The sequence below is a fragment of the Pongo pygmaeus genome, chromosome 8, assembly GCF_028885625.2.
Source record: "Pongo pygmaeus isolate AG05252 chromosome 8, NHGRI_mPonPyg2-v2.0_pri, whole genome shotgun sequence".
Lineage (NCBI taxonomy): Eukaryota > Metazoa > Chordata > Mammalia > Primates > Hominidae > Pongo > Pongo pygmaeus.
This window is the reverse complement of record NC_072381.2, coordinates 117,516,477-117,642,396: the sequence shown is the minus strand read 5'-3', so window position 1 is coordinate 117,642,396 and position 125,920 is coordinate 117,516,477. Positions and strand designations below refer to the sequence as shown.

The window sequence follows — 125,920 nt, the reverse complement described above, 5'->3', positions numbered from 1 at the left end:
TGAATCAGACATTGTTTCTGTTCTCAAGTTGCTCACAACCTAGTTTCTTGCTGCTCAACCCTTAAATTTCATAGCCTCTTCCATGCAAGGATGGAGAAACATGTTAATGAAGCACAGTGTGCTTCATCACAATTCCCAAAGCATTGAGCATAAATCCATTTATTCTCAGGATTTTATAAGAAAGGCTTTATACCAGGTGCCATGAGCAAACAGAAACATACCCCACATAAGCTCTGCCCTCAAGGTATCCTTTGTCCATAAGGAAGTGTTGAGAGTGATGCAAAATATGGCAATTTCAAGGCCTAGTGAGCAGGGCAGCTCATGAGGATCTTATGCGTTTGAAGCAGGGAGGGCAAGTGGTGGGCTCAGATGGTGCTCAGGTGATGGGAGGTGAAGCTGAGGCCAACTTCGTGCTGTTGGTTCCTGTGCCAGAGACTCAGATGGGGTAAGCAGGATTCTGTGCAGGGTAGGTACTCAGATGGTATTGTGGTAAAATCTCACCCCTAGGGCCCAACAATTGACATTACTAGAGAGAATTGCAGAGTGGGGACGGGGAACCACGGAGCCAGAGGAACCTGGGTAGGGCCCACAGCTCTACCAGCTACTGCCTGGGTATCCTCAGGCTGGTTCCTTAATCTCTTTGAGCTCAGCTTGCTTTCAGAGTTGGAAAAATTAGAAATCAGATGTAATACTATGTGCATGCAGATGCTTAACAGGTTAAGGTTTGTTCATTATTACCCCTTAAGGGAAAAATATGTTAGGGACCAGGCCAATGTTAACTCCTGCAACTTGGCGCATGTCGACCCAGCATTTTCAGATAGTGACTCATTCCTTCAAACCGATTTCACTCTACAGCTTTGGGAAGGAGGAAGGAGCTATGCATTGGAAAACCTGATTTTGAGTGCTCAACTCGTCACTTACCAGCTTGTGATAACCCTCAGCAACATGTGCTCCTCAATTTCCTCATCTGTAGCATGGAAAATGATAGCTATTTAATAGGGCTGTTGTGAAGATTAAATGAGAGAATATATGTTGCAAAAAATGAAGCCATTGGGAATGATCCACAAAAAGCCTGTTGACATCATGATGATCTGACCAAGCCCTGGTGGAATTGTATGGACCAAGGCAAGGCGGCTGCCCTGTCATTTCTGAAGATGAAGATGGCAAGTTTGATCAGATGGATGCTGGGCTAATGGTTTCATGCATTCTCTCTTTTCCTAGGCTCATCAGAATAGAACCCTGAAAAGGACGTGAAAGGGACAAAATGAATATTTGCCAGGAGCCTGCTATATGCTGGCACTGAGACAGATGGTTTGTACACATTAGTGCATTTCATACTCACAGAGCCCCAACAGATCTTTATGCCTGTTCCAGTTTAGGGATGGAATAAGCTCAGGAGATCCTCTTAAGAACCTCATAATTAGAATTGCCCTGGGATATGACAGAAGGTAGTTTTATGCAGGGGAAAGAAATGAAGAAAAACGACAGGGTTCACATGGAGGAATTGAGGAAATGCAACCCAGGATGGCTCTAGCATCCTCTTTGCAGAGACTTAGCATTTCATGGAACACTAACATTTCAGAGCAAGAAAAGTGGGTATATGGAGATGATGATCTAGATTGAATCCTTTTTTTAAAAAATGAGGAAATTGAGGCTCAGATAGTAAGGGACTCACCCATACTCACAGATATGAAGTGAAGAAGGCTAGATTAGAAGTTAGCTCCCTGACTTCTTAGTCCAGCCCTGTTCTATTGCACCATTATTTCATGCTTCTGTGTGTGCCTGTTGGTCTGACTAGGGAAAGGAAATTTGAAGAGAAAAGTCACTTTTGGGTTTATTGCTCAAGTGAGAGGCCAGGGGTCATTGAAAACATTAGACTTTCAGCATCGCTGGAATGATTGTCGGTAACACTTGATGGATTCCTTTGATGTCCAGGACTCCCCTTTCTGGGTCTTAGGGAAGCAAGGTCACAAGGCTTTGGAAACTTTGATGTTCACGTGAGCAATTAATGCTTTGCTGCAACTGAACTTTGCCACTTGAACATTATTAGTTTTGAAAGAAGCTGCCTGGCCTCAGAGTTCAAGTTAAACCTGCAACTGGAGCTATGTCCTAAGAGTCAAGCAAGAGGAGTAAAGCGCAGTGGCTGTGGCATGAGACGTGAATGATTCAGTACATATTTATCAAGTGCCTGCTCTTTCTCTGTGCGGGGCTCTGTTGAAGACCTTCCTAACTGAGGGAGGTGGACCACAACAAATAAGTGAAATATATAGTGGTGAAAAGAACTATGGGGAAAAGCAAAGCAAGAGAAGGAGAAACGAAGTTCTGGGGTGGAGAGTGGGGTTCAGGGTAGGCCTCACTGAGAAGGGGAGACATATATATGTGTATATATAAAACTGTGGTAAGAGCAGGTAACATGAGATCTATCCCATCAACAAAAATTTAAGTTAACTATACGCACAATGTTGTGCAGCCGACCTCCAGAGCTTCCTCATTTTGTATAACCGAAACTTTATGCCTGTTGAATAGTAACTCCCCATTGCCCCTCCCCCAGCCCCTGGCATCTACCATTCTACTCTCTGTTTCTATGAGTTTGACACGTTTAGATACATTATATAAGTGAAATCATGTAGTGTTTGTCCTGTATCTGGCTTATTTCACTTAGCGTAATGTTCTCCAGTTCGTCCCTGTTTTGGCATATGGCAGGATTTCCTTCTCTTTTTATGGCTTCATAATATTCCATTATGTGTGTATACCACACTTGCTTTATTCATTCATCCATTGATAGACATTCAGGTTGTTTCCTTATTTTGGCTATGAATAATACTACAATAAATACAGAAGTGGAGATTTATTTTTGACATACTGATTTCATTTCCTTTGATATATACCCAGTAGTGGGATTGCTGGATCATATGATAGTTCTATTTTTAATTTTTCAAGGAACCGCCATACTGTTTTCCATAGCCACTACACCATTTTACATTCCCACCAACAGTGTACAAAGGTTCCCATTCCTCCACATCCTCACCACAACTTATCTTTTGTTTTTAAAGAACAGCTAAATAGGTGTGAGGTGATATCTCATTGTCATTTTGATTTACATTTCCCTGATGCTTAGCAGTGTTGAACATCTTTTTGTATACCTGTTGGCCATTTGTGTGTTGTCTTTGGAGAAATGTCTATTCAAGTCCTTTGGCCATTTTTAAGTTGGGTTATTTGAAGTTTTGCCGTTGTGTTTTAGGAGGTAAAGGAGACATTTGAGCAAAGACTTGAAGGAGAATTAGAGAGTACAAAGCCACACCAATGACTGGGGAGGAGTTCTTTCAGGCAGCAATAAGAAGCACAAAGTATTAGAGACAGGAGCCTGTATGGGGAGATGGAAGAGTAGCAAGGAGGCCAGTATGGCTGGACTGTGAGTTAGGGAAAAGTCATAAGACATGAGGTCAGCATGGTACCAGGGACCAGAGCTGAGGTGGAGAAGTAGTCTGATATGGGGTATATTTTGAATGTGATATCACAACAAATCATCCAATACATCTTTAGATAACAAATATGCAATGTGTGCTTTCTACATTCAAGGCAAATACAGCACAACCCTGAAGCACTCACCATAAAGGTGGGGTGATAAGAAAAGTAAATAAATGACTGCAATACAAGGCATGTCATAAGCAACACAGAGAGGAGCAAATCACTAGGGGATGTTCCTCTTGTTCCCAATCAGGGATAATTAAAGGCTTTGCTGGTTTGGCCTTTGACATGGTTTTCAAGAATGGATAGAATTTCTAAAGTCTTTTTACTGTTCTGGTAATAAATATTAATATAATATATGTTCATCACAAAAATGTTGTAAAGTGCAAAATATAAAATAACCGCCAATAATCCCACACCCAGAAATAATCACTATTAATATTTTGATGTATTTTCTTTTTCTTTCCCCTATAGAATCAATTTCCCCTGTACAATCAATTATACAATCAATCAATTTATACAATCACACACAGTATAAAACTTAGATCAAACTGTTCACAGATTTATAGTATCATTTTTCATTGAACAAATTATGAGCTTTCTAAGACTATACAATCTTTGAAATGTTAAGTTTATTTATTGCTTGGTATTCAATTATATTGCACCAGGAGTGGTTCAATAATCTTCCATTGTTGGAAATGTATTGCTTTCTTTACTATCATATAGATAGATCCACTTTACCATTCAAAATGCTCCCCTCATTAAACATCATTATTCATAAATCTTTGTGCATCTTTCTAATTATTTTCTTACAATACATTATTGAACTGGAATTACTGGATTAAAGAATATGTACATAAAGTTCTCAAACATATTATACCTTTTAATCAACTTCCCTTCAAAAGGTTGTAACAATTTATATGCCCAAAAGAAATCTAAGAAAAGATCTGTTTTCCTATGCCCAAATTAATAATGGTCATTGATACCAAAAAAGAAATTTCCAATTTGAAAGATTTAAAAAGAATCTCACTTTTATTCCTGATTCAGTTAGTTTTGTTGTATAACAGAACATTCCCAAAATAGTGGCTTATGAAGAAAACCATTCATTTAGCTAATGATCTGTGAATCTGAAATTTGGGCTAAATTCAGTTGGGGTCACTCATGCAGCTACTATCAGATAAGGGCTCTACTTTTAAAGGATTTGCTGTTTATTGGTAACAAGGGCAGGGAAGTTTGTGACTGGATAATGTACCTCTCATCATCCATCAAGGGCTTCCTTATGTGGCTGGCAAGGAGTTCTGAGATACAAATTCTTTTCAAGTCTCTGCTTGGATAGCACCTGCTAACATGCCATTGGCTAAACCAAGTGACATGGTATCAGCATGGCAGCAGGTTCCTTGCTGTTCACAGGGCAAGGAGGTTGGAAAAGAATGAGGGAAAGAACTCAAGGCAGTCTACCAAGGTTATTACAAACAAAAGAGAACAAGACCAAATATTTGTTTAGCAATTAATTGTGTGCCAAACACTTTCCATGCATTATCTCATTGAATCCTCACAACTGTCCTGTGAGTAGATGCTATTATCTCAATTTTAGAGCTTAAGGATTGTATCAATTGAAAGCAGAACAAGTATGAGATATATATTAAGAGATTTATTGCAAGAAATTTGCTGTATGCAATTGTGGGTGCTGGCTGGGCACATCTGAAATCTTTAGGGCAGGCCCTGGAAGGGCAGGCTGGAAATTTTAGGCACAGGCTGAAGATATGGTCCAGAGATGGAATTTCTTCTTCACCAGGAAAGCCTCAGTTCAGCTCTTAAGGCCTTTTGACTGATTAAATTATGCCTATGCAGATTATCTGGGATAATTTATCTTACTTAAAGTCAACTGATTATGAGCTATAATCACATCTTCAAAACATCTTACAGCAACGCCTGGATTGGGGTGATGGAACAACTAGAGACTGTAGTCTAGGCAAGTTGACACATCAAAAGACCATCATAAGAACCCAAAAGAGGTTCAATAACTTACCCCAAATTGCATAGCTGTTAAAGTGGCAGAGCTGGAACTAAAATGCAGCTCTGATTGTGAAGACCTCAGTATTATTAACCACTACACTCCCTTTTGGTATTGTAATATTTTTATACATATATTGGGTGTTTAAGTATTTTTCCCTTTGTAAGTTTTTCTTCTCCGTTGTGGAGTGGGGTAGCATTTTAACAAGTGGTGATGTGAGGGGCCCCTGGGAAGAGGCGGAGCTCGTTTGTAAATGTAGAGGTAGAAACCCAGGGGTGTATGCAAGGGTGTTTTAGTTTCCTGTTGTGCTGTAACAAGTTACCACAAATTCAGTTGTCTAAAATAACATGAGTTTATTGTTTTACAATTCTGAAGGTCAGAAGTCCAAAATTAGTCTCAGTGGGATAAAATCAAGGTGCCAACAGGACTGTGTCCTTTCTGGAGGCTCTTGACTTGTCTCTTCCTTGTCTTTTTCAGATTCTAGAGGCTGCCTGACTTCCTTGGCTCATAGCCCTGCATCACTCTGACCTCTGTTTCCATTGACACATGTCCTTCCTGGACTCTTCTATTTCCCTCTCATAAGGACCCTTTTGATTACCTTTAGCCAATGTGGATAATTCATGGTAATCTCCCTATCTTAAGATGCAAAACTTGTTCATACTTGCAAAGTCTTTTTTGGCAAATAAAGTAACATTTTTATGTGTTCTGGGGATCAGGACATGGACATCTTTGGGGACCATCATTCTTGCTACCACAAGAAGTTATGGTGTGAGGGATTCAAACCACCCCTATAAACTTTATAAAATCAGTGAAGAAGGGAGGGGGAGATATGTAAATAAACCAAGCTTGCAGCAAACTCAGCATTAATCATTAGGTCAGCTTGCTTTCTGACCTGCTTCCTCATAGCTGTTTGGAGCCTATTGCCTCAGGATCATGTACACCCTGTTATAAGATTATAGTTCCCCTCAACTCTTCTATAGATAACAACTTTAACATTATGAGATGTTAAATTTTCCCTTTGAGATATTCCTTTCAAGTCCTGCATATCAGTGAAACTACTGACATCTTCTGGTCTGAAGAACCTCACAGGAACTGGCTCACCAAAAAATAGTTTCCTGATTATTTCATCCCTCTTACCCCAATCAATCAATGATCCCAACTCTTCAGCCCTTTCCACTCCACAATCCCCTTAAAAGCACCAGTCAAGAATTCCTTGGGGAGATGAATTTGAGGGTCGCTTTCCATCTCCTTGCTTGATGCTCTGTAATCATTAAACTCTTTCTCTGTTGCAAACCCTGCTGTCTGTGTGTGTGGTCTTTTGCTACACAGTGGGCATATAAACATATTGGTCCTATAACAGGATCTATTTTATTAGGCCTATTCGTGCTTGTTGGGAGATGGTGCCACATAAATCAAAAGAGATGGTGTATTAGTCTGTTCTCATGTTGCTAATAAAGACATACCCGGGATTGGGAAATTTATAAAGGAAAGAGGTTTAATTGGCTCACAGTTCAGCATGGCTGAGGAGACCTCAGGAAACTTACAATCATGGTGGAAGGGGAAGGAAACACATCCTTCTTCTCATGGTGGCAGCAAAGAGAAGTGCTGAGTAAAAGGGGAAAAAGCCCCTTATTAAACCATCAGATCATGTGAGAACTCACTTAGTATCATGCGAACAGTATGAGGGTAACCACCCCCATGATTAAATTACCTCCCACCAGGTCCCTCCCATGACATGTGGGGATTATGGGAACTACAATTCAAGATGAGATTTGGGTGGGGACAGAGTCAAACCATACCAGGTGTGTTAGGACAAGTATAGAAAGTCTTGAGAATCTTCTGCAGTAAAAAGAGCACTGAACTTGGTATCAGAAGACTGGGGCTCAGCTCCCTGCTCCACCTCTGGTTTTGTGGCCTTGGAAAACCTATCTAACCATTTTATGGCTTCAAGTTGATGCTCAATGAAGTTTTCACCTTGACCATAATCAGCAGTTTCTGTGGGCTGTGGACCCTGGGGCCTGTGGGGTTGTTGGGGTAAGTCAATGAATCTATGTATACAGAAATGGCACAACAGCTCTCAATATGTGCTATTTTTCAAGTATATGGAGATTCTGTAGTGATGACTAAGAAACACCATTCATTTAAAAGTGTTACTGAACTCATAGTACCTATATGTCAGTCCACATACTCTGCAAATGGAAAACTACTAACATATGCAGAGTCAGTGAACTTATTTTTAAAATAGGGCTTGGAACTATTTGGTTGGATGGATTCTCCCAGCAATAAGATTTCTTTTGAATTGAAAAAGAAGGGAGACACCAGTGTTTTTCAGAAGGGGAGAGGCCTGGGTGGAGCTGTCTTTTGAGAAGGCCACTCTAGCAGTAGTGTGAGCCATGGACTGAGCAGTGCTTGTCAGCCTTGCAGGCTCATTGGAATCCCCTGGATCATACTGGTACCTCTGTCTATGGCCACACATTCTGATGTAATTGGTCTGTGGTGGGCGTGGGGACATCAAATCTCCCTAAATGATTTTAATTTCCAGCAAAGTTAGAGAACCACTGGTGTAAGGTGTCATTATGCTCATCAAGAAGCTGAGCGGGACTACATGAGAAGTGCTGAGGCCCCAATCTCACTCAGGCAAGAGGCAATGAAAGGGATAGAAATGGAGAGAAGGGGACAGTGGAGGCTCTGCAGAAATGAAATCAATAGTACCTGGAAAATGATTGCATTGGCCGAGGATGGTGGCTTACACCTGTAATCCCAGCACTTTTTTGGGAGGCCGAGGCAGGCTGATCGCTTGAGGTCAGGAGTTCAAGACAAGCCTGGCCAACATGGTGAAACCCCATCTCTACTAAAAATACAAAAATTAGCTGGGCATGGTGGCAGGCTCCTGTAATCCCAGTTACTAGGGAGGCTGAGGCAGAAGAGTCACTTGACCCTGGGAGGCAGAGGTTGCAGTGAGCCGAGATTGCACCACTGTACTCCAGCCTGGGCAACAAAGCGAGTTTCCATCTCAAAAACAAGCAAACAAAAACAAAACAAAACAAAAAAACAAAGGAAAAAGAAAAAAAAATGATTGCATTTGGGAACTGAAGAAGTCAAAGTTAACCTGAGGCTTCAATACTCATGTTAATAATAATTATGATAATAATATAGGAAGAGAAGACAAACCTTTAAAAAATGTTAATGTGTGCCTTGTGCTGTGTTAGCACATCCACCCATCAAGTCCATTTCCCCTCACAGCAATGCTATGAAGCAGGAGCTCTTTTTGTTCACTTTTTACAGATGAGGACACGTGAGGCAGCTGATAAGTGGCTGAGCCAGGAGCCAACTTCGGGTCTGAGTCACACTCTGGATTCTCCATCACCAGTCCACATTGCCACATTGTCAGGCTTGGGGGACCTGGGCAATGTCTCTTTTACATGGAAGGAGGGGCCCAAGCTAGTAATCAGTCAGGTCAACCCTGTGGATCCTACTTCTAAGAAGACTCCTCACCCCTTCTGGGTAAGATCTCACTGCAGGTCAAACACACACCCAGATGGGGGTCAACTCTAGACCCTAAAAGGCATGATTGTTACTGTCTGGGAAACGTAAGATCTGATGACAAGGGGCAATGCTTCCTTAACCTCAGTCACCTTCAGGTCTTTGCTGAATCCTCTCACAATTCCTCTTTAGGGCCTGCTTCTCCCTGGTCAAGAGATTTTTAATGTCACAGGTGATAAGATTAGAAGGACAATTTAGTAGGCCTGATTGGAAGAGATTATTTAGAATGTGTGTTGGTAAGAATAGAACATTTACATGTTATTAACATGCCCTTAAATTGGGACACTGCAATAATTGCTAGCCACTGGATTTTGCTACCTGAGGGAAGGGTTTAAATGATTAAAATTTTGAATTGTTGTATTGTTAGAGTGTGCATTTGAAATATATAAAAGGTATAGCCCAGAAACCAGCCCCAGGCCCTAAAGGATGAATGCCAATTAATTCACTTGGGTTTGAAAGATGCTACTTTGCCCTCATCTGTAGAATGATGATAATAATGACTAATCGTCATTGAGGTTATTATTTTTAGCAACAGAAATTGATCGTCTCACAGTTCTGGAAGCGAGAAGTCTGAGATCTAGGTGTCAGCCGAGCCATATCCGCTCTGAAACCTGCAGGAGAATCTGACAGTGCCTCTTCTTAGCTTCTGGTAGTTTGTCTGGAGCCCTTGGCATTTCTTGGCTTATGGCTGCATCACTGCAATCTTGCCTTTGTCATCACATGGTGTTCTCACTGTGTTTCTCTGTCTTCACGTGGCCATCTTCTTATAAGGACACCAGCCATATGAGGTTAATGGCCTGCTCTATTCCAGTATGACTTCATCTTAATGATTTTTGCAATGTCCCAATTTCCTAATAAGCTCACTTGATATCCTGAAGGTTAAGACTTCAATATATCTTTTTTCTCTTTTTTTTTGGCAAGAGAGACACGATTCAATTCATAACATCTGCCTCACTTGACTATATTTCATTTCAGGGCTTTTTACAGTAAACTTTCTTTATTCCTACCCCCACTTTATTTTTGTTCAATGAGATCTTATCAATTAATTCTCACAATAATTCCATAAGGTAAGTCATTATTATTTTTTATGTGTGTGAATGAGAAACCTGCTGGAGGTCATGCAGCTTATAGGATTTGGAGGCAGGATTTGAAGTCAAGCAGTTGACCCCCCTCCCTGTGTCCACTCATGGAGGTGTGAAGAAGAAAGGAGATAAGAATACATCTGAGGGCAGGCTGGGTGTGGTGGCTCATGCCTGTAATCCCAGCACTTTGTGGAGGCTGAGTCAGGCAGATCATAGGGTCAGGAGCTCAAGACCAGCCTGGCCAACATAGTGAAACCCCATCTCTACTAAAAATACAACAAATTAGCTGCTAAAAATACAAAAAATTAGCTGGGTGTGGTGGCAGGTGACTGTAATCCCAGCTACTTGGGAGGCTGAGACAGGAGAATCCCTTGAACCTGGGAGGTGGAGGTTGCAGTGAGCCGAGATCGCGCCACTGCACTCCAGCCCGGGTGACAGTGCGAGACTCCGTCTCCAAAAAAAAAAAATACATCTGAGAGTAGTGACCTCAAAACCAATCACTTTTATTAAAATGAATTCATTATACCAACAGTGAGCACCTGCTGTATACTATTCATGCTGCTGGTGCTAGGGAGACAGGGGAGTCAAAGTAGACTTGACCATGAGTAAACCTTACAGTTCTTGGAAGACGGGCAGAAATCAATAACCGCACAAATGGGATATGTAAGTACACTTTAAGATTAGCACTCTAAAGAAAACTGACCCAGTTTTAAGAGCATTTAATTGGGAACTGGCCAAGACTGAAGGAGAGGGCTAATTACAAATAATATGACAATTATTATTGATGGGGGAATGGCTTGGATGGGCACTATATGTGTCTCACAAGTGACTGAATAAATAAGTAATCGAGTATTCTTTCCATATCATGGGATGTGTCCCATTAGTGAATTGTGAAATAAGTTTAATGGTTGCAAGTGGCATTTAAAAACAGAATAGAACTAAACATGAGAGTGTATTGCCCAATGAGAAGGGAGGTTTTTATGAAACTTTTAGTTATATATGTGTGTGTGTGATCTGAGCCCCTATATAAAACATATTTTATAATGTGTCATCATCAAGATACAGAAATATTAGTTGGGCTTTGTGATTAGGTTGGTCTCCAAATTTGAATCCCTACCTTGTCATATTCTTCCGGAGCAACATCAGGCAGCTTGTGTAATTTATTCAAGCTTTCTCCTCTGCTAAACAGAAGAGCATCTCTCTTATGTTTTTAGGACCGACTGCAAGCAGAGAAGGAAGCAATGCACAGGCAATGTCTGAAACATGCTGTCTTCCTTCCCCAGTGGTTTGGTCATGTTCACGGGGTACTTCTCTGGTGAGGTCAGCCCTTCCCCTACCCACCTTCCTGACATGTGTCTCTTTTCTAGACAGTGAGCACCCAGGATCTCACACCCCATGAAGCAGACTCTTTTTGTGCCCCACATCACAACCTCTTGGTCACCCCTCTAATTGCAGGTCAGCAGTGGTGGACACTTCTTTGCCTACTTCCAGTGTCCCATCTCAAGTGCCAGGTTTGACCTCAGAGCTTTCTCAGAAACTGAGGGAACCCACTTAGCCCACCTGTAGGTGTTGCCCAGAGCTGGGGGCAGTTAATGTTCTTGGAGAGGGATAAATGCCTGTTCCAGGTCCTTCAAAAGACACTTCTGGCCTGGTGCAGTGGCTCACACCCGTAACCCTAGCATTGGGGAGGCCATGGCAGGAGAATTTCTCAAGCCCAGGAGTTTGAGACCAGACGGGGCAATATGGCAAGACCTCATCTCTACAGAAAATTTCAAAATTAGGTAGGTATAGTGGTGTGTGCCCGTGGTTCCAGCTACTTTGGAGACTGAGGTAGGAGGATCACTTGAGCCTAGGAGGTCAAGGCTACAGTGAGCCCTATTCGCGTCACTGCCCTCCAGCCTGGATGATGGTATGAGACCCTGTCTCAAAAAGTAAATAAATAAATAAATAATAGAAACAAATAAAAGACACTTCTGAGTTACATTCTACGTGGTGCCTCAGACAGTCCCCAGAAGGTCTGGGCTCCATTTCCCAAGATGGGAATCAGCTTGATAAGGTCCTCGTGACTGGTGCTCCCCACTCCAGGTCTCATTCTCTGCGGTCTCTCACTCCTGCTGCCTGAATATTTTCCCAAAAGGTTACCTGCTTCCAAGGGTCTGCTTTAGGCTCTGTCTCTGGAGAACCAAAAGAAACCATGCCTGCCAGCACTCAAGGAGGCTTAGGAAGACTTTTCTCAACAGCTTCAGGTTCAGGAAATTTCATCCAATCTGCTGATTCTCACTTCTCTAGACTAATGGAAACTGAAAAGGGTGGGGACAATAAAAGCCCCAGAAAATCCACACTATTTTTTTTTTTTTTTTTTTTTTTTGGCAGCCTTCTCAATTTGAGCTTGAGCTTCTGAGCTCAGCCTGGTTCAGTTGATGCCTCACTTACTTTTGCATTCTGGATAATTCACTAGCAGAAGTGTTCATTATATTAAAACAAATATACTGATTGGGCATGGTGGCTCATGCTTGGAATCCCAGCACTTTGGGAGGCTAAGGCAGGAGGACTGCTTGAGGCCAGGAATTCTAGACCAGCCTGAGCAAGATAGTGAGACCCCATCTCTGCAGAAAAAAAAGTTAAAAAAATCTAAATACACGGAAGTAATCCTGGTAGTCATGTAGTGCGCTACTATTGTATCTACTAATTTTTAAATGTCTGCATCTATTGATTTAATCTTAAAAATTTTTAATGTAATGTTCTTTTTTAACAGCTTTATTGAGATACAATTCACATATCATTCAGTTCACCCACTTGAAGTGTATAAGTAAGTGGATTTAGTAAATTTACAGAGTTGTGCAACCGTCAGCCCAATTATTTTTAGAACATTTCATCATCCTCAAAATAAACCCTGAACCTATTAGAAGTCGCTCTTCACTTGCACTCAACTTACGCCATCCTCTGGCAACTACCAATCTATTTTCTGTCTCCATCGATTTGCCTTTTCATAGAGATGGAATCATACAATATATAATCTTTTGTTTCTGGCTTCTTTCACTTAGCATAATGTTTTCAGGTTCAGTCATGTTGTAGCATGTATTAGTACTTCATTTGTTTTTATTGCTAAATATTTCATTGCGTGGATGTACCATGTATCTATTACTTCCGGATTGTTTTTGTGGTTCACTGTAGTGTCCCTAACTCCTACAACAGCACCTGCCGTAAATGCTGTTGAATAAACGCATATGTGAGTGAATGAGCAATCAATGATAGCTATCATAACAGGAATGAATCTTTGTTCACAAACTAAGCTGTAAAAGAGGTGCAGGAGGGAGGTGGAGCAAGATGGCTGAATAGAAATCTTCAGCAATTGTCCACCCACACAGGAACACCAAAGTGAACAACTATCCACACAAAAAAACACCTTCATAAGAATCAAACATCAGGTGATTTTTCACAGTACCTGGTTTTAATATCATATTAAGGAAGGAGGCACTATAGACGGTAGGAAAGACAGCCTTGAATTGCCTGCACCACCTCTGCCCAATCTTCCAGCAGCCACCATGTGGTGCGGAGACAGAATCTGTGTGCTTTTTGGAGGGAGAATGCAGTGATTGTGGAAATTTGCATTGAAACTCATTGCTGCCTTGTCATAGCAGAAAGAAACACTAGGCAGAACCCAACCAACACCCATGGAGGAGCATTTGGACTAGTCCTAGCCACAGGCAAATCATCCGTTGCAGTGGTCAGAAGCTGAGTTCTGGCAAGCCCTGCCATCATGGGCTAAAGTGCTCTGGGCTTCTAAATAAAATTGAAAGGCAGTTTAGGCCACACGGACTGTAATTCTTGGGCAAGCCCTAGTGCTGTGCTTGGCATGGAGCCAGTGGACTTGGGGTGCATGGGACCTAGTGGGATATAAGCCTGGAGGCCAAGGGAGTGCTTGCATAACCCCTCTCCCAACCCCAGGCAGCACAGCTTGCAGCTCTTGGAGGTACTTCTTCCTTCTGTTTGAGTAGAAGAGATGGGAGAGTAAAGAGGACTTTGTCTTGCAACTTGGATACTAGCTTAGCCACAGCTCCTGGATAATATTTCTAAACATACCCTGGGTCAAAAGGGACTCCATTGCCTTGAAGGGAAAGGCCCAGTACTGACAGAATTCATCACTTGCTGACTAAAGAGCCCTTGGGCCCTGAATAATCAGCAGTAGTAGACAGGAAGTATTTGTCATGGCCCTTGGGTAAGAATCAGAGTAGTGCTGGCTTCGGGTGTGACCCAGAACATCCCTAGCTGTGGTGGCTCTATGGGGGAAGACCCCTTCTGTGTGAGGAAAGGAGAGGGAATATTAAAGGGGACTTTGTCTTGCAACTTGATTACCAGCTTGGCTATAGAGAAGTAGAGCACCAAGTGGGATCCTGGGATCCCCAATTCCAGGCTTTGGCTCCTGGATGGAATTTCTTGACCTGCCTTGGGCCAGAGGGGAGCCCACTGCCCTGAAGGGAGAGACTCAGGCCTGGCAGAATTCACCACAAGCTGACTGAAGAGCCCTTGGGCCTTGAGTGAACCACAGTAGTAGCCAGGCAGTCCTCACCGTGGGCCTGGGGTGGTACAGGCCATGGCGGAGAGACTCCTCTGCTTGTGGAAGTGGGAGGAAAGGGCGGGAAGGACTATGTCATGTGGCTTGGTTGTCAGCTCAGCTGTAGTATAATAGAGAGCCAGGTAGATTCCTAAGATTCTTGACTCTATGCCTTAGCTCCCAGATGGCAACCCTGGACCCATCCAGTGCCAGGGGGATCTCATTGCCCTGAAGGGAAGGACACAAGGCTGGCTGGATTTGCTACCTGCTAATTGTAGAGCTCTAGGGCCTTGAGTGAACATAGGCAGTTGTCAGGCAATGGTGACTGCAAGCCTTGAGTAAGACTCAGTCCTTGGCTTGGCTTTGGGTCTGGCCCAGCACAGTCCCAGTGGTGGCGGCCACAGGGGTTCTTCTCTAACCCCTTCCCCAACTCCAGGCAGCTCAGCACAGAGAGAGAGAGAGAGACTCTGTTTGTTGGGGGAAGTAGGGAAGAGAATAAGAGTCTCTGCCTGTTAATCTAGGCAATTCTTCCAGATCTTACCCAAGACCACCAAGTCAGTATCTCTATGAGTCTGCAAGAGTCACAGCATTACTGGGCTTGGAGCACCCCCTAAAGCAGATATGGCTACAGTGACCAAAGACTTAGATCACAACACCCAAATCCCTTCAAATACCTGGAAAGCCTTCCCAAGAAGGATGGGTACAAACAGTCCTAGACTGTGAAGAACATAATAAATACTTACATATTCAGTGCCCACAACCAATGAACATCAACAAGCATCAAGACCATCCAGGAAAACATGACCTCACCACAGGAGCTATTAATAAATAAGGCACAAGTGACCAATTCTGGAGAGACAGAGATATGTGGCCTTTTAGGCAGAGAGTTCAAAATGGCTGTTTTGAGGAAGCTCAATGAAATCCAATTTAACACAGAGAAGGAGTTCAGAATCCCATCAGATAAATCTAACAAATAAGTTGAAATAGTTAAAGAATAAAGCAGAAAATACCATTTACATACTGAAGCATGCATCAGAGTCTCTTAACAGAAGAATTAGTCAAGCAGAAGAAAGAATGAGTGAGCTTGAAGACAGGCTATTTGAAAATACACAGTTAGAAGAGACCAAAAAAAAAAAAAAATGAAGCATGCCTACAAGATCTAGAAAATAGCCTCAAAAGGGCAAATCTAAGAGTTATTGATCTTAAAGAGAAGGTAGGGAGACAGAAAAAGGTAGGAAGTTTATTCAAAGGAATAATAATGATGGCAGCAGTGGCCAGTCTGGAGCAGCTGCTATGAAGACACCACCTGCAGCAGGGGAGGTGCAGTGGGGTTGTGCATTCTGTGGTGCTGGTGGGAGCTGGGAACAGGTGAGAGCCTTGCCCCCTGTTGAATTGGTGGAGCAGGAGCCCATGCTCCTGGGCACAGCTGCTGCCGCCCAGCCCCGGCTCCCGACCTGAGCATCCCTGCGCTCTTGCGGGCTCTTTCCCCACAGGCTCGGAAGTGTCTGCTCCTGCTCCCTGGCCTCTCTCCACTCCTGGCTCCCACTCCAGTGCAGAGCAAAGCTGTGGCTGAGCCCAGGTACTGTCGTGACTCAGCCAGGTGTGTGTGCACTTGGGGTGGCACCGACATGCCAACCCCCTGCCGCCTCAGCCCCCACTGGACTCTGGGTGCCGATGAACATGGGAAGGAGGCTGGCGGGGGATGCTGCAGGCAGCTTGGCATGGGCCTGCAGGAACCCCTTGGCACAAACAGCCTGGGTCCTGTGGATGGAATGTTGATGGTGGCAGGAGGCAGACAGGCTCCTGGGCAGAAAGGAGCGGGTCCCTGGTGAAACTCCACCTTCAAGCCAGGGACCACCTGAAGCCTAGGGTCTGGGCTGCCAGCTCCAGGTGGAGTCCATGGCCCAGAATGAGAACTTACAATGCTTTTTCCAGGCCTATTCATGGCTGCCCATGGACCAATCAGCATGCACTTTCTCCCTTCTGAGCCCATAAAAACCCCAGACTCAGCCAGACTCACACAGATGGCTGACCACCCGCTGTGGAAGGGAGCTACCCATGTTGGATCTCCTCAGCTTGTAGGGACAGGCTGCCTGCAGAAATGTGCTACCCACTCCTGGTCTCCTCTCTGCTGAGAGCTAGACACTCATCAGGATGACCTGCTTGTGGGTAGGAGCTACACACTCTGAATCTCCTCTCTGATGAGAGCTGGACACTCCTTTGGATGACCTGGCTGTGGAAAGGAGCTACCCACTTTGGGTCTCCTGAGAGCTGTTCTGTCACTCAATGAAGCTCCTCTCCACCTTGCTCACCCTCCAGTTGTCTATGTACTCCATTCTCCCTGGATGCAGGATAAGAACTTGGGACCTACTGGATGGCAGGACTGAAAGAGCTGTAACACAAACACGTCAAATACATGCCCCCTGATTGCCATGTTGGGGTCAACAAGGAGGAGAGAAGTGAGGACAGAAGAGGTGTAGCCCTTTGGGGATCCTAGACTTAGAAGCTCCCCGAGCCAGGGCTGTGACACCCTCTTTGGGGCTCTGCAGTTCTTCGCACCTCCAAGCTTCTGGGTGCCACCACATTTCCTGGTGCCCACATTGGAAGCTGCTTGTGGTACGCCTGGTCCAGCCACAGCCGTGGAGGGAGCCAGTGCCTATGCTGGCTCCTGGAGCTACCTACCCTGCCACAGCTGGCATGCCTGGCTGTGCACAGTGGCCAAACTCTGTACTCAGTCACACACTCCTCACCGCTCCATGCTTGGCTTGCCCTTGGCAGGTGTGGGATCTGGGCTGATAGTGCAACCCAAGCACAGCCTGCTGGGCTGAGTGGGTGGAATGAGCCCAGTGGGCCCGAGCAAAATTCAGGCAAAAGCACCACCAGCCACAGAGGTTTTGAGCTGGAAAAGTGACACCCTAAGGATCCTGTGACAATAACAGAGAATGTCCCAAACCTAGGGGAAAATATCAATATTCAAGTACAAGAAAATTATAGAATACCAAGGAGATTTAACCCAAATAAGACTACCTCAAGACATTTAATAATTAAACTCCCAAAGGTCAAGGATAAAAAGGGACCCTAAAAGCAGCAAGAGAAAAGATACAAATAACATATAATGGAGCTCCAATATATCTGGCAGCAGACTTCTCAGTGAAAACCTTATGGGCCAGGAGAGAGTGGCATGACGTATTTAAAGTGCTGAAGGAGAAAAACTTGTATTCTAGAAAACTTTTATCTTTAGGATAAACTTTTACTTTGTTCCAACAAAAGAATCCTTCAGACATGAAGGAGAAATAAAGACTTTCCAAGACGAACAAAAGCTGAGGGATTTCAACACCAGACCTGTCCTACAAGAAATGTTAAAGAGAGTTCTTCAATCTGAAAGAAGAAAGATATTAATGAGCAATAAGAAATCATCTGAAGTAAAAAACTCACTGGTAATAGTACCTTCACAGAAAAGCACAATATTATCACACTGTAATTGTGGTGTGTAAACTACTTATATCTTGAGGATGTTTATGGATTGGAAGAATCAATATTGTTAAAATGTCTATACTACCCAAAGCAGTCTACAGATTCAATGCAATCCCTATGAAAATACTAATGAAATTCTTCACAGAAATAGAAAAACAACCCTGAAATTTATATGGAACCACAAAAGACCCAGAATAACTAAAGCTATCCTGATCAAAAGGAACAAAACTGGAGGAATCACATTATCTGACTTCAAATTATACTACAGAGCTATAGTAACCAAAACAGCATGGTACTGGCATAAAAACAGACACATAGACCAATGGAATAGAACAGAGAATCCAGAAATAAATCCATGAATCTACAGTAAACTCATTTTGAACAAAGATGCCAAAAACACACATTGGAGAAAGGACAGTCTCATCAATAAATGTTACTAGAAAAACTGGATATCCATATGCAGAAGGGTGAAACTAGACCCCTGTCTGTCACCATATACAAAAATCAAATAAAATGGATTAAAGACTTAAATTGAATGCATCAAGCTATGAAACTACTAAAAGAAAACACTAGAGACACTTTCCAGGACATTGGACTGAGCAAAGATTTCTTGAGTAATGTCCCTCAAGCATAGACAAGCAAAGCAAAAATGGACAAATGGTATTACATCAAGTTAAAAAGCTTTTGCACAGCAAATGAAACAGTCAACAAGGTAAAGAGACAATCCACAGAATGGGAGAAGACATTTACAAGCTATCAATCTGACAAGAGATTAATAACCAGAATATATAAGGAGCTCAAACAACACAACAGGAAAAAAATCTAATAATCTGATTAAAAAATAGGCTAAAGATCTGAATAGACATTTCTCAAAAGAAGACATATCAACAATAAACAGGTTCATGAAAAGATGCTCAGCATCATTGATCATCACAGAAATGCAAACCAAAACTATAATGAAATGTCATCTTACCCCAGTTATAATGGCTTTTTCCAAAAGACAGGCAGTAAGAAATTCTGGTGAGGATGTGGAGGAAAGAGAATCCTCGTACACTGTTGGTGTGAATGTAAACTAGGACAACTACTGTGGAGAAGAGTTTGGAAGTTCCTAAAAAAAAAACTAAAATTGGAACTACCATATGATCCAGCAATCCCACTGCTAGGTATAAACCCAAAAGAAAGGAAATTAGTATGTTGAAGAGATACCTGCACTCCCGTGTTTATTGTAGCACTATTCACAAAAGTCAAAATTTGGAAGTAACCTAAGTGTCCATCAACATATGAATGGATAAAGAAAATGTGGTACATATACACAGTGGAGTACTATTCAGCCATTGAAAAGAATGAGATCCTGTCATTTGCAACAACATGGATGGAACTGGTGATTATTATGTTAAGTGAAATAAGCCAGGCGCAGAAAGATAAACATTGCATGTTCTCACTTGTTTGTGGAAGCTAACAAAAATTGAAACAATTAGACTCATGAAGATAAAGAGTAGAATGATGGTTACCAGAGGCAGGAAAGGGTGTGTGTGTGTTGGGGGGAAGTAGGGATGTTAATGGGTATGAAAATGTAGTTAGATAGAATAAATAAGATCTAGTGTTTCATAACACAACAGGGTGACCATAGTCAACAATAATTTATTGTACATTTAAAAAATAACTAGAAGAGTATAATTGGATTATTTGTAACAAAAAGAAAGGATAAATGTTTGAGGTGATGTGATTTACCCTGATGGGATTATTACCTATTATATATGCCTATATCAAAATATTTCATGAATTCCATAAATATATACACTGAACATGTACCCACAAAAATTAAAAAGAATAAAAGAATAAAAAGAGGTATAAATAAGTTAACTTCCTATTTTGAACCCTACCATGCTCAGTTCAGTGCTTTCCAGCCTTTATTGCTTAGGAGTGTATGTGTCTCCAGGGTCATCATGTACGCACACTGATAGCGTCTGAGATAACCCCATTCCCAGTGGTTGCAGGTTTGGGAGACCATCAGGCAGGATGCAGCTGCGTTGTCCCATTTCACAGCCACTGGCTCACGAATTCTCCTTGAAGCTTCCATGCCCTCTGGATACACAGGGCTCTCTCCCTGAGGGACACTTGTACAGCTGCCCAAGATCTTCTTTGCTTTGGTGTGTATGACACAGCCTGTGGGTCCTTCTCCTCTGGGACCTTGCCACCTTCCCAGATGTTGTCAACTGAGCCAAGAAAATTGGATTGTTCACAGTTCTTTAATTCTTCAGTAGATACGGGCGGGATCTACAGGTAAGATCACAGAGAAAACAAGTCTCAAGCAAAGTCTCAAACAAGTCTCAGTTGGAATTCCACCACATGTGCCTTTGCTTATTAGCAAAAAGACATGCAAACATGTAATTATGTAAGCTTGATGAAGACTCAGCTCTGTATCCTTTGAGGTCTTCCCTCAGCATCTTGCTTAAAAGCTTCTCTTTAGATGAATATAACAATATTTTAGCAGTAGGAATCAGATAACCTATCCAGAATCAGACAATAAAACCTTCCTATGAAGCCCAGGGTGGCTTTCCAGAGAGTACAGGTTATTGAATGGGACAGGCCCAGTGAGCTCCTGTTGTCTTGCAGAATTAGGCTATGTTCTCACATTCTGTTCATGCAAGAGTAGGAGTGCCTGAACATGTCTAGCAATCTGCGCATGTTCATCATTTCATTCCACCAAGGAAAAATTCTTTCTAACATTCATCATAACTGTTTATAAAGTCTCTGACCGAAGGGCTGGTTGTAGCCTCCATTTTTTATTAGATCATTTCAAATGCTAACCAGTGCCTGAAGTGTGTATTCCTGATGAGTGTACTTCAAGTGTTAATTAATCACATCTAGGTGAGTTACTACTCCTTGTTTTACCCGAGGGCATAGGTTAAAACAAACACATACACATCCTACGATCTAAGCTGAAATATCTTACAGTGTATCACAGACCTTGTAACACAGGGCCTCTATCTATAAACTGAGGCCCAGGAGGGTGAGTATATAATTTGATCCAAACCAAGGTTGTGTTACAAGATGAAAGAGGGTCTTAAAATAATTCTGCAAGACAATAGGAGCACTCTGGGCCTGTCCCATGCAAAGAGGGATATGTGATCACTTTAAGTATTAGTCTTTTCCACTCTCAGATCCTACGATTATGTGGGGGTTGGGCTATTCCTTGGGCTTTGGCCCTAGAGAGATAGATGAGCGTGCAGGGATCTGCATCTATAAACATCCCCAATCCTCCCGACACTACTTCTCCTGTCCTTGAGTAGCTTCGAATAACTCAAACAAGGTAGAATCTGGCATGTTTAGATTCTGAAAACACAACACGTGAACAGCACCTCCCTCCTGGGAGTGAGTGTGGGGTGAGGTAGCAGCTGGATCTCATCTTTCATCTTGGTTCCCCTCCGCAGGCACCCGAGTAACTACTGTGTGCCAGGCACGGCATCAGCACTGCACATCTGTTATCTAGACACTCTTCCATGTCTCACTCTCTTTCTCCTTCCCAACTGCCCACTTTGTAGCTGACTGTAGTGGGATGAGCAGAGGCTTAATCTATCAGTTGCAGGATCGACTCCAGCTTCTACCACCCTAACCTTGTGATCTTGGACAATTCCTCTTTCCCTCCTGAGCCCCGCTTGCCTTATTTGTCGTGTTATGAGGGAGACCAGATATAATGTACATGTCCCCTCGAAGTCCACTGGCCCCTTTGTCCCTATGGATTGACCCTGTTCTAACTGCAACACACAAAAAATCAAATGCTTATCAGTTTTGTTCTTTGGCTGGCCACCACTCTGACCTCAGCCCCTCCTGCTCTCACTGCCCACTCTGCTCCTGACCAGTGGATTTGATGTTTCTCTCTCTAATACTCTAAGCACGCTCCCATCCCAGGAACTGTGCATTTTTTGTTTCCCTGCCTGGAAGGCTCTTCCCCCAGGCATCTGCAGTACTAGCTCCCTCATTTCCCTCAGTGCTTAATAAAAACTCACCTTCTCCCGAGGCAGACGGATTACTTGAGGCCAGGCACATTCGAGGCCAGCGTGGCCGACATGGAGAAACCCCATCTCTGCTAAAAATGCAACAAAAAATTAGCTGGGTGTGGTGGCGCACACCTGTAGTAGTCCCAGCTACAAGGGAGGCGGAGGCACGAGAATCATCGTCTGAACCCGGGAGGGGGAGGTTGCAGTGAGCTGAGATGGCACCACTGCACTACAGCCTGGGTGATGGAGTGAGACTGTCTCAAAAAACAAAGAAACAACCCCCCAGCCAAACACACACAAAAAAACAACTCACCTTCTCCCTGACACCTTCCCTGGCCTCCCCTGACAGCACTCCTATTCCCCTCTCACATACCACCCATTCTGTGGGCCGCCTTTCCTGACTCAGGCTGTCACTCCATCCTGTCTCACTACCTAACATTTGATATCCTTGTTAACATCTGTCTCCGCTACTACAATATTAACTACAGGAGAACAGATTTTGGTCTGTTGAGTTTACTGTTATAGTCCCAGTACCCAGAACACTTCAGAAGGTGTTTATTTACTGTTTGTTGAATAAATGTTGAATCAATGAATGCAGATGTGGGGGAGGAGGAGGGCCTATATTGTCCATCTCATCATATTCACTGTCCATCTTTTGGGGCCACCCACAGTGGGGATTTCCCATTTGGGGCCTTCCCAGCCTCTGAGGCTTCAGCTTCCCGTCCCACGCCCCACTTTCCCACCCCCCAGGTGTCTAGATGTCTCATCACTCACTTTCTTTCTTTCTTTCTTTTCTTTTCTTTTTTTTTTTTTTTTGAGACGGAGTCTCGCTCTGTCACCCAGGCTGGAGTGCAGTGGCGTGATCTTAGCTCACTGCAATCTCTGCCTCCTGGTTTAAGCGATTCTCCTGCCTCAGCCTCCTGAGTACCTGGGATTGCAGGTGTCTGCCACCACGCCAGGCTAATTTTTGTAGTTTTAGTAGAGACGGGGTTTCACCATATTGGCCAGGCTGGTTTCGAACCCCTGACCTCAGGTGATCCACCTGCCTCAGCCTCCCAAAGTGCTGGGATTACAGGTGTGAGCCACCGCACCCAGCTTTCATCTCTCACTTTCTCACAGCAATTCAGTGCCCCTGGATTTGCATACCGCACATGAGATCAACTGTAGCAGGGTTGAGTTCAGGAGAAGGCAAGCATTAAAAAACCTTTTTCTTCCTCTTTCAGGTAAAGTGCTTATCAGAGGCCTGAGCAAAATTGTGTTTAGATAACAGATGTGCATTGCTGACGCGTGCCTGGCACACAGGAGGGGCTCAGGTGCCTGCTGAGGGGAACCAGGATGAAAGATGAGATCCAGGCGCTACCTCATTTTATGGCTCACTCCCAGGAGAGAGGTGCTGTTCAAATGTCATGTTTCAGAATCAGAACACGCCCCACTCCACCTTCTTCGAGTTATTCAAAGCTAGTCAAGAATAGACATAGAGTCCGGGAGGAACTGGGATGTATAGAGATGTGGATTTCTGCCCACCCACCCATTGCTCCAGAGACAAACCCAGAGGTTCTGTTATTAAGAGGAAGGGATTGACTATACAGGAGCTGACACAACACTGAGAATGGGGGCTACCGCATTTTCTCCTACTCTTGGCACCATTGCTTACATAGGCTAAGGAGGGCAGTGACATAGCTTAAGGTGCTTGATTTATTCAGAACCTGGGCAGCAAGTAGTGTAACAAATTGGGAATGTTTGGTTCTAAGTCTCTACTCACCTCCAACTTGCTATGTGACCTTGAATAACGCCCTCAGCCACTCTGAACCTTTGGATTATCCTCTGCCAAGGTGGGGCACTGGCAAATTAAAATGTCAAGTGGCTTTCAAAGGTTGAGTCACTGCTCTTTGCCATGAAAAACGAGATGCCCTGGACTTAAAGTGTTTTGCATAGTTTGCCTGAGACCTAAAGCAGAAGTGAGAAACGGCTGGATGCCTGGCATGTCAAGCTCCCAGCAGAGTGGGAACGTCATCGTCTTGTGAAGCTGTAGGCACTGCTGGCTTCCTGCAGGTGTGTTAGATCTGAAAGCACAGACCAGTGGGGCTTGTCAGTTCTCGTTTTTCCCTTGTCATTGCAGGTATCTGTGGACTCACTTGAGGGGCTGGAATTCATTCTTTACTCTCTTCTCTACCCAGAGAGCTAATCACTAATTTTGAGCCATTTCATCTCCTAAATAGCTTCAGGCCGCCTACTTATCTCCATTTCCCCTGACACCCTCGAGTCCAGGCCCTGGGTTCCTGTACCAGCCTCCTAATTCGTGTGCTCCCTAGTTGGCAGGGAAGCTAGAGTGATGTTGGGAATGAAACCAGGGTCACTCCTCTCTCCTGCTTAAGCCCTTCAAAGCTTCTGTATCGCCGTAACACAAAGTTCAAACTCTTTGCATTGCTTCCACTGCCCTCTGTGATCATCTGTTTCTCCAGCCCCTTCTGCCCCTGCCCTTGTAACCCCAGCCACATTGAATTACTTGCCCCAGGCCTTCCTACCTCCAGCCTTTCACACAAGCTGTTCTGTGAGGAACCACTGTCTGCCATTTCAGTTAGGTAACTCCTGCTTGATCTTTAGGCCTCTCAATTTGGGAGGCACTTTCTCTCCCCAATTTCCCTGACTCACTATGTCTGGCTTAGGCTGCATTTTTTCTTCCTTTGCTAACTCTGATTAACTGCCGGGGTGGGGAGGGGGTGGGCATCTGCCTGGAATGCTAGTTTGAGAAGGTTTTCGGGGCCCAGGTTAGTGGGAAAGAGAGCTGTGAATGGTTAAAGGTATCTGCCATGGAAGGAGGAGTGGGTGCGTGCAGCCTAACCTTTGCCATCCTTGATGTAATGCTTCCTATCCTCTAGGGCAAGCCCACTCTCTCCCCACGCAATCCTCTGACTGCTTCTGCTCTCACTGATTTCACCTTCTCCACATGTGTTTATATAAATTAGAGTCACATGACTTAGCCCCGAATTGTTCCATAATTGCATTAGGCATTGTTTTTGTCTCCTGGTCTAGACTAGAAGCTCTGAGAAAGCAGAACCTTTTTACTCTCATCCTTAATCTTCTCTGACACAACTGGAAAACAGGTGCTGGTGTGTGAATGAATGCATAGTCGCTTGCAACCTTTGGCTTTTGATCCCCACTACGCTGTAGATAGCCACTTGTTCTTAAGTCTACACTCCTTCCTGCAGCCTCGAAGCTCCTGTGCTTTCGTGCTGCCTTTCTGGGCTCACCTCCTGTCACTTGCCCCATCTGGAACTCTGCTGTTGCCTGCCTGTGCCCTGCCTGAACTTCTCATGGCTCCCTCCTTCACATCGTTCAAGTCTCAATTCAAATGTCACCTTCTCAAAGACTCTTTCCTGACCACCCGCCTACTCCTTTGTGGCTATCTAGAACCTTACCCTGCTTTATATCCTTTAATTCACACTCTCACTTCCTGAAATTATTTATTGATGTGCTTCCTTTGTTCTTATTCTCTGTCTTTCTCTATCACCCTGCCTCCCCAGGTAAGCTTCCCGAAGGCCATATTTACTTTGCCTTGTTCTCACTGTATCCTCAGGCCAGGCACTGTTGCTGAGTGGATGGATGGATAAATGAGTGAATGAATGAATGAATGCCTAACGAATGGACTGTCTGCTTTTGAAATTGATCCAGTAGGAGAACCCTTTACCTAGACGCTCATTTTCTAGGCCTTTGAGATGATGGCCTTTGGCTCTGCAAATTCAGGAGAATTGTAGATGGACTCTTGCTTTTTGGGAGAAAGCTGTGTTTATTGGAAAGAGAAAAAAAAAATAAGAGAAAGGAAATGACTGTTGAATTTCTGTGTGGAATGGTCTGTCTGAAAGGCAAAGGAGGCATCTTCTTGCTCCCCAGCCTCTCAGCCTCCTAGAAAGAGAAGAGGCCATGAGAGGACCGCTTCCGGTGGCCATATTTGTTGAAACAATGGGCCATGTTTCACAGCTGACTCACCAGAAAGGAACAAACACCCTCTTTCTATCCGGCTCTGAGCCTTGGACTTGAGAATCCCCTGAAGAATGTTAAGGGGGTTTAATGTTTCTCAGCAGAAACTGCTTTTAGAGAAAGGAAATGAGGAGGGAAGCATTTTATTGTTTTCGTTTTGGTCTTAACAAACAAGGCCTGTTTAGTAAAATTTCTTTTCTTTCTTTCTTTCTTTTTCTTTCTTTCTTTCTTTCTTTTTTTCTTTCTCTTCTTTCTTTCTCTTCTTTCTTTCTCTCTTCTTTCTTTTTTTCTTCCTTCCTTCCTTCTTTCCCTCCCTTCCTCTTTCTTTCTTTTCTTTTCTTTTCCTTTCTCTTTCTTTCTCTTTTTTCTTTCTTTCTTTTCTCCCTCTCTTTTCTTTTTCTTCCTTTCTTCCTTCCTTCCTTTTCCTCCCTCCCTCCATCCTTCCCTCCCTCCCTCTCTCTCTTTCTTTCTTTCCTCTTTTTCTTTATCTCTTTCTTTCTTCTCTCTCTATTTTTTGGTGTGATTTTTATTCCCCAAATTCTGTTTTTCAGTTTATGCTCGGAAGACTTCATTTCCTCCAAGTCCAGGTGGAAAGCTGCATAGGCCATGATTGTTATTTGTTTTTAATATTTTTTGCTGTGATCAATTTGGAAAATACCAAAAAGCACAGAAAGAAAATGAAAGCAATCTATTAATATATTCCCAGCATTCAGAGGCAACGCTCTAGGCTTTTGCTACTCTCTGAAAATTGGGAACACATCGTATACACTGCTTTTCCATTTGACAATATACCATAACGAGTCATGAACGTTCTTGTGAAATTTTTTTTTTTGCTTTCTTATTATACAACAATGCACTTTTGTTATGGCAAATTAAAAAACAAAACAAAACAACAAAACTAGATAGCACAGAGAAATAAATTAAAAAAAGTATAATTCCACCACTGAGAGATAATCACTACAAAATTTGTACCCAACTATTCTTAAAAATATATTCTTAAAAACATAATTATATCTAAAAACCTAATTTAAAAAAGGCAAGTAGAGCCAAGTTGTACATTCAGTGGGGCAGAAAAATAGCTTTTTATAATGTAAAATCAAGTAAATTTCATACACTACATGATTATTATGTGATAAATACATGGCAAATTCTATTGGTCCAGTGAAACCTATTTAAATCGCTTTCTCCCTTGCCTTCCTTTACTATGGAGCCTGCAAAGTAAAAAATACCCAGTTCCTTTGCAGTTGGGGGTGGCCATGTGATTTGTTCTGCTCAATGAGATGAAAGTAGATTTCTGAGAAAGGCTTCTTTTTGCAAATAAAAAGGCAGTCATTTACAAAAGAGAAGACTTTTGTCCTTTATATTTCTCTCATTTTTCCTATTGCAATGTGGACATGACACCTGGAATGCTGCAGCCATTTTGAAAACATGAGGACAAAATCTACAAGCAGAGAGCAATATAGAAAGAAAATAGTAGAAATTATTGATTATTTTCATGGCAACTTCTCCAGCTATGAGCAGTCTAACTCTGGAATTCTTGATGAGTGAGAAAAATGTCTCATACTTGGTTATGCCATTATTTGTGCGTTTTCTGTTACTTGCGGCTGAATACTCTCCAAACTATTTTGTGATGGCGTGACATTTTATCAAATCTAGCATCATTCATGTCTGTCCTGTATCTCTCCATGCCCCATGCCAAATTGTCAACTGTCAGATTAGAACTTGGGAGGGTCCTGTTCACTATAATATGCCTAATCCAGCAAGTTACATATTTCAGATACTTATTTCAGTGGAAGTTCATATCTGGCTGAGTTTCCACTCCCTTATTTTTTATTTTATTTTATTTATTCATTTTTGAGACAGAGTCTCATTCTGTCACTCTGGCTGGAGTGCAGAGGCACAGTCTCAGCTCACTGCAACCCCTGCCTCCCAGTTCAAGCAATTCTTGTGCCTCAGCCTCCCGAGTAGCTGGGACTACAGATGCTCACCACCACGGACAGCTACTTTTTTGTAGAGACGAGGTTTCAACATGTTGGCCAGGCTGGTCTTGAACTCCTGGCCTCAAGTGATTTGCCTGCCTCAGCCTCCCAAACTGCTGGGATTACAGGTGTGAGCCACTGTGCCTGGCCTTATTTTATTTTTTTGAGACAGGGTCTTACTCTTTCACCCAGGCTGGAGTGCAGTGGTGCCATTGTGTGTCACTGCAGCCTCAAATGCCTGGGCTTAAGTGATCTTTCTACCTTCTGAGTAGCTGGGACTACAAGTGCATGCCACCATGCCTGGCTAATTTGTTTTTTCTTTAGGAATGAGGTCTTGCTATGTTGCCCAGCTGGTTTCAAACTCCTGGCCTCAAGCAATCCTCCTGCTTTGGCCTCCCAAAGTGCTGGGATTACAGATATGAGCCACTATGCCCAGCTCACTCCTTTTTTATGTAGGTTGCCAAACTTTTCTGTCCTCAAAGCCCGATGAGTGACCAACTCACCATCTCCAAGTCAAGGATTGAGCTTTATACATCTGTGTATCAACCCACAGCCCAGTGCCTTGTGAATGGTGGATACTCAATAAATATTAGTAATTGAATTGTTTGATTTTAACTTTCTGATGTCTTGGTTACAGAATATGTAAGTCTTTTTGAGATTATTGATTTAGACATCTTTACAGAATCCACAAACAAAATGTTGTTTATCAAAATGCTAAGGAGAGCTATTAAAATGATACTATCATATTCTTTTGTTTAAAGAATAGTTTTTAGCTTCCTATCATCCATCAGTTAATTATTGTCACTAGCAACATATCTCAGGCTGGTGGTGAGATAACACATTTGAAAGAAAAGATTGTGTTTAGAAAGACCTTGAAATGATTAGTGAGGAAACTATGATTCTATTCACATTGTCTTGTGATTGCAAGTGGGATGTGGTCAATTAGTTGAGCTACGCTTTATGCATCCAGACCCTTATAATTGAGGAGCTGGCATTCTTGCCTGTCTGGGCAGGCAGTTGCTCAGCAGGGAGCCTCATGGCCAGACAGGCAAGAGGGAAGAGGGCAATGGGTTGCTCAATGAGCCTTTAGAACAAATTGATCTGGACTGTTTGTGGTTCCAAAAGCCGCCCAGTACTTGCTATGTGGTTTTCCTTGTGGACAGTTGGGCAATGGGAGGGGGTGGGGACAGGAAACCTTAACCTCTGCCTAGCCACTCACAGCAAGATGAGAGGCAACTGCTCAGTGCGTGTCTTCAGCTCATGCCCTCTTTTGCCTGTCTTGGCCCATCTTCTTCAGGGATGGGAACCAGCATGATGAGGGAGAAGTTACTCAAGGGGACAGTCTCCTTGGCTTCAGCCCTGTGGGAGGCCTAGTGGGCTTTAGACCTCACAACCAATCAGGTGAGTCACTTGAGCAACTGAAGAACCAAGACAGCTTATGGCTGGGCTCCAGGATGGGGAGGTCCCAGGAGAGGGCAGAGCAGGAGAGAAGGCTCTAAGGTTAATTGGAAAGAACAGAACAGTGAAAACCACTGAGTTCTTTCATGCTCCTTTATCCCCCAGACTATTTTGCCTAAATCAAAGGTCAGGTGTAATGGACCCTCCTTTGTGGAAAGATCACATTAACTGTCATAAGTCATTTTCTAAACTGAGGTATCAGGACAGGGTCCACAGGAAGTAAAGGAGGAAGATGCTGTGTTGATTAGAAAAGATCATAGATGTCTTTATGGAGTGAGCCTTAGAGGTTGCTGAGGCCAACAATTGCCTTTTACTGAAATGGAAACGGCTAAGAGAGCGAGAGTGGCATGCCTAAGGGGTCACGGTGTTGGGAGAAAAGCTGAGTGTTGGGAGAGAAGCTGAGGCAGGGCTTGCATGTCTGACATAATGTAAAAGAGTCTTGGAACATGTCTGGGGTCCAGGGTCTAAAACCCCTCTTGGCCTTTGGAACACCAAGTTCTGTGCTAAAGGGTGGAAGTCTGCCCTGCTGCACTATAATCTAAGCTCAGGGCATAAAACCCCTCATGGCTTGGCTAGAATCCAGGGCTCAGGGCATAAAACCCCTCGTGGCCTCTGGAATGTGTCTAGACTTGCTGACTGCTTGCTTCTAGCACTCCTATTATCTCAAGTAGCAGAACATGTTCCATATGCTTCAAAGAAAATGCTAAACCATCACAGCTGCAGCTCAGTCGCTTGATGCATCACTTTCTCTCAACCCTCACAACCTCACCACCTGTTTCTTTGTTTGATCACCAATAAATAGCATGGGCTCCCAGAGCTCAGGGTCTTTGCAGCTTCCATACTAATGTCGGCCCCCGGTCCCACTTTCTTAACTTGTCTTTTCTCATTTCTTTGACTCTGCCGGAGTTCATAGCCCCCATGGCCTGGTGTTGGGTCTGATCACCCCAACACAGGGTGCAACTGGGCTTCTTTACACCGGGCCTGGTGATCCTTCCCCATGTCTCTTCTGAGCCTCCTTTTCTATTTCCAGTGGGAAATGTCTCACACTTCCCTGAAGCCTCTGTGTTCTGATTGTTGTGCTCTGCAAGTCCTACTTCTTCCCCTCCCACACTCTCCGCAATGATGACCTTCTTTTCAGGGGCAAAACCCACCTGGTTCCAGAAAAGCACATATCACATGCTGAGAACATAGTGGGTGCTCAGGCAATGTCAGTCTTCTCCCTCCTTTAGCATCTCCTTGATCTCTGGAAGATCAGGAAGCAATTGGAAACCCAAACTAGATGCCTTTTATGTGCTAAACTACATTGCAAGCTATTTGGGCAAGGGCTTTGCTTGGTCTCTCCTGTAAACTCAGGGCCTAGCTTGGGATCTGGCACATAGTGGGTGCTCAATACAAGCTTGTTGACAAAATAAATGAGCACCATGGGAAAAATGGTGTGATCCTCAGAGCAGTCAGGAGAGGCTCCCAGGGGAGGTGGGGCTGAGTTGGGCTCTAGAAACAAGGCTACTTGTGATTCCTTTGTTTATTCATTATATCGATTTAATAAATATTTATTGTGCCAGGCATTCTTCTAGATGAAGGGAACACCGCAGCGAGCAAAACAAAACATCCTTGCCATTAAGAAGCTGACACCCTAGTGGAGGGGGATAGTTGATAGACAATGAGCTCTGTAATGTTTTATGATGATTCATGTAACGGAGGAAAATGAAGGAAGGTAACAGGGACAGAGATGCTGGGTGGTGGTGGGGAGTTGAGGGGAAGCTGACATTTTATATGGAGAGGTCAGAGAGGGCTTTACTTATGGAAAGGGGACTGTGAACTGCTGTGTAGCAGATCACAGTGCCAGGGGACCCCACTCAGACTCCCACAAACCCATGAGTCCCCGGAATATTCTTTTCCCTTTGCTTCCTCATGTAAACATTCTAGTAGTGGAATCAGGCTGGCTGGCTAGCTGGCATAGGTAGGAGGGTGACATTCTGGAATGGAAAGGTGGTGGTGGTCACACCCAGACATGGTGGTCACACCCAGACTAGGTGCTCAGTACCCGGAAGCTTTGAACCTCAGTCCCTGGCTTTCCAGGACTTGACTCAGTGGTCCCCACCCTCAGGACTCATCCCTCCAGGAGCCAGCAGCTCCCAGGCAAGGCCATTAGAGGGGCTTATCTAGTGCTGGGCTCTTCTCTGGGATTTTGGAATTGTGGGCAAATTTGTGCTTGTGTATATGGTGGGGGAATCTGGATAGTGTCACATTGTGAAAAGGCAGCACATCCTGCATTCTAGACCGGAAGCTGAAATCCAGGCTGGGGTGCCATCCACCCCATTCTGGCGGAGACCCCTGGGGCCACTTTCTTGCTGGGGAGCGAGACTGGCACGTGGGATCACCAGGCCGGCCCTGACCAGGCAAAATCATCCTAAGGCATGTGCTTCAAACTAGAATGTTGAGTGTTCTGCTTAATGAGAAGGCTATATGCATTCTGTGGAAATGACTGTGATACTAACTGGTCTGGGATTATTGTTGTTTGGATATAAACAAAGAGGTGATCCTGGAGGCTGGAGAACTTGCGGTGACTATGGCACATGCATGCATCTTTCCTGCCGAGAGCTCCATGGCTATCATCTGATTCCAAAAGGGGTGGTTGACTTCCAGATGGCAAAGATTCATCTATTTAATATTCATAAGGGTCCCTGGATTCTTAGGGGCAGAAAAGGATGTTTTTAGTCCTTAGGACTTGCATATTTTACAGAAGGCTTTTTGATCTTTCTGAGCAACAAGTTTGAATAGAAAGAGGAAATGTCAAGGTTGCCTTCCCAAAACACAAAGACAAACAGCTTCAAGGAGAAGAGAGGCCAGGGGAACACCGTGTTTCCCATTTATGATGGGCTTTGCTTTGAATACAGACACTTGCTTGGAGGGAATCTGAGATAGCTTGCAACCCTCTCTCAGCACCTGTGTCTTGCAGAGGAGGAAATTTAAACCTTGCCTCCTGAACTGCAACCTAAGGCCAGAAAGCTCAGCTCATTTTCTGTCAGTGGAGAAACAAGGCAGACATTTATCTGTACATACTAAAAGAACGAATCCCTACTTTCCGGGAGATGGGAAAACGGCACTTTGGGCCTAGTTGTTCTTGCTGCAAAAAATAATCATGATCATTGTGTACGAAATAATTTAACTTATTATTACTTAAATTGTATTTGAAATGGCTGGGATTTTTTTCGCTCCAGATAAGAATGTTTTACATTGAAGGAATACTTTATACTTTTCAAAACACTTTTATATTCATTATTACTGAATCATTGGTCTCAGTTTTCTCAGTTGAGGGGTGTGGGATTTGAACAAATCAAGGGGAAATGATAGACATCACTACACATGTCATCTTAGCTTGATTGGTCACCCTGTGTTAAGAAGGATGCTGAGGCCGCTTCTGAGCTCTGCAGGAAGGTGCTTCCTGATGGATTAGTCAGGTCTATGATGAATGTCAGAGGAAGGACCTAGTTACCCAAAACCCTGTGATGCCTGTTATCTTTTCCAACCGTAAGCGTCCATGACTCCAGGGCAAGGGTCAGTAAATTACAGCCCTGGGACCAAGTCCAGCCCATCACAAGTTTTTATTTGAATAGAATTTTGCTGTAGTCTTTGTTTATATTGGCAGCTTTTGTGCTACATGGCACAGTTGATTAGTTGTAATAGAGGCTATATGACCCACAAAGCCTAAAATATTTGCTATTTTGTTCTTTTCAGAAAAGTTTGCCAACCCTGTCTTAGGGCAGTTTAGAGTACTTCTAAAAAACATAAATATATCCAACATCTCCGTGAAGGAGGAAGGACGATCCTAGTAGCCTTACTTTAAGAATAAAGAAAGTGAGGGGCCATATGAAGTGATTTGCTTAAGGTCACAAGGCCAGGTATCACTGTATAGGTTCCCTAAGGCCCTCAGTTCATTCCACTGCAACCTGTGACTTCAAAATAGAATGTCCTAGTTTGATGTAGAAAAGTTGATTTAGTTTGTTTTAGGATAAGAGTTACATACCACATATTTAGCTGTAAACTAGGAGATCGATAGAATTTTTTTCATGTGCAAGACAGGGAGCTTGGAAATCCCTGGTTGTTACTGGATCTCAGGCACTTCACCTATTCAACAGTGTGAGTCCTCCTAGAAGAAGATACTGAAACAGGAGTAGATATGTAAAAGATTTATTGGGGGAGGTGTTTATGAAGGATGAAAGGAAATGGAGCAGAATTAGGCTGGCCTTGGACCATGGTACAGGTCTGAGTCCTGTGAAAGGAGAGAGCAAAGGAAGGATTAGGTCAGAGGAGCCTCAGACCACAGGGCAGCTCTGAGAAAGGCTGCCAGACTGATGAGAGAAGGCTACATGGGGAGAAAGGGAGAGGCCTGGCTCCTATGCCACCATTGTATTCAGCTGCTGACCAGGAGTGGCGTGGGGTACATGTGGTCCAGGCAGGAATGGCATGGTGGAGTCAACAGGGCAGCACCGAGAGGCTGTCAGTCAAGCAGGCACCTGCAGCAGGTTCTCTTGAAGGGGAATCTAAACAGTGCTCCTCTGTGGCTTGCATGGCATGGATCATTTACCCACTCCATGGGTAAATGGTGTGGCTGGGCCTGGCTCTGTGCTAGGCCTGGAGACTACAGAGATCTGAGAGAACATTGTTCTCAACCTCAAGGCAGCTCATGATCTAGCTGGGAAGACCAGACATGCACACCTGAACCAGCAAATATGCATAAGGCAATAATAAAAGGGGGTGCATAGTGGAGTAGCCTGAAATTATCAGGAACAATGTGTGCTGTGCTTCAAAGAGGGACCCTGGGAGGAAAGCCTGGGATGTTCCCATTTGGCACGAAGACAGGTATGTGTGCAGGGTGCTCTGAGTCATTTCAGCCTTCCCCAGGCTCACAGGTCACCTTCACCCATCTGGCATTCATTGAATACCTACCAAGTACAAGGCTCTATGCCAGGTATAGCAAATAGGTGGGTTCTTGGCCATAAACAAACTTACGATATTGAGGGGTGTTATAGGCACTGATGGGTCATTTTAAAAAACAAATCTATAGAAATATATCTGGGTTTGTGTGGGACTCTTAATGACTAGAATCTTGCTAATATTCAGGTTAGGCACAAATGGTGGGCAAAATCATTCATTTAGCAACCATATATTTGTAAATCTCTGTAATGCATGATGCAGTGCTAGTAAGGAAGTCTTTTCTTTCAATTCATTATAAAAAATAGAAAAAATTTAAATTTAGAAAAATAAGAAAAATATAGAATAGCAAATTATAAAGCACCTGAATATACTCATCACCCAACTTTAACAATTGTCAACTCATGACAAATTTTGTTTCACCTTTAGCATCACCCACATCCTCTCTCTTGTATTAGTTTGGAACAAATCCCCAGATATCATATCATTTCACTGGTGAATATTTTGGTAGGTATCGCTGAAGGATAAGGATGCTGTTTTTCTTTTGAAATATATCCAGAATACTACTACACATGTCACCTTTGTGAGTCTCATTTTGTTATTTATGAAATGAACATAGTAGTATCTATTTTGCAGGGTTATTATCTGCATTTTATATGAAGTGCTTGGTTCATATTTAGCCGTAGTCATATTCCCTATTATGATTATAGCACGTATGAGAAATTGTGACTCAGAAGGACAAAGAAGTCTGCATTTCAACAGGATATCAAAGTGGTTCTGATGCAACAGTGGCCAAGACCACATGTTGAGACACACTGTTCTGGGGTATACAATGACAAATTGGTGCCATCTTTTTAAAACCTAAGTTGAATTGTGTCATTTTCAGACATTTTCCAGAACTTTCAGGACACACTCAAGTGCCTTATCTTATACTCAAGTTTCTTCAGGACCTAGAGCCAGTGATTCTTAAATTTGAGTGGGCATCATAATTACTTGGACATTCTGTTAAAATACAGATTCCCAGGTTCTGTCCCTAGGGCTTCTGGAGTGGTGCCTAGGAATCTGTATGCTTATTAAGTTCCTGAAGACTAGTGATACAGGGGCCCTCCCACCACACTTTGATGACTCTAGATTACAGAAGTAAGAGAGACAAACCCACAGCCACCTGGAGGATTGGCTCTCACAGTCTACTTAGAATATTTGGTTACCATGCAAGAGTAGGTAGGTATGTGTATGCAAGTGCATATTATGTCCACATTAGGGGGCAAAAACTGGCAGCCCACAGACTAAATTTATCTTGAAATCTATGTGTGCTTTCTGGCTTGTACAGTATTTCATATCTGTGAATGTTTACCAAATTTAAAAAAACGGAGATTTCACATTAAAATCCTTATTTCTAGCCTCCTTTGAAAATAAAAAGATCTGACCACACTGAGGCTACATTTTCCCATGGCAATATTGGGCTGGAGTTAGTAGATGCCATTGGATGTGATATATATTGTCCACGTGACCCCAGTCCCCACTACTTCTCATTAATCACATCTAACCCAGTTTTCTCATTTATATTGGCTGCCTGGTGCTAAGATGTTCTGAATTTGTGATATAGTCTCCCCAAGTAAGTTGACGTGTGTGTGTGTGTGTGTGTGTGTGTGTGTGTGTGTGTGTGTGTATTTGTGATCTGTCCTTGGCAGTGCAGATCAAAGCCAAATCAAAGATGGGTTTAGTTTGGTCATGACATGCACATCAATGGTACACATCGCTGGGTAACACATTAATGGAAGTTTCCACAAATCTTCTCCGGGATGAAAGAACCATCCCAGAGAAAAAATACTCAGAAGATAGCTGCAGCAAGGTAATTGCCCTCATTACAGGAGTCAGTTTCTTTATTCAAGTGATGACATACAATAAGAAGATCATCACAAACCCACTATTCAAGGACAGGCTTTTACCTAGCCTTAAGGAAATTAAAACTAAAGCCACTCACACCCTTCTCTGAAGGCAACAAAACACAGATAGCTAAAAGCAAAGATACATGCATATGAATATATGTGCACACAGAGATGTATTCTCACAGTTATATATGAGTAGGGCTCTAGATGCATGTATGAAACCACCCAATGATTCCATTTTGCCCACTGCCTAGATAGAGCCAATTTATCAAGACAGGAGAATTCCAATAGAGAAAGAGTTTAATTCATGCAGAGCCTGCAGAATGGCAGGCAGGAATTTTATTACGCAAATCAATCACCCCAAACATTCAGAGGCTAGGGTTTTTCTAGGATAGTTTGGTGGGCCAGGGAATGGGTGCTGCTGATTGGTTAGGGATCCAATCATAGGGGTGTGGAAAATGGTCCTCCTGCCTGCTCAGTCTACTTCTGGGTGGGGCCACAGATCCAGCTGGCTGTCTGGGTGGAGCCATCAGTAGTTAGAAATGCAAAAACCTGAAAAGACATCTAAAAAGGCTTATCTTAGGTTCTACAAGAGCAATGTTATCTGCAGGAGTAACTGGAAAAGTGGCAAATCTTGTGACCTCCAGAATAATGGCTGGTAATTGTTTACCTTAGCAGAATTCAGGCTCCTTTCATTCTCCTAACCTGGTGGTCTTTCATTAGTTTTACAAAGGTGGCTTAGTTTTAGGGAAGGGCTATCATTTAAATTATAAATTAAATGTCTCCCAAAGGTCACTTGGCCAGACCCCAGGAATGATTAAGGGCATTTTGGAGGTTAAAGGCAAGTTGGGGCTGGTTAGATCAGATCTCTTTGACTGTCATAATCTCACTGTTATATAATTTTTGCAAAGGGGGTTTCGTATATGCTGCAAACACACACAAGTGATTTTGGTAGTGCTAGAATAATCACAGGAGGGAAAATGTAATAAGTGACAGCTTGCAAAAGACAGAAAGAAAATGAATTTAAGAACTCTCTTAGGAGTGGGAGCATGAAATGATAGAAAAATTATGGATTTTGGAGTCAATCTGACAGTGACTTGCCTGATGTGTACTGAGTTCTGCAAGTAATGAAAATAAAAGGGAAATCAAATGAAGTTGGCAGGATCTTGGTGCCACGAATCAAGATCCAGGGGCTATGAGGTGCCTGGCTGGTTCCAGACCTCTGGTGCTTCCACATCCCTACTGTCCTTTCCATCATCCCCACTTCCAGGTGAAAGCACTTTGCATTGGAATCTCCATCTCAGACGTGACCTGTGGCCAGGCCCTGTCACCTGTGTGCACTTAGCCTGCTCAGCCTCCTCTCTACCCCCATGGAGAGCTTTACTCTCTTTCTGGGAAGGTCCTTTTCTGGTGCTGCTATGCCAGGGCTCTGGGCTTTGGTTGGGACTGGACAGGTGCTGAGGATCTGGGTGGATGCTGTCACTCTCAGTCACCACTCTTGTCGCCCCTGTGTCAGAGGCATTCAAACCAGTGACTCCATCTTGAATAAGGGCTGGTAAAATGAGGCTGAGACCTGCTGGGCTGAATTCCCAAGAGGTTAGGCATTCTTAGCCACAGAACGAGATAGGAGGTTGGGGCAAGATACAGGTCACAAAGACCCTGCTGATACAACAGGATGCAGTAAACAAGCTGGCTAATACCCACCAAAACCAAGATGGCCACAAAATTGGCCTCTGGTCATCCTCACTGCTCATTATATGTTAATTATAATGCATTAGCATGCCAAAAGACACTCCCACCTGTGCCATGACAGTTTATAAATGCCATGGCATTTACCCTATGTAGTCTAAAAAAGGGAGGAAATCTCAATTCCGGGAACTCCTCACCCCTTTCCTGGGAAATTCATGAATAATCCATCCCTTGTTTAGCATATAATCAAGGAATAACCATAAGTATACACAGTTGAGCAGTCCATGCTGCTGCTCTGTCTATGGAGTAGCTGTTCATTTGTTTCTTTACTTCTCTTAGAAACTTGCTTTCACTTTACTCTGTGGACTTGCCCCAAATTCTTTCTTGCACCAAGAACCCTCTTTTGGTGTCTGAATCAGGACCCCTTTCTGGTAACACCAGGTTGGTTTTTTTTTTTTCTTATACCATCCTACCCAGCACATCTCCCTTATTGTTTATCTGGTTACCTCAAGGGTTTGGATAAAACATTCCTGGCAATGGGTCAAGCTGAGAGCTTAGCCAGTCTTTGGTGAAGTCCTCTCCATCTCTCCATAGTCACTCTGTTTTCTCTCCTTTGTAGCCATCTTCTCCTGCATCTTGAGACTCCCATGATCCTTAATCCCTTTCCGTGTGCCCCTGCTCTGTATGGCATCCTCCTCAGCCAGGCCTACCCCATCTGCAGGGCTTTCACCCAGAGTTCACCTTCCTCTCACTTGAACAAGCCAGGCAGCTGCAGAGGCACTGCTCTCAGTAGGCTGTTAGGAAGGAAGCAAGTTGATCTCACCTGTGTCTGAGAATCAGATTTCTATCTTCCTTTGAATCATCAATGGCCAGCTTGCTAGCTCTGTGCCTTTAGGTAAGATATTCAGTCTTTCTGAGCCTTAGGTAAAAATGTCTTAAATGCCAACATAACAGCTATTTGTTGGCCTCATTGCCATTTTCTCCATAAATAATGATGAAGCCCTTTTAAATTTCTTTCTTTTTTTTTCTCTTGAACTAAACATCTAGAAAGCCAAGACTGAATATGTAGGAGAAGAATAAAGACCTGTTTTGTGTCTGAAGAGTTGGAGTAGGAAGATCACAGGACTTCATTCTGGCTTTAGTTCCTGCCTGGGTAGATTTTGGCAAGTTACTCTAAAGTTTCTGATTCTCCAGCACCTCATCTTTGAAAGGGCAATAAAAATACTACCTTTCTTTTTCTTAGGGTTGTGGGGAGGGTTACATGAGAGAGAATGTATAATTGTGCTTTATGCACTGTGAAAATCTGTGTAAATGTTAGACTCGGCTGCTGCTATGACATCATAACTTCTGGTGGGAGAGAAGCCCTTTAATGACTAGCTCTCTCGCTTGCTTTGTTTCTTTCCTGTTTCCCTGCTATGAGATTGTGAATTCATGGCTATAAGGGTATGCAAACTTGTACATGAATGTCCACAGCAGCATTATTCATGATATCACAAAATAAAACACAAAACAAAACGTGGACACCACCCGAATGTCCTCCAGCAGATGAATGGTGGATATTTGTGACCATAAATTGTAGCATATTTATACTATGTAATATTATTCATCAGTAAAAAGAAATGAAGTAAACCTTGAAAACTTTGTTATACTATGTAATATTATTGATCAATAAAAAGAAATGAAGTAAACCTTGAAAACTTTATGCTAAGAGAAAAAAAACAGCTGCAAAGGTCACATATCCTATGGTTGCATTTATAGGAAATGTCCAGAGTAGGCGTTTCTGATCTATAGAAGACATACAGTAGGTCACTAGTTGCCTAGAGCTGGATGAGGTGTTGGCAGGGTTGGGGGTGATTGTTAATGGGAGCGGGGTTGTTTATGGGGTGATGGAATGTTCTAAAATTCATTCTGCTCATGGCTGCACAACTCTGTGTCTATATCTGAAATCACTGAACTATATATACACTTTAAATGGGTAAATTGTATGGTGTGTGCATTATATTTCAACAAGACGTTATATATCAATTTTTTTTTTTAAGGAGTGGAGACACACACCTTTGCTTTTTCTCCTTCTTTCCCCAGTAGGAGTGGTGGCTCACATCTGTAATCCCAGCACTTTGGGAGGCCAAGGCAGGTGGATAACCTGAGGTCAGAAGTTCTAGACCAGCCTGGCCAACATGGTAAAACCCTGTCTCTAGTAAAAATACAAAAATTACCTGGGTGTGGTGGTGGGTGCCTGTAGTCCCAGCTACTTGGGAGGCTGAGGCATGAGAATAGCTTGAACCTAGGAGGCAGAGGCTGCAGTGAGCCAAGATCACACCACTGCACTCCAGCCTGGGGGACAGAGTAAGACTGTCTCAAAAAAAAAAATCAATTAATTAATAAAAATAAAAAAGGAAAGGAGATACATACCTTTGCTTTTTCTCCTTCTTTCCCCAGTAGGAGCCCTGCAGGGGGTCCCTTTGGAGAATATTTGACTGTACTTGTCCCTCTGACTTGGATCCGCTTCCTATCCACCACTACTGCTGGTTTTGTTGTAGTTCCTTTGGACAGGCCCATACCCTTCATGACAAGCCCTCTTCACCAGTCCCTGCCATTGGTTCCACTGCACTAAGGACTTCTTTCACAAACTGCTACCTCCTGTGCTGACATTGTTTTGGGAGGGCAGGGAACTGTGCCAGGTTTGGCTCACCTCAGTGCCCCCAGTCAGCACATCTCTACCAGAGTAGATGCAAAATAAATAACTGTTGAATGAATGCATATTTACCTAATAAGAGGGTTCCCCTTAAGTTCCTTTAAATATTGAGCTCTAATATATCAAGACCCTTTGAGGGTTTGTCTATCAGTCTATAGGGCCTGTAAGAGCCTCAGAGGAAGGAGACGGAGTTTTTATGCATGTAGTCTTTGCAACAACTAAGCAGGAAGCAACTGACAGTGTTTAAAGTCACATGGACAAGGCTAGCAAGGGCCTTTATTCGCCCCTACACCTTCTTAGTCCCCAGAACCTACTCTCTTTACAAGAGCTCTTCATAAGCCGAACAAAGCAATAATAGCTTTGAAAGGGAAGGGTGGCAGCAGCTGGAAAGAGGATGAAGAAATAGAGAAGACCAAAGTCATGACTGATTAAAGACAAATACGAAATGCACATAAAGCATCTCCAACATCTCTCCACGACATTTTCAGGGTCACAGTCAGTGAGCTGCATATCTGGTGTCAAATAGGCTCACTCCGTGGGGACCCCAGCCCTGCTCAGCCCCAGTCAAGCCTCTCTTCCCCTCAGCAGTGAGAAATGCAAATTGGAAACAGCCAGGCCCGGAGCCTGAGGCCCCATGTGAACCCTCAAGCTGTGGACACCTCCACTGAGAATGAGGTTACTGAGCTCGGAGCTTTACTCCCCAGTTAGAAAATCCCCACCAGGCAATGCGAAGAAGACACCATTCATTGCATCATTAAATTGTAACAAGCCCTGAAATGCACTCCAGAAGCCTGGGTCTGTTTGTCCTTGCAGTCGGAAGGAAGCCTGTGATTGGCTGGCCAAGCTCAGCCTAGCAGGCCTTATCTCTGACTGGTTATTATTTGATTAAAGAGGCTTCCTCCTCTTGCGGTGTTTCAAAACTGCATTGGGAGAATTTGCTGCTGCGGGAGGACTCTTTCTGAGGTTACTGTGGAGCACCCAAAGTCTGTCAGCCTCTGGCCGTGCAAACAGGCACCCAGAGGAACTAGACCTTGCTTCTTATTCACCCACAGCCTGGGACTGTCTTCTCCAGAGTCTCCATCAGCTTTGCTAATCGACTGATTGGAAATAATTCCTCAAACACCACCAAGTCAAGGATACAGGTATTTAAAAACCTGGGGGGCAGGGAGTAATTTCTTAGGATGTCATGACAGGAGACACGGGGGTAGGACGAGGAAGCCGGGGAAGCAGCGTGGAATGCAGGAGAGGCAGACACAGTAGGAAGAAGAAAGTCAAAGAAAAGAACTCAGAATCATGGAATGCTATGCAAAGGCAAAACTGAGGCTCTTGGGCGTAGTTATTTGCAGCTGACAAGAGGTGCAATCACGTTTGTGATGTAACATTCACATCTGTGTGCATTTGCTCATGAAATCCTTCCCAAGTTTTTGCTACTCTTTTGGCCTCCATGAAATCCTCCATCCTGGCTCAGAACCCCCAAATCCTGAGAAGATTTTGGACACTTTATGAAAAATCTAATTGCTTTAGCTTGAAACGTCATCAAATCTGATTTGCAAATAGCACATGGCCTTCAAAGGCTCTGCTTAGTAGTACAAATCCTGGTACCAATCCTCGTGATGTTGGCTACAGAGGAAAGAGGAGGAGCTGAGAACCTCTTTTATGAAAGCTTGATTCCCACTTTAAGATCTGTGTTTAACGGGTGATATTCATTCTTATCCCCACTGTATTCCCTACTCAGGGTTGTTTTCTGAGCTTGGGTCGGGCAGATAGCTTTATGTCAAAGGACTTTCTCACTGTAGAGGAAAACTGGGCTCCATATCGGGCCAGCAGGATTTAACCATCGGGAATGAAGATCAAAGACAGCAGAAAAGACAGACTTCATTCTCTCTGTTAGATTTGGCTGCAGGTGGCAGCACAGGGGAAGATAAGATGCAAAACCAAGGAAATCAATACTTTTGTTTTAGTATTGAGTGGAAAAGAATGTTTTTACGGTATGTCAGTATTCTTAACACTGATTTTTCCCTATATGCATTTCAGGTTAAGAAATAACCATGCCAACCGCATTTCCTCTCTCCACTCTGTGGCTGTCTTTATTCCCAAGTACTTCTGTCCGTGTTGTCTTAATTCCCAGTGTTCATATCCAGATCGTCCCTGCTTTGTTAGCCACAGTGGGATGAGTCCGTGGATCCCCCCACAGGATGGTGGAGATGCTACCTGTGCTGACTGCTGTGGTCCTCAGGGAGCCGTCACTGCAGGGGTCCTGTGGGATTTCCTGAGATTATCCAGAGTATGAGGGCCTAGAAGTTTGTCATAATGACGCATGCTCTTCTTCATAAATTTGTGGAAACTGCCAAGAGGTGGAGGACAAGCCCCGTGCAAGGGGTTATACTTCTTGGATGTGATTCTTCTCTGCTCTTTTGGAACATTTTCTCCCTTTGCCATTGCCAGCATAGTCTGGATCCTGTGTGCCTCTTGGGCCTCTTTTCACATCCTTCTCTACCTGTGTCTCACCACAGAAACACTCTTTTTCAATTTTCTGGACCCACCATGGTCGAACCTTATCACATGTTATCTTGTCTGCCTAAAGCATTCTTCACCCTACCCTGCCTCCGGGTCTGACCAAGTCAGGAGATTAGTCAGGTCTCTTTCTGAGTAAATCCACTTCTTCTGCTATGAGGTTAGGGTCCCCTGAACTTCCCCTTATTGGACCACTAACCATATTGTCTTATGATTGCTTGTTTCCTGATCCATTGCCCCCACCAGACTGACAGCTGTGAAGGCAGGGTTCGTGCCTTTATAACTCCCAGCCAGGACCCCAGAGCCTAGGAATCTGTGACACCCAGTAGGCTCTTTCTTGTGATAATGGCTAACATTGATGGAGTGTCTTCTACATACCCAACACTCTTCTAAGGGCTTTATCTTATTAACTCAGTCCCCACAATGAGCCACTGAGGTCACTGAGGTAAGTGTCAACCCATTTAACGAATGAGCAAACTATAAGTTAAGGAAACTGCCCAAGTTAACACAGTAAATGGCAGACTTCAGAGCCATGCTTTTTTTTCTTTACATCTATGTCATCATGCCATTCTAGGGCCGAAAGAGCTAGTGAGAAATGAATGAATGATAGCAGGCTGATGGTAAAAACATTGTAACTGTTTCACATGCTCTGTTGGACCCATTCATTCAGCTGGGCCTATTGAGCACTGACCATGTACCAAGCTGTGAGCAAGGCTTTGAGAATACAGTGATTAGCAAGCACAGACCCTGAGCTGAGATGCTTTCAGTTCTGAGATCTGCTCTGTTCTCTCTGTCGAGATCAGCTTTCCCGTCCGTCTCACCTGCCTTGGTAGCCAGGGTTAAGCACTTACAGGCTCTCGCCTAAACATGAAGAGGAGCTCCAAATCTGGAGTTTGTTCCAGCCTTGAAGTAAGTGCTTAATGAAGCTAGCATTGTCCGGAAGCTGACTGTATCTCAGGCACCGTGCTGAGTGCTTTGCCCTGGCTGATCTCGTATTTCCTCCTTATGAGGTAGAGGGGTTACCACCACCCTGTGTTTCAGATGAACAAACCAAGGCTAAGAGAGCATAAGGAATATGCCCAAGCTGGTAAGTGCTAGAGCTGAGAATCAATGGCAGGCTGGTCTAGCCTCCAAGCCTTTGCCCTTTCCATCAACCAGAGGCTTTCTCGAGACCCTAAGCTTTGGGCTCACTGCATCCTGATGACTGGTTTCTGTTATTAAAAGTAACAGCGAGGCCGGGCACTGTGGCTCACGCCTGTAATCCCAGCACTTTGGGAGGCCGAGGCAGGCGGATCACGAGGTCAGGAGATCGAGACCATCCTGGCTAACATGGGGAAATCCCGTCTCTACTGAAAATACAAAAAAATCAGCCAGGCGAGGTTGTGGGTGCCTGTAGTCCCAGCTACTCGGGAGGCTGAGGCAGGAGAATGGCGTGAACCCGGGAGGCGGAGCTTGCAGTGAGCTGAGATCGTGCCACTGTACTCCAGCCTGGGCGACAGAGCGAGACTCCATCTAAAAAAAAAGTAACAGTGAAAACCGGAATTACTTTTGCACCAACCTAATATTCCTGTCAGACAGATATTCCTGTCTGTTTGTCTCCCCAGTTACTGAGTTGGGGTTTTCTCCCTGCTTAGTGGTCCTCAGCCCCCTCTTCCTTGACTGGACCCCTGACCTAACATCTTTTCTGACCACTCATACTTGTGGGCTCCACACTTATGCCTGATTAGGCAAGACGGGGCACCTGCCTGGGGACACCTGCTTTGAGCCGCCCTCAGTCTCCAAGTGGCCCCTCCTCTTCTCTTCTCTCAGGGAATGGTCTTGGAGCATCTGGTTCTAGAACATCACATTTGAAAAAGTCTAAACCAAGGTCTCCAGCTTAAGAAACCCCCATACATCTGTTAATCTTTTGTTAGAAAAGCAGACAGCCTAAGGAAAAACGTCATTAGAATCCAGAGCTGAATCTTGCTTTTTTCACTTGTTATTTAAATTGTTCAAGCTCTAGTTTCCTCCTTTGTAAAATGGGTGTAATACTTTCTCATGAGGTTACTTTGAGAGTACAGATTCTGTGTTCTGTAAATATGGGTTGTGTGCTTACTGTGTGTGAGGCACACAGTGGGTAGAGTAGAGAATGAGGCTGAGAAAGCTGTGTGCCCTTGTGGAACTTACAGTTGAATGGGGATGACCGACATTTAAAAAATCACACGAACAAATAGCTCAGTCCCATATGTGATGAAAAAAAGAACAGAGGACCTAGTTTAGATGGGGTGGGAGACCCACTGATGAACCAATAGGATTTGAATCCTTAATAGCCTGCCTCAACCAGAATGCAGGAACTTCTCAATACTTGCCACCCTGGCCATGGACCTGCACCTGTCTGGGGCTCAGAGTCTGTGAGAATAAAATGAGGGAGTTGGACTGAATGATTCCTAAGACTGAGTTGCCCACCTCTGGCATTTTGTGATTTGATGGCAGGTTAGATCCACGTGAAACCAGGGCCTCTGACTCCCTATCCTGGGCTCTTCTTCCCCAGGTGCTTCTGCTGGTGGAGAGAAGCTAGGCCCAAACTCAAGGTGGCAAGAGGAAGAAGTGACCAGTTCTCTCTTCTAGAATCCCCATTCTCTCAGCACCTCCCTCCTACTTCCCCCAGCTGGAGCCCAGTATTCACTCCCCTGGGGTCACTCCTATCAGAAGAACTCCCTAAGCCCCTTTCCAGGAACTACATCCTTCCTGTAGACCCAGTTCTCTGTGTCCTTCCTCTCCAAGCACCTGCATGTCCAGCCTGGGCAGTTAACCCACCTGGGGTGGGATTCTTTGGATGGTGAAATTCTGAGAACAGGAAGGCTGCGAGGGCAGCAGGAAGCTGAAGATTTGAGAATAGGCCTAGGTCTGTTCCTTGGCTGCCCATGAGTGCTCCCAATGCTTTCCACTTGACCTCCCCCAGGCTCACGATGTTCCCTCTGCACAGCACACAGTGTCTATTGTGAGCTCTTATTAGTGACATCTCTTACAAATGGCTGGTTAGCATTTTTTCCAGACAGAGCAGAAACTCTGGAGGTGGTGGGGAGGCTAAGTTTGCAGAGGGTGATGAAAGGAAATGCTTAGCCTCAGGCCTCTGAAAGAATGGAGATATCAGCATCTTCAATTCTCTCCCACCTTTCCTGGGTAGGGTTGAGGGGGGCTGTCCCCTCGACCTCCAGAAGCATATGCATTCTTTCTCCATCTCTTCTTCCCTAACTGGGGTCTCACTCTTGCCTTCAGCTGTCTGTTATCCAATACACCCCATTGCTTGCTGGTCATGGGGCTTAATGGGAACTCCAGGGGCATTGGTGTTTTAGCTGACGATGCCTGAAGAGAGCAATAATGGTGGGGAAACTGTGGTAGGCATGAGACTTCAGGGCACACAACTCTTCTTCATATGAATTCAAGATTTGAAAACTCCCTGTTTGATGGTGGAGTCATAGAGAGTTGAATGTTAAGAAAGGGACAGAGATGCTATGCAACAAAACTCTAGATCAAGAACATTTCCAAAGAGAGGTTGAATAGGAAGTTGTACTCCAAGGCAATTACCCCCAACAGCTGGTAAGAGGAAAATGACAGTATATGTGCAATGAAAAGTTCACTCTCATCCTTCAGTTCCCAGAACTTCAGCCTTGCTATTCCCACCACGTGGTACTGGGTTCTCCAACTGCCACACAGCATGTCAGATGTAAAACAGGGACCCTGCATGTCAGGCTGAGTCAGTGCTAATTAAATCATTGCATCACGGCTCCTGGGCTCTCCAGGCATAGGCAGGCAGGAGCCCTTTCCCTACCCTGTCCGCCTTGCCTGAGTGCACTTGCTTAGTGAGCTTTGCATGCAAACTCTACCCATGCCCTGTGGGGCTGGCGGGAAGTGTAGCTGTGTTATGGGTTTCAGCATCCTGCCAGAAAATCAGATTGGCCATAAAAACACCCAAAATGAGTCTTGAAAGAAAGTGACATTCATTTCCCTGTGGGCTGGACATTCTGCAGGAAAGGGATGGTTGCCGTAGAAATGAACCCTGAAGGCTGCTAGTAACAGTGTCATTCTTTTTTTGAGTCAATTCCAAAAAGTGACTATGAGGAACAGGGACCTGGGAAAATTGATAAACCTTGGGACTGAGAGCTCTGCTAGGACTTGGCTATGGGAAAACCAGGGGGACCATGAAGCAGCAGCAGGCAGGAGGCTGGCTTCTCCCCACCATCAGCTCTGCTCCCACTTGGACATCTGCAGGCACCATGGGAGAGGAGCTGAACTTTGCTCAGTGGTCCCCCAGGGATGGGGCAGCAGCAATTCTAACTCCCATCAGGCTCCCCTTGGGGCGCATTTTAATTATCCTGTGGGTTGATGCTCAGGGTGAGCCCGCTGGGTAAGGCAGGAGTGGGGCCCCTTCCACTACCGAGACAGAACAACATGCACTATTAGATACTAGAAAATGTGCTCTCTAGTCCTCCGATTGCATGGATCCGTGAAGCAGCACTGTGCGTCCCTGGGGCTTCGCCATCCCTCCTTCAGTGCCTGACTACACCATCATTCCTGCCCCATGTCTAATTAGCTCCATGAATCAGGGCAACAAGGCATAGTCACTGCTCTCAAGGAACTCACAGCCCAATGGAAGAGACTGGTAATTAAACAGGCAATTTAGTGCAGCATTACAGAGTGGAAAATGTGACCGGACCATAGAGCAGTGCAGTGTGTTCACAGTGCAATGTGTTTCTTCCCAACTGTCCCCGTCCCCAATCCCTGTCCTTGTCCTGAACACCATCTCCATTCCAGCTGGGTCTCAAATCTGATCTTTCTCCAGCCAACGCCAGTGGTTGTTTAGCATTCATGGCACCCACATTCCAGACAGCAGATAGCTGTTGGCTTATGATGTTTTTTCCAGTCTAGGGTGAATGTATTCAATTTGAGGAACTTCCCTTCGTTTTGAGAGTCTATCCTTCCTGCTTGTTGGAATTTTAAAGCATTATTTCTTTTATCAAATGATGGGGTTTGTTGATTGGCAATTTATGTTTAATTTAATTTTAACATTATGACTGGGCAGAATTAAAAAGTTAGTATCCCTTGGTTTACTGCACTGTAATAGCTCAGAGTCCAAGAAGCATTGTTCAAAAAGCTGCTTGTCACCGAGGCTAACATTCTTGCCTAAACCCATGCAGGAGCCCTTGGGATATCCTTCTTAGTTTCTGATTTCCCAGGCTGTAGCAGAGTGGCAGAGTTGATCTATTCAAATTCCATTCACTTCCCCAAGACACTTAGCTGGCTATTGCAGCCAAATCCTTAAATAGAAACTACTGTTTTCTTGGCGTCTCAGGCTCCTGTATGTTTAATGCCTCGAGTATCCACTTTCTGGGCCAAACTCATGAAAATCTAAAGGGGAAACTATCCATCTCAGAAGCAGTTGCAATGGAAATAAAAGCCATTAGTACTCAGTGTTATCTGGATGTTTAATTTTTCATTGATATTTCAAGATAAAAGTTGATTTTCAGAGTGGTGTTAATTTAGGTCACCAGCTTCCACTTAGATGCAGCTTAGAGACTGCTGGAAAAGATGCCAGTACGTTGGTTTATGGTAGCCGAATCTTGGAGGTTCTCCATCTGCCTGCTTCTGTTAGGGGATTTTGGGATCATTGGCTCTGCTGTGATTAAATGAAGTCCCCTCATGCATGTGGTTATTCTGACACTTGAGATATGGTCCAGGGCACTGGAAGTCCCTCACAAGCTTGACAGATACAACAAAATGTCCACCAGGCAAGCCAAATCCCAAGAATATAAGTGGCAAAGTCCAAGTTCTTGGGCTGTAGTTTAATGTTCCTGAGTTAAACATTGTTTAAAATAAGCAGGTCATGCTAGGACCTCAATGCTTAGATATTTAGCTGCAAGGAGTGTTTTGTTTTACCCATGTTTGCAATGTTGCCTTCTCTCTGTGACAATAACTGCAAAAGAGACTCTAATGCTTGGGTTGAGTGCTTCTTGAGGTCAAGGATATACCTTGAGTGTGATGTTGGTGGACACCTTCTCCCTCTGCCTGTCTCTTGCTTGAGACACAACACATCTCCTGGCACGTAGGAGGCCAAACATGGTTGTTGGTGACAATGATAATGTGAACAATATACATTTTAGAGAGAATATTTCTGGAAGTTTCTACCATGACCTAATATGTCTACTTAATTATTAATATTTTAGCTTGCCTATTTCATTATTAAAATAAATTCCTTTGGCTTGATCATTGTGTTTGGTTTACTTCCCTAAGAAAAGGAAGTTGAGGGAGCATGAAGCCGGTGGGCAGCAGGGCCTCTAAGGGGACACTGTTCCTTTGGAACCTGCGCTGGTTGCTTATGCAGGGGCAAGAACATTGTAGAAGATTTCAAGCAGTGTTTCTCATCAAGGCTCTGCCAGCTGTGTGGACCTATGCAAGTCTCTTTATCTCTCTGGGTTTGGGTGTCCTTATCTGTAGAATGTGTTAGGTTGGATCAGAATGGCTCAACCTTGGCCCTATAGGTGCTATATATCAGATAAATCTTTTCGTGTGGGGACTGTCCCGTATGTCATAGGAAGTTTAGCAGTGTCCTGTCTCTAAGCACTAGATGCCAGTGGTACCCCTCCCTTCATTTGTGACAACTAAATATATCTCCAGACATTTACAAATATCCCCTGGGGAGTGAAATCACCTCTGGTTGAGAACTACTGGATCAGATGATTTCTACCTGAGTTTGAGAAACCACATTAAGAGTTGTTAATGCATCCTGTTTTATTGAGCTTCTACTCTGTGCTAGGCACTGTATTAGGCTTTGTAGCTTGACTAGATATTCTATTGAGAAAGGGGCATCTACTTCATGAAAATCTGAATGAGAGCTGGATAATCTGAATTATTTGCACAGGCATGGAGGTAGAGTGAAGAAGATAGAATCCCTGTTTTGATTCTTACTAGCCATGTGAGCTTCATTTCCTCATCTGTAAAACATCAGATTTTCACACTGTTGTCAGAACCTAATGCCCAGTGTATAGGAAAACAACAGATCATAGTAGACATGCAATAAATAAACTTCTCTCCCCAACCACCGAGGGAGTCAGATCTGTGAAAATCATTAGCTTTGCCAGTGTTGCTCTATCTTTACAACCTATTCTTCCCCTACCCACTCCCAACCCTCTTCCTACTCAAGCCAGTGCTGATATATCATCTTAAAATCCCCAACTGTCTATTTCAAGAAGAGCCCCCAGATCTCTTGTGTCACCAGATGGTTGAAGTTGGGCCATCCTTGAAAGGGTTGTCTCCTTCTATCAAAAAAAAAAAAAAAAAAGAACAAAGAAAAAATTCTCTAATTACCAGAGATTTGCAGACAGCATTGTTCTATCTATGTGCTTGAGCAGGACAATGGCAATAGGAATTGAGGACAAGGGACCTTCTACCATGCAGCATGCTCCTCCTGGAGGCACTGATTAGGCACGGGTTCTCAGTGTCTCAAGACCATGCTTTGGATATTGACAGCAGCTGCTGTGCCATCTCCTCCATGGAATACACGTTGGTGTTTGGTAGCCTGGCATAAAGAGAGGCCTCATGTCACAGTGAGAAGGAATTTGGGGTGAGGGAGTTTGAAGCTGTACCCTCCTCTCAGTGAGACACTGACTAGGGGCTCCAAGGAACGTGAAGACAGTGTAGTTCTTTAAAAAACAGACTCTGCCTCAAATCCCAGCTTTGCCACCTACTCCCTGTGTGACCTTGGGAAACTTAGTTCTTTTTCCTGAACCTCAGCATCATATCTGACAAGTCTGTAATCATAAGGGTCTTTCTCAAGTTGGACAGTTATGAGAATTAAATAACAGAGTGTATGGAGAGCGTGTGGCACAGTCCTGGTAAATACTAAGTGCTCACTGGAAATCCATTATTGTTAATAATATGTATCATCTTAAATGGTAACTCTAAATACTAATGAATATAACATGTTAAACAGACAACAAAAGCAGAAGTTTGAGTGGGTGTAAAATTTGAGGTTGACTCATTCTGTTACTGACAAGAAAAAAGGCTTAGAAAGGGGCAGAATGGGAAAGCCTTAGTAACTAGGACCTCAGTGCTGGCTGTTGGCAGAGCTGGGGCAGATTCCCCCTCTCCAGAGTCCCCTTCAGATGCTGGTTCTCCCATGCTGGGGCTGTTTTTCTGCTCAAACATTTATGGCCCATGTTTAGAAAATTACACAAAAATTAAGGAGAATAAGGTGTTAGAACAGTGTGCTGTTTGCAGAGGGAATCTTTTTTGGAGGCTTGTTTTTAGAGGGACTCTTTCTTCAGGATAAGAGAGAAATGAATATTTTGTCTAATACTTTCCTAAATACCTAGGGCTACCCCAGAGAAGGAGGTTTCTATATTTCCATCTTAGCTAGATGAAACAGGAAGAGGAGACTGAGTGTTTTACTGCTTCTCTCTCCCTCCCCCTACCACAGCACGAGAGGAGGCCTATCCTCTACACTCCAGCTCACACTAACCAATTGCTTACACACCGTCAAGCACTACTGAAACTACCTCCTTTGTCCATTGTTCTCCCACCTTCTCAAAGTTCAGCCCCTGACTCCCAGCCTAGACCCAAGGGATGGCGAGTTGATATTTTGCTTCACTGCTGATATTCGGTCTTAAGAACCACTCTGAATTACTAAACAACAGAGCACAAATAATGTTCACCTTTCCAAATAAGATTTTAGATTTCTCTAGGCTGGCTCAGACCCGTGATTCATATCTTGCCTTTTACCCCTGGCCAGTGATTCATGAGTTTGCTTGAGAAGGAAAGACTGAGGCATCCAGGCTCCATGGTTGAAAGAAGAAGGGTTTTTAACAGAGTGGCTTGGTACTATTTTGGACATGCTTGAGATGAAAATTTATGTAGGTTTTTTATGGTGTCAGCGTGTAAAATTATGCATAACTACAATGAGAATGTAACCTTGCTTAAAATGTCATAAGTTATTTGAATTAAACTGTACTGTAGTCTTAAGTGATGGTTATAATTCAGTCAAAAGGTTTTGAGTCACAATTCCTGTTAGAATTCAATTTCCTATTTTGCCTTTTTTGACTTAACAGTTATCTACCTGCTGTCTTATTAAAAGAGGGCTCACCATGAACATAGTACACATTTGAATGTTCTTCTTTTCCTCACCTCCTCATTTTTAAACCCCTTTCTAGAATAGCATATATAGTACAATGGCTTAATGGAGAGATTGGTAACTATGGCTCCTGGGCCAAATACTGCTCACTATCTGTTTGATGAATAAAGTTTTATTGGCACACAGTCACATCGATTTTCTTATATACTGTCTAAGGCTGCTTTCATGATACAAAAGGGTTGAGTAGTTGTGACCAGGACCATATAGCTCACAAAGCCTAAAATATTTACTATCTGGCCATTGATTTTTTAAAAAGTGCTGATTTTGACTTAGAGAATGAGTGTTGGAGTCAGATACATCTGGGTTCAAATCAAGTCTTGGTTCCTTGCTAGATGTGACATTGGGAAAGTTGCATAAGCTCTGTGCAAAACCTAACCTGTAGCATGGGAATGATAAATACCTATCTTGGAGGGCTGTTGTGCAAGTTAATTGCAAAACCTACAGCCTTGTGCCTGGCACAGAGTAAATGCTCAATAAATGGTAGCTATGCTGATGATCTTTCATTCTTTTGTCCAACAAATGTCTATTTGGTGCTTTTTCTATGATAGGCCTGGGGTCTACGCAGTGACTACAATGTAGAAAGTTCCTGCTCTTATGGAGCTCACATTCTAATGAGGAAGATAGACAATGGTCAAGAAAAAAAAATCAACAGGTTATTTTCAGAGAGGGTTAAGTGCTATAAATAAAATAAATAGGATGATATAGAAGAAAGTGACAAGGCAAGGGACAGAAAGTTGCTAGCCAAGTTAAGGTCTAAAAATAATAATGAATCAGCCATGCAAATGTCTGCAGAAGGAATGTCCTGGGAGAAAGGACCATAAACACACAGTTTCTGAGCCAGTGATGAGCTGGGGATGGTCCAGGAACAGAGAGATGACCTTGGGGACGAGGGTTGAGTAAGACAAGGGAGAGTGATAGAGGACCAGGGAGGAGAGGTAGGCAGGGGCAAAACAATGTGAGAGCTTGTAGTTCCTGAAAAGATAATTGGCTCAGAGGCAGGGATGCAAGCTGAGACCATGAAAGAGCAGAAATGTAAGTGGGACCTTGACCTTATTCTATGATATTTGTTCTGAGTATCATCATCCATCCTCTTTGGTCTCAGGCATTGGCCACTGTTGAACAGAGGAATGAGTAGGGTCCTCGTGAGTCCTGGTCAAAGTGGCAGCTCTTGGCTATGGCAAGCCCATCGCACTCTACTTGGGTTCTTCTCCTCACACTGCCCCCTGATTCAGCAGACACATCTTTTGGCCAATGTCACTACCTCTTTAAAATAATTCCTTTTCAGAAGCTTTTACTGCTTCTCCAGGTAGAGCACTTAAGGTGAAAATCAGTTAATGTAATCTCAAAACTCTAATAAATGGCCAGCAACATAAGACCACCAGATAAGCATTTTGTCCCTAGGGTCACTCAGAATTCACAGCTCAGTTCCCATAATTAGCATTTCTTTTATGTCTGAATCATTGAACAGGTGTGGACAGCCCCATAACAATATTTTACCTGTTTAAGGTTTAAAAGAAGGCCTTAGATATAATCAGTTGCTCAAACTGCCTCCAGAGTTGCTAATAATAGCTACACAGTATTCCACAGTAGCAAAACACTATTGCATACTTGTGGCTCACTTAGAGGTAAAAGTATCCCTTCAGTTTGCTTACTTTTATCCATTTTGAATGACTCCTTCTCCTCTTCTGCTTGTTCTCCTCTTCATTCTCCTTCTTCATCTTCTTCACCATCAGCAAAACTTTTTATTGGAAGTACTTAGCTCACTAATAGTAATTAATATTTCCCTTACAAAGCCGGGTATGGTTGTTCATGCCTGTAATCCCAGCACTTTGGGAGGCCAAGGCAGGAGGATCCCTTGAGCCCAGGAGTTCGAGACCAGCCTGGGCAACATAGTGAGACACTGTCTCTACAAAAAATAAAAACAAAAATTAGCTGAGCCTGGTGGCATGCACCTGTGGTCCCAGCTACTCGAGAGGCTGAAGTGGGAGGATGGCTTGAGATGGGGAAGTTGAGGCTGCAGTGAGCCAAGATTGTGCCACTGCACTGCAATCTGGGCAACAGTGAGACTTTGTCTCAAAAACAATCAATAGTATAGTTGTTCAAGGAAAACTATTCTCTCTCTCTCTCTCTATATATATATATATACACACACTATATGTATATCTATATATATACATATAGTATATATATATAGATACATATATATACACACACTATATGTAGTAAGTAAACTATACTTAATACTTAATTTCTGCAAACCCAAGGACTGAAATATATATATATATTTCCTTTACAATGTATAAATATGTGTTCCTGTCTCCACTTACAATGTGTAAATATGTACTCCTGTCTCCAGTTGCTTTAACATTGTTAAAAGAACAAGATCCAAGTGTGGCTGTCTTCCAAGCCATGCTTTCATACAGTGATTCTTTTTTGATTTAGTTGACAACAATTGTATATATTTATGGTGTACAATATGATGTTTTGATATGTATACTTATACGGTTTGGCTGTGTCCCCACCCAAATCTCACCTTGAATTGTAATAATCCCCACGTGTCAAGGGCAGGGCCAGGTGGAGATAATTGAATCATGGGGGGCGGTTCCCCCATACTGTTCCCGTGGTAGTGAATAAGTCTCATGAGATCTGATAGTTTTATAAATGGGAGTTCCCCTGCACAAGCTCTCTTGCCTGCTGCCATGTAAGATGTGACTTTGCTCCTCATTTACCTTCCGTCATGATTGTGAGGCCTCCCCAGCCATGTGGAACTGTGAATCAATTAAGCCTCTTTCCTTTATAAATTACCTTTATCAGCAGCGTGAGAACAGACTAACACATATACATTGTGGAATGATTAAATCGAGCTAATTAACATATTCACCACCTCACATACTTAATTTTTTGTGGTGGGAATATTTAAAATCTATTCTCTTAACAGTTTTCAAGTATACATTATTATTAGCTATAGTCACTATGCTGTATAAGAGATCTCCAGGAACTTACTCCTCCTGACTAACGGAAACTTTCTACCCTTTGACCAACATCTCGTTTCCCACCTCCTCCTGCAGCTGCTGATAACCACCATTCTACTCTCTCCTTCTTTGAGTTCAACATTTCTGTATCCCACATATAAGTGAGATTATGCATATTTGTCTGTCTGTGCCTGGCTTATTTCACTTAACATAATAATGTCCTCCAGGTGGCTGGGGGCAGTGGCTCATGCCTGTAATTCTGGCACTTTGGAAGGCTGAGGCAGGCGGATTGCCTGAGCTCAGGAGTTCAAGACCAGCCTGGGCAACATGGTGAAACCCCATCTCTACTAAAATACACACACACACACACACATTAGCCAGGTGTGGCGGTGTGCGTCTGTAGTCCCAGCTACTCGGGAGGCTGAGGCAGGAGAATTGCTTGAACCCAGGAGGCGGAGGATGCAGTGAGCCGAGATGGTGCCACTGCACTCCAGCCTGGCGACAGAGCAAGACTCCGTCTCAAAACAAAAACAAAAAACAAAACAACAACAACAAAATAAAAATAATGTCCTCTAGGTTTATCCACGTCATTGCAAATGACAGGATTTTCTTCTTTTTTCAAGGCTGAAGAGTAGTCCATTGTGTATATACACCACACTTTCTTTATCCACTCTTCCATCAACGGACACATAGTTTGCTTTAATATCTTGGCTATTGTGAATAATGCTGCAATGAACATGGGAGTACAAATATCTCTTTAATACAGCAATTTCAATTCGTTTGGATATGCACCCAGAAGTGGGCTTACTGAATCATATAGTAGCTCTATTTTAAATTTTTGAGGAACCCCCCATACTGTTTTCCACAAGAGCTGTACTACAAACACTGATTCTTAATCTGGGGTCCATGGATGACCTTGGAGGGAGGTTATGAAACTGCTGAAATGGAATGTAAATTTTTACATGTACTTTTTTTCTGGGAAAGAGCCTGGAGTTTCATCAGATTATCGAACTGTTCCCAGATGCCAAAAGGTGAGGAACTACTGCTTTAAAGACTTTACTGACTCAATCAGTAGTATAGTTGTTAAAGGAAAACTATGCAAGTTTATACCTGGAAAAGAAAAATGTGCTGAAGTTGAATCTGGAGAACCCTGTGATTCTGAAATACACCTTTTACCAGCTATGATCTGTGAAAGCAAGTGGTTCTGATATCTGGATCCAATGGAACCTTCAGAATTTGAGGGGACTGGACATTTTCCTAGGAACTGCAGACATTACCTAGTACCCACTCTGTGCCAGGTGTTGTCTCAGTGCCTTACGTATTTTAACTCTTAATCCTTATAATACTATAAAGTAGGTACTATTATTAGCTTTGTTTCACGGATAAGGAAAATGAGGCACGAGATAAAAACCATAAATTGAGTTTACTTTAAACATTCCAAGACCCTTCACAATTGTGGACAGTGTAGTTTTATGATCTGTAATTAATGGTTCACAATAATTATGATTTTGACATGTGTAAATGGCAGCCATGTTGTAATCTTGAAGTACATCCCAATTAATAATAGGATTCCTATACATGCCACCTCTGTTTTTGTGAATAAGAATGCATTACCAGGTCACATACAGAGGAGAGCAAGTTAACTGCTTTGCTTAATTAGAATTTCGCTAAGAGTCACTATGGCTTATAAAATAAGTTTACTAACCAAGTAGGCAATTTTATTTTTGGAACTATTAGCACAATAAAAACAATTCAGACTGTTTATCTGAGGCATGCCACAACATTGTGGAGCTTAAAGTCAATGAAACTTTATCTCTGGGAGGTTAAAATTTCATTCATTTAGGATTTAATCAATTGATGGAGCTTTAGATATAATTCATTCTTTACCTAGATTATATTTATTCAACAGTTAATGAGCAGGTGACCTAGAAATTTAAATGAACTATTCTCTAAGAACATTACTTATAAATAAGCTAGAGAAAAACCAACATTATTGATATTGATTTATTTAACCCATTGATTACCTATAGCAGTTACTAGGAATTCTACAATTTATGTATGTGTGCTTAATTTACATATGTTCCAATGCTTTACGGAGGTGAAGTAGGCCCAGAAGTGAGAGCCTCTGGAAAAATAACTATGATGTGATTGATAAAGGGGGAAGGTGTTTTGTTATCTTGTAAGCAGAATCAGATGTGCAAAAGGAATGCGGTGAGGGAAGTGTTGGTCTCTGTGATTCATCCAACGAGTAGTAAAACAAAATGGGGCTAGAAGAAGAAATTGTACCTTGTGATCCTGGATTATGAAAAGCCTATTCTCTAATATCTCACTTGCATGTTGGAGATCATCCTTGTAATAAACATCAAATATTGTATGGAGTAAGATGATGATGACTGCTAGTTAGAAAAGATGTGGTTAAAACCATAACCAATCCTGCTATGCTTACTTAGGTTTTGCTTTATATAAGGTAATTCAGATAATTGGAAACTAGGTTCATAACACTCTTTACTTTGGAGGCCTTTTCTTTTGGGAAATCTGTAAGTTAAAAGCCAAAGACAGTTACACAGAGTATGTTTAGAACACCCAAGATAATAAATTTTCCAAAGGAAAATATTTGAGCTTTTATACGTCAAATTTCTTTAGAAGTGTTCTAAAAATTCTAAATTTCTTTAGAAGTATTCTAAAAATTAGCCTTAGTTGAACTTAGATTGATCTTCCTTCCAATTAGACTTAATGAGTGAGGTTCTACCTTACTTTGAACTCATTAGAAAAAGAATAATCTAATTGCAAAGTAGTTCAGCTTCTCCTCTTCATGAAAATTCTTTCCTATTGACAAAGACTGATTCTGAGGGAGGAACAATAAAAATAAGTCTCTAGCCATGCCTAGTTTTTCCCTTTCAAGCCTTTTCAAATTCCTTCTTTCAAGAGTATTGGGCATGTGTGTGTTTACCTCCCAGGCTCTGCTTGGCCTTGTTCTAGATCGTGGCATTCTGTTCTGTGTAGACCACCCCCTGCACTGGAGATCAGGGGCCCTAGTTTTCCTTGTAGTCACATGTTTTCTCTACTCTGACCCAGGGAGTGGGGTGAGGGAGAGAAGATGGGAACTCTGCTGTCTACCTTAGATGCATGCCTGCTCTAAGAGCTACAAAGTTGCAAGCCCCCAAACTCTGTGGTTTCCACATCACTCCTTGAATGTTTCTATTCCTAAGGCTATCCTTGTTCAGGACTCTTGATAGGTATAACAGCCATGCACCCTGTCCTTTTATAAGTAGCTAATCATGTCTTGTACTTAGACATTCAACAAATAGATATTGAACATCTGCTTTACGCAAGGTACTGTTAGGTACTAGGAATGCAGGGGAAAATTCAAGAATGCCATTTAAGAGAGAGAGAGGGGCAGATATTAAATTATCAATTCTACAATAAAGTATTTAGTTATAATTATGGTCATTCCTATGGGGAAGAAACTTAAGAAAGGGGCCTGACTTAGTCTGAAGGGTCCACAAAAATTTTCATGAGGTGGTGAGACTTGAGCTGTGTTATGAAGTATGAGTTGGAGAAGAGATGTGGCAGGGACCACTGCAGGCAGAGCAAATGCCAGGGAAGGGCAGAGCCTGGCTTTCATGGGGAAGTGAAAGAAAGGCAGGGTGGCTGGAGTCAGAGAGCGAAAGAGTACGTGGAAGGAGATGGGGGTGGTGAGATTAGCAATGGCGGACTGAGCTAGGTATTCGACACATGTTACAGGCTTTAGTTTTTGTTCTAAAATCTGCAAGGAATATATGGAAGGATTTTAGTCAGTTGGGATGGTGACAAGGGAGAGAGATGGGGGTATTTGGCATGGCGCATTTTGGCATGATGCATTTTCAAATGTGTGGGCTGGCTGATGTGTATGGGGGTATTTGGCATGGTCCATTTGGCATGCTGCATTTTCAAATGCTCGGTCTGGCTGATGTGTATGGGATGTCTGGATGGGTAGCCAGTGCAGAAGTAGATGTGAGGCATCCAGGCAGTGAGTCGTTATGCCCCCCAGTGAAGATGGTGATATTTTGGATTAGGATAGTGCAGGTGGAGAGGGAGATAAGGGGGTGATGGGTTTAAAGCTATTTAGAAGGTAAAATTGTTTAAGAGTTAGTGTTCTATTGGATGCAGGAAAAAGTCAAGAACTTCTAGGTTCTTGGCCTGCTGAGGAGATGGTATGAAGTGAGAATGAAGGAAGGACTTGAGCCAGCAAAACATGCCAAGAGAAAACATCTAGGTGGGTAGAAAGAAATGCAGGAGAGCACAAGGTTGTGAAAGTGGAGAGACTGCCTGGCTCTTTACACCCAGAGCTGGGACTTGCTCAGCAAGCCATCCCTACCCAATAATCTGCCATCAGGTTATACAACAGTAGAAAGCTTGGAATGAGTCTGGGCTTGTCCACGTTAAAATCTAGTCCACATTAGGATCTCTTTTCCAGAAGACAAGACGCTTTGTTTTCATATCATTCCCGCCAGTATCTCAGCTCCATAAACCATCTTGGACAGTATCTTTTAAGAACCAATAGTGATTTTTAGGGAAATGGTCTTAAGCAATACTTAGGAACAAAAAGGTTTTCCTGAAAGACATAGTGTCCGCAGAAATGCAATTCTAAGCACAGCAAAGAAAACCTTTTAAAATGTTATATAGTGTAGCCTGTCTTGTTAGAAGCGCCTAAGTCTCTTCATTCTACATTACGACCTTTGGTTTATCTCAGCCCAACCAGAAGTGTCATTAATGTGGTTCGATTGTCATTAGAGCTGTTCACAAATGTTTAGTTATCCAGGACACATGGTAGGATTACACTTCTTTACCCAACAAAGCGGATTAAGAGCCAGTATAGAGCTTACTACACTCTCTTTTCCAGCCTTGGCAAACACGAAGGCGTGTATCAACATGGAACCTTCCTCAGCCTGGGTCCCTCAGTGACCATTATGAGCAGAGTCCCAGGATAACCTCCTGTTGACATGTAGCATAGGCAAGAAACAAACTCTGTTGTTTCAAGACTAAGACGTTTGTTACCGTATTATAACCTAGCGCATTCTGACTGATATAGTCACTCTCCCTAGAACAAAGTAACTTTAAGGGTTCATATGAGTTTCAAAAATTTAGGACAAATTTTGTGAGGATCCAAGCTCAAAGGAATAGCATTTCCTCTTTTGTCCCAAAAGTATCTGCAAGAAGTATGTTTTCCAAGCATAAGATCTTCGCAGCCTAGCCCTGAGATGAGGACGACCAAAAAACTAGAGCCAGTTCCAAAGCAAATCCTAAAAACAATTATCATAATGTTTTCAGACCTGGGATCTGCTAGCCCAGCTCTAACTACCATGTTCTTGCCTAGGCTAGCTGAATAATATATCCCTTGTATGTTTTGGCTTTAGTATCAGGTAGACGCTGAATTCAAAGTGCATTTCTGCCACTTTACAGATTCTGACCTCTCCTGGTGCCTCAGTTTCCCCATCTGAAAAATGGGAGTAATAATAGTTTCTAACCCATGGGGCTATTGAGAGGATGGGCCCATCATCTGCCTGTTTGCCCTCGGATCTATTCCCCATCCTTCCCTGCTCTATTCTAGATCTTAGGACGATGCCCCCTTGCAAACTTATTCCTCAGGCTTCCTTGAAGCTTGGGTCAGCCCCAGTTGGCAGAGAGAGGATAAAAGTCATGGTATCTCCCTGTTTCTCAGGTGGCACCTCCAGCGGTGGTGGCTTCATGCTTTTGGCTCCTCCTGGGCAGGACCCCCTCCTTGGTCCCAGTTGTAGCCTATGAGGTGATGGCTCTTCGCTCTGTCAACACCTGTCTTTGCCACTCCAGCCTGAGGGAGGGTAGTGATCTTGTGTTGCTGCTGATCTCTGGGCCTCACCCTTCTCCTTTTGTCCTCTCTGCTCTTCCAAGACCTTTCTAAGTAGTTTTCTGTATTAAAGTCTCACTAGCGAGCTGTCTGGAAGGGGTTCTGTTTTTCTGATGGTGCCATGACTGACACAGGGGATTATTTGAGAAAATACCTCTAAAGTACTTAGAATAGTGCTTGGCACATAGAAATTGCTCAATAAAGGGTAGTTAACAAAACGTACTTACTTTCTTCCTTACCTAGATTCTCTGCTGCCAATTTAACCCAGGCGGGCAGGCCCCTGCATACAAGATAGCTCCTGAATCATTGCCCACTTCTTATCTTCCTGGTTGACCAAGTCCATAGACATGGGCTTCTATTTTGATTCACCCTTCTCTAATCTTACAAGGTAAAGGGTATTCACATACCTCCATGACATTTATGACACATGTCAGAATTTTATTTTGAATTTTCCAAACTTTTTACTATGGCTTAAAAAGACCTGGTCTGCCTGTGTTCCCAATTCCTCCCTCTGGCGTTTTTTCCCACTTACCCACTCCAGCCACACTGGCCTTGGTTCAGTTCTCACTCTCTGCCAAGTTCTGCCCTCCCTCTGGGCTTTGGCGTGTGCTCTTCCCTCGTCTTGGAGAGGTCTGCTCTGGGCTCCTGTCTTGGCCAGGCCCTGCTCACACCCTGGCCTCAGTGTAGCTGCTCTCCCCTTTTAGAAGTCCTCCCTGACCACCTTTTCCAATATCGGCCGCCTCTGTTCTTCTCTGGGATGGATGCTGTTTGGATTCTTTATTGCACTTAAAAAAAATTTCATTGTGATTTTAAGTTTGTTTATCTTTCTTCCTACTGTCTCCATCCCTGCATACCATACGCCATTAGACCATGAATTCCACAAGGGTAGGATCTGTGTGTAACTTCTTCATCTGTGTGTCTTCAGCGCTTAGCAGGATGCCTGCTGCAAAAAAGGCTCTCAGTCAGTGTGTTATGAATGAATGGGTAAATGAATGAATACTGTATTACTCTGTTTTTAAATAGCTTATGTCAAAATTCTCTTGAAGGCCAATAGTGATAATTTGGGGCATTCCACCCTCCTACCCCTTACCCTGTTGCTTGTGTTGTGCAGAAGCCAAGCAGAGGCCCTGGGTCGGCTCAGGCTGGTCCCCTTCCTCATTGCACCTTGCCTGGGCTCTGAGTGGTACTCGAAGTTCCATTCCCTTCATGACATACGCTGCCACTGGGACCTTCGATGAGGTTTCTAAGGTGCTGGAATGTCATTCTTCACAGTCCCCCCATCTTCACCCTTTTTTGAAGCCATGCCACCTCCAAGGCTCTGCATCTGAAGGATCTCAGAGCTGAGCCACCATCAGACCCCTGAGTCCTGTCCCTTCTCAATGCCGAGCCATCCTGGCCTCCACTCTGTTCTTGGACAATCTCTCCTCCCACAATCCAGCTTGAGTCCATGAGAAAACAAAGGCCCATTTAGAATTTGTCTTCTTGGATACCAACCCCAGTTGAGCAGCTTCTCATTTTTTTGCTTTTGATCGCAAAAAGGCAGTTAGTTGCAATTACTTAGTCTACTTCAGGTCTTAGGAAACCTCAAATTTTAAACCACAGAGCCTGGCTATGCTCCTGGGAGAGAGGAAAAATATCTTTTCTTCCCTAAGAACAAGCAAACAGTAGTTAAAAATTAAAAGACATTCAAGCTAATTTCTTAACTACACTGCTCTGCTAGTTATCCCATGCAGGGCCCCAGTTTCCCTCTAGAATTGGTGCCCTGCCCAGTGGCACAGCTAGTGGCTGGAAGCGTGGAATACTACCTAGTTCCCACCGTGCTTTCTTCCTGGGGAGCTGAACCTTGTCATGGACCCTATCTGGTGGGAGATGGCAAGAGAGATCTCCCAGAAGCCTGGCTGCTTACTGCCTGGCTCCAGTGTATTTGATGACCATCTTGAGAGACTGCTGCTCTAACCTGTCTCATCACAAAGACACTTTCCATTCTAGGCTGTCCGAGTTGGACCTGGGCTTGGTGCATTCTTTGAACACTATGTCTTATTATAACTAACTTCAGTGTCCAGGAAAATGTGCTTGTCTTCCCTTCTGGTTGGCTCTGCTCTCCTCACTCTCCCTCCTAGAATGAGGTCCCAGCATGCCTTATGCTTGAGCCCAGGAAGTTTACATTATTATAAGCCGTGGTGTTTGGCCACAGTTCAGTCTTCTTTAAGACTTGGAAGCAAGTGTGTATGTAAGAAGAAATATCACAAATATTTTAGCTTGGGAGCAATCGCTTGGGACTAAGGAAATAGTTGTCTGTGTCTAGTGTGGGCCCACTTTTCTTGGTGTAGCCTTTTGGAAGATTCTGCCTTCTCTAAAAGAAGGAAGAATATTCATTATTTGCTTCTCTGAATTATTCAGTTCTGAATTATGATTTCATAAACCAATATATATGTGATGGGTAATGCAATTAGCAGTCCAAGTGTGGGGTACCGTTATAGACATTTCCAGCCAGCACTACGCTATTCCAGTCATCCTTTAATGTCTCTTATTTGAAGCTGCGTCTATTGATTGTTTCCTGATAAAGCAGGTTGCAGTCAAAATGAAGTCCTTATTATGCCATAAATGTGGTAAAAGTAAGTCAGAGGGGTTTCCTTCTCTTCTGGCCTAAGACCCTTTCTTTCTTTTCTTTTCTTTCCTTTCCTTTTTTTTTTTTTTTGAGATGGAGTCTCACTCTGTTGCCCAGGCTGGGGTGCAGTGGCACAATCTTGGCTTACTGCCATCTCTGGCTCCTGGGTTCAAGTGATTCTCTTGCCTCAGCCTCCCGAGTAGCTGGTATTACAGGCACACGCCACCACGCCCAGCTAATGTTTTGTATTTTTAGTAGAGACGGGGTTCCACCATGTTGACCAGGATGGTCTTGATCTCTAGACCTTGTGAAAGACCCTTTCTTAAAGGCAGAATCTAAGGTCACCTTCACTGCCACCCCTCAGCATGTGATACACTGGTAGGGACTATTTCTAGACATTTTCTCTCTCTTTTATTATTTTTTGAGAATGTTTGAGTCATTCTGGCCATGAGATCCAGGCTCAAATATGATTAGAAATATATTTATTTATTTGCAGCTATTTAATTGTGCATATTTTATTTTATCCAATGAAATCTTGAATTTCTAAAAACAGGGACTAGAGTGTATCCTCCTCACAGAGAATAGGTAGGCAGTAAAAAAGTTTTTGATTAATTGTTTAAATAAACTGGGCTTGGGATGTGTTGCAATAGGTATCTAAGCTGCCCATTTCATTAAAATGAACCTGCGTGGTGACAATCAGGAATGTTACCCAAGAGTATCAGAAGACAACATTGTAATGGCTTACGCAGGTGGAGATTTGGCAAAATCCAGAGGTGTGTGATTCGTGGTGTTGGGTTTGGATATTGAATTACACAGCAAATGGGAGAAAAACGGAAAAGGAAGCAGTGCCAGCTGTGTCCTCTTTTACTAGGAAAGGAAAACTTCTTCAGGAACCCTCAGTTTGCCTTGCTCTCAGTTCACATTGCCCAGAACTGGGTCATGTGACCTTCTTGGCTAGAAGGATAGTTGCAGTATTAGGGAACAAGATTATCATAATTGGCTTAGATACCTTGATTCATTCTTTTCTCAGAGCTAGACAAGAGATCACACTGAATATAATCAGAGAGTGGAAATACGTCTTGAACAGGTAGGTCTCAGTGAGTGCCCCAAATCAGCTGGAACTAGGGAAGTGAATTCTGGAAGCCACAAGTCAATGAACTTGATGCTGATTTTTGAAACTTTTTGAAACAATGATTAAACAGGAGTAGTGTAAATATTCTAGACTATAAGCTCGAAGGGAGGAAGTGTGGTGCTGTCTTGTTCAATGCTGTATCTACAATAGGTTGGGTGGCATGAAGTAGATATTCTATAAATATATACTGAATAAATAAATAAACAAAAGCAGCCCAAAGAAAAGTAGGTCATAATGAGAAGAGCATGGATCCAGTAAGAATAATTCATGCCAAACTACTTCCTTTAAAAGTTCTTGATAGAACAATCATTATATTTTATATAAGGGAATTTAATAGATACTTTATCATTGGATTTTTGCAAGTCAGTTAACAATGTCCTTACAATATTCTTGTAGAGCAATGCTATTATGCATAGGTAGACCTGCAGCTACTTGAACAAATGCACCCGGGGAAGTTTGGTCAACGAATCTGGATCAGTCTGAAGGGGAGCCTCTGAACAGGGACTATTAGGAAGGCAGCATGAATTATTGTCAAGAATATGAGGTTTAGTATGAGAAAGGCCTAGGTTCAAATCCCTTCTGTGCTTCTTTCTGTCTGGTTGATTTGGGCAATTTATTTAATTACTCTGAGCCCATTTTTCTTATCTGTAAATTAAGGATCATAATATCTTGCAGCATCATCATGAGAATGAGCCATGTTAAAATGTAACAGGTATACTGGTCAATATGTAGGATGGCAGAACAAAGATTTTAAAATACCTCGAACATCTGGAAAATGGCAAAACAAAACAAAATGGAATGTACACAGAGGTACATGTGCATTGCTTTCACAAACACAGGGTGTGTGCCATTTTCATAATTGGCTTAGGTATCATGATTCATTATATTTTCAGAGTTGGCCAGGAGATTGTCCTGAACAAAATCATAGAGAGGGAAACAGAAAGGGAAGAGCTTCTCTGCTGGTACAGTGGGTGGGACCAGCTTTTTATAGGATCTAATCAGACTCACCTTATGAAGATAGGAAATCTAACATCTGGTACACCACCCTGAAAACAAAAGGCAAGTAGCTTGGGTAATGAAAGGCTGTATTACTGTGTATATAGAATTTGTAGTGCTGTTACTCTTCTTGTTCCTAATATCAATAATGTGTGTCCTTCTCTTTTTTCCTTATGAATCTGGCTAGAGGTTCATTAACTCTACTGATTTTCTCAAAAAAATTAACTTTCAGTTTCAATTGTTTTTTATTTTCCTACTTAAAAATTTTTCTGCTTTCATTGATATCTGCCCTTTATTATTTTCTGCTTTTGCTTTGCTTATTTTGGGTTTAATTTATACTTTTTTCTTAAGGCTGAATCTGAGATAAATAATTTGAGATCTTTCTTTTTTTCTAGTATAGGTGTTTTAGTACCATAAATTTCTAAGTACTGTTTTAGCTGCATTCCTCAAAGTATGATATGTTGTGTTTTCATTATCATTTAGTTCAAGGTACTTACTAATTTTCATTTTCATTTCTTTTTTACAGCATGATTTTTTAAAAGTATGTGAGTTTCCAAATAGTTAAGGATTTTCCAAATACCTTTAAGTTAGTGGTTTCTAATTTCTACCGTGCTCAGAGTATATGTTTTATGATTTGGATCCTTGTATGTGCATCGAGACTTGTTTTATGACTCAGAATATGACCTATCTTGGTGGATGTTCTGTGCACACTTGAATGTTTATTCTCCTGTTATTGGGTGGCATGTTCTATAAATGTCAATTAGACCAAGTTGGGTTGATAGTATTGTACAAGACTTTTACGTCCTTATTAATTTTTTACCCACAGTTCTATTAGTTATTTGGGGAGGGGTGTTGAAATGGCTGACTACAATTGTAGATTTTTAAAATTTCTTCTTGCACTTCGATTAGTTTTTGATTTATATGTTTTGAAGTGCTGTATTAGAGGAATAAATATGTAGAATCAGTTTGTCCTCATTATGAATTGACCCCTTTATCATTATAAAATGATCCTCTATATTTCTGATAATATTCTTTGTATTGAAATTATATGATATTAATATACCCACCTGTATTTCTTTTGATTAGCATTAGTATAGCATACTGTTTTCTAACCTTTTACTTTTATTTGTCTTAATATTTAAAGTGAGTTTTTAAATAGGTGGCATATCATTGGATCTTCATTTTCTTTCCAATCTGACAATATCTGCCTTTTAATTAGGGTGATTACTTATATGAGCTTAAATCTATCATCTTGCCATGTATTTTCTCTTTATTCTATCTATTCTTTCTTTTCTTCCCCATCATTTACTGCCTTCTTTTGAATTCATTAAACATTTAAAAAATTCAACTTAAGCTTCTCTGTTGATGTGTTAACAATAACTCTTAGTTTTGCTTTCATAGTAGTTGCTTTAGGAGTTAAAGTATACATTTTTAACTTATTACATATTACCTTCAAGTATATTATACCACTTGGTGCGTAAGATAAGAATCTTACAACAGAATACTTCTCCCTTCCTGGACTTTGTGCTGTTGTCATCATACATTTTATTTCTACATGTTATAAACCCCACAAAATATTGTTTTTGTTTGTGCATTAAGCAATTATCTTTTAAAAGAGTTTTAATGGCTGACATGGTGGCTCACTCTTATAATCCCAGCACTTTGGGAGGTCGAGGCAGGCGCATTACTTGAGGTCAGGAGATCGAGACCAGCCTGGGCAACATGGTGAAACCCCAACTCTACTAAATATACAGAAAAAAAGTAGCTGGGCGTTGTGGTAGGTGCCTGTAATCCCAGCTACTCGGGAAGCTGAGGCATGAAAATTGCTTGAACCTGTGAGCAGGAGGTTTCAGTGAGCTGAGATCACACCACTGCACCACTGCACTACAGCCTGGGTGACAGAGTGAGATTCCATCTCAAAAATAAAATAAAATAAATTAAAATAAAAGGGTTTTAAAAATAAAAATTATTTACCTACATATTTGTGGTTTCTTAAGCTCTTAATTCCTTTGTATAGATTCCGAATTCCATCTGACAGCATTTTTTTTTTGCCTGAAAGACTTTCTTTAACATTGCTTATAGAATGATCCTGCTGGTGATGAATTCTTTCGGCAATTCGATGTCAAAATATGTTTTTATTTTATTTGATATATATAAAAAATATATAAAATGTACATACTATATATTAATATAAAAAGAACTCTCGATTGATAAGTTCTTCATTCAGTACTTCAGATGCTGCTCCACCATCTTCTGGTTTGCATTTTTCTGATGCGAAATCTGCTGTCATTCTTATCTTTGTTCCTCTGTACGGTAATGTCCTTTTTTTTTTCTCTGTGATAGCTTTTAAGATTTTCTCTTTATCAGTGGCTTTAGGCATTTTGATTGTGATGTTTCTTGGTATGGTTTTCTTTATGTTTTTATTGAGTTTGTTGAGCTTTTTGGGTTTATGAGTTTATAGTTTTGGTCAAATTTGGAAAGTTTTCGTCAATTATTCTTTCAAATACTTTTTTCTGTCCTCCCTAATCTATTCTTACCTCATATTTCTCATTTTCTTCAGGGACTACAATTGCATGTATACTAGGCTCACTGATACTCTACTTTTACTTTCAGTATTTTTCTTCCCTTAGTGTTTCATTTTGGATAGTTTCTATCACAATGCTTTCAAGTTTGTTTTTGTTTTTGAGACAGAGTCTCGCTCTGTTACCCAAGCTGGAGTGCAGTGGCACGATCTGGGCTCACTGCAAGCTCCGCCTCCCAGGTTCACGCCATTCTCCTGCCTCAGCCTCCCATCAGGTTTTTTACTGTTTCTTTTTTAGTAATGTCTAACCTATTAATCCTGTGTGTGTGTGTGTGTGTCTGTGTGTGTGCGTGTTAGGGTGTTAAAAATCTCAGACGTGGTTTTATTATCTCCTAGATGTTTGGTTTGTGTCTTTTTTTTTTTTTTTAAGATTTTTCACATCTCTACTTCCCATGCTCAGTTTATTTTTTCTACTTATTGAACACATTGAATACAGTCATAATTACTTTCTCAATGTCCTTGTTCTCTTATTTTATCATCTCTGTCATTTCTGGGATGATTTCAATTGGTTGATTTTTTTTCTCATTACTTTCCTGCTTCTTTTGCATGCCTGATAATTCTGATTGGATTCCAGATGTTGCAAATTTTACCTTGTTAGGTGTTGGTTATTTTTAATTTCCTGTAAATATTCTTGTGCTTTGCTCTGGGACACTTTGTTCTTAAAAACAGCTTAATCCTTTGGTGGCTGGCTTTTAAGATTTCTAAGATAGAATCAGAGTAGCTTTTACATTAGGGCTAATTTTGCCCCACTACTGAAGCAAAACCATTTGAGTTGTGAATTATGAGGTTTTCCAGTCGGGGTGCCAGGATCAGGCACTATTTCTGGTCCTGTATGATCACTGGGTACCTTTCTACTCTGCCTTGTGGAAGCAGAATTAATTTCCTACCCTGTGCAAGCTTTAGTAATTGCTCTGTCTTTTCTTCATACATGATTATTTCCTGCCCTTAGGTAGCTTCCTCACACACATGCTCTAATCAGCGGAAGACTGGATTGAGATCTGTTGTAGATCTCCACAGCTCCTTCTTTCTCTGTGTAGCTTTCTCCTTTCTGATAAACAACTCACAGTTCTAGCTGCTTTGGCCTCCCTGCTCTCCCAGTTTTCTCTCTTCAACTCAGGGAGTCTGCCTAGCTCTTTTTTGCTGCTCCCTGTAGTTAGTAAATCAAGGCAATCACAGGGCTCAGCTCATTTGTTTTCCCTCCTCAAGGACCACCGTCCAGCACAATGTTTAAAAGCCATTGTCTTATAAATGCCTGTTTGTTTTTGTTTTTAGTTGTTTTAGGCAGGAGAGTAAATTCAGTCCTGTTGCTCCATCTTAGCTGGCTAGACTGGATTGCTATAAATTACTGTGGCTCTCTTCATAAAACAGATTGCCAAGAGTGTCACCTATTTCCAAAACAATTCTTGTTAAGTAACACGAAACACCTGACATTGCAATGTACATCAGCTCCACAGTAACAATTGTGCAACAGGCATTACTGAAGAGTTGCCTACAAATGAATTTTATGTAAGATGATCCATTTTTCCCTTTGGCTTACATTTTAAAACTCCTGTGGTATTCTCTCCAGTGAATTTGTTGTTACTTTCTCTTTAGTAGTGACTTCAAACCCTAAGACTTTCCCTTATTTTCTCCCCTCTTTCTTTTTTTCCTTGTCATGGGCCAATAATCTGTACACAAAATTTCATAATGTTTTGGGATTAAAATTCTAGTCAACATAAAGTGCTTGAGTATTTAAGTGTGTGCTTATTGCTAAGATTATGTGTGTGGGTTGAATAAAGACAGGGTCTTTGACCTCAAGAAGCTCAAAATCTTCTTAAAAATATGAATATCAACTCCCATTGTTTTTGATTGTTTCAAAAGAGAAGAACATTTGTATTTTGGGGTGGATTTATACACAGAGGCACAAGAAAGTTCAAGATTTATACACAGAGGCATGAAAAATTCAAGAGAAGGATTTTTTTTTAATTGTTCCTTAGCCCCAATAAGTACTGAGTGCTTACTATACAACAAGAGACTTTGGTGTTAACTAAGAGACTGAGGCAAGTTACTGACATAATGTGTTTGTAATCATCTAGAAGACTTGACAGAAATTGAGAAAGATCCAAGGTGTGGTATTGTATTATATATTTGAGATATCACAGGACAGTGTGGTTATTGAGGGCTGGAGAGATTAGGGAAGGCCTGAAGAACTAGTTCAGGAAGGAACTGTAGAGTTTCAGGGAGAACAGTATGAGCAGAATTAAGAGGATGAGTGCACATGGCTTGCCTAAGAACAATCAGAGAGGAAGTAAAACGCTTCTGCTGGAGAAGAGGGAATAGCAGAGGCCTCTCTGTGGAGGCCTTATTATGTTCCAGGCTTAGGCATTTGTCCTATGGGGGGCTGTAGATGATTTTTTTCCAGGTGGGTATGCACGAAGATTTGTACTGAATAGGGGATTAGGATTCGTGAGTGTAGGAGGGACAAGGACTGGCGGCAGAGGCTTGAGGGAAGGGCATATCACTTAATCATCTTTGTATTCACAGATTCTAGTTCATACTTAATGTTTGTTGCTTGAGTGCATGTAAAAGTTTATTTATTATAATTATTTTTTGAGACAGGGTCTCGTTGTTGCCCAGGCTGGAGTGCAGTGGTGTAATTGTGGCTCACTGCAACCCCCTGCCTACCAGACTCCAGCAATCCTTCCATCTCAGCCTCTTGAACAGCTGGGAGTGTAGATGTGTGCCACCATCCTCGGATAAAAAACGTTATCTTTTTCCTTCTAAATTGCTAATGCTCTTGATAATCATTGGCCTTGTCAATGGCATGACAAGCATTGTGAAAAAACTTCATGGTCAGTGTTATTTTGTTCCAAGGGCTAAAGGTAGGCCAACTTGAACTCAGACTACTTCAAGTCATTTTTTTAAAATTATATTTTAAATTAACTAAATAGTTGCATATATTTAGGGGGTACAAATCGATGTTATGACTTATGAATACAATGTGGAATAACTGAATCAAGCTAATTGACATATCCACCTCAAATACTTCTCAGTTTTCATGGTGAGAACTTTTGAAATGTACTCTTAGCGATTTTGAACTGTATAATACATTATTATTTACTATATTCACCATACTGTGCAACATATAGTCCGAAGGGGGGAAAAAGCCCTTATTTCTCCTAACTGAGGCTTTTAATCCTACAAGCCTTATTTGCTTCTTTTCATATCTCATTCTCCTCCTTAAAGGAAAAGGCACTCAGCCAGTTTTGTAGAAATTACACAACATGGCCATTTGCAATCCCTGCCTGTCCCATTCGTAGTAAATCCTACATAGTCTTACAGATCTCATAAAAAGTCAGACCACACACATAACCTGATAGCCCACGCGCACATTCCCAACAGAGCCTGGAAGAGGGACAAGCTCCCGGATAAGCTGAATTTACTTACACAAAGCAGAATGAGGTACCCACACACACTCACACACGCATGGCCTAGGCAGTGTAACCATCTGTCCAGGCGCTCACACACTATCTTTAGCCACACACAGGCACGCACACTCGAGTACACACATTCCACCCTCGGATCCACTCACGCTCTCTGAGGCCCGCAAGCCGGGCCCCGCCCCCGGCACTGGCTCGCCGGCGGCCCTGCGTCAATCCCACGCGCCGGTTGCGTCATCAGGGTGCGCCATTGCAGCAGGCATTGGCCGGGACTTGAAGTGCGGGCTGCTGCAGCAGCCGAAGCCGGAGCTGCTAGGGTGCAAATTGCGAGGGCAGGTGTGGGCTGCGGGAGGCTTCTCGGGCCGGGAGCGCCGGAACAAGTGCGTGGAGCTGGTGCGACTCCTGCAAGTTGCTGGGGCAGTCGTGTCCCCTCTATTCCCCGATCCCCGAGCTCCGGGCTTCTCCCTGAGAAATGGGTCGGGCTCGTGCAGGGGTGGGGGTCAGGATTCATCTCTCCTGGGGAGACTAGGCTGGGGCATGGGTTCTCCTGGGTTGGAAGGAGTCCTTATGGACTCAGTCCCCTAAGCATCTGCACGCGCGGAGGCGCCGCCAGCCAGCTCACCTGGGTCCCGAGGGGACATTGAGGCAGCAAGGGGTACTCTGAGAGCAGCCGGTATGCTGGAGATAGTTAATGACAGCGTTACCATTGATTGGACTGAGCGCTCACTGTGTGTTACACACTGTGGTAGACCCCTTGTTTATATGATTCCGTCCTCTCAGCAACCCAGGAGGTAAGAGCTATCATTCTGCCCATTTTCCAGATGGGAAAACTAAGGCATAGAAGTTAACCAGCTTATGGTAATAAAAAGTCACACAGATGGTAAGCAGTGGAAGATTTACACCTTACTGCTGGTCTTCCAGCCTCTGTCCTTTTCAGATCCTCTAGTCAGCTTCCCTCAGCGCATGCTGGCTGGTGCCTCTGGGATATTGCTTCTTTATTACTCCTTGACCTAGAGCGAACTGTGCGGAGGGAGGAAGTGCAAAACGTGGACCTCCTGTTGGCACAAGCGAGCCTCTTTGTCCTCTCCTCATCCCCTCTTCACTTCGTTTTCTCAGGCAGCAGCGGCTACCCTGTTGTATGGACATTCTGCACCCGAAACTGATAGCTGAGTCCTGAAGTTTTATGTTATGAAACAGAAGAACTTTCATCCCAGGTGCATTGGTTTATTGTCTCCCCTAGCCTGTTATGTTAGATTGTACTTATGTTAAATTTTTAAGGACATAGGTGGTTATGCCGAGAATAACAGTGACTGTAGCAAACCCATGTGGGGGTTGTAAAGAAATTGGAATATGCCTTCCAAAGGAACACTGTTAATCTAGACATGACCTTTCAGGATTTTAAAGGAATAATTTTAGGCCAGGTGAGAAACAGCCAAAAGCAAAAATAATGTGAGGCTAGAGATTATGTTTGAAAGTTTTTATATTTTGGGTTAATATCTATTCTAGGAGTTTACTCTTAGTGAACCTTTTTCCTTAGGGTAGAAAAAAGCTTATCGAAAAGGATGAAAACTTATACATCAGATATTTCAAAATAGTGTGCTTTTCTTTCAGAGCTTTGTAGCTTTGTATTACCTTTGTATTAAAAGTGAAAATGTTTCTTTTAGGACATCACAAGAAAATTAAGATCTTAATTCAATTTAAGTACGGGAACTTAAGGGGTGTCCTAATTGCCTTAATTAAATAAACATGCCTTCCTTCTGCCAGGAACTATTCAATTAACAAAAATGAAATAAAAATAAGCTCTTATTTTCATTTGCAAATGACTATTCATAGCTATTTTGTTTGGATACAATTCATAGCTATTTTGTTTGGATACTATTTTGTTTGCATACTATATTTTGTTTGGATACTATTCATAGCTATTTTGTGTGGATACAAAGGATACAATGTTGTATCCTTATATATTCAGGAAGTCTTAGAATACAAATGCTGATTTTTTTTTTTTTTTTCTAGTCAAGGCAGCCTAACTGTGTTCATATAAACACATCAAAGTCAGTTTTTTACCTTGTGACTCAACATGGTAGAAGTCTGTCAGTTCATTTGATATCCCATTATGGAGCAAAGTAATGTAGAAATCAGATTTTTGAGTTCTGGTATTTACTCTCTCGAATCCTTGTTAATTTAAATGGTACCTATTTTTTATAGCACATGATTTGGGAATTACACTTTGTGACATGGATGAATCTGCACTGACCCTTGGTACAATAGATGTTTCTTATCTGCCAAATTCATCAGAATACAGTGTTGGTCGATGTAAGCACACAAGTGAGGAATGGGTAAGTTTAGGATAAGAGTTAAAAGCATTCAGCCTAAAAATGTTCATTTCAATGATGTTTGTGAAGGTGCAAATACTGGCAGCAACGTAATATCATGTCAAGATTAATAGCTACAGAAACTGGTATGTTTATGAAACCTAATAAAAAATTTTATGGCATTATATTGGGAAGAAAAAATGGTTAGAAAATTTATGTATACTGATTATGTTAGAAAATGAAATAATCATTTTGCATAGGAAAAAAACCCTAGTAGCAGTTTTGGGACAGGTAAGAAATTTTTTTTTTCTTTCTTTCTCTTGGTATGTACTTTCCATGAGTTATACTTGAAAAGCATGAATTTTATAATAGAAGTAAACTTTAAAAAATTAGGAACTTATAGTATGAATTCAATCCAAAAGGCATACATTTTGTTGGATTGTTTTTCCTATTTCAGTATAACATGATGTATTTTAAATATTATCTTAATTGTCTTTATATAAAAAATAGTGGTTTTTTTTTTTTTTTTTGCTTAATTTTGAGAATGTTATATCTATATAACAGAGATTTGAGCAGCTGAGCTCAAAGTTAAGCATTTTTAGAACAGAAGAGCAAGGTTTGACCCTAATTGAACAGTATAGCTATAATTTACATTCTGGTCTTTAAGTTCCCTCGATAAGATAAAGGAATGTTATATAAGTTTACCTGTTTTTTTATTTAAAGTAAAATTATAAAAACTTGCTCACTGTGTAAGGCCTTTATAGTTCTGTAGTGGGACTGTGTGATTTAAAAGGGGGTAAGGTTAATTGTTAGATTAGAGATCCAGGAGTCTGAATTGATTTATCTAGCTGTCAGAAGTCTGTTTGACCTTCTGCAATTTAGTTTTTAAATTTTTGAATACTGCCTTCAGTGTGTAGCTATTACTATTCTTGGGTGCTCAACTTTTGCTTATGTGGTAAGCTTTTATCCAAGTGTTCATCATGGAGGGAGTACTTAAATGAAAATCACCCAGAATATGCCATAAGTTTTTCTTCTGTTCAAAACACTTTAGATTTTGAGATCAAGTAGACAAGTATTCTCTTGCCATTTAGAAACTATATTTTTTTCTTAATATTTGTCAGGGTGAGTGTGGCTTTAGACCTACTGTCTTCAGATCTGCAACTTTAAAATGGAAAGAAAGCCTAATGAGTCGGAAGAGGCCATTTGTTGGAAGGTGTTGTTACTCCTGCACTCCCCAGAGCTGGGTAAGAACCTTACTGCTTATTGACCCTAATACTCAGCATAAACTATGGTTTCCAACTTTGTAGTAGGCCGTCTTATTGGACTAAATTCACTTTCAGAACAGAGACCCATGTTTGTGAACCAAATATTTCAAGTAAAGATGTTGACACACTTTTCTTTCCATTTATTTATTTAGTAAATATTGGTCCCATAATTGATACTAGGTAACATTCTAGTTCTTTTGAGGTTTTAGTAGGATTTTAAGGGGGAGAGTAGATCTTACTTTCGGTTAAGTCTTCAAAGGAGTTAGTGGGAACCTTCATGAACTTTTAGGTGTTGAACTTTAGCACTTAACATTAAAATTCTAGCAAGATAAGAAGGAGATAATGGGACAGAATAAGAAGTTAAAGCTGTGACTTTGCTCTGAGCCTTTTCTAATGGAAGGTGTCTGTTGACTTTGTGATAGTGAAAGATTGTCACTAAAATGTTAGAATGAAGATTTAAGAGAGTGTATATGGGTTTGTTGTTTGTATTTTGGTGAAAAAACACAAGCCATGCAATATCTTTTGCATTACAGTGCAGTCTTTGAGAAGAGCCAAGTGGGTGAGAGGTATATTTTCGGTGGTAGTTGAAGAGAAGGACAAATTAGCACAGGAACGTAGAACTTCACGTAGTTGTGTTTGAATGCAGTAGAATTGCCCTTTAAAAGTCATATCAGGATGTTAAGCTCTCTCTGGGATCCAGTTATTAGGATGAAGAAATTCTGCCGTTTAAGTGCCTGCCATTTATAGAGGTTGATTATAACTTGTGTGGCTAGGTAATTGTGCTGTGTGAATTTTCTACTCAAGGTTGCTTTGGCAGAAAGTAGAATTCTGAGTCTGGTATAAAGGGGTTTACTAACATGGGAGAGATTTGTGTGGAACCCAAGCAGTTCATGTTAAATGTTCAGATCTGCTGAAGAATGTCATGTTAAAAATATTGCTTCTTTTAAACCACAAGTACCCTGTTGCAAGAATTTGGTAGAATTCAAGGATCACAGAAATTTCTAGCCTAGGAGTAAAGCTAGTTCAGATTAATAGGCCACTTGAAATCAAGATTTAAACAGAATGTCATTTTCTTTTTAGATCTGACATCTAGTCTGATTCTAATTTTGAATACTTAAAACAATAACTACAATGTGTTCTTAAGTCAGAGGGTATAGGAAATAATTTGGTAGTGGTAATGGTTTGGAGTAAGGGTAGATAGTACAACAGACAATTGATTTTTGCCCTACTATAGCACCTGATGGAGTTGAACTTGATCTTGAATTACTTCCATGACATGATCATTTAAAATAATTTGTTTAAAAATGTTTTTATTGCTAACTGTATATTTGCTATCTTTCCTCTGAAATCCTATTTTCCTTTTCTCTAAAGAGATTCCACTTAAGTAGTTTTATATTTGTTGAGGGAACATTGTACTTTTTCAGCATTTAAGTATGGAACAGTTACCTTTTTGCCCGTGTTGATAAAGCTATAGACTATCTTTTCAGCAAAGTTATCTCTGGATTATCTTTCAAGATCACATGTAAAGAGGGTGACCAGTAGACATATGATTTCTCATTAAATGGACAGTTATTTAGGGGTAATAGAAAGACCATACTCTTTAGATCAAGACATAAGATTGAATCCTAAACCTCTGCCAGTCTTAGTTTCTCACCTAGAAAATGGTGATAACTCTTTTGTGTCAGGGATTTTGGGAGATTTAATAAGCAACAATAACTGCATGGTACTTAGCGTGGTCTTTGTATTTTGGGAAAACTGAAATCTCTGACATTCTTGTAGCTTCACTTCTTTCAGGGTGGAGATGAGGAGTCAAGCAGCAAGGGGTACTATTTCCTTTGGTTTTAAGGTGATTTGTTTGTTTGTTTGTTTTTTGTTTTTTGTTTTTTTTTTTTGAGATGGAGTCTTGCTTTGTCACCCAGGCTGGAGTACAATGGCATCATGTTGGCTCACTGCAACCTCTGTCTCTTAGGTTCAAGCAATTCTCCTGCCTCAGCCTCCCAAGTAGCTGGGATTACAGGCACTGACCACCACACCCAACTAATTTTTACATTTTTGGTAGAGACGGAGTTTCACCATGTTGGCCAGGCTGGTCTCAAACTAATGACCTCAGGTGATCTGCCCACCTCGGCCTCCCAAAGTGCTGAGATTACAGGCGTGAGCCACCGCGCCTGGCTAGTTTTAAGATTTTAAAGATGAATTTTGAGTTTATGACATTCTTTGAAGGCTAAAAGTACTTTTCAATAAAACTTTTTTCTTCACTTAGATTTTTGAGGCAATATCTGTTTTTATGCTTGATATTAAAGTTATCAAGAACTCATAATGAGAGCTCTTCACCGTCAATCTAGTTGTGTATTTATGTCTACATTTACTTTGTTTTATATAGGACAAATTTTTCAACCCCAGTATCCCGTCTTTGGGTTTGCGGAATGTTATTTATATCAATGAAACTCACACAAGGTAAAAAGAAATTTCTTATGTTTTTAATACATCTCAAAAGAAAAACTTCATAATAATCAGTTAACACACTTTAAGCTGAATTGCTTTGCATTACTGAGAGTTAATAGAATATGAGTTTCTGACACAAGAGAGATTATCTGAAAATTGGAAGCAGTATAGCCACAGAGAGAACTATTACTGTTACCTCTTGTGTACTTACAGATATTTTCAGGGGAGTGTAGATGTCACTTAGAATGTTCTTTGACTTATATTGATTTTGCATATGAAGTATGCCAAAATGTGGGAAATATTTGTCTGAGGAGACCAGTAGGTTTGAATCTCTTATGATTTATTATGACTATTTAATATTTAAAAAAAGTATAAATTATTGAAATCTGCCCAATCTGTAGGGTATTAAAAGACATTTTCTCTGTTGAGCAAATGTTGTTTGAGTTACTATTTACCCAAGACTTTACTTAGAATTCTTACAATTTCTAGGCATATGGGGATAGGCTTGTAAGCACCAGTGTGAGAGAAAAGGGTCTTTGTTTTATCTGACTCTAGGCCAGGGGACAGGGAAAGAGGGTAGAAAGGTTGTGTGAATGTCTGTGAGGCAAGAGAATCAGTAGCCAAATGCTAGCAGTCCTTGTAATTCTAAAAATAGATACCTGGAGTAGGCAGGCAGATAGGCTCAGATGAGAAATACTTGAAATTCTATGAAAATTAGTGCAAGAAATCAACTACTTGAAGCCCTTATGATATTACTTCTCATAATTTGATGATGAGATTACATATGAGAATGATAATACTTGCATATATAGTAAACTTTTAAAAATAGAACTTAAGTGTAAGTACATGAGCAGATCATTCCCAGGCTGCTGGTCTCTCTCTCTCTCTTTTAAATTTACATTTAAATTTAAATTTAAAAAAGAGGGGAGAGACTTTGGTCCGTTGAATTTTTTTTGATAAGATGATAAGATCCTAAGAAAAGGGATCTCATAGAGTCTTCCTTATGTAAGTAGATATTTTATATATAAAGCCAAGAGGTTTGTTTCTTGCCCTCAATTAGAGACAGTTAAGGAAAATTGCATTTGCCACGATTACGAGGCGGAATGAAACTATTCAGTGAAATAAGCTGCATGTTCAGCTATTTAGTTCTTGTGTGTATTCTATGAAGCAAAGCCTAAAACATTTTTACACATTCACGTACAGAGTCACACACTCTGTCACTGTCACACTCATGCACATATGCACACACACACACACAATGCTTTCAGTCAGTTGCAAAGGGATTTCATAGAGAGCTTGGACTTTGTACATACCAATAATATTTCTGAAAATGTTGGCTGAAGGAAGAGTTTAGGATTAACGTTTAATATATTGGGCCAAACTTTTGGAAGATTTAGACAAAGGAAAGGAGGAAGAAAAAGAGAATGGCAGGAAGGAGAGGTGAAGAAATAGGTGATTCATAAACAGTTCTCTTTCAAGTTACTTTTTCTCTATTGAGGGTATTCTGGGTCTTTTCAGAATTACTGAATTGATAATGATAATGCGATATCATGTAATCATTACAAATGTTTTCAAATTATTACATAATGAAAGCTTGTAGCATTCTTATTCGGAAACTCATCTCTCCATCCTCCCATCTAAACACCACATAGTCCTTTGTAACTGACAGGAATGTATTCTATCCCTCAGGTGTATTTAAAGTGTGAAGGGGAAAAAAGTGAGAAATTCTGGCTTCGTTAGCCTAGAGTACAAATATTTAGATCATGCTTGACTTCTTTCAACTGATCAACCTTGTCAATTCAATTAGAGAGTCAGTGATTATCTTAGGAAAAAACAAAAACTATAATAAAAAAATTAGTCTTTGATCATAGGAAAAGACTTCCAAATTTATCTTTTTATAGCCCATAGCTATAATTATAAGCTGTATGGTTTATCAGAATAGATATAGCTTATATATAGCATTAAACATTTTTGCCTTTTTAATGGTATTAATAAAGCCAGATGTTCTTATTTCTTTTTTTCATATTAGGGTTATTCAGCACAGTAACACTATTCAAACATTAATACACAAATTCCAAGTTTCAGTTTTAGCTGAGAGTACATGAATAAAATTGGCTGCACAACATTCTGAACTACTAAGGAGAATTTGCTGTAGGAGAACCCTAAATCTCAGAAAGAGATGACATTAGGCTTTGTTTTTCTGGGCAGAAAATTAGTTTATGATTTAAGCAACTTGTTTTAGGGGTACCTCTAATACTTCTCTGCTAAATCATTTTCACAGACACCGGGGATGGCTTGCAAGACGCCTTTCTTACGTTCTTTTTATTCAAGAGCGAGATGTGCATAAGGGCATGTTTGCCACCAATGTGATTGAAAATGTGCTGAACAGCAGTAGGTAAGGGCAGGGCACAGGTGTAAAGGTGGGAAGAGGCAGGGATGGGTAGTAGGAGTGGGAGGGGGAGGTAATTCTTAGTAACCTTTAGTTTCTCTGGGACTGTGTCTCAAGAAGTGTTCACATTTCCAAACATTAAATGTTAAGCTCCAAAGGAAACTAAAGAAAGGCAGGAGAACAGGTGCTTTGGTGACAGTGCCATGTGGGAATAGCAGCCTGGGTTTATGGATTAATAATTGAATGGGTTTCTAAAACATGAAAGGCAAATAGGAGTTCAGAGATGCACATATTTCCAGAGTTCTCTGTTTTCTGTAATATAAATGTTGGAGACATTGTATTTCCTATTTTATAGCCGAAAGAGAATTGAGTTTGATATTTTTGCCAGTTACTTAGTATCTAGGTACAAATTCTTGTGCTAGAAAGTCATTGCTAGAAATCTTAACAGAATGAATTACTGCCTTTGCTCTTACAGGAGCTTGCTTACAATAGGAAAGACTGATTGGAACTCAGGTGGAATGGGGAAATAAATATTCTAGAGTATGGGAGTTTGGCTGAAGATGTTCCATGCTCCCATACTCTAGAATATTGATTCTAGAGTACTGGCCTCATTCGTGTGGCCAGTTTTAGAGATCTACCTGGATTTGGGGAGCAGGAGACCAGGGTGAATTAAAAGGCTGCTTTGAATTCCTAAGTGTGATCTGTAGACTCTTTGTTATGTTTATTAGGGCCTGAACAATGCTGGCACATAATATGTACTCAAGAAATATTTCTCGAATGGATGAGTGAGTAGTTGATAGTGGAGGTGCATCAGTCATGGTAATGACTTGTAGAAACATTCCTGGCCAGAATGCAATGAATGCTTTTTAGGGAATAGACTTGGGGGGCATCAGTGTCCTATGGTATTGGTCTTTTTATATTAGTGAATTATGGGGCTATGTGGAATTTTGCTGTATTTCACTAGTCCAAAATCAGCACCAGTGGGATAAAACACAATTATGTGATGTTCTTAGATTATTCTGTTTTCTTGTTAAAACCTTCAAGTACATTTATTTCATCCAGATGTTTTGACTAGTAACTGGGATGTTAGCAGTGGTTTAAGGAGGTTGAACCTCATGCTTTCTCCCCTAAGTCAGCTGGAAGATTTATAAAACTGGATTAAATGTTTCCTTTTATCTCACTGCTTATTATTCTGTGCTGTGCTCTTTTGATGTTGAGCTGTGCCTTTTAAAAATTACTGGTTTGAGTTTAAAAAAATTTGTAAATATTTATGACCCTTTTTGGTCCCCCCCCCAGAGTTTTACATATAGTTTTACTAATGGAGTCACGATACAAATTAAAAGTAAATTAAGTCTTCAAAAGAAAAATCACACATTAATTTGGTAGTAGACTTTTGGATACCTCTGAATTATATGCCTAAAGGGATAACTTTTCTTTTTCTCTCTTCTGCTAGAGTACAATTTCGTGTCCCTCACACTTTAATGGGAACATTCAAATTCACATAGTTGTCACCCAGTGAATTTGAATTAAATTCTTAAGTCTACTTTCCAGATTCCTCAGAGATTCATTGATTTAGGAATATAATATTCTTAATATTTAATAGATAGCCAGAAAGAGCACTTCTAGCTTGAGCTTATTCTTTCATGTTACCACATTTTAAAGAGAACATACATTTTGTTTTGTGATTTACAGCTGCAGTTTAGAAAATACTGAATACAGAATGTAGTATAGAAACAGTTACATTGTCTCTTTTTCCATTTTCATACCAGAGTACAAGAGGCAATTGCAGAAGTGGCTGCTGAATTAAACCCTGGTGGTTCTGCCCAGCAGCAATCAAAAGCCGTTAACAAAGTGAAAAAGAAAGCTAAAAGGATTCTTCAAGAAATGGTTGCCACCGTCTCACCGGCAATGATCAGGTATTAAAAGGCAAGGCAAAAAGCTTTCAATCACAGCCATGCTGATTTGAGCAAATAAGACTGAATTATTGAACTTTCCTAGCACAGTTCTCTTTGTCCAAAAGATGTTTTAATGAATCCTGGTATTAAATTAAACTCTTCTTATATTCTTATTCAGCTTTTGTGCAAAGTAGCACTGTGGTAGGTTTGAAGGTGGCTTCATGTTTGTTAATTGATAGCAGCCAATGTATTACTACTAACATCTGCTCACCTAGACTGCTTGTGAATCAACTTTCACATATCTGAGTCATAAAAGGAGTGGTTTGTGTACATCAGAGGGATCATTCTGCTCACTAAATATTCATTCGCCTTGGTCATTTGCTTCTGCAGTATAAAATGTTATTAGAGTGAAATATGATTGTAGTCTATAATAAATGGAGACTTCTGTAAGTAGTATATATATATAAAGTTAGCTCTAATTCAGCAATTCAGACATACATGCATGCATGTGCACACACACTAAGTCATTTACAAGTACTTTTAGGTTGTAGGTCCATAAATTTAAGTAGACAGAAGTCAACTGTATATGCTTGTATGTAAAAATAATGTGTGTTCATTTATGTTGTTTTTTTTGTTTGTACTTTGTTTCAGACTGACTGGGTGGGTGCTGCTAAAACTGTTCAACAGCTTCTTTTGGAACATACAAATTCACAAAGGTCAACTTGAGATGGTTAAAGCTGCAACTGAGGCAAGAATTTCTGTGAATCTATTACCCTATTTTCCCCTCAATTGTAGAGTGATTTTAGAGTTCTTGTGGAAATGTTTTCTTGTGTACTGTGATGTATTTCAACCCATTTGGAAGATTTCCCTCATTTGTGATAACTTCAGTAGCTGTGTATTTGGGGAGGAGAAATGGAATACAGGAGTACTTACTAGCAATATGCAGGATTCCTTTTGTAAGTTACCTTGCAGCAACCCTGAAAATCTGGTAGAACAATCCCTATTTTGTAGATGAAGCAATAGAGACACAGATAGATAAATAGGTTGTCTCAAGTGGCAGATAATAAGTGACTTGCCCTGGATTTCAAACCAAACCAAGCCTGACTCCAAAACCTGTGCTCTTTTTATATCAGTAGAACTGCTTCTCAGAAAGGGTATAGGTCAACTGGAACTCTTGATTGCTCTTCTTCCCCCAACTTATTTCTGTTGTTATAGTTGCTCTTTTTTTTTTTTAGCTCAGAAAGTATTACATTGAAGGAAGTTCCTATTATTGGAAAATGTTTTTAAAGAGTGAGTCACTGATTAGCCAGTGTTTGAGTGACTCTAGCCAAATATGCAGTTGCAAAGTGTGATTGAATTTTACATTTGAGTTTTAAATTTGGCATTTTTCCCTTTGCTAGACGAATTTGCCGCTTCTGTTTCTACCAGTTCATAGATCCCATATTGACTATCTGCTGCTCACTTTCATTCTCTTCTGCCATAACATCAAAGCACCATACATTGCTTCAGGCAATAATCTCAACATCCCAATCTTCAGGTAAGATTAGCTTATTTTGGAATTTAAGGAATTAAAAAGATTGTGTTTTGAATTTTTATTTTTTAAATTATACCTTTCGATATGTTATTGTAAAGATGACATTAGCCTTTTTTCTTTTATTATAAAAGTGATACATAGTTATTGTGTAAAATTTGGAGAGTGCAAAAATGCATTAAGACTGTCATCATTATTTATATATTTTATATTGGATACTTGGTGAACTGTGACTACCTAAACTTTATGGGCATTATTTATCAAGTAGATAAAAGGCAATTAGAAAGGCAAGATAGCAAATTACCATACCAGGCTCAGCAGTAGGGAGTTGTCTGGTGGAGGAGGGGGCAGTGAAGTGGGAGAAGGGTTAGTGATATAAAGACAATCATACCTGTTACTTTGACCTCATAATTTAGTAGAGCTAGAACCACTTAAAAAGTACAATATCATGTGAAAGGTGTGTTTTAGAGGTTTTCACCTTTTGAAAGGTTTTTTAGAGGTTTTCCTCAATGCGTTCCATTCAGGGGAAATAGTATGTGCAAATGCGGAGAGATACAGGAGCATGGTATGGCTGGGAAGTGAAGGACTATTGGGTAAGGTGGGAATATGGGATGCATTAGGAAGGATCAGAGACTGGAGCTGGTAGCTGTGTAGGTAGTGAAAGCCGGATCAAAACAATTTCTAAGCCAAGAGATTAGAGTCTGTCCTGTACTTGAGAAATGACATGTTCAGGTTTGTGTTTTGAAAGGTCATTCTGGATTAGAAAGAATGAAATCAATTCTGCTTCCATTAGGATAGTTCAGGCAGAAGATAATGGAGGTTTAAATTGTAGTATTGTTTTTGGACAGGAGGGCATAGATTTAAAAAGTACTTAGTAGCTCGAATTTAAAGACCCAGTGCTAGTCCCTATGGGGGCTCAATAGAGGGGGAGAGGAAGGACCAAGATTCCCAGGTGTTTACCACCTAGGAAACTGGGTAGGTGGTAGGTCTGATCACCAACAAGGAATTGGTGAGGAACTGGTTGAGCTGGTTTGGGAAATTAAAGTTTCAAACCTGAAAGCACAAAGCATCTCTAAGGTCAACTCTGTGGGTAGAGAGTGGATAAAAGGAGCATGAATTTAGAAAGAGACTGGAAGGAAAGTGGGCTGGCAGGTTGTGCAGGTGGAGCTTCACAAGATGGCCTTCATCACCTTTGTGTGCTATGTCCTCAGTATCACAGTCTAAGGAGCTCCTTCTTAATCCCTTGGTTCAGAGTTCTATAGGCTTTCAGAGTTCTGTAGCTAACCAGACTCCTGTGAGCCAACTGAAGAGAAGCCATGGATTCATGCAGTCAATGATATTTATCCAGCTGTGCTTTAGACAAGAGAGAACAAAATATATAGTCCTTGCCTTCACATAGCTTAATGGATAATGTAGACAGACAGCTAGCTGTAATAGCGTGTGTTATGATCCTACAGGGTAGATGTGCTTTTCCAGGAATTAGAATATCTGTGTTTGCTCTCCAGGGGACCTCTCTCCAGGAACAAGGAACCGGGAAACTGAATTAGAAAGTCATCAGGAAGTTTCTGGTGGGCACAGACTTAGAGGGAAGAGGACTATTCCACTGGGGCTCTAGAGAAGCCTTGCTTCTCTTGTAATTAGAATATTTCTTGTACCCATTTCGTTCACATTTGGTTCTTAACTAGGATTTCTTGGAACTGCTTAATAAACACTGATAATTTTTCATAATCCAACTTCCCTTTCATGGACTCTATGCCAGTGATTGTGTAGCTCACCTGTCCTTCAGACACAGCAGGCTGTAGTTAGCCCAGCCTGTTTTTGTGCAGCTTTCTTTTGTTACATGACAGTCTACCCATTCACAAACCACTTCTCAGGGGTTATTTTTGTGGATGGCTCGTCTCATTCATTTTATTCTGCAGAGTTTTACTCTCAAAGAGTGATACTAAGCTTTGGCAACACCTTACTGTGGCCACCTTCTATTTACTGTAGAGCAGTAGTCCCCAACCTTTTTGGCATCAGGGACCAGTTTCATGAAAGACAATTTCCACAGACCATGGGGGTGGGGAGGATGGTTTTGGGATGATTCAAGCATGTTACATTTTTTGTGCACTTTATTTCTATTATTATTACTTTGTAATTTATAAAGAAATAATTATACAACTCATCATAATGTAGAATCACTAGACGGTCCCAACTGGGGGTGATAGGAGACAGTGACAGATCATCAGGCATTAGATTCTCATAAGGAATGCACAACCTAGATCCCTCATGGGCAGATGTGCGGTTCACAATAGGATTTGCACTCCTATCCTATGAGAATCTAATGCTGCTGCTGATCTGACAGGAGGCGGAGCTCAGAGAGTAATGCAAGTGATGGGGAATGGCTGTAAATATAGATGAAGCTTTGCTTGCTTGCCTGCCACTCATCTCCTGCTGTGTGGCCCGGTTCCTAACAGGCCAGGGACCAGTATTGGTCTGCGGCCCCGGGGTTTGGGACCACTGCTGTAGAGGATACCAGAAATAGATATTAATGTTTATATTAGTATCACTCTACTTGAAAAGAATAGGAGGCTGTGAGTTTGGAAAGATTGACTTAGTTTCAACTTCATATCAAAATTAGTGTTGTAGAAAGAGACATGGGGTTGGGAAAAGAATTGTTTTATGCCTGTGTATGTGCAAATGAAGCACATTTTTGTTTCATGTTTTGGAAAGATGGTTATGCTTGGTTTCAGTTGGATAAAATTATTTTTGTCTCACAACGACCCTCTGTAAACAATAATTATTTGAGAAAATTTCCCCCAAGGAGCTTTCGTAATAAACATCATATTCATTTTGTAGTAAACATGCCATGGGTAAATTTCAGAATGTCTAAGGGTCAGTGTCTTGAGACCCTGGGCAGGATTTTAAAATTTAGAAGTGTTCTATAATCCTCTTAAAAATCTATACTATCATTTTTATGGGTAATATGTCATGCAAACTCCTTTTGGCTTGGAACAAATGTAATAGAGGCTCATTATACACAGTGATATCCCAAAGACTGATGAACAATGTAAATGACTGAAACATGTCAATAATATGGAAAATGAAAAAAATGCCTGCATTTTTACTGTCAGCTGCTCAAACAGCACATATGGCTTGTATCCACTTGGCAAATGTTTTCAATTAACTTGGAATGTGAGTATTCTTTTTACATTTTTCTTTGTAAATAATTCATGTATTCTGAATTTATAGTACCTTGATCCATAAGCTTGGGGGCTTCTTCATACGACGAAGGCTCGATGAAACACCAGATGGACGGAAAGATGTTCTCTATAGAGCTTTGCTCCATGGGGTATGTGTGATCTCTAATTATCCTTAGGGACATTGTGTTGGTTATCACAGTGGAAGGAAAAATGACTCTTTTGAGTTGAGATTTTTAGAAAACTACTCTTTGAGTAATTGGAGTGATTATGGTTTGAGTTTGGTCATTTTTTGTTGTTGTTGTTATTACCAAAATATAGCATTGGAGGAGCTGTTTTATTAGTGTGAATAAGATACTTTGTCAGTAGTGAAGTTATCGTTTTTTCTGTTTTGCTTTTAAAGATTTAATTTTTCTGAGCTCATTCTAAGTTGAGTGGTCTTGAATTCATGTTTTACTTTCTTCTTATATCCCAGCATATAGTTGAATTACTTCGACAGCAGCAATTCTTGGAGATCTTCCTGGAAGGCACACGTTCTAGGAGTGGAAAAACCTCCTGTGCTCGGGCGGGACTTTTGTCAGTTGTGGTAGATACTCTGTCTACCAATGTCATCCCAGACATCTTGATAATACCTGTTGGAATCTCCTATGATCGCATTATCGAAGGTCACTACAATGGTGAACAACTGGTAAGGGTAACTACACAAAAGTTGTCTTTGCTTATCAAGTCTTTTAGATTTAACTTTTAGAATTTACATTTGCTTTTAGAATTAAGAATTTTTTTTGGTACTCTCTATGTTTAAAGCACTGTATGAAATGTGATTGGATGGGCATGGTGAGTAGCTTTCATGGCCTATCTTTAACTTGATTGGTAGTGCTTATGTGGTGTTTTCTTGAGCTTGGCAGAAGTGACCTGGTTAGATTTATCAGTGCCGACCTTGGTCATGGGATTGGGAAGTGGGAGAAGACTTGCCACCGTGTTGCCATCTCTGCTGTGGAAGGTTATCTGCGGTTTGTTCTCCCCAGGGCTTAATGAATATGTGCATATTTTAAATTGGGCTTGAAGAACTTGTGGGGTCATGTTGGCAAAAACACCTACAGATTAATTTGAGAAGTAGCAATGACTTTTTCAGTACACCTTTTTATTGAAGTATAATAGTTACAAAAGAGTATATAAATCATAAGCCTGTAGCTTGAATTATCACAAAGTGAATACATCTATGCAACTAGCACCCAGATCAAGGAACAATATTACCAGGACCTTTGAAACCCTCCTTGTGCTTTTCCTATCATCATCCCCTCAAGGGTAATCATTAATTTAATTTCTTACAGACTGGGTTAGTTTCGCGTGTTTTTGCACTTACGTAAATTGGATAACGTGGTCTGTACGTATCTGGTTTCTTTTGCTTAAGCAGGTGTTTGTGAGATTCATCCACATTGTTGCAGTGTGTGTATTGCAGTGTGTGTACACATTGTTGCAAGTGTATGTATTCCATTCCTTCTCATAGCAGTGTAGTATTCCAGTGTATGAGTATACCATAATTTATTCTACTGTTAACAAAATGTTTGGCTGTAATCATTCTTGGATACTTTTTCTTGATGACCATATATATTCATTTTGTTGAGTATGCGCCTAGGAGAAGAACTGATGGGTCTTAAAAAATATGTATTTTCAGCTTTAATAGGTACTGCCAACCACTTTATCAGAATGGTTTTACCAGCTTACCACTCCAGTCGGCAGTTAGAGTTCAAGAGGAATTTAGTTTTGTTCTTATTTATTGTGGAAATTTTGGCTGAGGTACTTATTTCAAACTTATGGCTCCAGAAATGTCAGAAATTCAAGGACGTCTGACAATCAGAGGCTTTAGAAATTAAGTGATAGGCTTACAAATTAAGTGATATGATCTGTATGACACTCTCCTTGTGTTCTATGAATCTGTCCTTAATGTATACCCTACTCATCCTGACTGTCTCACGAGTTCATATCTGAGTCTGTGTTCATTATATGTCCTGTCATTGTCCCTTATGTGTAATAGATACTAGGTGTTTACTGAATGAATACTCAGCTCAAAGGCCACTGTGAGGCTGGATTTGCAATTACTTGCCTAATATTAGACATTTAGACTCTGGTGATCATCAGACCTCAGATAAATGGCCTCTTTGATGTTTTATTCTTATTTAAGAACCACAGAACAGTTTTCCAGGCTATGTCATTTTTTCCTTCATTAGTTTGCAGTTGTATTTTTGTGAATTGTGTGAACATGATACTAAATGAAATAGTATTAAATGTTTTGTTTTTCATTGACTGAATTCCATCTCGCAATGACATGATTACATCTTTGAATACTAAACGTTTTCTGACAGGCTGCAGTTAATGACTACCTCCTTTCCTTCTTCATTCATTGTTCTTTTTCAAGATGAACTTACAGTTTCCATAAAACAAGTTATTCTGTGGATAATAGAATGTTTGTGTATGTGTTGGCTTTATTTCTCACCATGTTATTCTCACTATTGGAATTTAGGGCAAACCTAAGAAGAATGAGAGCCTGTGGAGTGTAGCAAGAGGTGTTATTAGAATGTTACGAAAAAACTATGGTTGTGTCCGAGTGGATTTTGCACAGCCATTTTCCTTAAAGGTGAGTGTCTGTTGAAATGAAACCATGTTGAAGCATGGACCTGGAGTCAGGAGGCTCCAGTGCTGACTCTAACAGCACCTCTCTGTGTGACTTGGGGCTGCAGTTTGCTCTCCTGTAAAATGAGGACTATGACAAAGGTGGTGTTGCCTAAATTTTTCCACAAAATTTGCCTATTGACAAAGGAGAGTGAGTATCTGTTTTTGGGAGATATCAGGCTCAACATTTATTGCTATTATTATTATTTTTTTAATTCATGACTATCTAAGGGGAATAAAAAACAGGTAGAAGGAATAAGTTCTAGTATTCGATAGTACAGTAGGGAAATTATAGTTAACAGTAATTTATTGTGTATTTCAAAATAACTAAAAGAGAAGAATTGTTAATATTCCCAACACACACAAAAAAGGTAAGTGTTTTGAGGTGATGGTTATCCCAAATTACCCTGATTTTATCATTACACATTGTATATAGGTATCCAAATATCACATGTACCCCAGAATATGTACAATTATTATATATCACTTAACCCCAAACGTCAAAAAAATTTTGAGATGAATGAATGAATAAATGAATAAGTAATTGTAAAAAAATAAAAATTCATGTGAATCTTGCATGTGCCTTTATAATACGTATTTATATCTTATGTTTCAGAATTGCCTTTGGGGGAAATTTTTCCAAACACCTCCCCTAAAAGCTGGGTAACTTTTTTTTTTTTTTGAGACGGGGTTTCATGCTCTTGTCGCCCAGGCTGGAGTGCAGTGGCGCAATCTCAGCTCACTGCAACCTCTGCCCCCTAGGTTCAAGCAATTCTCCTGCCTCAGCCTCCTAAGTAGCTGGGATTACAGGTGCCCGCTACCACACCTGGCTAATTTTTGTATTTTTAGTAGATACGGGGTTTCAGCATGTTGGCCAGGCTGGCCTCAAGCTTCTGACCTCAGGTGATCTGCCTGCCTCCTCCTCTGCCTCTCAAAGTGCTGGGATTACAGGTGTGAGCCACTTCGGGCAGCCACAGCTGGGTAAATTTGACAGGCTAATGCTCTCTATGTCCTATTGTGTAGAATCCAGTACCCACACATCCCAAAGGTTAGTACCATCCTCATTGAAAGTCTGGGACTGGCAGGTCCCTGAGGCCCTTGCTGGTTTAAATTCTTAAGATATTCAAATTGTAAAGGAGAAGGAGAAGAATGGGTACAGAAGTAGGGAGCCCAGGGATAAGGAGCAGAAGGTCCCGCCTCTCCTTTTATTCTACTTCCTGGCTTAACTTTAAGAGATTCCAGCTGCTGTGGTAGATGCTTGCTAACCTTAAATGCTTTGATCTTTTAGAACCTCATCACTTCTTGCCACTTTTCTTTTTCTTTATTTTTTAAATGGTCACATAGCTCCTCTCTCTTGTTATGATTTGCTTTTAGATTGAGGTTCTTTTGAAAATAATGTGACCTTGGGTTGCCAGATTTTTTTAAGTATGATTATGTCTATCATCACTATTAATGATATTAAGAATGTCAGTTTTATGATGATGTATGAGAAAAGTTAAAAATTTCTTTTAATTTTAAAATGATTTTGTTTAAGCATCCTGTTCTTTGTGTCTTCAGAGTTCAAGTTCAGTTTCATGCTTAGCAACATTCTGTGAATCATTCTGGACTTCTGAAGACAGTTTAGGATATAGAAAGTATTTCCCGTGCTCTATAGCATGGCTTATTTCATAAACAACTCCCTTTTAACCTTTGGAAGATGAAATTACATTTTATATGTTGGTGCGAAAGTGAGGGTAAATGATCATGTTGTATTTTTTTTCTCCAGGAATATTTAGAAAGCCAAAGTCAGAAACCAGTGTCTGCTACACTTTCTCTGGAGCAAGCGTTGTTACCAGCTATACTTCCTTCAAGGTAAAATTCATAGAATTTTTTTAATGCTAATCAAGCTACCAGACATCTGTTATTTCTTGTATTGCATAGATTAACCTTATTAAAAATGCACACATTCTTATTTTCACTTCTTTACTCAAGTAACTTTTCTCTTAGTCCAATAAGGGATATTGAGATGACATGTTTTCATATTAGTTTGGAAGTTTTTAATTATTTGCTTATAAAATCTTTTTGATTTTGTGACTCATATAGGAGTTCTTATTTGATTTATGCTTTTTGAATGCTTGAACTGAGTTTTTCTGGTAGTAGGTTATGCATGTTGTATGTAAGTGAACCGTATGAAAGAATTTTGCTGTTTGAATTTTTCAGAATTCAAATTGAATTCAAATTGAATTTTAACTTAGAGAAATTGAATATGAAGCCTTTCCTTTAATATGTGGAAGTGTTGAATTTTCAGAAATGTTTTAAAGTAAGGCATCTTGCATTATGTATTCTTTGTGCCAGTGGTTTTGGAAGTGATGTATCAACAGACTATTTAGTTATAACTAAATAACATGTTTTGGCCAGGTCATAATATAGTATATTATGGAGGAAAATAACCCATAGAAATAATCTGTGTGTGGTTTAAATTTAAAATATATACTAATTTAAATTTAAAGATCAGTTCCACATGGTCTGCCTTGTGAAAGAGTGCGGTTGTGTGTTGATTTTTGAAATACTTTTTAGACCCAGTGATGCTGCTGATGAAGGTAGAGACACGTCCATTAATGAGTCCAGAAATGCAACAGATGAATCCCTACGGAGGAGGTTGATTGCAAATCTGGCTGAGCATATTCTATTCAGTAAGTCGAATACCAGACTCTTTAATTCTACAATTTAGATTCATCATGGTATGGTGCAAACTATACAGGTTTTGGAATCTGCTGAGGTTAGTTTCCACTTCTATTAATTCACAGGTGGTGATAGGTAAGTTATTAGAAAGAAGGTGATACCGTGAGGATTTGAGATAATTGGAGTTAAACATCTTATACAGTGTCTGGTAATCAGTAGGTGTTCATGTGGCAGTTGTTGTGCCTTTTAAAGAAAGTTATTATTAAAATGATTTGTTGCCTCTGTTGCTCATTAATGTGTTTTATTTGAACTACTTGAACTAATTTGTGGTACAACGTCTAGATTTATAGTTGCATGTCCATTTCTCCTTTGACCCCATGAGTTTTTGTAATGCAGCAAATATGAGTGGCCTTGTATAAAGCTTTGCCTTAGCTGTGGAGAATACAAAATGAATAATTAATGGTTCTGAACTCAATGAGCTTATGTTCTTGTCAGTGGGATGGTTATACACAAATAATTAAAGTCAACCTAGAGAGGAGTGTGAGTCCACTGCAGGACCAGTCTTCTTTAAGTTCCAAGCTGTACAATTGTGTACTGTTGTGGAGGCTGCTTTACAATCCCAAGGCAGCATAGCGGTTCTTTGGTGCTCAGCCTAGTTGTGATTTCTTTCTTGCTGCTCTCTGGGCCAGGACCCTGATGATACTCTCAGCGCCCCCTGCCAATGCTACTGGGGAGGTCTTCCTCACTCACCTTGCTCCTCCCATTCTGGAGGCCCCTATTCCTGCTTGACTTTGGGTCGGAGGATTCTTTCTCAAGTACATTTGATTATGTCTCTATCCTGCTTAAAATCTGGATACAAAAAATAATACCTTATTGTTAAAAAGTTTGAAAATAAAGATGAAATAGTTATCAAAAACCCATTACCCAAATAACCAGTGGTGTTGCTGTGTAGTCTCTAAAAATATTTTTTACAGTTTTGTATTGTTCAGCTTTCCATTTATAACACAATATTCATATTTAAAAATACTTTATAAATATTTTTAATAGCTATACATATAGTACTGAGTACTTTTTTTAAACACTGGAGACAACTTCAATTACCAGTGGTGAATGAAGTATTCATAAATTTATTGTTATCTTAGAAAACTCACAAATGTTGTCATGATTTCAGATTATTCCATGGGTGTTCTCAGATTTGATTTATATAATTATAATTTTATGCAAATTCAGTGTAGGGGTGTGCACTGTAGTCATTCTCAAATGTGTGTCTGTGCCCTTCCTTCTTACCTCTGGGTCAGGTTGAAAGAGGAAATACAAATATATTGAGCACCCATTGCTGTGGCTCCTGTGCCGGGCCAATCATTCTCATGTGGTCTAATGAGCTAGGTAGTATTTTCATTTTCTCAGTGAGGAAAGTGAGGCCAGGAATTTAAGTAATTTGCCCCAAGTCATGAAGTTAGTTAGTGAGTAAATTAGGATTTAAGCCCAGATTTTTCTGACTTCAAGTCAGCTGTTATCCTTCTACTACACCTTTGTTTTAATATGGTGAATACCAGCAAGAGGAGTGAAGTAGAGTTGTAGTTATAATAGACTGTAGGTGGGAGCAAGTCAAGGAATATGGAAATGGGAGATCCTGTAGAACTGAAACAGCCTTGTACTTTGGGTCTTGATATTTCAATAAAAGTGTCTCTTCGTCATACAGTAACTAAATTCCACTGGCCTGGATTGAAGGTGGACCTGTCTTACTTAGCCTGTTGTATGATGAATAGTGATCTCTAGTGAGGTTCCATTATACCAGAACACTGTAGTATTATAACTTCCTTTTGGTAAATCACACTTTTGGGAAATGTGATAGAAGACTTTCACAGTTTTAAATACTCCTGTTTAAAATTTAGGTATTTCAAAAAAGTTCAGCTATGTTTGTAAAAAGTGCAACTAAAAAAAGCTTTGTGTTTGCCTTCCAGCTGCTAGCAAGTCCTGTGCCATTATGTCCACACACATTGTGGCTTGCCTGCTCCTCTACAGACACAGGCAGGTATGTCTGCAATGTCACCTGCAGTTAAGTAGGAAGCAGGAGAATGTTTTGTCAGCTGCTCAGATACATATTCAGGGGCAGATTTGGCCCACTCATGGCTAGTACTATGAGGTAAACAGTAAAATAAGCTGAGGACCCTGCCCAAAGGAGCTTATCAACTTGGTGGAGGAAGAATCTACATTTAAAAACAAAACAAAACAGACTGCTTAATATATGTAGTACTAAGCTATTGCTTGATTAATACTGTTAATGTAAATAAGGTCTATCTCATTTACATGTGGTATGTATTCTGATAGCAAATGCTTTCCAAACGACTTGACTGGCACTTTAGAACCCACCCTTTATCCTCCCAAAATACATTTGTCTAAGCTTTATGATGGAAGAGACCACACCAGTCTTGTTCAGTCATGTTCTCAACACCAAACAGTGCCAATATATATAGGCACCAAGTAAATATTTGTCAGATAAATATTTAAAATGAAGGAAATCTTGCTAAAAAATAAGCACTCCTTACTTGCAGATGGCTTTTCTTCTCCCTCTTGTGATCTTATGTGTGCATATCATGTGTCATGGCTAGAGTGTTCACTAGCATGTGTAATACCTTGACATTCCTGGAGGACCAGCTTTTTAAGTAGTTTTCTGACTCGCTCTGCATTGCTGTTCTGGCCCTACTTCTCTATGTGCTAGCAGTGAACTTCAGGAAAGCCAAGGCAAGAAGAAAGTCTTGGAGTGTTGGCCTCTCAGCTTTTTGGAAAGTAGGTTTTCCGCTGTCATGATACCGTTTCCGTCTTTCTTTAGGGAATTGATCTCTCCACATTGGTCGAAGACTTCTTTGTGATGAAAGAGGAAGTTCTGGCTCGTGATTTTGACCTGGGATTCTCAGGAAATTCAGAAGATGTAGTAATGCATGCCATACAGCTGCTGGGAAATTGTGTCACAATCATCCACACTAGCAGGAATGATGAGTTTTTTATCACCCCCAGCACAACTGTCCCATCAGTCTTCGAACTCAACTTCTACAGCAATGGCGTACTTCATGTCTTTATCATGGAGGCCATCATAGGTATGTCAGGCTTTGAAATATTTTCAGTCATTTTCATGGAAAATAAAAAGGCCTAAAACACATAGTGGTATCTGCTTTAATTTGGATGATAGCCCCTTGCTTGAGGGAATGTGGCTATAATTTTAGTTTTCAAACGAAAATGTAATCTCCTGTTATATCACTGTTTATAACTACAATGGGTAGTTACTGAATTACCATTTGTATAGTATTACCCTTATTTCTCAGGAGAGGTAGAGTGTCTTCCTATCCAGGAGCTGAAACTCTAGCTGAGATGAGACACACACAGGGTAGCAAAGTGAGTGAAAGGCCTCATTTGTGATTAAGAGAAAAGAGAGGAAGGAGAGAAGAGGGGGCTTATGTCTTTGGAGAAGGTTTTTGATGCAGTTGGGATCATATGGAATCATAAGAATTTAATCTTGTGGGATTTACTTAAATTTCTTCAAATACAGGCAATTATTTTTGATGTATTAATAATCTCTTAAGGTTATTCGAGCTAGTTGAAATTTTTCTTGGAGACTTTGAGCTGGCAACTTCATTGTTGCTTTTCTTTTCTTAGCTTGCAGCCTTTATGCAGTTCTGAACAAGAGGGGACTGGGGGGGCCCACCAGCACCCCACCTAACCTGATCAGCCAGGAGCAGCTGGTGCGGAAGGCGGCCAGCCTGTGCTACCTTCTCTCCAATGAAGGCACCATCTCACTGGTGAGTGAAGACTCTTCAGTGTTGCCTGGTCTCTTTTCTTGAGCGTTTTCAAGAAAACATAACCCCCCATGTTTTTCTGTTAGAGAATGTTTGGCCCATTGTTGATACTTTATATTCCACTCCTGGATTTCAGTGACCACCAAACCAATGTCATTTACTATCTTGGGTTGCTCTCTGGGTCACTGCTTCACTGAATCTATCCTGCAGCTATGAGACATGATAGGACAGATTGCTCAATGTTCTCAGGCAGTCACATCCAAAGCTAGTGAGCACGTATTGTGTGAGAGGCACTGGGTTAGTTGTTTGTAAATAATTAACACACCACCTGTAGATGATGGAACCACAGATGGTAAGAGTCAGAAGCAGCCTTAAAAATCATCTGCTCGGCCGGGTGCAGTGGCTCATGCCTGTAATCTCAGCACTTTGGGAGGCTGAGGCGGGCAGATCACGAGGTCAGGAGATCGAGACCATCCTGGCTAACATGGAGAAACCCCGTCTCTACTAAAAATTCCAAAAAAAAATTAGCCGGGTGTAATAGCACGCGTCTGTAGTCCCAGCTACTTTGGAGGCTGAGGCAGGAGGATCACTTGAACCTGGGAGGTGGAGGATGCAGTGAGCCGAGATTGCACCACTGTTCTCCAGCCTGGGTGACAGAGCGAGACTCCATCTCAAAAAAAAAGAAAATCATCTGCTCAACCCCTCTCAATTTACAAATGAGGAAAACCAAGCCCAGCAGTACTAATGAGCATTTATATTATATACCCCATACACTTTTAGGCATTTATCATGAGACATATGTATTAAGTAGTAGATTTCCTTCTTCTCAAAATCATCAACATGTAGAATTCATATTTTATTTGAATTCCGATATTTTCTTTTGTATGAATGTGTCTTGAGATGTTGATGAGATGAGTGCATGTGTTAGGAGTACCGCCCCCTCCATGCCATGCTTTGTGTGAGGTGTACTCGTGGTCCTGTTGGGGAATCTGTTTTGCATGAACCTTGGGTGGTGGGATGGAAGGGATGAGGGCAGATAAGACTCCTAAGATTGACCTTGTCCTTTCTCTGGTTTTTATTTACTTATTCCAGTGTTGTCTTTCCTCAATCACCACTTTTGTGTATAGTATTTATTATAACTATTGCAGAGAAACTGTCTTATAAAGTAAAAGAAATAGATGGTGGGGGGCTGATAAACAATCTTCAGAGGGCTTGCCACACTGTGGGTGTGGGGAGAGAATTGAGCTCAGGAGTACCCCTTGCAGGTGGTGCAGCGTTGGATGCTCTGCCAACTTTAAATGACAGAGGTCTTTTCTTGGGCTTTGTCCATGACCGTGTGTGCATCAAGACGGTGGGCACTGGGAATCACAGGACTTGCTCAGTGGGGTGACGGAGTTAACAGAATGGAAGGCTTTGGCAGCTATCTTGTACCGTGTTTTCTGCGTTTAAAAAAAGACGTATAAAATGGTGGCATTTATATTTCAATGACTTTTCTTTTCAGCCTTGCCAGACGTTTTACCAGGTCTGCCATGAAACAGTAGGCAAGTTCATCCAGTATGGCATTCTTACAGTGGCAGAGGTAAGAGGTGGAGCTTTCCTTTATTCGTCTTCATGTTTGCTCTTCATTCCCTTACCTTTTCTACAACTTATTTAAACCAATAATTGGCCAGGCGTGGTGGCATGTGCCTGTAATCCCAGCACTTTGGGAGGTGAAGGCGGGTGAATCACCTGAGGTCAGGAGTACGAGACCAGCCTGGCCAACATGGCACAACCTGTCTTTCCTAAAAATACAAAAATCAGCTGGGCATGGTGGCACACGCCTGTAATCCCAGCTACTTGGGAGGCTGAGGCACAAGAATCGGAGAGGTGGAGGTTTCAGTGAGCCGAGATCGTGTCAGTGCACTCCAGCCTGGGCGACAGAGTGAGACTCAGTCTCATAAATAAATAAACAAACCAATAATTACATTTGGTATATAGTCATGTTCAGATGTAGAGAAGCGAAAAATAAGAATGGGGAGAATAAGTGTCCTTTGGGATTATTTAATATTTTGGTTCCTATTTGTAAGTTGTGTTGTCTAAAACATATCCTGACTTGATTCCGTGACATCCAGAAGTTTGTATGCTAAGTTGAGACGTTACATCTATCAGTATGCTTGCAGCTTGCACATCTACAGTTTTCATTTTTGAGATTCTATTTTAATTTTGGTAGATTTAGTGTAGAGGAGATGGCCTGGAAAAGTACATATCAATTTAGAACATGTGGGGGTACTTTTATTTGATCTTTCTGGTAGCTCTCCCCTCCCACCTACCCTTTCTTTTGTCTCCTGCTGTCTCCTGACTGAGTTTGAGTTTGGAAGGGAAGTGGACTGATATTATGAGTGGCTAAACAGAGAAGAGCCAGGAAGGGTCACAGAAGAGAACTGCCTTGTCCTGGCTCCACTGGGCAGTTGTTTGTGTGCCCGTGCATATTTATTTACTATCCATCATCTCCTTGGCCTAGCATGATGACCAGGAAGATATCAGTCCTAGTCTTGCTGAGCAGCAGTGGGACAAGAAGCTTCCTGAACCTTTGTCTTGGAGAAGTGATGAAGAAGATGAAGACAGTGACTTTGGGGAGGAACAGCGAGATTGCTACCTGAAGGTACTTGCGTGAAGAGTTCTGGTGGATATTACAGGAATATGTTGAGGTTTATCTGCAGTGAGATCAGCTGGAGTCCTGGTGATGTCTTCTTATCTAAAGAATCCCCCAACTAGCTCTGGTACCTTCTGTGTGGTAAAGACACTCAAACTGTTTGAGTTGAATTAATACCTTAAGTTGTTCAGTTTAAGTAGAAAAGGAAAGGAGAGTCTGAAAAGTAGGAAGATGAATGTCATAGGTGAGACTTTCACCATCCTTTTAGGAAATACACAGGTGCATACCTGTTTACCTATACCTGCACCCCTCATGAGGCAGCAATTTTGCTATTGAGCTGCCACTGACCTGGTTGCTCTTTTTGAGTCACTCTTGCTGTCCCTCCCAAAATTTCATGTATTAAGCTCTTTGCTGTCAATTAAAACAAATACCATTATAGGAGAAAATTGAGATTAAAAAAAAAGTCCCTGATTTAGAAAAATCAATTTTGTCTAATTTATAATTTTAGAACTTAGTAATAATGACCCGTCTTTTCTGAATACTCTAAAAGGATTACTCTTTTTTGACATTTAGAAATTGTCTTCTTTTTCACTTGGGTGGTATTAGTTTAGTTTCAAGATAGGGCAGTGATCTTGCTTTCACACTCCAGAGGGGCTTCACCGAACCAGTGTGTTTTGGGTAGGTACAGTGAGAGCCTCTCGGCCATAAAGCACCACCGTCACGGTGGCCATCATTCCCCACAGTGCTGGACTGTGGGCAAAGGCCATTTAGAGGAGGCAGGGAATAGGTGCTGCAGAAGGAGTGAGATGATCTTTGTGCTCTCCCATTGGTCTTTCTGCAGACTTGAGTGACTGTTGAGCCCAGGCTTCAAACTGCGGAGGGCCTGGTCTTAGGAGCGGCTATTTTTAGTGATGACAGCATATCATAAGTAGGGCATTCATTTATGAAAATTTCTTCTAGGTGGCTGTTCAGTGAACACAAGCCTCAAATACCATAAAAAAGTGAATGATTACAGTAAAGAATGTGTTTGAAAGCCGGCAGTTGTTTCCAGCAGAGATTCTCTGCATGAGGGGCAGGGGGCCGCTTTCATGTAGTGCTGATGTGAGTGGCCATCTTCTCACGTTACTGGCTCTCCAGAGAAAGTCCTCTGTCCACTTGCCTTGTGTCTCTTGTCCCTTCTTCATGACTTCATCTCCTGCTTTTGCACACTCAGGTGAGCCAATCCAAGGAGCACCAGCAGTTTATCACCTTCTTACAGAGACTCCTTGGGCCTTTGCTGGAGGCCTACAGCTCTGCTGCCATCTTTGTTCACAACTTCAGCGGTCCTGTTCCAGAACCTGAGTATCTGCAAAAGTTGCACAAATACCTAATAACCAGAACAGAAAGAAATGTTGCAGTATATGGTATGTTAAGTCATCATTTTTTCTTTTAAAATCTTTTTTTTTTTGATTACAGAAATTTGCTAATTGTAGAAAATTGGAAAAATGCAAACTTACCCTGACCTCTAACACGATAGAGTATTACTATTATCTTCTTTGGCATGTTATATAAGTTGAATGATACAGTTATACACTCTTACGTCTGGCTTTTTTCACGTAATGTTATTTTTGAGATTCATACATGTTGCATATAGTTGTTCATTTGTTCTTGTTGTGTAGTGTTCCATTGTATAAATATTTACCACATTTTATTCATTGTGCTGTTGATGGATATTTGGGTTGTTTTCAGTTCACAGCTGCTTTGAACAGTGTTGCTATGAGCATATTTGAATATGTCTTTTGGTGAACATCTGTGCCCCTATATACAGCATATATGTGGGAACAGAATTGCCTGGTTGTAGGCTCTGGGTATATTCGGCTTTAGTAGATACCACCAAACAGTTTCCAAGGGGTTATACCTACTTGTCCTCCCACAACAGTGTGTGTTTCACTTGCTGCACATCTTGGCCAGTGCTCCGTCTTGTTTGTTTTAGGAGGTATGATTGGGGTGGGAGTAGTATTTTATGCAGTTGTAGTTTGGAGCTGAAACTACTTTGAATCACTTTTTAGAACCAAAAGGAATCTAATCTAATCACCTCATTTTATAGTTGAGGAAAATACCCAAGGTCACACTGCTAGTTAATGGGTAATCTCGGGACCAGAATTCTTGTTTCCTAACCTCGAGGCCTGTGCTTTCTCTGGTTCCACTGATGTACAGTCATCTGTGTACCACTGGGTAGCTTAAAGAATATTTATACACTGTCTCATTTGATTCTCACAACAGTCCTGGAAAATGGATGTTTTAGGTATTTCTACTTCCCTCTGTTCTCCCTATTTCTCTCTCTGCACCCCCTTTTCTTTCCTCCTCCCTTTCTTGTTTACCTCAATATAGGACAAAGTAGGTGTAAGCAAAGTAGGTTTAACAGCGAGTCATCTGAGAACTCACAGGTTGCCAGTGGTGGAAGCGGGGCCCCACCCCTGTCTGCTGACTTGCCCTCATTCTCTTCCTAGCTCCCATACTTTCTTACTGTGGCTACTGGGATTGTCATGATTTGTTGGGCCTAACCATTTGACAGGGTTTTATTCTCTCTCTTCAGCTGAGAGTGCCACATATTGTCTTGTGAAGAATGCCGTGAAAATGTTTAAGGATATCGGGGTAGGTGTCCACCATTTATGGTATAAAAGCTATTTTAACTTCTGTTCTCTTTACATCTAGTCTGTTTGAGCTACCTTTATGGTGGGGTGGACCCCGAGAGAAGCAGTTTCTGCTGGCTTAATGATAAAGGCATTTTTGGGAATGGGGCATGTAGGATGGGTTAGGCTATGTTGAAGGTAAAGCCCATCAGTGTAGATTTATTTGAATGTTCTGGAATTTTACTGATTTCACGTTTATTCCCAAGCTGCTGTATATAACTGGTATCAATATGTTTCAAGGTGCTACAGGTTGAGTATCCCTTATCTAAAATGTTGGGACCAGAAATGTTTTGGATTTCAGATTTTTTTGGGATTTTGGAATACGTGCATTAGACTTACAGGTTGAGCATCTCTAATCCGAAACCCAAAATGCTCTGATGAGCATGTCTTTTGAGCATCATATTGGCGTTCAAAATCTTTCAGATTTTGGAGTACTTCAGATTTTTGATTTTGCGATTAGGACCACAATCTTGGCTCTTAATTATTCCATATGATTTTTAGTTACTTTCCTGTATATTTACGAGAATTTCTAGAAGTATCCTCAGGTGTTCTTTACCTTCATGATTCATGGGGAATGTAAGTTCCATAGAGATACTAGTGGCCTTTTGTGAGGGACTGTTTGTGACTTTATTCTAAGTCATTTTAGAGTATAGTTACGTTGGTTGAAATTTTAGAATATAGTTAATGTTGGTTGAACTCCATCAAAATAAAAAAAAAGAAAAAGAAAACCTTGCTTGCATTGGAAACTCCCACCTCATACTCACACACACCCATGCATACATTTACTTAAAGCCAGGATATGGATTTTTGTGCCTTTACTGCCTTCTGAGGTCTAGGACGCCACAGGTCAGGTTGGTAATAGAAATTTTTTTTATTTTTTATTTTTTGCCTTTAATTTAATCTAAACTTTTTCTTTAGGTTTTCAAGGAGACCAAACAAAAGAGAGTGTCTGTTCTAGAACTGAGCAGCACTTTTCTACCTCAATGCAACCGACAAAAACTTCTAGAATATATTCTGAGTTTTGTGGTGCTGTAGGTAACGTGTGGCACCGCTGGCAAATGAAGGTCATGAGATGAGTCCCTTGTAGGTACCAGCTTCTGGCTCGAGAGTTGAAGGTGCCGTCGCAGGGTCAGGCCTGCCCTGTCCCGAAGTGATCTCCTGGAAGACAAGTGCCTTCTCCCTCCATGGATCTGTGATCTTCCCAGCTCTGCATCAACACAGCAGCCTGCAGATAACACTTGGGGGGACCTCAGCCTCTATTCGCAACTCATAGTAGACTACAAGATGAAATCTCAATAAATTATTTTTGAGTTTATTAAAGATTGACATTTTAAGTACAACTTTTAAGGACTAATTACTGTGATGGACACAGAAATGTAGCTGTGTTCTAGAACTGAATTTTACATGGTATACTTAGTGCTGCTGGGTAATTTGTTGGTATATTATCTGGTTAGTGGTTAATGCTTCCTTTAAAAATAATTGAGTCATCCATTCACTCTTTTTCAGTTTTATCTGTCAATAGTAGCTACATTTTTAATGGGAGCACCTTTTATCCCAAAGTGCTTTATAAATTGAGTGGACTGATATATATCACACCCAGGTATCACTGTGCTGTCCTTTGCTGTCAGATTTAGAAAATGTTTTTAAGAGCTATGTGAAAACAGACAATATTAGTTTAGGTCGGGAACTGAGATATTGTAATCAAATAGTTAACATCAGGAAGTTAATTTGGCTGGCAAAATTCTAGGGAAACTTGGCCAGAAAACTGATGTTGAAGGCTTTTGCTCATATAAAAAAGTGCCATTGAGTTTTAAATGACCAGCAAATATTTAGAACCCTTCCTGTTTTATGTCTGTACCTCGTCCACCCCTCAGGTAATACCTGCCTCTCACAGGTACAGCTATTTCTTGGAAATCCTCCAACCAAATAGCAACTTTCCTGACTTGATGAGCTTGAGCTGACAGACTCTGTTAGAATACAGTGCTCTGGCCACAACTGATGAGGGCTTTCTGTACTGCACACAGATTGTGTACTGCACCCCAGTCCAGGTGACTGGTACCCACTCGAGTTGTGCCGTGCACAGGCTGTCCAGTATATGCACGTGGTGGCCCTACTGACTGGTAATGGTTAGAGGCATTTATGGAGTTTTAGCTTTGAGGAAAAACCATGACTTTCAACAAACTTTTATGGGTTATATGCCTAAACCCTTACGCCACATAGTGGTAAATAATTATGAAAAATGGTCTGTTCATAATTGGTAGGTGCCTTTTGTGAGCAGGGAACATAATTATTAGTTTATTATGGTAATTATGGTGATTTTTTAAATATCATGTAATGTTAAAACATTTTCTAACAGTTTACTGTTGCTTATCTCCAAGATATTATGGAATCAAGAATTTTTCCAGATGAGTGTTACATAGATTCTTTGAATTTAGTATAAAAGTACTGAGAATTAAGTTTGTATTTCCATAAGCTTGGATTTTAAACACTAATAGTATCTCATGAGTAACGTGTGTTTTGGGAGAGGGAGGGATGCCGATTGATATTTCACATTGTATGAAACACCATGTTTGAAACTCGTAGCAATAATGCTATGCTGTTGTGATCCCTCTCAAGTTCTGCATTTAAAATATATTTTTTCTTTATAGGAATTGATGTATACCATTAAGTCATTGTCAGTTGTAGTAGCTCTGATGTTGAGTGGGATATCATGTTTTAGCATTCTATTTTACTGACTAGGGTAGAAGAACACTTTCCTTGGCTACATTTGGAGGATACCCAGCAAGTCTTGGGTGTTCCTTATCTGGGGAAGCAAACATTTCACTAGTCTCTTTTTTTCATCCTTTAAATTGTAAATTAAGGATTACTCAAGCTCACCGTTATTCAAGATTGGGACTCACTTCCCAGTCGACACTCTGCCCAGCCTGTCACTGCTGCAAAGAGCTGCTGCTTTGCCAGCCTAAGCAAAGAAAATACGGCCTCTCTTGCATTATTTTCCCTTTTGGTTGGTTTGTTTTCTAGAAGTACGACCAGATGCTTTGGGGAATGCAATGTATGATTTGCTAGCTCTCTCACCACTTAACTCACTGTGAGGATAAATATGCATGCTTTTTTTAACTGGTGCTTTGAAAATCTTTTTTAAGGGAGAAAAATCTCAACCAAAGTTATGCTTATCCAGACAAGCTGACCTTTGAGTTAATTTCAGCACAACTCATTCTTCAGTGCCTCATGACTGAAAACAAAAAACAAAAAACAAAAGAACGAAAGCTTCTTCACAATAAAGCTTCCAGATAGCACCGTTTTGCTAAAAGATACATTCTCATTGTTTTCCAACAGTGATGGCTTCCATATAAGGTTAAACAAACTAGGTGCTTTTAAATAATTTGTTACAGTTTACTCTATTGCATTTCTATAACATGAAATGCATGCCCTTCTTTAGGGGAAGACTGTGAGTCAAGTTAAAAAAAAACAATATTAAGCAATATGCAACTGCAGTCTGTTTTTTAAAATGAGAATGTCCTAAGTGATTCAGAAGGGAGGAAGGAATTTGTGCACTCTGAAAACGCATGCAAAACAAAGGCAAAAACTAGTGTGAAATGTGTAGAACTGTTAACTGAGGCGGCATCGAGTCTTCCTTCTGAAATCTGTTAAATTTCACAAAGTCATGAGGGTAAATGGAGAAAATATTTCTGGGATTACAATGAATGTAAGCCCAAATTGTGGAACTGCCAGTAACCTGGACGGGGAAAAGCATTTCCCATAGCACTCCATGTAATGTGAGTGCTCTGTGAGATGTTCTTCAGTGTTTTATAGAAATGGTGTTGCTGGGAAACTAAGTTTGCACCTGGAAACTTACAATGCACTTTAGCGCAGTAAGGGCTTGGCATCCGGCAGTGAAAAACTGTCTAACCCAGCATTGCCCAAACTATTTTGACACCAGGACCTTTTTCTCTTTGGGTTACTTATGAACCTCTCACTAATGTCCTGTGGAGAACATTTTGGGAAACACTATGTTAGATAGTTCTTTAAGGAGACAAAACGGTAACGAACAGATGGCACTGGGGCAGAATATGCATGTATTTTGTAACATCCAGTGTGGCGTTGAATAGATGTGTATTTCCTCCCCTAGAGAAAATAAGCACAGAAAATTATAATGTAGGTGATCGGAGCTCTTTCCTTTGATAGAAAGAACAGCCCCAATGATCCTGGCTTTTTCACTGAACGTATCAGAAGACATGGATGAATTGGGGTAAATAAGGTTTTAATTCAGATCTAGAAGAAAGTATTGTACATTTGAATGCAGATTTTTATCCACAGATAGTTGTAGTGTTTAGACATGACAGGACCTATCGTTGAGGTTTATAAGACTTACTATGGGCTGTAAACCTGTTTTTTAAAACTATTTTAGAAACCTGAGACTTGCCGTCTGGCATTTTAGTTTAATACAAACTAATGATTGCATTTGAAAGAGATTCTTGACCTTATTTCTAAACGTCTAAAGCTCTGAAATGTCCTGATGGAAGGTATTAAACTATTTGCCTGTTGTACAAAGAAATGTTAAGACTGTTATGAAAAGAATTACTATAAGGTACTGTGAAATAACTGCGATTTTGTGAGCAAAACATACTTGGAAATGCTGATTGATTTTTATGCTTGTTAATGTATTGCAAGAAACACAGAAAATGTAGTTTTGTTTTAATAAACCAAAAATTGAACATATTCTTGATGTGTTTGGTTTGTATTTAAAACAATTTCCTACATAATTCATTATACGAACAATTATTGTTTTCTGACTTGATATAGCAACTTATTAAAATGCTTAACGATATCTTACATAAATGTATGAATCTACAGTTCATGCTTTTATTATTGACCCACAGCTTTCCAAATTTGATCAAGCATTTGGAGATGTAGGTCTGCTTCTTAGCTATTGCTCTCCTTTTATTTAGTAAATATTCATATTCTAGAGAGATTCTGTGGGTTTTTGTAAAGATTTCTTTAAGCTTGGTGCTTTTTGTTATATTTTTACATATTTAAGTTTATAAAAAGAGTTTTCTCCACTAGTTTATCACAGTTGCTCAAACAATGTTAGTTTACTTTTTTGACAAGAAAATTACTTCTTTTATCAGAGCACAGATTTTGTGGATTCTTTGAAAGTTCTCAAATACAGCCTGATCTCCAGAGCATTCCTTCTGGGAACAGTGGTAAATGTGTGCCTGCTGATGACGTCCGTGTCCTTTGGATGCATGATGTGGCTGTGAAACTGATTGATGCCCAAGACCATCCCATCCGTTCTCCAGCCAGCCTCTGTCCCTAAACTTCCTACTTGAACGCTTCTGATTTCCTTTGTGATGTTGCTGTGACTGTGCCCTTACTCTGGCACATTCATTCTTTGCATTAGCAACTCTCTTGCTACTGCCAAAGGTTACCTTCCTTTTATTGTAGCTAAATTCTAACTTTCACAGCCACTAGGTAAGTGGATGTTAATTCTGAAGTCTCATCTCTTGTTTAGTCTACTCTCTAATTTTAGTCCTATCATTTTCCTTTTTTAAGCACTTGCTGTCTTCTACACAGCTAGTAAAATTCCAACATACCTCCTTGACATGTACGAGGGCACTTGTGGTGTTGACACCCCTACCTGGCTTCTCTTGCCCCTTCAGTTTCCATGGCCCTATTGTCTCCTGTCTACCGTCGCGACTCCATGCTTCTCCAACTCTTCCTTGCCTCCCATCCCTTACCAGATAGTCCTGGTGGTGTTGCCTGATCCTCTGATTTGGAAAAAAAAAATTTTTTTCAATATAATCTGGAATTTGTATTTTTATGTGAAAGCATCTAATTTTTACACGATGGTCCAACAACATATATGGATCAAGTAAATTGCCTTTCCAGGCCGTTTCTATCTTGTCAACTGCCAGTTTGTATCTTTTGGCCTAGGAAAAAGAAGCATGAAAGGACCAGTTTCAAGGTGCCCCTTCCAGGAGGAGCTAGTAGGCAATCCCCAGGGGAGAGAAAGCTAACCTTGGTCACCTGACTTGGGCAGGACTAGAACTTGAGGCAAGTATCTGATGAAGACTGGTGATGTTTAACTAGGCAATGAGCACGTCTGGATCAGCCTTTGACATCTGACTCACTCCTGTGCCCATGTCAGAGAAAGTGTGTATCAAAACAAGCTAGCATTTGCTGCTGGCAGTGGGCTACCTATGACAGGTGATTAGAGTAAATGAGAGGACAAACGCAATTTCCAGCCCTCTGGGAAAACATCTTACTTCTTTTGTCTCGCAGGTTGGTGGACAATCAGAAAGGAAAGAACACAAGTGGACACACCCTCAACCAGCTGCTGAAAGTTCCCAACCTACATAGCCAAGATACATCGTACAGAACTTAGTAGAAGTGAGGTGACTCCCTAAGGCAAGAGCAGAGGTAGCATTCCTGAGTGTGCATTTCACCTTGTTCCTCACTCCTTACTGGTGGGCTAATCCTATGCCCATACCGTCCTTTTTCTTTGTAATTATTAACAATGCCCTCTTTGACTCTTAGAAGAGTCTAGGTGTGCATAATAGACTATATGGTTGCTGTATCCATGGGCTCTGCAGCTGCTAGTGACAAGGAATCCTGCTGGAATTGAGAACGAAGCCACCTTAAGAATATATATTCAGGTTTTTATCACCTGAGAATTTTGAGTTTACTTGTAAGGAAATGTTTATGCACTATATGCACTATAAAACATCTAACTTCTGCTTCTTGAACCAATCTTAGCACTTGTTGGGGAAAGCTCAGAAATAGCGCAGTTGTCCCCAAGTAATCTCTCTCGGAGAGAGAATCCTACAAAGCCCATCTCTTCTCCTACTTTTGGAGGGTTTGAGGCTTTATTATTTCTCCATTGTTGAAATGGTGGGCAAACATCCCGCTTCTATTTCAAGATTCTAGGCGTGTGTGGTGGTGAAGAGAGTGCTGACTCCCTTTGCCTAACAAGGGAAAAATAGAACAGCACGGGGCCCACAGTGAGGATTTTAAGGAGCCATGGAATACGGTGGCTCTGTCTAGACCAGTGATTGTCAAGGGTGGTTACCAGACAAGCAGCATCAGTATCACCTGGGCAATTTCAGGATTACGTGGACAATTTCAGTATCACCTGGGCAATTTCAGTATCACCTGGGCAATTTGTTGGAAATGGAACTACTTTGAGCCCCAACCCAGAGACCAGCAATATGTATTTTAACAAGTCCTCAGGTGATTGTGATACACATGAAGTTTGAGCACCCTTGCCCTAGACACTTGGCACAATCGGGCATTTCACAGTTCTACACAGTGTACTCTAGAAGTAAAAACGAGGGAGAGGGCATGGGTGATAAACGCCCTTCTAAAGTGGCTTTTCCTCCAGGACGTGTTAAAGTGATCAAGTAAATGGGACAGAGCTGGGCTTTCAGGTAACAGTGCTTAGATCCTTTATGTACCTGGAGATATTTCTTTCTACAATGGGAAATGGCTGCCTTGAGCCTTGTCATTGCATAGCCATCTCTGTAGATGCTGGCATAGCTCCCATGCAGTTGGGTGACTTACACCACAAAGTTTGGCATTGAGGTGCTTCTTGGCCCTCAATCTATGAAAAGGAGGCTTGCTTGAGTTGAATTCTGTGTGTGAGCTTTACACAGTCTTTTGAACTGATCCCTTGGTCAGTAAACCTAGGACTGAGAGCTGGCTTTCTTGTGTGCATGCAGACTCTGAGCTGGTCACATCACTTCTGTGGACACGGTTGTTCTCCATATGGCATAAGGGCAAATGCACAGTGGATTTTTGAAGATGAAATTAGGTTTAATGAAGGTGGAAGTGTTTTGTAGGCTGGCAAGTGTGAAACAACTGTGTGTGTGTTGTATGCTTTCAGGTGTGGCCACAGAAGAGACACAATTTATTATAGTCACAGGTCATACAGACAGGAGACGTGGGACACACCACACATGGCCACATGGGAAAGACACAGGGGTGGTCAGGTGGCAGAAGACAGGAGCGAGGTGGGGGCTTGGGTCAGAGGCTTTATTGATGCTTCTGAGGGAAAGGCAGGGCAGGGCAGGGTGAACTGTTCAGGATTGATAAGGAATAGTCTGGATAATTTCATTGGACTCTAAACTATAGGAGTGGTCCTTAGTTTTCTGTTATCAGTCCCTGGGATGAGTTAGGTAGAGGAATATTGCTTACGAGGGTGTATGGGCCAGATTGAGAAGGCATGGCTCTGGATTAATTAGTGTGTATATCAAAGTAGGCTCCTGGCTGAGTCCTTTGCTATCTCTAAGAATTGACTAGTGCCAGAAGGGGCAGTCTCTCCCCAGCCAGACAGTCTTTTTAAGATGTCAAAGAATCATAGGATAGAAAGTTTAGCTCTGAGGAAGCTTATGCGTCCTTCAGAGGGAAATTAACGGTCACCTAGTATTCTGCCTCCAAGTTTTACAGAAGAGGAGATTACCAGTGCTCACACAGCAAGTTGATAGAATCTAGACCAGAAGCAACATTGTTTGACACAGTCCAGTCAACACCAGCCCAATGGAACACGGACAAGTCAGTAAAATGACTAAGTTTTCCTGCAGCAAAGTCGAATCATGCATGTGTTTGATGTGAAGCTTGGCAAATGGCATAATGATGTGGACTGGACGGAAGTTAATTGCCTCCAGCAAAACAGTGTGGCAGCCATATCTAGGACTGACTTGTGCTTCTATCATTGGGCACTGTGCTAAGCACTTTGTATGTATCATCTCTGTCCTCTGGGGTGGGTACTATTAGCCCCATCCTACCGGCGATGAAACTGAGACTCAGAGGTGAAGTAGTTTGCTGAAGACTGGTAACGCAGAGTTCACATTTTCTCTTGATCATTGTGACATGCTTCTTTCTGGAGTTTGCAAACCCAAGGAACCTTCATCTAGGAGCAATTGACAAAAGCACAGGGAAAACAGTGTTTAGGAAAACATCCTCAAGGATGGGGGAAGAGAAAGTGAGCAAAGGGCTTTGCAGAAGATCTCTTAGAATGTTCTTGCACAGTTGAGCAAGAGGGGAGTCTTTGAGGTTGAAAATAGCCAGAATGTGCTACTGCTTATTGCAAATCTGTTATGGCACAGAGCCACACTCAGCAACTTAGCATAGGGTAGTATTTTTATTGTATGCTCCAGACACCATGCTGATCGTGGTCCTAAACAACCCTAATAGTAACCTGAATGTGAGCAATTTCTCAGGGTCATGGTGTTGGCAAGCGGTGTGGCTGGTTTTCCAACTTGATCTTCAACATTGTGTTTGACAAATGCTCAGTGGAGTCACTTAGCATCCCTGGTGGGTCCATGTCTGGAAGAGAGAACAACTAACTTTGAAACAGAATCTGGAGATGGCACTTATTTGGGAATTGTTTTGAGCACAAAGTGAGCTTTAGTCAGGTTCACTTTGAAGTCTCTCACTGTGTTCACTGGGTTGGAAAACTCACTTTTCTCTTGTGGCTGAGGGAACAGGTGGCATTTCCACCCTGTCCTCCCTCGCTGTGTAAGGCTGTGGTCCTGGCCCCCTCCCTCTGCAGTCAGGAGAGACCTCTCCCCTCCAAGACACCGAATGGATCACTTCCAAACCTGCAATCCTGGGACAGTAATGATATTGACAGGGCCAAAGCTACATCATGCTTTGAGGCTCTAAACTACAAGCTGTTTTTTCATTTGTTTGTTTTTACACAAAGTGTCTTTCTGCCTCTGGGTCAGGATTTTTTGTTGTTGTTATTTTTGAGATGGAGTCTCCCTCTCTCGCCCAGACTGGAGTGCAGTGGCCCGATCTTGGCTCACTGCGACCCCCGCCTCCCAAGTTCAAGCAATTCTTCTGCCTTAGCCTCCCGAGTAGCTGGGCCTACAGACGCGTGCCACCACACCCAGCTAATTTTTGTACTTTTAGTAGAGACGGGGTTTCACCATGTTGGCCAGGATGGTCTCGATCTCCTGACCTTGTGATCCACCCACCGTGGCCTCCCAAAGTGCTGGGATTACAGGCGTGAGCCACCGCGCCCTGCCAGGAATTTTTGTACAATCTGTTTTGTAGGAGGCTTCTAGCCTCCTTAACATTCCCCCATAGAATTTCCCTCTCACTGCAGACACAAGGCAGGAAATTAAATTTGGAGAGTATATCTAACATGGGCAATGGAACACAATCATTGTTTCTGGTCAGGATGAAACTTAATTTTTATTGTCAACAACCTTGCATTTAGTTCTTTCGCTTCGTGAGAATTCATACTTCTTTATTGTAATCTTTTGAACCAGGAGGGTCAGCTGAAACGGTGTGCCTGTGCTTGCTGTTTTAATTCAGTTTTATTAAAGATAAAATCTTGTCAGTGCCCAGGAAATAATTTTACATAATGGTGAAATGTAGAGGTTGAAAGAGTAACTGTCAGAAAGACATTTGGGTCTCATGGCATTGTGAGGGGCTAGGACTTGGTAGATACTGAATATGGAGTTACTGTAGCCAGGCCAGGCACACAGAGACAGGAGATACCCCACACCAGGTGAATTCCCAAAAAGCTCCAAGGAAATCAACTTTAAAAATTACAACATGATTTTAAAGGATTAAATGCTTTGCTATTTAAAGTAGCCCCCTGGCAAGGTCTTCAGTGATACGAAGGTCATCGAGTCTGCAAAGCAGAGTTAGTAATTGGTTATATGACTTCAGGCACACACTTGATCTCCCCCTTTTGTTAATTAGGGCTAGTAACAATGACTGACCCCACGTCTAGCACAGGAGTGTTAGGAAAACCTGCTGAGCCAGTGTGAGGTGCTTTGCAGTGTAATTTAGGTGTAAAGGTGGGCTTCGGTCACAGACTTGGACTTTCTTGAGGCAGAGTTTTGCAGTAGATTCTGTAGGCCCTACCTCTCTCCCCTCAGCCACCCTGGAGGACAGATGCGGATGTTCCTGCACCCCCTCTCTTCCTGGGCCTCTCTGTGGAGGGTGTTCTTGGTTTCTGCCTCTGGTGCTTGGGAGCCAACACCGCAGAGGTGAGAGCTGGGGGGATAAACAGCCCACCTTCTCTGCCCCTCAAGGGCATACTCTGGAGGGTCCCTGTGGGTGGGATGATGCTCCAGTTGCCCTCATCAGTGACCTACTCATGAGCACCCCTTTCTTGGCTTTTCTCTTCTGTGTCTCCCTGTCCCAGTCCCTAACTGGCCTTCCTGGCATCAGCTTGCACATAAATGACTTGCAGCCAAACTCTTGTCTCTCTAGCAGCTTTCAGGGAGACCCAAACTAAGACAGGCCTCATGACTATTCATCAGACAAGATGCTGAACTGGCTGGGCGCAGTGGCTCACACCTTTAATTCCAGCACTTTGGGAGGCTGAGGCAGGTGGATCACTTGAGATCAGGAGTTCAAGACCAGCCTGGCCAACATGGAGAAACCCCATTTCCACTAAAAATATGAAAATTAGCCAGGCATGGTGGCGCATGCCTGTAATTTAAGCTACTCATGAGGCTGAGGCAGAAGAATCGCTTGAGCATGGGAAGCAGAGGCTGCAGTGAGCTGAGATCGCGCCATTGCACTCCAGCCTGGGCGACAGAGACTTCATCTCAAAAAAAACAAAAACAAAAACAAAAAAAAACAGAAAAAGATGCTGAGCCACAAAGCCACGTCAACAGCTAGTGTTTCAAAAGACTACTAAGTTGCACTAACCAATGCAGTGTCACTCCAGGTTGTGGAACAATTAGAGGAAGAGAGAGGGAAGCTGACATTTCTAATTCCGGGTTTGAGGTCCCTGTCAGAAGTTGGTGATGAGGAATGATCTGGAAATACTGCCCTGGTTCCTTTGCTGGTTGCCAGGAAGAAAGATGATCAACTGTGGTTAGAGAGATTAGGATTCAGGGTGGGAAGTATTCGGGGAGGGTTATTACCATCATCAACCCACATTCACAAAGCCTAGAGAAGGCAGAAGATACAAAGGGCCAACCATGGCCTCACCTGGGGCAGCCCTCTGGCTCTCAGGGGACACAGGACTTTATCCAAGAAAAGTTACCTAACAATATTGTAGTTATTTGTAGAGATTTGGATGGTGATTGAGGGAGGTCTCATATCAGAGTTAGTTTTTAATTAAGTCTTGAAGGAAGGGCAAGAACCAGAGAGTGGGGACAGGAATCCCTTCAACAGTTCACCAAACGGTTTTGTTTTTTGCTTTTTGTTTCTTTGAGGCAGAATCTCACTCCGTCGCTCAGGCTGGAGTGCAGTGGTGCAATCTCATCTCACTGCAAACTCCGCCTCCTGGGTTCAAGTGATTCTCCTGCCTCAGCCTCCCGAGTAGCTGGGAGTACAGGTGAGCGCCACCATGCCTGACCAATTTTTGTATTTTTAGTAGAGATAGGGTTTCCTCATGTTGGCCAGGCTGGTCTCGAACTCCTGACCTCAAGTGATCTGACTGCCTCAGCTCCCAAAGTGCTGGGATTACAGGTGTGAGCCATTGTGCCTGGCCCCAACAGTGAAATTTAACAAAGCTCTTAAGTGATAATATGCGAGGCCTGTGCGTGGCCACACATAGTGGTGACCTGTGGGCTCCAGACAGATGGCCCACCCATCACATCACATCACTAAAGCTACTGTAAAATAATTAAAGTAGCTTTAGTTATTTAAAGCTTCTTTGATAACTTTAAATTTTCAAAGAAATGAGGTCGACGCTTCAGATGTCAGAAAATTTTTCTGTAAAAGTCTAGCTTTTGTTAAATCTGTAAGAAGACCTGGCGGCCCTGGGTCTGTGCCCCAGCGTGGAGTACGGGGTTGCTAGTGAACAGAGAGCATTTGGATGGGGCGTGTGTCTTTTCATGTGCCACACTCCCCCTACCCAATTGGTTCTCAGACCAAGGGTCAGGGGTTGTTAATTATTGGACGTACACTTTTCTTTTTTCCAAAATATAAAGCAATGTCTCCAAATGCCTATCTTTATTTAAAATGGAAAAAAAGAAAGCAGATGGACAATTTGTTTTTTTTTCAGGGTAAAGGTAAAGTAATATATATTGAGCAAGAACTAATTGCCAGTCATTGGGCTAACAGCTTTAGAGGCACGAGTAGCCACTTCCCATTTTACAGATGGAGAAGCAGAATGAGTGTGTCTTGGGAAACTCCTCAAGCTCTTAGGGGAAGCTTGGTCAGTGGGCACTCAGACTCCAGCTCTTCCCACTGAACCTGAAGTTTCCTTGACCTTGATTTCCTTCCTGGATGTCTGGATTTCATGATATCATGATATGGGTGTACTGAGTACCCCCCTCCCCCCCACCAATACATTTGGATATGGGTTTCGAAATGAGGGGAAGGAGAAGGAAGGTAATGCACTAGAATGTGGGACTTTACCAAAAAAAAAGTAAAGCCCGCTTCCCAGGACCCATGTGTCGGCCTTAGGAATTAAACCCACCCGTTCCAGGGTAAAGGGGCTATAACTATTTGAAGCAGGGTGGCACACACTGCTGTTGAGTGTGTTGGGTGGGCCAATCTCATGTCAGGGGCCTCAGGATAATAGAAAGCCACAACCTGGAAGGTCATGGGCAAGTCCATTTTCACAGCCTTCTTCCGGTACAGAGCTCTGAACTACCAACAGACGAGAGTTTCGAGCAGCTAGAGTCTGGTGCATGGTCTGGCGGCAGCTTCCTACTTAAATGCCTTCTGGCTTAACTTCCTTTGCGTGTGACTGCTGTCCAGGGGTTTGTAGCTTTATGATTCAGAATCTGGCTGAGGGTACCTGGGTTCAAATCCCTGCTCTGCACTTACCAGCCACATGAACCTTGTGCCTGCTTTTTGCTTAGTCACTGCCACCTGATAGGAGGTCAAATGAAGTAATGAGCATGCATGAAGCATTTAGCACCAGCGTGGCACATGGTAAATGCTTTATACACATTAGCTCTGCTAAGAGGCCTGCCCTTTTCCAGATGAGTCTGCACACTTTCTGCAGGAGCCACTGCTTGTCTACCCCTGCCTGCCCACTGGCTCCTTTGGCCAGCATATTGAAACCACCGCGTAAACAGGGGCGTCCGTGTGCAGGGCTACTGCTTTGGGGTTCACCACCCTTGTCAGCCTTGCTAATGGTCATGAATTTTCGGATGCTAATTTGCTTGCATTAAACCTCACCTGTACTTCAACAGGGGCATCCGTGTGCAGGACTAGTGGTTTGGGGTTCACCAGCCTCCTCAGCCTTCCTGTTGGTGGTGAATTTTCTGATGCTAATTTGCTTGCATCAGGCCCCGCCTGGACCAGGATGCAGGGTGTGGCCACACTGCACATTCCAACTGTGTCCACTAGATGGCGGTCAGATTTCATCAAGGGGTACCAGGCCCAGGACTGGAAAAAAGGTGTGGCCTCCGCCCAGACCCTGGGACCAGGTGGATGCCTCCTGGGGTGCTTCTTAGCAGCTGCAGCTTATCGCTGATGGCCAGAAATGAGACCTCAGGATGGATCCTTCAAGTGGAGGAAAGGAAAGGAGAGACAGAAATGCAGATGGGGTGGGAAGTAGGGTAAAAGTGGCAGCAATGGGCATGGCTCAGGGAGCCCAAGGTCTCCATCTAGCCTCTGTTTCCTGTCTGCAGCCTAGAGGCACAGGGATGTGGATTGATGGGGACCCGAGGCAGCCTGTCCTTTGCCAGGAGACAGGCCCTGTCACCTCTGCCTGGGTTTCACATCCGCCCGTCTCCTGTGCTGGTCCAGGCCCTGGTCACTCTCTGTCAAATTGTCTCTGCTGATTTTATTGCCTTCTCTCCAGTTTTTCTGCCCACCTCTGCTTTGCAGCCCATCTTCCCTGAGCCTTTCTGCTCCTCCGTCAATCACTGTCAGAGCCCTCCAAGACCACCTGCTTTTCCCTGGCCCTCCCTGTTCACTGCACTCAGTGCTTCCTCAGGCACACCCCACCCCGTGCCTTTGCTTCTGCAGTTTCTTATTCCTCACCTCTGCATGTTCAAATCTTATTCTCCACCCCAACCCGTAAGTGATTGCTTCCTCCTCTGAACCCTCATTGCATTGCTTCTATGGTGCTGGGCCCTTTCATTTATTCTTTCATTCTAATGTTTGCTGAGCACCTATTATGTGCGGCAAGATGCCAGGGATACAATGGTGAATGAAGTCAACGTCTCAACTGTCCTTGAGCTTCCATTCCAGCTGGCGAGATGGGCCTAAAGGTAAACAGTGTAAGGAAAACAATCACAGTCTACCACGAGGGCAGTGTGGGGAACCCATGGGTGCTGTGGTTGTGTGTTGTGGGGTGCCGGCTGGGGAGTCTTCTCTGAGCAAGGTGGTGTTTCAGCCAAGCCTCAAGACTGAGAAAGAGCCAGGTTGGCAAGCGTCTAGTGGGGTGGGAGTGGGCTGCCCTGGCAGAGGGGATGGCGTGAGGAGGACCCTAAGGTGGGAAGAGACTGGGCTAGTGGAGAAGCTGAGAGAAGGCTTGTATTAGTCCGTTTTCATGCCTCTGATAAAGACATACCTGAGACTGGGTAACTTCTAAAGAAAAAGAGGTTTAATGGACTCACAGTTCCACGTGGCTGGGAAGGCCTCACAATTAAGGCAAAAGGCACATCTTACATGGTGGCAGACAAGAGAATGAGAGCCAAGAGAGGGAGGAAACTCCTTATAAAACCTTCAGATCTTGTGAGACTTATTCACTACCACGAGAACAGTATGAGTGAAACTGCCCCCATTCAGTTATTTTCCACCAGGTCCCTCCCACAACAGATGGTAATTATGGGAGCTACAATTCAAGATGAGAGGTGGGGACACAGCCAGACCATATCAAGGCTGAAGGCAGCATCTGAGCTGAGAGGGGTGACAGAGGGCCAGGTAGGGAAGCTGTTGAAGGGAGGTAATGAAGACTCAAGCTTTTTAAAGAGCATTTTTTTCCCTCCGCTGATCTGTATACAGTGTCCTGAGTGGAAGGGGAGGAAAGGAAACCATAGTCCAGAAAGAGATGCTGGTAGCTTGGGTGGGGACGCAGAGAAATGGGTGGATTTGGGCATTCTGGAGACCGGTGAGCAGGCCTTCTCCACCATACAGGGATAGGGCACACTGTCAAGGTAAACTCCAGTGGCTTGGGGTGGGGTGGAGGACAGCTGCCTCCAGAGCACAGTGAGGGAGGGGTTCTGAGGCCATGTGCAGTGTGGGAGGTAAAGTGTGATGTGTTTGACAGCTCTAGTGCAGTACAGCACAGGACGGACAGTGTGAGGTTGGCAGTTGGATCTGACATTCGATGAATGGCCTCCCAACTCCTCAAGGGCAGGAACTGTGCTTGATTCACTGTTGTGTCTCTTAAAAAGCTTTTCCTGGGATATGGGGAAGTGGCCTCTCTGACAAGCATAGGAATTTGATATTGTTAGAGAAATGGGTGCCAATGGGTCTGGATGGGCTTCTCTTGCCACATGCCACCTGCTGTCTTGGGAGCACCTAGGGATGCCTCCAGTGGCTGCAGAGTGAGGGTGAGGGCGGGTCATTGCTTTTCTCCTCCACCCTCCATTGCTGTGCCTAGGGGACTCCAAGCCCACTTGGTCCTCTCGGATGTTGCCTAGGCAGTGAGCTCAGGATCCCCCTCACTCCCCTTTAGGGTCCACTGGTTATACTTTGGCCTTTGAAAAGTGGAATGCTCCTGATTTCAAGTCATATGGTATAGAGGCCTACTTCCTCTCAGAAGGGGAAAGCGGGGCCTCGCATGCCGCCTAGAAATACCTCTTTAATGCCCAAATCACCATATTGGAACTTCACTCCTAACAGAGACTGTGCCAGCTGCACCTAAAAAAACCCACCATATTATCCCTTATTATTCATTTACAGTGTAAATTTCACACATTGGTAGACATAAGATTGGCAAAGCAAACTGGGGAAGAGTGGGAGGGAGAATGCGTGGCTTTGTGTCTGAGATCTGTGGGAAAAAGGGGGAAATGCTGAGAAGGGGCAAGGGGAGGGACGCTGGGGCTGGAAGCAAGTGTCCTGCACTGCACAGTTTTGCCCTGGGCTGGTGCCTGCCTGGGAACTTGAATCCTCCTTCCTCAGTAGAGGAGCCGGGGGCACCTGCCATTTCGTCCACTAGAGGGCGCCAGCACCCTGCAATGCAGCCTGCAGGTTTGGGACCTGGCTGGGAAGACAGCTGAGAATGGAAGAGGTTTGGGGCATCTCAGGGCCTCAGAAGCACCGTGTACCTGGAATCCCTTGCCTTGCATCCCCTGAGCTCCCTGCTCCCCTCTGCTGCTCCAGTGGGGCTGCATTTCCTTGGGTATCTCCCAATCCAACTCTGGCCCCATGTTTGCCAGCATGAGCCCTTGGTTGTGGGACCTCCAGCTAGACCTGGGGACTTCAGGCAGCTGTGATAAGCACCAGAGGGACTCCTGAGCTGCTATGTGCAGCTGGGTCTACCTGCCCTGGAGCCTCCGGTTCCTATGGCCTCCTCCCTGGAGGGAGAGTTTGCTAGGGGAAGAGAGCTTGTCTTTGCGTATTTTGTTTATTCTCTATTTCTTTAGGGCCTCACTGGACCCTGCACTGAGTAGGTACTCCTCAAATCCACTGCACCTGTGTGCATGCTGGGCATTGGCCCTGGAAGCTGCTATGCAGAGTGGGAGTAGAGCCCCGGGAACAGTGAGTGGGTGAGAAGACTCAGCTGGTGTGCAAAATGGGATCAGAGCAGAGCTGGGAGGCTGGGGATGCTGGGTGTGGAGGAAGGAGAGGAAGAGGAAGGAGAGGGCACTGAGCTGGTCTTGGAAGCTTGGGGAAGGATTCAGACAGGCACAGAAGAGCCACAGTAAACAAGGGTTTGGCCCAGTAGCCACCTGGGCTGCCAGTGTTCTAGAACTAGGAAACCAACCCAGGAAGCTGGCTCTGCTCCTGGCCCCCAAAGCCCTTTCCTCTAGGCTGTTCTAGGCCAGGGAATGGAGGGGAAAGATTTTCCTTATTCCATTCTGGTCTTTAGCTGTGGTATCGCCTGCCAAGCTCCCTGGAGGATCCAGGGGGACCAGCCATCAAATCCCCCAAACAGCTGTGCTCTTCTGTCCAGACACTGTTCAGCCACAGCCTGGGGCTGGGCCTTTCCTCTGTGTCCTGGGCCGAGGACCCAGAGCTGCTGGGGGCCTGTGTGCCCCGCAGGATCCATGAAGGTCTCCATAGCTGCAGGTGCAGGTGTCATAATCTGCATAAGTTGCAGTTCATGTGATTGTCACCGCCAGCATCTCTGAATATTGCTCACCTGGGTATGGAGCTGCGCGAAGTTCTTGTGTGGGTTTTCAGCCATGCTAACATGGGTTATAGGTATGCTGTACCATTGGTAAAATCACATTGGCAGGCTGTGTTTTCTTCTCCCAGCCGTTAAAGCTGCAGTTCTGGCAGTCAGAGGACGTTGCTTACTTGGTGGTTTCCAGCAACCAATTCCCCTGTCTGAAAAGGATCCCTCATTGTGTTTGTTGTGTTATGGGCTTGTCTGAAATGTTAACCTATTTGTTCTTAAATGTCATTGGTGAGTGATTTTTATCACAATGAGAGTCTCATTGATGAAAGTCGTTGAGAGCCCGAGGACTTTGTGCAGAGTCTCTGTGGACCACGAGGGAATCTAGCAGAGAGGGGAGGTGGGTGGGTTGGATGTGGTGGCACCTTTCAAGCTGAGGCCATCGGAGCTGCTTTGGGCTGGCCCTTTGGGCAGTTCCCTTCAGTACAGGCCTCATCCCCAGGCAACGTTGTGTTACAAAGCCAGGTTCACCTGAAACTGGGAGGCAATGGGCAATGGTCAGATTTCCATCCATTTCCTATCACAGCATGGCCATCAGGAAGAATGACTTAAGAGGCTCAGAGAGGTTGAGATCCTTGCTCAGGGTCACACAGCAAAGCAGAGACAGAGTAATGCGGAGAAGGCAGATTTCTGCATCGTATCTTTTGGACTTCATTCAGCAAAGTGGGACCCTGAAAAGCCAGGGATGCAGAGTTCATTCATTTGGTTGGTCAAATAGTACTTACTGAGTGCTTACGGCATGCTAGGTGCCGAAGACAGCTCAGTCTAATGGGGGATGCCCCTGCAGAGTGTCAGGATGATCCTGGGGAGACACCCACTTCAGCCGAGTTGGGTATCAAGCAAGCTTCTTGGAGGAAGCAAAAAATACCTGCGCCCTGTTGCAGGATAATCCATTAATTTGATGCTCCTTTGAGACTGTCCCAAGAGAAACAGAGAGTAAACACTCATAAACAAATAGCAGAAATAATGAACAGGGATGGAGTTCTTGCTAGACACTACTCCCTGCGAGGCAGGAGCCCCTACCCGTGGGGACACTGAGTCTCAGGGAAGCCAGGAATGGTTGGGAGGGCCCCAGCCAGTCAGTGGTGGAGCTGGGAGTCCCCTTGGTAATTTTTTTTTTAAATTTCTGTTCATCATAGAAAATTCCAAACATGTACAAAAGTGGAGAGAACAACAAAGTACCATGATCCCAACATCCATCTTCAACAGTCGCCAACTTAGGGCCGATTTCATTCTGTCCATACCCTCTCCACTCTCCCACTACTGGATTATTTCATAGTAAATCTCTGACATCATCTCATTTCATCCGTAAGTATTTCAGCAGGCAGCTCTAAAGGATAATGACTCTTTAAAAAAAAACATGATCACAATCCCATTATAACACTTAAACACGTCAACAGTAATTCCAGTCAGTGTTCAATGATCGATTGCCTCAATTTTCTTTTTTTTTTTACCGGTTGGTTTGTTCAACTCAGGATCCAAATAAAATCCATACGTTGCATGCAGTTTCATTTGAGCTGTAGTTTCTCTCTCTCTTTCTTTCCTTACAATGTAATTGTTTACACAATCTCCTCATCTCTTCTATGGTTTCCATACCTCACATTTGCTGTTTGTATCCCTGGGGCCGTGTTTAGCATGTTCCTCTGTCCCCCGTATTTCCTGTAACCTAGAACTTGAATCGGGAGGCTTGAGCAGATTCAGGTTTGAGTTTTTGTAGTGCCAGTGTCTTGAAGCACAGATCACAGGCAGCCTGATGAGCTCTGCGTGTGTGTGTGTGTGTGTGTGTGTGCCAGTGTGCCTGTGTGTGTGCACACACATGTGTATGTGCCTTTGGGCTTTTCTCTTCTCCCTGGGCCACTTCTCAGAAACCACTGCTTTCCACTCTCTGGTGGTCACAGGCTCCTCTTAAGGTTACAAAACTGCTTCAAGGCTACTTGTCAAAGAGCAGGCAAGGAGCAAAGAGCAAGTGTTTCTCCTTGTCAAAGCTTCAAAGAAGCCTTCAGCACAGACAGAATTTCTTTTAATGTCTGCACTTCAATTTCCTCCTGCTGTCTCCTTCTGTTGCCCATATTTTGACTTTGGGTCTTTCCTGTCAGCATCCTTAACAGGTCTGAGGATCCAGCATTCTCCTCCCTCTCCCTTCTGTTGTTCAGCCCCGATTTATGAATGACTTACCACATATCAGCTCTGCTCCAGTGAAGTTAAGACGTAAACTTGGGCTTCTACCCCGAAGGTCCTGTGGTCTGAGTGGGGCAGGTCAGATGAAACTACATGCGGTGGGTGGATTTTATTTGGATCCTGAGTTTAACAAACCAACTGGTAAAAAAAAAAAAATTTGAGGCAATTGATCATTGAACACTGACTGGAATTACTGTTGATGTGTTTAGGTGTGATAATGGGATTGTGATTATGTTTTTTTTTAAAGAGTCATTATCCTTTAGAGCTGCCTGCTGAGATACTTATGGATGAAATGAGATGATGTCAGAGATTTACTATGAAATACTCCAGTGGTGGGAGAGTGGAGAGGGTATGGACAGAATGAAATTGGACCTAAGTTGCCATGGAAATGGCAACGACAACCGTTCACCCACCTGCCAGCCAGAGGTCCCCAGGGGTGCTCTGAAAACAGAGGAAGGCGATCTGGGGGAGGACCTGGGAGGACAGGTCAGCTTCTGCCTCTCTGGCTGGGTGGAAGCCCCTGTCCAAGTCAGAGACTGAGCCTGGAAGTGTCGGCTGCAAAGTGGAGAAAGAGGCCGTGTGCCCTACAACTCAGATACCTGCTCTGGCACCGGAAGTGTTTGTCCTGAGCCATCCGTCACTGTGCAGGTGCTTAGTGAGCACCTTGTCTGTGCTGGGGGAAGAAGGGGCTTGTCTCATGCTCTCAAAGTATGTGTGGTGTCCAGGCAACTGGGTGGCGGTCTTTACTCCTCTCCTTTACCTTTCACCTACATCCAGGGCCTATCATGTACCCTCAACCTCCAGAACAGATTCCAAATCTATCCCTTCTTTCCACCTCCCCCAGCCCATCCTGGCCCCCATCATCCTCCAAGTGTCCTGGCTCACTCCTGCTTCCTCTCTTCCTCACTTGAATCCATTCCTCACAGTCCAACCAGGACCCTGTTTTTGAAACATTAATCTCATTATGCTCATCCCCTGCCTAAAATCTTATAGTAGGTTGAATAGGGATTCCCCGCCCCAAAAATTCATGTCTTCCCAGAACATCAGAATGTGACCTTATTTGGAAATAACAGTCCTTGTAGTTGTAAGTAAGTTGAAGTCATCCTGGATGAGGGTGGGCTTTAAATCCAATGACGGATGTTCTTATAAGATGAGGAGAGGACACACAAAGACAGGCAGAGATTGGAGTGATGTATTAGTCCAATTGCATGACTGTAAAGGAACACCTGAAACTGAGGAATTGATGGAGAAAAGAGGTTTAATTGACTCACTGTTCTGCAGCGGGGACAGGAACCTGAGTGCTGTCATCTGCTCCTGGTGAGGGACCTCAGGAAGCTTCCAGTCATGGCAGAAGGTGAAGCGGGAGCAGGCAGGTCACCTGGTGAGAGTGGGAGCGAGAGAGAGAGAGAGAGAACTGGGGAGGTCCCAGACTCTTTTAAACAACCAAATCCTGCATGAACTCACTGAGCAAGAGCTCACTCCTCACCGAGGGGATGTTACTAAACTATTCATGGGGCATCCACCCTCCTGATCCAATCACTTCCCACTAGGCCCCACCTCCACCATTAGGAATCACATTTCAGCATGCAATTTGGAGGGGACAGACCTCCAAACCATATCGTGCTGCTATAAGCCAAAGAATGCCAGGGACTGTGGGCAGCTGCTGGAAGTTAGGAAGAAGCACGAGGGAATTTTTCCCTGGATGTCTCAGAGGGGGCACGGCCCTGCCGACACATTGATTTCAGACTGTCACCCTCCAGGACTGTGGGAGAATACGTTTCTGTTGTCTTAAGCACTCAGTTTGTGCTACTTTGTTATGGCAGCCCTAGAATCTAATAAAACCCTTAATAAATAGCATTCAACATTGAAATGTTGTACCTAGGATGAAATCCCAAACCATTCACATGAGCTGCCAGGCCTGGCATGTGCCAGTCCTTCTGCCCTGCTGCCTGTGCCTGTGCCCTGTCCACACCTCACATTTCATCTGTCCTCCTCCTAATCACTCGACATGCCAGTTCCCCAGAGAGACCTTGCCTGGCCTTTCCTTCTCTGACGCTGCTGTAATCAAAACCAGATCCGCCTGTGCTTCTCTGTCACATCTATCCGGTTTTAACTTCCTCATAGCACTTACTCCAAGTAGTAATTTTGAATCAATTGTGAGGCGTGCTTCCTTACCAGATTGTGGTCTCTTTGTGGGCACACGTATCTGTCTTGTCTGTCCTGTATCCCCAGCCCTTAATTCCACATCTGGCACATAGTAGATGTTTAATAAATACCTGCTGAATAAATATACCAAACATACACATAAATGAAAATACCTCATGGAAGAGGCTGTAGAGAGGGTCAAATGCGGGGCTGGCGGAGAAGAGCGGGGAGATCAGAAATGACTCAGTCCGTGTCTCCAGGGGTCAGACATATTGATGAGGGAGGGCCATGGATCTCATTGTAAACTTGGGGGCACCGGATGCTCATCATCGTGTGCCAGATGACTCTGCCAGTGGACAGAAGTGGCTCTGCTTGCCGGCGAGGAGGCCCTGAGTTTGAGCAGGAAAGGCTGTTTAGCTCCCTGTGCTGTGATTTATGGCTCCCAGACAGAAGGCAGGTGGTCACAATTTACAAGGGCCACAGACCCTTTGGGTTACAACTGTGGTGAAGGAAATCACCCAACAAAGGGAGTTTACTGCACAGGCATGATGCCAGGTGTCAGGGTGAGTGAGAAAGGCCTGCAGAGCATCTGCTCCAACTCCAAGTTTATAGAGGGGTCCACCGAGGCCTTCGGAGGCACGTGACTTGCCCAGAGCCCACCGTGGGTGTGCCCCTGTGGCATCGCAGGCCTGGATCCACGTCTCCTTTTGCTGTTCCTGCTTCTCTCGAGCCTTTCCTTTCAGAAAAACAGCAAAAATCAAGCCAAGAACCTCCCCTTACACTCTCTGGGCGGCTGACATTTAAGTAAGTTCATCTGGCTCAGCTTTTACTTAAAGCTCACAGAGGTGACCGTTCTACTTTATAGAAAAGTTAAACTTTAAAAAACTTTCCAGCTTCTTCAACAACTTTGCCAGTGCTGGACAGGTCACTGCTTTTCCTGCAGCCCCCGCTTCTGTCCTTGCTGTCGTCCTGAATCTTTGATGTCTGGAAGCCTAAGTTGAAAACTCGGGGGTGGGAAGGTGTAGCAGCATGGACAGAGAACAGGCATGTGACCTCATTTACCTGTCCGACTCCATCCAAGTGAGGCCTTACAAGGAGGCTTTGTGCTGGGCACACAGTGGTGCTCAGTTAAGACTGACTGACACAATGAACAGCCATGGATGGTTTGAGTGATGGGGTCCAACCCCTTCTTTCTGTGACCTGCTCCCTCCTCTGAGGCATTGGAATCTTCCTCACTCAGCAATGATGCATCCCCAGCCCTGCCCACCTGTTCAGCCAGGAAATCTGGAGATGGCCCAGGAGTATCCCCTTCACAAGCTGAGTCCTGATTCCTACCACATTTCAAAGGCCCCACTTCTGGCCAGCATCACTGCTGCCACTGCAGCCCTGCTACCCACCCAGCTGCTGCATGAAGCCCATGACTGGCCCTGGCAGCCGTCCTTGTCTCCCAGGGAGTCTATATGTTACAAAGCAGCTTCAAGGAGGTGAGATTTTTAAGATGAAAGTCACTCAAATTCTGCCAATTCCCTACGTGAAACTGCCCATAGCTTTCTGTTGCACTTGGAAGAAAATTCCAACTTCTTGCAGGGCCCATGAGCCACCCCCACTACCTGCCACCCCCTCCCTTGCCAGCCCTTGACCTCTGTTCTGCCACCAGATGCTCCACTCAGCTAAGCTCGTCCCTGCCAGGGGCTCTGTGTCCCCATGGCTGCACTTCCTTATCCTTCAAGTCTCAACTTACATGTCACCTCCTCGGGGGACATCCTCTGTGACCATCCATGTAACATAGGTCTCTGCCCCCATTTCACCCCACAAACGTTATGCTGTAGCTCAGGGGTCTGCAAACTACAGGGCCAAATGTGACCACAATCTGGGTTTGTAAATAAAGTTGATTGGGACACGGCCACACCCATTC

At 42.3% G+C, this 125,920-nt stretch overlaps 1 protein-coding gene across 8 annotated transcripts; it reads left to right on the top strand.

Moving 5' to 3' along the window:
* The first annotated feature begins 29,352 nt into the window (after nt 1-29,352).
* Nucleotides 29,353-106,178, top strand: GPAM (glycerol-3-phosphate acyltransferase, mitochondrial). 8 transcript variants are annotated; one of them, XM_063670262.1, is made up of 22 exons: nt 29,353-29,495; nt 73,131-73,228; nt 74,220-74,350; nt 75,448-75,570; nt 77,975-78,048; nt 80,318-80,431; nt 82,195-82,341; nt 82,972-83,068; nt 83,721-83,857; nt 87,083-87,182; nt 87,506-87,718; nt 89,552-89,665; nt 91,466-91,551; nt 92,257-92,372; nt 94,326-94,396; nt 95,195-95,459; nt 96,016-96,158; nt 97,657-97,734; nt 98,656-98,796; nt 100,001-100,190; nt 101,363-101,421; nt 102,378-106,178. In XM_063670262.1, exons 3-22 carry the CDS (start codon nt 74,249-74,251, stop codon nt 102,492-102,494), a joined length of 2,487 nt encoding a protein of 828 aa, XP_063526332.1. In that variant the 5' UTR covers nt 29,353-29,495; nt 73,131-73,228; nt 74,220-74,248; the 3' UTR covers nt 102,495-106,178. The 8 variants fall into 8 exon arrangements, with proteins under 8 accessions (XP_063526332.1, XP_054291783.1, XP_054291786.1 ...); XM_054435808.1 differs by lacking the exon at nt 29,353-29,495 and adding an exon at nt 41,696-41,902; XM_054435811.2 differs by lacking the exon at nt 29,353-29,495 and adding an exon at nt 72,248-72,331.
* The last annotated feature ends 19,742 nt before the right edge of the window (nt 106,179-125,920 follow it).

Excerpts from the sequence above, each read along its gene's own strand:
- GPAM (XM_063670262.1), top strand. The coding sequence starts at position 74,249 with ATGGATGAATCTGCACTGACCCTTGGTACAATAGATGTTTCTTATCTG. Across the intron at positions 78,049-80,317 it reads ATCAATGAAACTCACACAAG|ACACCGGGGATGGCTTGCAA; the intron begins GTAAAAAGAAAT and ends TCATTTTCACAG. Across the intron at positions 89,666-91,465 it reads CACAGCCATTTTCCTTAAAG|GAATATTTAGAAAGCCAAAG; the intron begins GTGAGTGTCTGT and ends TTTTTTCTCCAG.